The 144,179-nt window shown below is 40.0% G+C and overlaps 3 protein-coding genes across 11 annotated transcripts in view; 1 reads left to right on the forward strand and 2 right to left on the reverse strand.

The window, feature by feature from the left end:
* Nucleotides 1-10,893: 10,893 nt before the first annotated feature.
* Nucleotides 10,894-93,771, reverse strand: DOK5 (docking protein 5). Of its 9 annotated transcripts, none has more exons than XM_052787156.1 (10): nt 93,753-93,771; nt 34,771-34,878; nt 23,995-24,109; nt 23,775-23,915; nt 22,835-23,024; nt 21,331-21,466; nt 14,783-14,845; nt 14,458-14,578; nt 11,687-11,749; nt 10,894-11,567 (listed from the first exon to the last, which is right to left on the reverse strand). In XM_052787156.1, exons 3-10 carry the CDS (start codon nt 24,071-24,073, stop codon nt 11,560-11,562), a joined length of 801 nt encoding a protein of 266 aa, XP_052643116.1. In that variant the 5' UTR covers nt 24,074-24,109; nt 34,771-34,878; nt 93,753-93,771; the 3' UTR covers nt 10,894-11,559. The 9 variants fall into 9 exon arrangements, with proteins under 9 accessions (XP_052643116.1, XP_052643043.1, XP_052643068.1 ...); XM_052787083.1 differs by lacking the exon at nt 93,753-93,771 and adding an exon at nt 55,506-55,807; XM_052787108.1 differs by lacking the exon at nt 93,753-93,771 and adding an exon at nt 55,506-55,800 and having other exon boundaries at nt 23,775-23,894.
* A 34,397-nt stretch (nt 93,772-128,168) lies between these two features.
* On the reverse strand, nt 128,169-131,442 carry PFDN4 (prefoldin subunit 4). The gene is made up of 4 exons (XM_052787168.1): nt 131,200-131,442; nt 130,052-130,159; nt 128,886-129,029; nt 128,169-128,577 (listed from the first exon to the last, which is right to left on the reverse strand). The coding sequence occupies exons 1-4, from the start codon at nt 131,221-131,223 to the stop codon at nt 128,446-128,448; spliced, it is 408 nt and encodes a 135-aa protein (XP_052643128.1). The 5' UTR covers nt 131,224-131,442; the 3' UTR covers nt 128,169-128,445.
* An 11,543-nt stretch (nt 131,443-142,985) lies between these two features.
* Nucleotides 142,986-144,179, forward strand: part of LOC128141869 (1,25-dihydroxyvitamin D(3) 24-hydroxylase, mitochondrial) — a 10,275-nt gene continuing 9,081 nt past the window's right edge. Inside the window, exons 1-2 of the mRNA XM_052787181.1 lie at nt 142,986-143,569; nt 143,686-143,876. Of these exons, the coding sequence (XP_052643141.1) occupies nt 143,312-143,569; nt 143,686-143,876 (449 nt within the window). The 5' untranslated portion in view covers nt 142,986-143,311. The remainder of the gene's footprint in view (nt 143,570-143,685; nt 143,877-144,179) is intronic.

Here is a 144,179-nt window from a genome sequence, read left to right on the forward strand (position 1 = left end):
CTTGATGTACTGTGTCAGAGACAATATTATTTGGGAATTTTGACAAGAAACTGCTCATTGACTTGTTCACAAGCTGCAAAAGTGATGAAAAATAAAATGCAAGAAAATAAATTACAAAGCAATGATGGTTCAGGTCTACTTACAGTTAAAACAAACACACACCATTCTACTAAATGATTCCTTCCTAATGACACTCATTAGAAAGTGCTTTGGATCAGGTTATTCTCTGTAGTGAGGGTGAAACCAAGGAGATGTCACAGTTTAGGAAGATGGAGAAGGAACAGTGCAATCTGCAGGAAATTGCGTGGACGACAGGGACAGGGTCTAAACTTCTCACATACTGCCTGTGCATTTCAGCTCCTGGCTTTCTCTCCCAGCAATTGTCTGCTGTTTTGTATGGTATTTCCCTGCTCACAGAAGCAGCAGCCAGATTTCCTATCCTACACACATTTGTTCAGCAAAACAGTGCTTGATCCAACTTAGAGCAAGCCAAAAGTTGATTTAACCTGCAGCTGCTTCTAATAACTCCAAGCAGTCAAAGAGCAGAGGTTGCACATAGGTGGTACATACTGACAGATGCATCCAAAGGATCCATATGGCATCTTTGCTGGAGAGCCACCGCAGTAGTGGCTACCAAAAAAAAAAAGAAAAAAACCTTGTTCATATTTTACTATCATAAAACAACTTGTCTCCAGCTTATCATGTTGCTTTAAGTATAAGTTTCACTCCTTGATTATGTCTGGCTTGCTTAGATGCATTTTGAATGATTTCTCTCTTGCTTTCTGACCAGTAGTCTGGTTTTGTCTTCTTTCTCATTTGCAATAGGCCTAGATGAGATATGGCTCCCGGGAAAAGAAGTAGCATCCCAGCTCAACACTGGAAATCAATACAATTAGATGCTATAAATCTCGTTTTCCCTGAAAAGAAGGGGTTGTATTTTGAGATCTAAATCTGTAGAACCTCCCCACATTTTGTAAAGCAGCTGAAACCACATCTGCAAGTACCTTCTGGAGTACCAGGGTTTATATTTTTGGCTTATGTGGTAGATAAATGAACACGTGTCAAAAGCAGAAAGAGCACTCACGGCCTTTCATAGATAATGATGCATCAATCTTGACTCTTCTAATTAAGCAAAAAAAGCTAGCATTATTCTTCAGAATCCCCTAATCATAATCAAACAAATTAACTAGCACAGAAACATAATCAAATAATATGCAGATTTGTTACCAGCCTATTAGTAGATCCAAACAGATTAAAAAAAGCATTGTGAGCCTTCCTCTCCTAGATTTTCCTTCTGTATTTCTACTGGGCTTGGATTTCTTGACTCATTTTATGTGTTACAGACCTAATGTTTGCATTGACATTAGCGGTGACAGACAGTAATAATGCCATTGTCATTCGACACTGAGTTCCTGCAATCCCAAGACTGCTAATAAATGGTTGCCTGATCCAAGCCCAGCAATATCAATGGAAAGGATTCCTGCTGCCTTCCGCGGCTCAGTTGTTCACTTTCCCAGTTTAAGTTTGAATTAAGAGGTGACTATTGCAAATAACACAAACATCACCTGGGCTTGCTCAAATGTCAGCTTTTATTTTGGGCTGTGTAGCTCAAGCAGGGAGCCTGGAGGAACCCTGACACTGAAGGCAACCTTTTCTTATACAATCTGCTATATGCTCTTATTTAAACAATGGCTCCTCAGGAAAACAACATGCTGTCACATGAGGTTCCCCAGGGGAAAGAAGACACACCAAAGAGAGAAACAATCTTCTGCAAATGCATCTACTTAATGGCTTCTTAATTCCAGTTTTCTTACAGGTAACAAGTTTTTCCAGCCAAACTCTCCCCATCTGACATGAAGTCTTTGTCAACAGTCAAACAGCACAAGCCTAACTGGTTAGAAGGTAATGAACAATCCTATTCACGTTTGGCAAAACTATGTGAAACTTAAAAAAAAATCCAAAACTTGTGTAAAACTCAAATCCAAAAGTATTCTTGTTACTGAACCAGGTGTAAAGGTTTTCAGTGTCAAAATCTGCCCATGAATTTTCATGCCTGCCTTCCCTTTGTTTCACTTCTGATTCAGGCAGGGCTTCACACCACAACTCAGTGATCTTCATAAGCCAACATAGCTTGGCTCTGATGTCAAAATTCTCCCCTTTATCTGCTCCTGCCTCTGCTTTGGCGCTCTCCTTGCCAGAAGACCCAGAGTGAAGAAAACCTGGGAACTAATTCAAGTTAAATAAACCTAACAAAAAGCCAGACCCAAACAAAACATTCTGCAAACCCAAGTGCCATTTTAAGCAGATCAGTTTTCTGCTGGTGAAGAACAAACTCTCTCTGTGATGGAACGAAGATCTAAAGACAGAGATCTAAATCAAGGTGCAGCCCATTTTTTTTCCTTTTTCCACCACCCAAATGAATATGGTTTGGGATTGGTGCATTCTTAATATCCGGCAGCATATCGGCATCTTAGGAGCCTCGTTACAATGGAAAGCTGAGCTTTAAGTACCTAGGCTGCCCTATGGGAAAAACTTTCATCCAGTTCAGTTGGTGCCAGATCAGGCACTGGTGGCTAAGTGGTGAATTTCAATGTCAGAAATCATAGTTCTTCAGTAAACCTTATCTCTGGCTTTAAAAACATTGACTGAAATAGAACATAACATCTGGGTCTGTGTAAACCCATCTGGGGTTTTTTTTTTAGGTATTTAGTCATCAGCTCTAAGGATCAGGCCCATGTTAACCGGTGCATTGTACTTTTCTTGCTAGCCAGTCAGTTGGACAGATATACATGTAAGCATGCGACTGAAGAGAAAATACATTCTTACATGCTGGTGAACTGTGCAGCTTCAACCTGTGCACCTGGTTCTGCCACAAATGAAGACACACTTCAACAGAGACCACTGAGCGAGTAAAGAGATAAAACAAAAGCAATCAGAAAGCATCAAATCTTCTAAGACAATTAAAGTCTAATTAAGCATTCTGTTCTCACTTTGAACCATAGATCACACAATTTAAGCAATTTTCCACAAGGATTTGACAGTCACGTGTGGCAAAGGAAAAGCAACTTTCAATTGATTTTGTTTCACTCTGTAAACAAGTAAATTGAATAATACATGGGGATAAACAAATGCTAGAAATAACAGACACCCCCCCCAAACAAAGCTAAATGGAATTTTTATTTTATATATTGCTGCTGTAGGTGGACCCTGGCCTTGGATCGATCCTTATTGGCTCACTGCAAAAGGTCAGCAAAGGTCTGCCACAGAAGCATTTTTTCTTGCAAATATTTGCTACCTTTCTGGAGTAGAGAAAAGGATAGACTGTGCTAGAGACCTGCCATGGCTTTCAGGAAGGAAAATGACTCAACCCCTCTTAAAAGTATGCATTCTACTTTTCCTTTGGTTTGATACTGAAAATGCCTCTGGTAAGGACTCCAAATGTCTCAAGAAGAAAGGGAAGAAAATAGTAAGAATGTGCAGTTAGCCCAGGTCAAAGCATGGCACTTGAGAGTATTTCTAGTAAAGCAGCTCTGCCTGGGTATTGCGCCAAATCAATCTTCTTTCCCAACCACAGGAATGCTGCTTGTGTCTTGGAGGGACCACCTCCAGTGCGTGCGAGTCCAGCCCATCCCCCGTCCCATGATGGATGCCTTGGGATAAAAGAGAGGGAGAGGTTTTTTTCTCGATAATTTCCACTGAGAGTCTGTATCCAAAGAGGAATCAGGTACATCTGTGCCTTCCAGTCCACATCAATGACCACTGGTTCTCTCTTGGGAAGGATCAGCCTCTGCTGGCACCCTTTTGACTTGCGTTGTGACCTATAGGGTCTGTACAAGAGAGCAGACAACCAGAGGCTGGGAGCAGTGATGGACCGCGACATGACGGACCGAGCCAAGTGAGTTACTGCGGCTCATCTCTGCAAGGCAGGGCTGTGTGACATTGTGATTTTTGTGGGCTGCCACTGTTGCAAGGTGCAGTGGCATCTGGAGAGACCACAGACTTGTTTTTTCCAACCCATCTCTTCATTTGGCTTAAGAAAGGTTGTCATATTCCTGGGCTTTATGTGGACATCACTCCATAATAGCCACTCTTGTTCCTCCTCATTGCCTATGTCCAGGGGCATTCCAGTATCTGAATACAGAGAGTTCTTTTAAGCCTACCCGCAATACATTTAAAAGGCACATGGAAGTCTGGCCTGGTCTTCATTTTGAGACAAATACACAAAGAAAAGGACAGGTTACTCAAGGGCATCAAGGGGACACCAGAGCAGAGCTCCCAAGAAGATCTAGCTGTGGGAGGTCCCTCCGACTTTTTACCTTTCACAGCTGGCAACGGAGCTATAAATCTAACTTTGCTACCATTTCCCTTCCTACACTGCAGAACAACATTTTCTTGTATCATTTATGCTAAATGTAGGTACACTTTCATTTTACTAAATGTGCCAAAAATAGAGATCATACATCATTAATACTGTCTGGCTTTCCACTGAGTCATTACACATTTATGGAGAAATAAGTATTTATGCAACTATTTACTTCAGTTTTATGGGCAATATATTCCAGAAGAATGCATTGCCTTCAGCACAAAGGGTTTTCTATATCATTTGGTCCGTATACAGTTTATCTCATTATGTAAAGTTAAGCACTCTTTGTTCCATCAAAAAGATACAATAAATTATATTAGCAAGTGAATTTCTCTTATCCATTTCTCTTACTCATTTTCTAATGTCTTTTACTTAGTAATCGCAAAATACAGACAATATCTGATTAGAAGCTATAATTTCATACAAGCATGATTTCATACACTACACATAAATAGGATGTCCACCTCTGCAGTGGAGTATGCTAGATTTTTTAAGTTCACAGCAAAATATAAAAGGAGGTTAGGGAAAGTCAACCTAGAAAATTGAGAGACAAAATTCAGGCATTTGCCAGAGTTTAAGTGTGGCTAGGGTACAATTCTCTTTAAAAAAAAAAAAAATACCAATAGCTTCTTAACGAGCACAGGTAATTAGAGTCTCTTTTTTATGCGTCCTTTAAAATATAATTTGTCTGATAGGACCAGAGGTCTTCTTCACACTATTTTATGTGGTCCTTACTGTATTATTTCTGAAAATGACAGGACCTTTACTACACGTTTATCCTTGGGACTCCTGCCTGCGGATGTGCCATTCCCATTTTTAAGATGTGGAAAATCAAGTGGGAATCCCAGGTTGAACTGGAAATAGAGCCTGAGCCAAAAAATGAGCCCATCTAGAAATTGCTAGTTTCCTCACCTGAGGACATAAAACTCTTCACTTAGGCTGTGACCTGTAGCAGCAATGCAAGGACAGGATAAATCACCCACATCCCCCATTTTCTCTGCTCAACTGCAATGAATTGGCTCAGAAGCACACTGCTCCTTTTGCTAGGAGGTGGCTTTCTGGAAGCTTTAAAGACAACCCGCTGCAGTTGGGTGACTATGACCTGACATTTAGAAGTTGGAATAATTTAATTAAAAAAAGACCAAGCAAAAAAATGAACCACCTTCCTTCAGGCAAGCCTCAGAGCCTGCCTCTCTCCATCACCTGGACGGAGTAGCTCTATGTGCCAACTCGGACACCTTCAGCAAGATGTGGTGGGAGCTGAAACCAGAAGGTCAGGGCTCATTTACAGGCTTTGGTTGCTCAAACTGATGTAAGAGAAGTCTGTGCAAATCCAGTTGTTCGCCAGGTACATCTACCATCTCTCCTTTCCCTGCGCAAAACCCACTAGGTCAGCAGCAACCTGCTAATAGTGGGCTCACGCTGCCGTCCCCCTCGATCCTGTTCGTATCGTGCAAAAACGGCACCGGTGGTGCATAGGAAAGGTTTTTTTCCCCCACATTTACTGCTTGTACAAAGGGAATTTTCTCCAAAACATACACACTTCTATTGTGTTTCTATAAGGTTTAGCCATAGAGATCCCCTTTAGAATAAACCAAACGCTTCGCTTTGTTTCCATTGACACGCGAGCAAGGGAAGAGCTGGAGCATATAGGCTTGATACGGAGGAAATGGTGGAAGGCACCACAAGACAGATAAAGAAAAAAAAAAGTATGAGATATTTTGACGTGATTGGCTATAACTGGCCCAGTTCAGCGGCAGACGAGAGAGCCAAGCAGGCAGCGAGCAGGTAAAGCAGGCGGAGCCGGTGTTCCCTGTCCCTTTCCCACGGCAAGGCTGGCACCCCGTGGCCGAGGCGGAGATCGCGCCTCCGCTTAAAGTGACTTCAGCATCGGCACTCGGGAGGTGCGGGGCTGCCGAAAGGAGAGCCAAACACACTCTCAGCTATTTTGAGTTATGCCTTTCTATATTTTCGCACATTCATACGGCTGGAAGACCAGGAATTAATTTCACCAGAGAGACTATAACTTTTTTTTTGCTGGCTTAGGGTAAGATGAACACCTCACACCTTTTATTTCTGAGATCGCCAGAGTACTTAAAAGGCAGAAAGCTGGGAAAATACTCATACGAACCCAACCATCCTGAATGCATCCTCGGCACCTATTTCCCTTTTTTCAGCTTGTCAAGAAATAGAACAATGCGTAGGCTAAATACTAAAGAGAAAACCACTACAATGAACTTTTTCCCGGCAAGCTTATTTGCTGGCATTTGTAAATCCACTGAGAAAGTGTAGTGCAATCAATACAGCTGAGGCCCAAGTTCTAATTAGAGCCTTCTGTTCAAAACCAGCTTTTCTTTAAACACTACATGGTTAGTGGTAGCGATAGAATATTCCCTAAAAATAAGAAAATGGTTCATTAGTGTTCACAGAAACAGAAGATCAATCTGCCCTTGTGAAAGTTAATGAACACACAGAAATATCACATCATGACCCCTGATCTCAATGCCTGAGGCAGCAGTATTATTATGCGCTCACCAGAATTGCTCAGCAACAGGACTCAGATACAACTCTTATTGCATTAATTTTATCTGTGTGATTATTTAAATTAATGACATTTTGGCTACAAGTCACAAACTTCAAGAGATGTTCATCTGCTTAAACATTAATGATGCTTTTCTGCTGTAAAGTGTAAGAAGGGAAAACAAAACTAAATACTAACAATTTTAAGAATAAATATTTACAACAGTACAAGCATGAAAAATAAATCTGTTTCACTCAGACAAATGCTGAAACAACCCACTTAAACCACTACACTCCCTACCTCAAGGAAGCAAAAAATTGTTTTGTTAAATCTTGGTCAAGTAAAAAGTAGAAGATCTTTAATTAAAAAAAAAAAAAGTTTTGAAGCATGATGAAAATACCTTGAGGACTTGTGCAACTTTTGGCAAGTCCTTGTTTGACTCCATCTCCCTCTAGAAAATGGAAATGGAGAGGATGCCAGCCATCCCATTTCTCTCAGCAGCACAATGATTTAAGGTAGTTATACTGCACTCTATGCTATTTTAGATAATGGCATTTGCATTCTGTTACCTGTAATAAGACCATCTAAGAAAAAGAAACATAATTTGAATTCTTGATATCATGATTTTTTTTTCCCTAAGGTACTTGATTTCAAGATTAGCCTTTTAAGATCATTACCCGCCAAGTTCTGCTGCAGTTTGGACCATCTCTATCTACCCACTGTGCTATTACCAGTTTGCTGGGTCATTCCTGCTCAAAGGATAGAGTAACTTTTCTTAGCATGGATATGAAAACTGGGGTAAGCAGCTCTATGCTTTCTCTCCTGATTCCTTCTCCTTTTGCTCCTAAAACATATTCTTCCATCTCCACAATTATGTCTTGCAGGCTCCACTGGTCTTTTGTGGGATGAAAGGGACTGGGGGTACGGCATTTTTGTCCAGTGTTTGAGGCGCAGCCTTCTGAGAAATCGCACAGCATTACTTAGAGCTGTATGAATGGGAGAGGTTACACAGAGCCTCACATTTAGATGACTTTGCAGAACATTTTTGAGCCTTTGAAAAAGTTATCCAGGAAGATCTGTGGACATTCAAGAAAGAAGAAGGCTGAAGGATATAAAAGGCCGTGCTGGAATTTGGTGGAGCAATTGAAACTAGTCCATAAAATTGTTATCATCTTTTTTACATACAGGACAAGCTAAAAAAAAACAAAAACAACCTTGTGAAGTCTTGTTAATGTGCAAGGCCTATGTGTAGGGCAGAGACTGGAGAAAAATAGTTCTCAGAGATCTGTCACACACTGATCCTTGAATACCATGGTAACCCTAAGCCCCACAGCTCTACAAATGGATTTGCAGCATGTTTTCTGAAGTACACCTCTTCAGAGAGAGTGTAGCTCAGGTACCCGTCTGCATCTGTTTTCACCAGCATACCAGGTACCACTGGCACCCAACTGATACGCAGGATGGCATCATCCTATCGGTGTTGTACACACGCAGTCTGCTGTGCAGTCTAAACGCCCCAGCTCCAAATACAGTGAAGACCTTTCCCTCGCCATAAAGCCAGTAACTATAGGAGTAGCAAATCCTCTGACTTCCTTCAGCTAATGACCTTGCTAACTGAGTCAGCAATGATTCAAAGATTAAGTGACTTAATCTGTTGGTACCACAAATTAAACAAAGCAGCTTCTTGATATTGTGTCATACACACATAGTAATTCAAAGCAAAGTTACTTTTAGGCCTTTTTTCCATCCTTCACAGACAGTTTCACTAGAAAGAATAATATCAGAGCTAGCTGATTTAATGACCCTTCATTTAAAGGCCAAGGTTAGAGTGGCTTTCTTTGTCTTCTTTGTAATTGGACTGTTCAACCACAGATATTCTTACTATATCAATCATTGCATGAGTGAAAGGTGAATAAAAGCATTTACTGAACTGTCATATCTATGATAAAACAACAGATGCTGTCAGCTCTAAAGGGAATACATTAGCAGAAGTAAACCTGAAAGATAAAGACCTATTAGTCATAACATGCCTTTCAATCACTTATTTATGTTAGCAGTGCAGTTTTGAAATACAGTGAACATAATCCTTATTTACAATAAATTAAGCTTATCTTTGCACTATGGTGTATCTTAAACAATGATGGTATATTGATTTTTTTCCTTCAGAAACACATTTACCTTTACCACACTCATCGGTTTGCTTCCCTGAAAGCCTCCCTCACCTCCAGTTCTGTTACTACAACCCTTTTGGATGTAGAAACCCAATATCTTACATTTTCCCAGTGTTTTACCTCACAATTGATAATAGATTTATTAAACTGATATACAGATCCTAAGCCCAAACCAGTTAAAAAAGATCTTACTGCAGTGACTGGTTACTTCAGGACACCGGAACAAACAGAAAGGCTGAATTGACTTGGAAACATCTGCTCCTTCCTTACTCCTGGAGAGAAAGTCTGTTTAATAAAGGAAGGTAGAGACATTATGCAGCGCGCAGTGCAATGCAAGAGCTGAACTATCCCAACGTGTCAGCACTGTAACAGGGCACAGCTATTTGTAGTAGCTGAGCACGTTAGCTTGGGATCAGCCACCAGACAGGACTCCAGCTGAGACCTTGCCAGCCTTAAGCAGAGCAGAAGAATAGCTTCAGCTGTCTTACAAGCTAAATGCTTTTAACATTCCCTTATGACATTACTTGTTTTGCAGCAACACGGCCTTGTTGCCTCGTGTTCCTCTTGTAATCTGCTACAACTCTTACATCCCTTTCTAAAGGGCTGCTGTCTTGCTTCTCTTCCCATTATGTATTTGTGTAGTCAATTAGCCTTGCTTAGAAGCACTTGTCCCTATTGAATTTCTTCTATTTGTCCAGATCATTTTGTATTCTAATCTTGTATTCCTGTGTCCTTCCTTTCCCATTTTATAGATCTGCAGTTTTAATAAGCACACTCCCTACTGCTCCGTCCAAGTGATTAACCAGGACTGGAAGCAGACGCAGAACTGCACGCCATTCTGGATATCCTCCTCCAGCACTGAACACTGACAGCATCTCTGAGTACAGCTCACTGTAGCTATGAGTACAGTTTTGAAATCTACTTTTAGTCATCATGTGGGTCATGACCAACGTCATGTCCTCCCAGTCTGCTTTGAAACTTCATATTCAGGATTAAAAGCCAATATATTTGCTATTTTTACTCAAACCATAAGACTATTACCTCTGTCACATGAGAAAACTAGCCTGTGCTAACTCGTTCTCTACAAACGTGAACAAAGGAAGCTCAGTCTCTACAAACCTACTCCGGCTGTTGCATTCTTTTACTTTTCTTCCAGGATATCTGCCAAAAACTTAGCTGCTAACATTATACACGCCTAGATAAATGCAATTATCATTAGATTTGTATCCCATATTTTTTTCAATTAAAAATATGCAGAGACCATATTCCCCACTGGTACAATCAAAATAAGACCTATTCCTTAAGCTGGTTAGGTGAGCAGGAACGAGATGGTTAGAGACGATCAGTCTGACTTGGAATCTGACAAGGCATTCTTACTCAGAGCTTGTTAACAAAATGATTTAACTACACCTCACTAGGCACAGTACTTCACTTGCATTCAGGGTAATCATAGCTTTCTGTCCACAGCTGTTATACATTTCTGACCATTTGACAGAGCACACAGTAGTCCGCCATGTTATTTTGGAAAAGTCTGTTTGCTGTTAAATTAAGACACTGGTGCCAATCTATGAAAGTAGTGCCTTACACGGATGCTGTCACAAATCAGAAAAATCGGCTTTCTGCCACAAAATTTGGTTTGTGGCATTGCAAGATTCCTGTTGAACCTACTACTCTGCTTCACTAGGCCACCTGATGAGTGGTTGCATGGCTTTAGATGTGGAGGTGGGATCCAGAGCAAAGCACTGTCCCCCTCCATCCTCCCTTCTAGTGCCCTAGTGGCTCCACAACAGCTCTGTTCATGATGCTGATAGTGATGACAAAAAGCACTGTACCACAAATTAAGTGGGACTTTTTTTTATTATTATTATTTTAAACATTTACAGAGATGGAAATAAATACAGGAAATAGAAGATAGAGAGGGTGCTTTTAAAAGAAATCAATCAAGTCTTCATCAGGCTTCAAACAGGAAAAATTGTATCCAATAGCTGCTTAAAACTGGCCACCATTTCAAAGGTCAAGGATTAGGCTGAACAATAACGTAAATAACTAAAGATCAGCGTTACAACAAACAAGGATGACAGAGCTGACATCAGTGAACGCACAGCTGTAATAGACAAAATGGAACCACACTACAACAGGAAAGTCTTGTGTATTTACAACACACCTATCATACAAAAACATTTGGAAATACTTAGGGAGTGATTTCTTCTCTGTCCAGCTGTAAGATATAAAAGATACACTGGAGGGTTTGTTGGGTTTTTTCCATTCCCCAATATCTACAGAATAGTTTCAGCTTTTGGCAAAGTTTAAAAAAACCTTGGTATTCCAAGAATTTTTCATCCAACCTGAAATTTTCTGTGTTTCCATCCTTGCTTATCATTATCACTGTCATCCACTGGGGCAGTTTGTCAGAAGACAAAGAGTTTGTAAAGTTCTTTACAGTCTTTTATCGATGGTCTGACCTGTAGGTTGGAAAAGTGTCCGTGCGATGAAGCTTCACTGGGCTAGAAACATCTTCGCCAAGTCAGATGCAAAAAAACAGAACAATGCTCAGTAAGACATAGGCATCTTATTCAGCACTTTTTATAAAGGACTATGTGAACTACAGATTACAGCCTTTTAATTAAACCTATCCCTGCTTAATCTGTTGGTCCCTCTCAGAAACATCTCCACTCAGATTTTCTCTCCCAGTTCCTTAAGAACAGAAAGTTGTACAAAGTAAATTAATTTTTAATAAGTTCTGACTTTGCATTTTAAATGAAAAATGCACTTTAGCTCACAATATTAGCATCGGTTCTTTTCTGTACCTCAGAAAAGAGGACAAGAGCCAATTCAGAAATCATAAATTCCAGCTTTGGTGGAAGAGAGTTTTTGCATACAGGGTTTCAGGTGCCTCTAGCATTGAGTGAGTGAAATACTGCTTCATACATATGGAATTACACAAGTCAGTATAACAATTATTTCATACTTCTTTTTCCAGTAGTAATTGAAGCATTTCAAGATTTTGGCAGCCTAATCTAATTAGAGGTGCTCAGTGCATCACTGAAGTAGTAGCCCTGACTGCTGAGCCAGACAAGGACTTCAGTGTCTTTCCTAGTTACAATGCTGGCTGCATGGCTTACTTATTTTACAAAGACTTTTACCCCATTCTCATGACGACAATCTCCTAGGATCCTTTTTTTTCCAGTTTAACAAGCAAGCTATTTTTCTAAATATAAAACAAGTGGTTTTTAGCCATACAGTCTATTTATCTTTTGTCAACTCAATGCTGAATTATTGTTTTAATAAAGGACTCTCTAGTAAGGCACTGTAAGACCAATCCACGGATTGTGTCAGAGTGCTGCAAGCAGTCTTGTTCTTGTGTCCCACAGGCTGCCACCAGCAGGTCATCCTCCCATGCCCTAATTTATTGAACAAATTTAAACAGGCATGTAAGTGCTTTTATTATTCATCCCTCCTCTGGAACATTTGCCGGGTTTAGCTGGGGCTTTTTATGTGCTGCCTGCCCCCTCTAGTGTTGAAAAAAGGAAAAAGGAAAAATACTAGCTTTTATGATTTGCTGAAAATCAGAGGACCAGAATGGAATATGGCTATATATGTCAAGGCTGCCGGCGCTTGTAATTTTTAATCACAGCTTGTGATATTCTGTGTTCTGAAGGTGCTAACCTCTACAATCTCCAACTTTATTAAAAAAAAGTAAAATAAATATCTATAATTCATTATTCCTTGAGAAACTCCTAGTATCTAAGAGGAGCGGGGGGGGGGAGAGACTTTAAAAGTTCTCCAAACCAGGATGTTTTAAAATATCTGTCTAGTGATTTCTGAATGCTTGATGTTGGTAAATGGCATCTCCATGTTAGTACCAGAAAGCCCTGCCAAGTCCTGAGGTTTTGTGCTAAACACAGGTTTACCCGTGGGGTTTTTTGCAGCAGGATGAGGTACCAAGAGGAGGGCTGCCCCTTGGTGCAGCACACACCAGCCCTGACCTTCAGGGATGACAAAGAAACAACCTGTGTCCTGATGGCCAAGCTGAGCTTCACTTTCTAATGCCCCTATGGTGAAGGGAAACTGCTTCAGTCCATCTTTATCATCCAAATGTTTAATCAAGCTCAGCCTTTGTGCCAAACGTTGTAAAAATGAAGTTATGGCAGGTATTGGCTCCTTCCATTTAATACTCCAGGCTGTCACACTTCTATTAAGTGTTTAGTCTGGTTTGTGCTGGCTTTTCCAAGTAATGCCCCGACCCTGACTTCACAATTCATCAATACCAACTTCTATATAAACGCTAACCCAGCCAATACACACAGCTTGGAGTAGAAGAGTATGTTTTGAAATACAAATGGGCCGTTGGTTGTTTGGGTTTTTTTTTAATTCTAAAAATACACATGACTACAAGATGCTGACTTTGGACCAGCTCCTCAGAGGTCCTAATCACCTGCAGCTCCTACTCCCAGGGTGCCCCTGGGGAAACTGGCACAAAGCAACAACACTGCTTGTTAGGTGCTGCAGTTTTCACTATCTCAGGAGACCGAAGTTCAGTTTTGAAACATGCTCTGAAATACAAGGGAAGAGATGGCTCACATCAGCACTGCTGCGAAGCCCTCTTAGCCATCCTTCCCGCAGATGGGGTCCGCCCTCCCCCCAGGATCTCCCCATCCATGTGCTCCAAAACCACTAGATGTCCCTTGGTGACCACGGAGGGACCACTGGGTGCCGAGACATCCCCGGGGAGTGATTCCTCCCTCTCCGCAGCCTGGGGAGGTTTTCAGGCATGAGGGGACTGAGCTGTGCTGCCCCTTGGGCTGACAGTAAGGAGGGGATTTGGAGAAGACATTTGCCCATCTTCAGGCCACACTGCAATGCACAGTGGCAGTGTTGCAGCTGTTCAAGCAACAGTTTTCTAGGCCTATTTATCATGGCCATTGCCTTTTACTTTCCCTAATTCAGCTGGTTTTGAGGATGCAGTTGTTTTGGTTCAATGGTAAAAGTACACAAAATGAATAATGAAGACCACATCATTCTTAGTATGAGGCAGCCATCCAAAGGAGAGAGGAGCCAAATGGTTATAAGTCTGGCAAAAAAATCAGGTGCCATTAAAAGAGTTTGGTAGCAGAAAGGATTGAGCAACCTTGGTAACTGGCCATCCTGTAAAAATAGTCACAAAATTTGTCAAATGAAGGATCTCTCTCCCATGGGAAGTGAGAAGAGCACCTCCTGATGACAACCCCCCTGCCAAGTTGTCCATCTTAAGGTCAGATGTGCCCTTCTCTCCATCAACCAGACAGCAGTAGCAACTGGCTTAGACCAAACATCAGCCTTCAGTGAGATGGACGGAGACTGAAATGATTCAACAATGTCACGATCCGATTTGTGCATTGACTCTTTCCACCCCAGCCCCTTACCTTGCAGACCGTAAAGCTGGCCAGTGCTGTGCTGTCGCGTGATGTGCTGCCAGTACGCACTGCGGGGCAAGGGTACCACGGTGCTGAGGGACACGGCTCGCTCACTCATTTTCATCTGAAGCTGCAAAGCAGTAAACTGATGTGAGGGAGACAGTCTGAGGATAGCACAACCACTGGCTGCAAGAACTTCTCACGAAATAGCCATCCCAGCCTCTCCCACCGTCCATTTGCCCACCCTACACGAGCAGCAACTCGGGGGTTAGTCTCCACGGATACACACCACTTGGGTTAGGAGGCCACGCTGCTGTTGCACACCAAAGCTCACCTTGGTGTTCCCCTGGTCCTGGGCTAGCACTGCTTCCCCTGAGGGGAGTTTTAACTCAAGCAGCTGAAACAGAAACCAGGGATCAGCAGAAGGTAGGACAGTGCAAGTATGCTCCCCCCCTTCAGCAGCAAAGCCGTCAGAGGGTCTTCCCAGCTACGCAAGTGACTCCCCAAAGCCTCAGCACACGGAGAACCTGACTGGAGATGTTTCACATGGGTGAGGACAAGTTGTTCTTGTTAGTTTTGAAGCCTTTTCTATTCATCTCCCCTCTCCTACAGCTGAGAAACATGCTGGCTGGATGGCACAGGAGTTCAACAGGAGATAGCTGCATCCTTCAGCTAGATTCCTTGAATGAACAGCACATCCAGGTATGCTGAGAGGAGAGCATGTGGGCTGCAGTGCATTGTTGGAAGCCCCATCTCACACTTCCCCCTCCATACAGGGCCTTCAGCTACATTTTCTCACATAATCACAGCCCCTTGTTATTTGTACCATACTTAACACAAAAATACATGAGAACTGACTACTTTGAGGCTTTTTTTTTTTCCAGGAATTCAATAAGATGTATGTGCAAGCTGATAAAAATATTTGGATTTTATCATAAGCTTCACAGTACAGCTAAAATTCTCCTCCCAAAGCTCAGAAAAACATCAGTTCAAACATACAAAGACTGCACTTGACTTTTCCAATTTATAAAGATACCTTTCTACAAAAGGGTAAATTTTACATTTTAGTTGCACAAAACCTGAGGTGAAAGAACCTTTTATGAGAAGATCAGTACATTTTGGAGCAAAAACAAACAGGCAAAGCAAGCACAGAAGACAAGAGGGCTGGCTGTATCCGAAGAGACCATTTCCAAGTTATTTAGAGATGCCATCTATCTTCAACATCCTCTCTGTACAGTGGACACTGTGCCTGTGATGTGAAGGTAAAACAAAACAAAACCAAACCCAGATCAACTCCTGCTCTTAAACCTCCCACCTCCACATCAGCTGGATGTGAATCACTGCACTGTGCAAGGTTCCACCTACATCGTACAGTGTATTTATTACAGCTCCTTCACTAAAGCCCTGACTCCCTTTGCAGTATCATCACACACACCTCAGCACCATGGAAACAAACAACGATGGATCTTTTGCTGGGAATAAAAATCAGCAGAGCATTGTGAGGATGGCATTTCCTGGCTATAGATACCTTTTTTGGTGGTTTTGTTTACTGGTGAGTTGGACAGCAAGCTAAGGCAGTTTGAGCAACAGCTCAGCTGTCAGGAGGAGTGCAAAAAGCAATAGGCTATCTTGGGAGAAAAAGAAGAAATATAGCTAGAAAAAGATTAGACAAAGACACAGAAAAGGGCCAGAAGGGGTGCCCTTCCTGAACTCAATCAGCATGGGAAAAAATTAAAAAACCTACAGCTGGAGGAAAAGAATTAGTATGTTATGTCCTGAATACACAGCATTTCATCAAAACACCTCAGACTGCAAGCAAAGGCAGCTTTAATGATGATTGATTTCATTCTCCCAATTAACCTACTGTATCTCTGTGGCAACAGAAAAAGTAGGAATAACTTGCTAATGACCTGGCTTTATGCCGCAGAAGCACCCGGCACCGTAAGCAGGTTGAAAACAGTCAGAATTGATATGCTGGAACACGCATGAGCAAAGGCTGCGAGCGGAGCGCCAAGCGGGACGTGCGACTCCACATATCATTAATACAACAAATAATTTGTTAACTGGAGGGCATCTAATCCATAGCCTCTCATCCTCTTCTGCCCTGGGGAGAAGGAGGATGCTGAAACCTGAACGGAGATCAGGATCCCCAGCAGTTCAAACGCAGCTCCCTGCACACGTGGCAGGGATCAAGTTATGTTAAGTCACGCTTAAACCGAAGAAGCGGCAAAGATGTGAGAAGCGGTGAGGGACAACACGTAGCCACCCTGCGGTTCCAGTGGCTACGAGAGATCCGCAGAGGAAGGGGATGGAGAAGCAGCACTCGCAGCCATCGGCAGCCAGTGCTGAGAGCAGCTGGGGAGCTGCTATGCCACCTCTTGTCACTTCTTGTCCCCCGGATAAGAGATGTACAGAGCTATAATAAGGCAGTTTGCTGGGCCAACGCACAGCGCTGGGTCAAACATGCGCTGTGGTTGGTTCCCACAAGTCCTGGGGGCTCAAGGAAGAAAGATTAAGTATTTTCTTTCTTGGATCCCACCTTAATAAATTGGCAAAATTGCATTAAAAAATTAGAAAGTACTGCTAAAACAAAAAAAACCAAACAACCCACCCCCCCAAAAAACATAACCCCCCTCTCCCCTGCACACCAACATTCTCAAATTAACTGTGAACATGGCTCCAAAAGGAAAGACGAGAAAGATGATTTAGAATTTGTTAGGTTTGGTTGGTTTCCTCAGGCTGAACAATCCAATTTTCAAAGACCTTGCAGAACAACTTGCACTAGGTAAACCTTCATCTTGAGATCCCCAATTGGAGAGGATTGCACTCACTGTGTTTTTGAGGGGATTTTCTTCCCAGTGAAGCAAACTCATGTAATCAATCAAAATCAATTAGAACAATAATTGCTTAAGAAACATTTGCTAAATTCCTTACAGCAAAACTACAGAATGGTAAAAGAATAGAAACGACTTCAGAAATTAAAGGTGCCTAACATATTGCTGCTGTTTTGACTACCAACATCTTACACTAATACACAATATTCTCCTCTTATTTCAAAAGCTAGTGAGCACCATTTCCGCTCTTAATTGTGAATCTCTGTGGAAATGGCCAGAGATAATGGCAGGCTCCAGCCTGGACTGAGGCACATCAGACAGATCTAGTGCAAAGCGCACACTTGAGTTGCTAAGAGGGGAAGAAGAGTCAGGGAAGGCTGCCGGTAAACTGGCTGATAATATCTTTCTATGAAGCACTGAGCTTTAGCTGCCAAAACTGGGAAGTTCACTGTTATTACTTCTTAGTGAAATGTCAGGTTGTAATGTCTTTTTTAAAGCAACCTGAACTGAGAGCAGGCATAAATGACAGCAGTCAAGTCACAGCACTGCTCCTGTCAGTTTTCATGGCAACCAAACACTCATGAAAATATAACCTGAAGAGATATTTTCTTTCCATTGTCTGGCAATGCAAAAGTGAAAGGTAAGAAACAGTTGGATGAGATGAGTTACCAAATGACCAGAAAGGCTTCATGCATCACTAAGCAAAGCCAGTTCTTTCCTCCCTTTAAAAGAGAAATCTTTGAATTCACTGAAAAAGAAAATAAATGAAACCCCCTTGTGAAAGTGTCACAGACTCTGGTCAGCATATGCTTAGACCTCAGCATAAAGCAACAGCACATTAACAGAAAGTGTCAGGGTGAGAGGTTCCCAGCTGAGGAACCACTACTGCATCAATTTTCCACATGCATTTCAAGAGCCAGAGCCAGTTATAGTCACAAACTGAATCAACATACTGTAAGATAAAGAGAGTGACTGCTAGGGAGGTGACAGACACATTATAGCCCACATTCTCAACAGTACTTGGCAGCTTTATTTCGCTGTATCAGCATGGGATATTCAACACCCCCCCCCCCCCTTTTTTTTTTTCACAGCCTCTAGGAGCCTTCAGGTAGCTTAATACCATCTTCACCTCGGTCTTGGATTATCACATCACTGATGTAACAGTGGTCAGGATTACAGGAGCAGACAGAAGACAGACAGTGTAGACTTCATTTCTCACCACCATATCTCCTACTTTCTTCTTTTATTTACTCTTTCTGTAAATAATAGCTCAAGCTTCACTAATACGAAAATTCATGCAGGGTAAATAATTCTTGGAGATAGGAACAATATAGACAGCCAAGCATGAAGTGCAAACATCTAAAATGAACTCCTTGTTGAGGCATTCAAAAGCAGAAGAAAAATACAGGGGAAATCAATCAATCTGAATGAAGATGTGCTTTACAAATATTTTGTAATCAGCAAAATAAGCCACCTGAGTGCTACAGTGGTATAATGATCCTTTGCCCAAACTTCTAAATCTGACTATCATTGAACCCCAGAGAAGCCACCAAGTCTTACTGAGTATTTCGGAACCAGACGTTTCTATGACAGACTTGGGAAACTCGTATTCAGGGGCATATGGACTCATCTGAAACAATTGCATTCTGCTACTAAATGACAAGACTTTCAGTTCACCAGGAATATGTTCTTATCCCCCACTTAGCACTCTAGGGTCTATAAAATTAGATTTAGGGGTTGTGGTTGGACATAGCGTTCATGAAAAAGCTTTTAGAGGTTGTGCAGCTGCTCTCCATTGAAATCTATAGCAACTGTGCATCTGTTGAGTCTATTGGTGCTTGTAAGATGGCAATTTTACAGTACAGACATCATCTATTAAAGATGCTATTATATAAATGTAAAACCAACAAACATAATATTGCTTGTAAGCCTATTCACTATTGTTATAGAACTTATCCCTGTTTTTTGAAAATGAAGTTGTGCTCTCAACAGGTTACTCAATTGCTTCTGATCCTGGTGGGCTACAAGTGTTAGCTAGTTATGTTGACTTAGCCTAGGTTAAATTTAATCTGCTTAATTTAGTTACTGTTGAGTACTTGTATCATCTACCCATCTGTCTCAACTTAGATAATTTTGGATATTTCTGAACAAGAGCTCTCTTCATTAACTAGAACTAAAAGGTTCTTGGTTTTCAACAAAAGTCAGAACCAGCAAAGATGGTGTCAGATGATACTTTACTGGGAAGGGGAAAAATACCAGTGCTGCTGGCTGCAGAGTCCACCTGCTAGTTCTAATGTTTTTGAAAGAAGGCAAGCAAAGTGTCAAACTCTTCCTAGTGAACCTGGAAGTGCTGGGAAAAGCATGTGGTCTAAGTGGACACAGGGCAGAGGCTGTTACAAGAAAGGCTCCAAGTCAGTACTTCGTCCTCACAGACACAGCGCTCTCCCATGGGCTTTACAGAAGTGATCACACTGTAATGGCACCAGCCAGAAGTTAACAGAGTAACATCAACTGAACACTGGTATATCACTCTCTATATAGTGTGAAATATATACATATAAAACACTAACTAGTCTCTTTCCTGTTGAAAGTAAAGACATGGCATGACCCACAGACTTGACTTTTCCTCACTTTCCCGTTTAAGTTATCCCACCTGCTCTACAAATGACAGAATGACCCATGTCCTTGCGTGCTTGGCTGAAGCAATCAGTTATCCAGTCCACAAGACTGGTCAAGACACTTGGAAAGGGTTTCCTATTGCTCGTCCTTTCCTCATTTGCTCCTGCTCATTGGACTGTTATTAAGAGAAATAACTTTCCTATCATGTATTTGGTTTCCATTCTGTCTCAAGTCCAAGAAAGTGGAAGAACAAGAGAAATACAAGTACTTAAGACAGTTTGTTCCCTTCTCCATTCCCTCAAGACCCACTCTCATCTTTTCTTAAGCTTCCACAAGTCGTAATGGCATTTGCTGTTTCATCCCAGCTGGGTCATCCAGTTCCTACTGGGATAGTTCATCACTACAACTTATCCCTGAAACCAAGATGTTAGTACCATTACTGAAAGGATTAGACACGGATGGGGATAACAGCAGTGCTTATGTTTACAGTAAGAGAAAGACATAAGTCTTTTTTCAGATTACATAAACCAATTACTACTGCCTGGAACAGAGATGGTTTTTATAGCCAGGCTCTTCCACAGTTATCCATCCTGGGCATTTTATACTTTCCAGAAAGCCTGTTAACTTCAGGATACTGATTTTTCTGTCAAAGTCAACCTGTGAGTCTTGGGGTGTAGAGACCAGTTGTGATATGGGATAAACAGAAAATTCCTTTTCACTCTACAGGTTTCACGACCAAAAAAAAAAAAAAAAGTTAATAAGATCCTGAAACACATTAGGTGCAAGTACCATAAAACTGCCTTCCTTAGACCTAATGCTATTGGAGATGCCACGCTATCTGTTCTCAATCTGTATGCTAGTTTTGCACCTTACACTCCTATATTTCCTACCCGTCATGTGCATCATAAAACAAGTTTAGGCACAAAAAGCACTTGTGGAAAACAGACATCCACTGAGATCAGACAAACATCTAGTCCTCCCCCATAGTTTAATCTGAATCATATGACTCTTTCCAAATCATCCTTGGAGTGTAGACATCAATTAGCAAATGGAAATCTGAGCATGAGCCACAACAGTTTGCAAATAGATTGATGAGGAATGCTTCCAGACAAACTCATGATGCTGATTAATCAAAGGAACCTGATGAGAATGTGCACGGACAGGAGCTTATAATCTCTGTATTAATTCACACTTATTGAAAGCTTTGCAAACACAAAAATCAAGGGCTGTAAGTTTCCCTGTTGTTTTGATTCTTGAAAAGCAAGCCCAGTTATATATACTGCCCTAAATATTAAAATCAAGCAGAATTTAATAAAAGCAATAATCAGACTGCTTACTATCTGTGAATCAAAACTTAAAAATCACGTTGAAGAAACATATTGTTCATTGTTGCCCAGTGCAAAATAACAAGCATCATAAGAAGCCGTACCATTGAATTTTTCACACTCTGCAACAAGCGCTCATGTTGTTCTGCTATGGCCAAAGCCGCCGAGTGAACCTTCTGGTAGATTGCTTCCCCATCTCTGGTCTGAAAGATGAATAGTCCTTCTCCTGTGTCACACATCCTGCCAAAGCAAGAACAGATGGGATCCAAGTGTGAGATTTGAGTTTACAGATCACCCTGAACAAGCAAAACTTTACCGCGCTGCTCTAAAAGCACTATCCCCCAAGCAGTAAGAAAACAAAGGTTGTTGAAATAGGAAACGAAGTTATCTAAAAGTCTTTGCGTAGGGGTCTTACCAGCCCTGGTCCAATCTTACTATTTTAGCCCATATTTGTATTGCTCTCACCAAACAGGGACTCAGCTAAGTACCACTGATCTATCGTAAGTGCTTAAGCTCTAGAGAGTTCATGCACAAGACCCAGATTTTTAATATTTAGACCCTATCTAGAATCTGTGCTGGGTAGGATTAATTTGTCTTCCCCTTTCAGACTGTTAACGCTGCCTGTAATGAGTTTTGCAGAGTTTCATCTTCCACTTGAAACAATAAATACCTTTCCTCAGCATCCCCATTGCATTGCCTTATCATGGTTAATGCATGATCAGCTAAATAAAAATGTATCCTTTTAGCCCCCCAAGAGAACTAAATTCTGCAGTAATAAGGAGGATGGACATTTAAATGCCTCCTCCCTTTCCAGATAAGTTAATTGTATGATCTGTTTCTCTTTTACTACTGTAATTTTTTAATGTGCTTATCTAAAATAATGCATCCATATCCCTTAGAAAGGATTCAATAGTTTAGTTCAATAAATAAGTGCTCCGACTTCAGCCACACAAAGACTTCAGCTCATTAAGACTGAGCTGCAGGAAGCAATACAGAACAACATCTCTAAAACAAAGAATTGCATTCAAATTTCTTATAAATCCATTTGTCAAATAGATGGAAAACAGGAATATAATCAATGGAAAACAGGAGTCTCTTCTCCATTACTTTAGTTTGCTTTTGGGGAACAACTTGGTACTCACTGCTCTCAACTTCAAGCTCCACTTCTAGTACAGAACCCGTAACTTTTGTGCCCAAATGCCCACACTGTACAAATTCTGGAATGATGTTCACCCCTTCTTCCCAGACCCGTCCATCCAATTCTCTGGCTCATATACAGCTTTATTTAAGAACAACCCTATACAGTAATATATAATGCTGTCAGCCTCCACCCTGCAATCCCCTGGAATACCTCAGCTCTCCCACCCCCGTCCTTAGGTTTTATTTGGCAACTGCTTCCATTCAAGCTGCAACCTGGGATTAAAAGGGTTTTTATTTGGTTTTATATTTGTTTCAACTTTTTTTTTTAATATTTTTTTTAGCAGAGGCTACAGACTAGCCTCTGTCTGAAGATAAGCTCTCATGTCCTTCAACAACCTTCAGAAATGGTCCAGAGCACCACCCAGCATCACCGAGGAAAGCAACACAATATAATGACCACACACCTACCTCCCTGCTTCAAACGTGAACCAAGATGGGTCCCGCCCGTAGCGTCGGAGGGCACTTAATGGCCAAGAGATGAGTTTTACTCTGGGATTCTGGATGTCCCAAAGACAGATATTCTCAAATGTTATCTGCAAGGTACATTCCCCATGCACATCTAAATTAGGGGATGGCATCAAATACACATTGAATCTCTCTGGGAGAAAAACAAAAGGTTAGTCTAAAATCCCTGCCCATTAAATGTGCAAATCATTAAAGGAATTTCCTATTTTCCAACTCTAATACAAGATCTTATTTCCACTTAGAACAATTAATTAAAAAACAAAGACTCGATTCCTTCCAGTAACTCAATAAACTCCATGTTTGGGGCAGTCAGAATGCTGCACTCAAAGGGCGTCAAACATTTGTGTGTGCATTCAGGCAGTGAAGAGGACTGCACCATCATAATCCTGATATTTGCAAACAATTAATAAAATTGTGTGCATGAATAAATACATTGCAATTTCATTTCTGCATGTAATTAGTTACTTTGCATAGGAAAGTGAAGTAGCCATGGGCTCAGGTTTTGCATGCAATGACTGTTATTTATTATTTGCTTTACAATGCTGCCAAAGAGCCTCAGTCACAGACTGAAACTGTTCTACAGACGTCATATGAGAAAACACACACCAAAAGACAGTACCCATCTCCAAGAGCAACTAACTTGTCTGAGAAAGAAAAGTGCTACTCTAAAATAATTCCAGTTACCCTATTATCTCTGGTAGCAATTTAAAAAAAACCCAAAGCCAAAAAACCCCAAACAAACAAAAACAATCCCCACAAGACAGGAAGGAGGGCTTGGAAAAACAATTTTGCTCCAGTTTATTTCTGATATTCATATGCACAGTCCAAAAGACTTTAAAACAATACAGTTAAACCCTTAAAAGGTCAACATTTATGTACCTACCACTCTGCTCCCTCTCTACTCCAGATGCCAACAAGTCAGGCTCTCCAAGGCTAATGTCATTAATTCGCGTTCCAAGACACTCCATCTGCAGCACCTTGCACCACTCATCTGCCTCAAGTTCTGTATAAATGCCCAGAAAATCTGTGTGTAGGTATAATACATTTATAAATTCACAATTAATGCTCTTACGATTTCTAATATGCGTTGCCATTTTACCCACCTGACTCACAAGCAAAGGTTTTCGATGTGTCATCATTAAAATAAATCCCAACAGCATGCTTCTTTGTGCTTTTTGGCATTCGTAATATATTCTTCACATTATTGAGCTCTGTGACCTGAAAAAGCACAATTTGGAGTTTTAATTAGGAGCTTGAAAAGATATATATCCATTATTGACTGGAGAAGGAGAGAAAAGAATTATATCATGTTACAAAGGACAGCGAAAAGGAGAGAGAGCATGAACATGCCTATGATTGCTCTTAAAGAAATGCAGCCTTGACATGAATCACCTTAGACAATCAACTTGAAGACCCTGGGTGATGAAGCAGCCACGTCTTCCAGTTCTCTCTTGTCTGTACGTGAGCTTCAGTGCAACACCATCTGAACAGGATTTTAGCCAAGAGGCAGGTAGAATCAAAGCTCACTCCAGTTTGAGAAATATTTACATGAAGGACATAAGAAAGACCAACCTGATGTAGCAGAAGCAAAGAGAGGTGAAGATAAAAATCTAAAGGATTCACCCATTTGAAGAAGCAAGTCCAGTTCCAGTACAGCTTTCATCGTGGAGGACAAAACTGTAAGAAAGGTGAAAAGCTGCTCTCTAAATTATATTTTGATGGAAAGCTGAGGATTTGTTAGAATGGTCCACTTAAAAAAAAAAAAAAAAAAAATCACAGTTTTAGTTATTAGAAAGCTTTTTAGCTTTAAAAAATCACAGACTTGTAAACATAGATTTCTGTTGCTTGGTTGCCAAAAACTGATTGGAAAAATAGCTTTCATGCCAAAAAAATAAACACGTATCTGTTACCTTGTATACAGCTTTAGTAAATATGTACTACAGTTGCTTCGTATTTGTAACATCCACTTTTCACCCTCACAACCATGAGTAACACTCCTAAATTTGATTCAGGAGGAATTCTTCATTATTCAAATTCCTTTTAATATAAAGGCTAACACCCAGACAAGGAATCAGGAAGTTACATTTAAATACTCATTATCCGAAAACATTTCACCAATTCTTTTACATGGCAGGGGTTGAAGAGAGAGAGAAAGAGGGGGAATTTAACAGAAATGTTCCCAAAACTGTACAACCTAACAACTTCACTACTTTGGTTTCAGTAGTTCTGTGGAATAATCTCACATCAAACTGTGTCAACTCCACACAAAGAAATGCAGCAATCATCTTATACATAAGACTTGGGAAGTTTCAAGAGTTATCAGTGTTGTAGGGTCCAGCAACGGAACCAGCTCCTCTAGAGCATCTTGGGTTCACCAGCACACCTACTGCATCTCTCTGGCCCTTCATCCTAAGTCACTTTCTTCTTGGAGTCAATTTATTCCCCTTTCCCTCCCAGCAGGGGAGAACAGACAGCCAAAATCACATTTTCAAGCAAGACCCCTGCAAAGTAATCTTACTGTGAATGGAAGGAACAAAGAGGAGTTGGCAGGCAACGTCTCCCCAGAATAAAAACAAATAATAGATCCAATGTCCAGAAACTCATTCTATGGGCAGCAGCAGAAGGAAATAATGGAAGGAACATCCCATGGGGAACACACCAAACCTTCTGCATAGCTGCCAAATTTAAAACTCAGGTTTTTATAGCCTCCAGGTTCAAGATTTTGGGAAGTGTCAAAACTGAGACTTTCTAATTGTGCCTAATTTTGCATGAACATTTTTTACTCTTCCAGGAAATCCTGTGATGGAAGCACATCCCCCAGTGCTAACAAGACACTGACAAACTCATTGTTAAATATGACAAATCTGTCATAACCTATTCCCATCGTGCTCAGCACATGACAGGTCAAACACAAATTGCCAGCTGCCAAGTTCAACTCATATTTTTCTCATATGCCAAGAAAAGATTCAAATGGAAGAGGAAAAAAAAGAGCTAGACTTTTTCATTCAGGACAGCAACTACCTTGAGATTTATACTGAGCATATTTACATTTTCTGCAAGTGAACGTGCTAATGAAGTTTTGTACCTACGAGTACAAAAGTTAGCAGAAGCAGAACGTAGCCACACATTTTGGTAATGAATCATTTAGCTATCTGGGATTTGTCCTAATGGAAAGCTCATTTCTTAAAATCAGGCATGTCACGCTCCTCCTGCTTGATATCCCAGTAATTGTCTCTGGCATGATGAATCCTGAGGATGCTGTGACAGGGCTCAGTGAGATCACGAAAGGTTTATACTAGTCAGGGAATAGTAAACTGTCTCTCCATGCTGGCTCAGGAGCCAAAAGCACTTTCAGCTGTTAGGAGGCTCAGAAGTACCAACTGGTGAGCTGCTGTCCATGCCCCCCGTCAGCCCTTGGCAATGTGTAGCACGTGCTGCCTCAGCTCCGGGCAGGGAGACAACCTACATCCTCGCGAGGGAGGCCAAGGACACTTGGACCATGTGCGAGGCTGCTAGCTACTGCACAGGGCTAGGAAAGAAAAAAACACCAACCAACCCAAACAGTATCACTAATGACCCTGTGTTCAGCCTGAGTTATGCACCTCCAGGCCAGATGGGAGCAGATGTTCATAACACTGTTGGGAACGTGAGAAGGACAAGATCAAAACGTTCGCTTTGTCTGCCTACACTAAAGGAGAGACATTTCTGATCATTGTTTCTTCTACTATGACTCCAACCTTGTACATCTTACCTTCACCACTCCCAGCAACCCTAAGCCCATACTTTACCCCCCAGGTTGTCATGTTTTATCCTCATTAGGGCTGCAAGCTGCAACTGCTGCCCAGTCTCCCTACATGAGCTCCTGCAGTCTCTGCATCCCTGACACAGAGTATCCATCACCCATTTCCTCTCATTTCGGTACTACTAGAGACAGCCTGTACTTTCCAGTCTCCACACTCCAATCTCCAGCTCACCCCTACCCACCCAAAGGCTTCCAGCCTTGCACACTGTGGCTTATGTGTCATCTTCACGTTGCAGCTTTAGAACTGCATCATCTCCGAACCCAGCCACGGGGACCGAGATTTTCTCCTGCCAATATCTCAGATACCTGCGGTCTCCCACCAGTCTAGGGCTTCACATCAGCAGCAGCTGGTCATTCCAACAAGATCTACCCAGCACACAGAGTAGGACAGAAGCCATGGACATGCCTTGCAACCAAGAATTTTCTTTCTTTAGGCCTCCCAGCCAAGAAAAGTTTCACCAAAAGTTACACAGCAGCTCCTCCTCCATCCTATGGTCCAGCACAGCAATCTCACTTCTCCTCCCTCCACGAGCGAGGACAGCCACTTTTGCTACAGTCACTTCAGTGGACCATTAGGGAGTTGTGCAAAACTCAAGGTGTCCAGAAGTATGATGGCTGGGTGACTTGACCTCATGACAGCATAACGCACAACGCCTGCATCCCCCTTTAGAAACAACTACATATGAAAGAAGCATGAATATAATGGCATCATTGTTTTGGAGCTGAGAATAGCAATAATTTTTTCCTTCTTATCATAAATTCCTCTCAAAAGCCACTTAGTTGCAGTAAGTACTTCTTTGTAATCTCTAATGCAAAGTAATATATTCCAATAGAGATTTTACAAGAATCAGCTCATGCTTGAAATCCCAAAGTTCATCCTTCTGAACAGAAAAATTTGTTTTCATTTGAATATGCCTTCTCCTACATTTGCCTTTTATTACTGTACTCCCTCTAAGCATACTGTGTTATGAAGAAGACAATGCAGATTACCTAAGACATTATTTATCTCTTATCTATTGCCTTCACAGTGGTCTATTTTGCTTTTTTCTATTCTGCTTTAACCAGCAGTTAATTCATCTTTCTAAGCGAAAACTCTCCTGAAGTCAACATAAGAGCAGAGGATGAAGACAGAGAGCACACGACTCTGCCACTGACCTGGGTGTCAGTGCAAGGGCAACTCAGACTGATGGGCTTTTCCCTGAGTCTGCAGGGTGGGTGTACAAGGAAGGGAGGAAGGAAAAAGGGGTACAGAGACGGGGTGAACATGAACAACTTAATTATATGAGGATTTTTTTTTTAATGTGTTTATAAAGCTCTATCCTAAGTCCCTTCCTCATCACTTCACCCCACCTCCAAGTACTATATGCTGGGAGAAGAGAGAAGGGACAGGACAGGGACCCGATGTAAGTCCGCACCCTGCAGCAGTGTGCAGCAAGTCAGGTGCTTCCAGGAATCACCTTATGCCCTGTGTGAATGCAGACTGACTGCACTGCAAAGCACAGCAGCCATGTACCAAAAACACACTCCAAGAGCCCTGGCTTACAGCCTGGTCGAATAAAATTGCAGGTGATTTCACCCCTTGGGTGATACCTTGAAGAAATACTTAAATCAATAGTATTGTGTCATTAATTACACTGATCATCAAATCCTTTGTAACTCATTTTTTAGCTCTGAACTGGGAAAAAAAGGGTATTTTTATTTGGAGAAATGCTAGTTAGAACATTTGGCAGCTCCTGGATTATTTTGTGCTGCCCTGACTGCTTGAGAGCTTTTGTAGAATGGGATTTCACAGAGCACGGTCTGAAAGTCTTCACATGCATCTGAAGATTTCCTGATGGCATTTGCTTCTGCTGAGCTGCACAAGCTGACACCAAAGCATCTCCCTTTTGAAGTGTGACAGACAGGTAGCCCCCAGTTCTGCCCTCTGACCCAGGTCCAAATGTCTACAGTAATATGCACATACTCTAGCCTCTTCCCAGACAGTTTCAGAAAAAGTTTTACTTCAGTACCAGACCTAGCAGACACAGAGAGATTAACAGATGGACAAAATCTGGCACTCTGGGACTCTTTCTGAAATCAGTGGCACAAGCGATAGCATGCAGAAGAGTCGCTTGAATTCAGTCTTTCAGCTCACGCATGCCTTCTGTCCTGGACACAACCTTGTGGCACCTGATTTTTATGTCTGGCAAAAATGTACTCAATAAGCAGCTGCCCTCTCTTCCCTTTTGGGGCTGAACCGCTGAAGTTGCCTTCACCTTTCAGAGGGCCAGAGGTACTCCTGTACGGTAATAGCCCCTTCTGGCAAGATCCAGCTTTAGCCACAGAGCTATTCCTGCCGCCAAGGCTCAGCAGTGCACCTGCGCTCCTGGGGGAGAAGTTGTCTAAAGATCACTTGGTATTTGACCTGCTGTGTCACCCAGCAAGGTGCTTCAAAATGCCATCATTATCCCAGGTGCCTAAATAGCCTTCCTGTTGCTCACCCTTGTGCAACAGATGGTTCAAATTGTCTGGCACATACGCACCGACTTCACGCTGAAGAAGTGGCAGGCTGCTAACATCCCCTCTACCCTGCTCTTGGAAAGGAGTCAGGAGCAGACACCAAACACCTGCAAATATTTGAGGCTGAAGTTTTCTTTTTTTGCATTTTTTACATAACCCTCCTCCTGCCAGGCTCTTGCAAAACAGTGTTTTCATGGTTAGTTTAATTCATGTATGTATTATTTATCTGAGATTAAGAAGTAATGTACATTTATAAACTGAATTCTAAGAAGGTGGGTAAACCACAAATATCAGACCTAAGACAGTATTAACAGAGAAAACACAAGAATAATGATACTTTGTTAGGAGTTAAAGACCTCCCTTTGCATACTTCTCCCCTCCCTTTTACTTTCAAGCCTCCTTTATGTTTAGATGACAACCCAGACAACTGAAATACATTTCATTAGATTAAAAACTAAAATACTTGCAGAGCTGTGTGGTAAGAGAGTTCTGAACCAGGAACAGGGATTAATCATTCATTTTCCAACCAACAGTACAAGCAGACAGAGCTTCACCCTGACCAGATACACTCAGGCAAATATTCTTCCATCTCTCCCACTCCCTTCAGAAACATGCCAAACACACAGTTTACTAAAAATGGTCTTTAGCATTCAAACTATTGTTTGAATTAGTACATAATTCTCAAATATGGGTAGCCTTTCAGAACACAACACAAGGGAGTATATTTATTGCCTACACAACTGCTACATTCAATGGTTTTCAAGTATCTTGTGTTTTAATCTTAATTAAGGTCTTCATGGTTCTGTCTCGGCTTCCTGAAAATTCCCCCCATGATGAGTACAGGTAGAACACTTCCCAGGACACTCCAGGAGAAAATTTAATGGAAAATGCTGCTGCTGCTGCAATTCCAGCCAAGTCCTGCTGATAAGATTTGCCTGTACATATCTAACTTACTAAGTACACATAACGTACTAAAATTTTATATAGTTTTTTAAATATTTATGAAAAAATATAAATATATATATAAATAAAATCTACAGCCATGCCTATATCTCCCTTTCTTCAGTGGGAAAAATCATCAGCTGCTAGTTTTCACTTATACACATAAAGAATCGCATACACTGGCCATAACCCCACTGTAGCCCAACACTGGCTTATTCGAAGAAATTAAAGCCAGGAGCAACTACCAGATTTAGAGATTCAGTTTTTGCCATCACTCTCAGAGGCTGCTCCTTCACTCACAGCATCAGTGGACCCATGCACAAGATATGTCCTTCCATATGGAAGGACACATACCTGCCCCACAGACTTGCAATGAGCCTCGCTGTATGGCATTATAGTGAAGATACCAAAATATCCTGACAAGTTACTTTAATTCTTTTAAAGCCTCAAACTAGACATTTCATTCATAATAAGTGATAGTATTCATTAAAATAAATGTTTAACAGCCAGTTATTAGCAAAGTGGTCATACTTTAAACATTTAATTTGCTACCGATACAGTTTTGCATTAGCAAGCCTGGAAAACAATTACAAATTACACAATTCAATTTTCCAAATGGATTATTCCATAACTAGACAGAAAGACTGTTTAAATTACTTCTGCTGTTTCAAGGCAAGATTAATACAATCGGATTAAAACTTAAAACCCCTCAAGGAATCAGTATATTCCTGTCAGCAGTATGCAATTAGTTGGTTTTGTATTGGAATATTAAGGATTCTTCTGGCACACTGCAAAGTCAAAAGTCACTTGGAGAAATAAGAATTTCTTCCTTCTTCCAATATTATTTTGTTAAAGCATATGGTAATTTGTGGTTGATTATTTACATTTAACAAGTGAAAACTAGACAGCTACCTGAAAGGCAACTCTCTGCTTAGATTTTGTAGCCTGGATCCTAATTATTTTCTCTCCCTTGTGGGACCAAATGAATTGAGCAATTTGCTTTGTGTATGCAAATTTCCAGTTCATTTCATAAGCTACAGATGCCTGTTCTCAGATGACCTGTACTTTAGGACACTTTAACCTTTCCACTTTTAAAAAAAATAGAACAAGATCAGAAAGTACTTAAAGGTCAATATTATACCAAAAAAAAGTACTTATTTCTTTTGTTGTTTTAAACTTCTGGTGGCAAGGATGTCAAAATTCAGCCCCTGGTGCAGGGCTGCAGTGGAGGACACATACATCATGCATTCAAATGCGAACAAATTGGACCCTCCGATATAACAGCAGCTCAGGTCCAGTGACTGGTACCACCACAGTGCCAACGGAACAAATGCTCTGGACAGCCTCTTTCCACTAATAAATCGAAGTAACATTTGCACTTTAATTCATCACAGAAAAAAAAAGAAAAAAAAAAGCAACAAAATGAAACAATTTAACACTTCAGTGAAGGAGGCAGGTGCTATTGAAAAATTAGCTTCATTCATCGTTTTTCTTTTTCTACGCTTTACAGTTTTATGACAGATTAAACCTTTCCTGAGATTGATGGGGTGAGCGGGGGCTCCCCAATTTTCTAGATTTGATACTGCTTTCAACAGCATTTGAGAATCACTTCAGAACCTAGGTAGGAAGTTAACGACCATATTTCTGAAACACTGGTAATCTGTAAGTGAGGTTTTCCACTTACAGCATCATCTCTCAGACTGAACTGCGTTCATCCTTAGATTCATTAGCACAAGCTTATGACACGGCGACACCTGACACGTTAACAGGACTGGCTGGGCTTCTCATTTGTCAGATTGACTTTATTGTCAGAGACAGCGAGAAGCAGCCTTCTGTCCAGGAGTGACAGAATTAGAATAGTCACAGAAAAGTCTCTACACACCATCAAGCTGTTATTACAACAGCTGCTCTTGCTGACCCAGTGTGTATCAAGACAACAGCAATGACTGTCCTAGGCCTCTGGATGATGTCTTGAGTACCAAAGTCCCATTAGTATTACAAATCAAAACCAGGTGACAAGTAGTGTTAGTTGAAGACTCTGCCATATTAAGGAGTTTGTTGGGGGTTTTTTAATCAATAATTAACTATGCTTTTTATAAGAATCAGTTCAACTACAGAATGGTATAGAGCAGCAGTGACATGTTCTCCTTTTTCAACACCTCATATTTAATACTGTTAGAAGCTGCATCATTCACCACCTTAGAATTTCACACATTTACAAAGCTTATTTTAAAAAGAAACTTTTTATCTACCTGTGCTCTTTGTAAGTTAACACATCTTAGCCAGAAAATGCTATTTAATATTCATTAGCTTCCTTTCAGTAAGGTTAATTAAAAACAAACAGAACCTGTCAACTTGTATAGCTGATGACTCCACAACTAGAGGACAGCCTCATTTACCACGACAGTGAAAAAATGGGGACACTGCAGAGCCCCACTGCCAAACAGCAACACTGCATAAGTGACAACCCCCTGTCCCGGGTCACTCTACTTTGTTAGCACTACTTCATTACAGAGAAGCAAAGAGGAGTGATAAACATGGAGAACAAATGCTGATGGCAATCTTCCCAGGGTAGCTCCCATGAATGGCAGTGAGACTGCTGCCCGGTCGTCCAGCCTGTCTGCACCCCAGTGGCTCTCAGCAAGCGCATCCACAGCGTCCAGCCTGGCGCAGTGCTGGGAAGAGAGATCTCTCCTTTTTATACAGGAGGACTACACACTTTCTGGCAGAAACCTCAGCATTGCATCCTGTCATTTAGGTCTACATACCCGGGACCTGAAGCAGACAGAAGTTTAGGGGAAGGGCTCAGAGTGATTGGAGCTGGCAGTCTAGCTCGGCAGGTCCAAGACACCAAAAAACCATAGAAGCTCAGGCTGATCATCTCAGATTTATTCAGCTTAAGACTCGGACCCCAAGACACCCCGCCCGCCTCCCAAAGGAGACTTAGGAAATAACATACCAGTTCACCCCCACTGGAACCAGTGCTTTCAGGAGTACACACTGCATTCAAATTTGTTTTATTCCTCCAAAAGGCAGACATTTCTCTGCCCACTTCCCCTCAAGACATTTGGGTCTAGGCCTTCATCCTGCCTGAAATAACCCCTAGATTTGGCTAGGTTCTGATAAAAGACACACAAAATATGTGGGTAAGATGTCTTACTGCTATGACAATGTTTCTCAAAACTTCAGCCAAGACTAGGGTTTGCTTTAATGTCTATAACTGTTAATATTACAGATCTGATTATGTACAGTTACAGCTTTCAAAAGCAGAAAGCATGAACCTGGCAGCTACTAAACAGTCAATTCCCAGTGACTGACTGTAATTTAAAATTAAGTAACTGTTAACTATAGACTAAGCTTGACTTAAAACCGAAAATCCCTCCAAGCTAGTGAGACTTTCTGTGGTGCTTCAGCCTGCAGATCCAGACGTAGGAACCTGCTGTTAGGTTACATATGTGACAAACAAGTGCTAACCTACAGAACTTCTTGAAAGGAGAGAAAAAAGTCCAGCCTCATTTAGATTCCCCTTGAATTTCATATCCATTACCTAATGTGAACTTCAAGTCAGTGTATGCTGCTAATATATTGCATTAATACAATGGAAGAAATACAGATTTGCATCAATAATTGACAGAGCCATACTAATATAAATGCAGCGTTTCACACAAAGCTGGAAATTGTCTTATACACAATGTGCAACCCTCACACACATCAAATGAAAAAAAAATGCACTTCTCGTTACTTTTGAAAGTTGCTTAATATAAATTTGAATGAACTATTTCTGGGCATGACTTACTACAAATAGCCACAGGTTTTATGACCAATCAATTACAGATTACATGGCATGTGGACAGACAAGTCTGAATTCAGATTCAGAATTCCCTCAAGATTTCATCCTAAATGTATGTCAAAGTGAGTAAGTGCAGATCAGCCTCAAGCTGAGCTGTGCTCGCCGACTCCTAGGAATTTATGCACATAATTCCTAATCTTCTAATATATTAAGCTTTTGCCAACAATGATTATAAATTAAAGGGTTTCTTATTTTCATCTCCATGCCCAGGAGAATTACACATGTAAATTCTCAGACGAATATGAAATGTGCACATAACTCCAGAGCGATTAGAGGGAAAAACTTCATTCTTTTAATACCGGTGAATTTAGCAAAGGTTTTCACACCATCACTGCAAGAAAAATTTGCATGTTGTCCTTCATTTCTGTAGCTGTTTACTGTTTTCCCACAGATCCAAAATCCTAGTAAAATGGGAACCTCTAAGTACCCAGCTTTTTGAATCCACATCACTTTTGATGGTCGTCACTGTAATTATGAAGAGTAGTAGTCACTGCAAAGTATCTCAGATCTGCTTTTAAAGGGGTGAGGAGAGGAAAGGATATCTTCTCTAAAAATAAAGTCATTTTCCATTAGCTTGGCAAGATGTTTGCTACAAAGCAGAAAATAGAACACTTATTCTGCCTCTACTTCACTGCAGGAAAGAACATACAAGTGGGTTTAGGACCTTGATAAAAAAATTGCCAATTTTCAGGCTAATTAATACATATCACCTTCAGATTTTATTCTTGGTTGTATGTGGAAAAAAAAAAAAAAGTTTGAGAAACAGCCATATTACCAAGTCTTTACCTTGTGATAGCATCTAAAGTAAGCAGCTCGTTCATCTGAGAATTTCTCCAGCCTCTTCGGTCCTTTGCTTGAAGCTTTTTTGAATACTAACCAGCATCTCTGATAAATCTAAAAACACAAGAGAGTAAACTTGGCATCTCCAATGACTTGAATATCACTAATATTCACATAGAAGTTAAACTCATAAATCGGCTGTTGCTCTGGAGCTACAATTAATGACTCTCGGTAGCTTAGACAAAACATAAAATCAAGCTAATGGATAGTTATATCCTATTTCTTTGGAATTACGATACAGTCAGAAATTCTTACGAAGACAGTGCATGCTTGCATGAAAGGTGCTAGGAAGAAAGAGCTGTAATTACGCTTGCAAATGCAGGGCTTTCTAGGAAACAGCTTTTTAAAAATAAAGTGACACACTTTTCCATGTGGATTTGTTACTGGTTCCAGTCTTGCATGCTTAAGACAGACATGAAGCAAGCTTGAGCAGACAAGTAGGAATGGGCATTCCATCACACAAGTACAAGAGATAAAACTGTAAGTGTATATTCTATGTATAAGGGTAAATGAAGATACATAAGGTAGAAGGAACTGAATCACTAGGTAACAAAAAAGACATTGTTTAACTGTGGAAGCCAGGACTATTCTGACAACGGGTGTTTTGCTTTCAAGGTCCAGTTGAATTTCAATTCAAGTCACTTGGAGCAGACTCTGTCTGTGCAGAGTGATTGAAAAAGCACCTTTCCATCTACAGCATTAAGCCACTTCATCTCTCAAACTTCTGCCACCACTTCTTGCAATCTTCCCACCTATTCTTTAACTGTGGTGCACTTTCTACCCTCCTCTTACATTCAAAACCATAGCTCTCAGCTTACATACCATACTGTCTGTACAGAAGGAAAGAATTATAAGCCTTGCCAACTGTTCACAGCCTACATTTAATCAGTAATTTCAAAGTAACACCTGGTAAGTTAGAAATAAAGCAAAACTGCCACTAAAATTAGTGTGACTTCAAAGAAAAAAATCTGATCAGCCATTATTAAGTAGTTCACAGCTCTGGCAGATCTCCAGTGCAGCACAAATTCACTGGAGTGATCAGTGACGAGGCCCATCAAAACACCTCACTGCCTCCAGCTAAGCCAGCACCCAACAGGTAACCAGCAGACAAGGCAACTCCATCCTTTGAACCCTTGGGTTTCTAACCAATATATTGAGCACAAAACAATTATGTCCATGAAAAGTAGCTATCACTTTATTTCTGTATCCAGAAATGATTGTTGACTAGCTGTGCTGCTTTCACCAGCTTTTAGCTGTTGCTATAAAGCTGTTCAGGGAACCACATTACTCCCCCCCAGCTTTACTATTCTGCCTCGCATGTGGGCACTCATACTCCTGGCCCACTTGGCTGCAGAAGCATTTAGCATATGGACAGGCTGCTCTGATGCCAGGCACCAGCTGAACCTATCAAGATTTTCTTCCAATTTTCCAGCTTATTGGCCACTCAACCTGTTCTGTATAATGCAAGGGCTTGAATTGAATTGTTCAAAAATTACTAGACACTGACCAACATTACAGCTTACCACCAAAAAAGCAATTTAGATATGCACCCACTTCTACTGGAGGAGACTTGCTACATTTGCCTTCTGAGAATCTTGTTTGCTGGGCCTAGATAACCTCATCACACCTGACAAGAATAACTCTCCAAAATGCCACCCAAAAGAGATTGTCAAAACTTTCAGTATTCAGCCCTTTTGCTTTTCAAAAACCTGTATTTTTAACTTTAGCAATTAGAAGACCATAGAAGAGAACAGAATCCTTTAGTAATGCATTTGCCGTTGTACAACACACACGAGGACAACAACTACAATGTGATGATCTCCTACTCAGACCATCTGCACTCAGAAGCACCTCTCTGGGTCAGCAAGCATCTCAAAGCTGTAGCTGTGCTCCAGTGAGCTCAGCAGCACACAGAATTAGGGGCGGAACAGGAGAATAACATTCTAATACAAATAAGCAAATAAAGTTTTGCTCTGCCTCCAGCTGGGCACAGATCTGGTATGGTTATCACCCTTCCAAATGACACTAGGAGCATAAGTATTATTAACAATCAACTACAGTCAAGCATGGGAGATGGCTATAAGTTGGTGCTATTGGAATTTATTACTGCAGTTCAACAATGACTAATCCAAGACTAATTCTTGGATTTAGATCAGAATCAGGGCACAGCTGGGGGAAAAAAAAAAAAAAACTGTTACATGTAAGTACCTCCAAGGATGCAAAAGCCAAATCAGCCTACAATATAAATACTGGTCTTTGAGTTTTGGTTCCAATCCCATATTACAACAATTCTCTACCAAAAGAGTCCTCGGGTTGGAATACATTATGCCAGTGCCTCAGGACAACATCATCACAACCCAAGTAACTACACCTATAAAGAACAAACGGCATTCATCACGCTAACTTGAGCAAACTGGAAGAAAGTCAGGTCGTGAAGGTCCTTCCCCTGAACTTCTTCCTCCTTCTGTGTGAGCTAGTCAGCTCTCTCCTCTTAGGGAATCTCTAGGCAGAGAGATTCTACCACAACAGTAGTTTAAAGTAGAATAAAGTATTTTGTTTTGATTATAGACAATGAACAATTTTTTGCCTGAATATACAGTTTGGAATCCCATTAATGCTAGTGATCTGATGGTTAACTCCTCTCTGCTGAGCTTATATAAACAAACTGAAAAAGAAGATAACATCCCTTCACTTGAAACCTGCTTAGCACCTTCAAAAATGAGATAATGGAGGCATCAAGAATGGGTACTGCTATCACAGTCCCATTTCTATGCTCCCATGACACATGTATCTCACATGTGAACATCCAGCACCATCTTAACAGAGCATAAACTACGTGATACCCTAAACCTCTAGCAATAAAGCAATAAAAAAAGGGGGTTGGACTATGTGACCTTTAAAGGTCCCTTCCAACCCAAACCATTCTATGATTCTGTGAATAACCAATTTGGCAGCACCTGCCTAGGAGCACTGAAAGTCCTTCAAAGCAGTCAATGCACAGAAGAGATGATGTTGTGCCCAAGACAGAGAGCTAATCACAGACCCTGTTATGAACTACAATACAGAAGAAGTAATCAGGTCTTTGACGCCATCATGATCTAGTACACGTCTGAGACTTGTCAGTATTTCAAGTTGAAGACGGCATGTGAACTGTTTACAGTGTTACAGCTGCCTGACAGCAGCAACAAGAACCAGCCCCAAATGCTCTTAGGTGCCTATTCCATCATGAATACTTTGCTCACTTATCCCTCAAATCAACGTTTTCACTACTACTCCATGAATAGGAATTAGTTGAAAGTACTGCTGTAATTACTTCCACTCCAAACACTTGGGCTGACAGTGATTAGATAATCCAAACAGCAAATCAGGATCTGATGTGCTGAGAGAGAACAGTAATAGCCATCACTTGCATAACACCTAAAACTTACAAAGCTCTCCCTGTGATATCTTCCGAGAAAGCCTAACTCAAAATTTAATTTGAGTATCAAAAATTAGCATCTACTTCCTATGGTCTCTCCTGAAAATTTCGGCTTCTAACAGCCCATGGAGCAGGTAACAATTTAAAACTCGAGGGAAATAATGCGACTGTTTATGAAGTGGATCATCCGAAACCCGGATAGGTGATCCAATATGCATGTCCAAGGTCACATCAAAACAGTTCTATTTTTGGCTCTAAATACCAGCTGATATAAATCATTACCACAACTGAAGTGAAAGAAGGAGTGACTTCAAAGGAATGATGCAATCTGAGTATTTGGATTCCTGCCTCTCAGTGCTATGCCTTCGAAACCAGGCAGGATTGCTCAGCCATTCCCATGCTCCTTCTGATACTGGAAATACACTGTGAAGAAAAGGAGCTGTTAGCCTCAGCTGGAACTGGTCAGCATCTGGCTGGGTAAAGTGGAAAAATGTCTTTTGACTTTCCTGGGTTTCATGATTCAGTCGTGGTTTGAGAATACTCTCATGCAGAGAGGGAAACTGAAACCAGAGGCTTGCTGTCCTACGTGACGGCCCAAACCCCTGGACCATCCTGGAAATGGGTGTGGGGAGGGAGACCTGTCAGTCTTCAGCACCTCTCAACTGATCAGAAAAGCAAGATAACTAAGAGCTAGATTTCGGAGTGTCTAAAATGTCATTTGTTATACGTGAAGCACAAACTATTCCACACAAGAAACAGACATTTGAATTTAGAAACTAAAATTTGCATTTCAGCCCAAAGCAAGTTTACCCCTCCCCTCAATACTTTTGTTCAGCAACTGATCTAAAAAAGTATCTGGAAATAGCCAACTATTTAGAAATTGGAGGGGAGAGGCTATTTTTCATATCTTGGGGCACGGGGTTTAAAACTGGCTATTTTTTAAAACTAAGATATGTTGCTTCCGCTACGCTATGGCAAAGCAAGCCTATTTTACTTCAGTTCCAAACAATCCCACCCCTTATTTGTTTGTTATTTAACAGGGATGTAGAGGTCAGAGACAGTAGCACAAAGTCTCATCTGGCAAATTTCTCCTTTGCAAACAAAAAGTGAGCCTTCAGGGAAAGCTGCCCTATTCTATTCTTGTGTCGTGTTTTTCTGCTATCTGCCCTAAAACAAAGAATTCCAATGAGCTGCTTTTACAGGGACACCGAACTTGCCGTCAAATAAACACAAACTTTGCTTTTTTTAAAAGCAGTAGCTGAAAGTACTATCATGCAGCTTGGGATGATTACCAGAAAGCCTGGGCCATTGCCAGGAACTTGCCATTTGTGACTCTGATAACCTCTAGAAACAGATAATCTAGCAAAGGCACAGCACAACAGCACAAGAAATTTCTTACAGTATGTCCTGAACGTTTTTTTTGGTAGGAAAAAAATGCCGCCAATTTATCCAAGACTGATAAAATAGCTCACCCACTGAAGTACCTCTGGTGCATACGGAAAATTATTTGAGTGTTTTGCTGAGATTTGCCAGGGAGTCTCCAGTGGACTGGAGTTCCAGGTACAAGATCCCTTCCAACAGGGTGTTGCTCACACAGGAAATTAGCCAGCTAGTGCTAAGTGTTTGGATCTTAATTCCTGTATTTAAAAAAAAAAAAACCCAAACCATTAATATGTATGTCACTGCTGATTCAAAAGGTGATAAAAGAACCCTGAAATAGAACTCCCAGCCAGCAGGAAATTTCTGAGGAGATTGGATCTAGAATTTTGCTTTGCATCTAGAAAAATGAAATATTGCCAGCAAAGGCAGATTGCAGCTCATTCATTTAATTATATTCACTTCACACGTCTGAAGCAGTAGATCTCCATTAGGTAGCTGTTTCTTCGTGAAAAACTGGAGGACTGCTTTCTAGTAAAAAGTTCTAGGTATCAGAAAGTATGATGATGCCTTATGTGTCATGTTGAATGGGACTATGTGGCTCTAGTGAAGACCCCACAATATTTCCATGACTTCACACAATGGAAGTACTTAATTTGAATGTATTTCTTCCGTAAGGTTGTGACTCGCCTCTACTTTTCCAGCCCAGCTTTGTCCCTTGCCCACTTCATCCCCATATTGGCAGCTGTGTTCAGCTCTATTTCATTCTGAAAAAACACAATGTACATATAAAACAATTACAAGTAGATGGATTACTAGAAAGAATCACATAGCTGTAAACATATCTAACTTGTACTGAAATGTGTTTAGCATGACTTAAACGGTGCACAGAAGTGTAAACTGGTTCACTGGCTTTGTAAAACAAGCAGCAAAGTTGTCCACATGTTGTCTGTAAAGATATCGCTGCACTTGGCAACAAGACAATTTCGTTTTCCCAGAATACCCATTTAATGTGAATGTGTTATGAGTAAGCGATATTGCATTATTCATTGTGATCAGGTTATAATAACTACATAAATCAAAGCTGGTTTACATCAAGCTATCTCCTTCTCTGGGGTACTACAGAAAATAATCTAGATTTCTCCTTCCCCTGAGAAACACATTTGTGGAGAGATAAACCTCACTCCTTCCTCTCATTCAGTATAGATCTTCAGAAACAATATTTTACACTAAGTCATCCACAGCTGCTAATAGGGAATGAAGCTGTAATCTTGTCTCGGTGCCTGTTCAGAATGCACAATATTGCTCAGTATTGCAAAGTTTTTTCATCAAGTTACAAAATCCAGCTTTGGCACTGGCCAGAACTTGCTGAAAGACCAGTGCACAAAAAAAACATTTGGCAGATCTGTATGAATCTATACACCTTCTTTTACTCTTACACTTATTAATGCAAGTCACAACAGATGCCTACTGCTCTAAAATATGAGGCATTTTAATCAGTCTTTCTTCTTCAAAAACTCTCTTTCTACCCCTTCCCTCCCAACTGGAATTGCATCAACCAGAAGTGGGATTGTTGTTAATGGTTCAGGCTCAGAACTCAAAGCCATTCCTCCAGCCTTAGTTTAAAAGCCCAAACAGCTGGATTTGAGCCTACGGATGCATTCCCACTTGGCACACCAGTTAGAAGGCAACTTTGTTCTAAATCTTTTTTTTTTTTCCGTCCTTCACAATTACATGGGATTCATTCCACAGACAAGATTTACTTACTGCCAAAACATCCTCAGTAACTAGAAGTCTGCGTGCTGTGATCTAAGGCACATTGTCCGAGCTATGGCAAGGTGGTGAGGAGCACAGTCTAAGTACAGACAGTAAAATGGCTCACCCAAGGTTACCTAACAATTCAGTAACGGAGCCTTTGTTTTATTTCATGTCTATACTATGCTCTGTGACAACGGACGCTGACAGGGAAACACAAGCAGCATTTTACAGGTTTTGCTTGTAACTGCTGTATATTAGTCATTGGTTCAGACAAAGGGGAAAAAATGCTCAACAAAAATGCTGCTGCTGGTGGCACAGGTCACCTCTGGCAGACTTCAAGATGGGATGGGCTCATTCAAAGACAAGAAGGGATTTCCCGATACATTCCAGCTTGGTAGAAGATTATTTTAAAAAAATAAATAAATTAAAGGGACACACAGGAGCTTATGAGAGCCCTTTACAGTGAGTCACTGCAACTGTCAATAAAATAGTTTAGAAGCAATGTACCCCTTCAAATTGTTGATGCACTCAGCAGTTGGAAGTCTAGAGTTCAGAGGCATCGATACAGATCCTGGCCAGATGATGAAGCACATTACCAGTGAAATCTCTCTGACATACAATCTTTTGAGGGCTTTGGAAGGACATTATGGTTCAGTTCAGACAGTGCAGAGAAGCCACCAGACTTTTGGGGACACCTAAAACAGCATTCTGGACCTCAAGGGACCAGCAAAGGGCTCCAAGCCCATAGGACACCCAGGAGGTTGGCACCTGGAACAGAACAGTGATGGCTGCTAATGCAAAATGTCTATTGAGAAGACAGGGCCAGGATTTAGGACTTGATTATCACATATAAGTACCATAAATGTTCTGCAAAGGAGTAATTTCTTTCCCTTCTTTACTCAGTGCATGGTGCCTTGAATTTGCATTGGCCTGTGCTCCTTCCATGTAACTCACAGGCTACTTGTTGATGAACTAATGTGTAAATAAATTACACTGCATAATAAACCACACAGGAGATTTAAGGGATAAGCAGTCATGCTGTTTGATGTGATGGAGGGCAATATAGAACTTGACTCCATTTTTTAGTTTCTCTAATGACTGTCTAGAATTTCAGGACCTAAATGACATTAAAAGCAAGACTTCAACTTCCAGTCTACTTTTCCTGCAAAAGGGATGAGTTGGGTGCAGTATCATTAGAAAGAGAGCATTAGCTGAAATATGCTTCCACTTTCAGGCCCTTCTTATGGACTTACAGCCTTCAAAGTATAGGGTTGCTGGTTTGTTGGGTGTTTTAAAAATCATACACAGCAAAGGTTATAATTTTGGGCTGAGTTAGGCGATTAGAGGAGAGTGCCTCCAAGTACCAAGAAGCATTTACAGCAGAAACCCTGTCTTGCTAGTGACAGTTTAAAAAAAGTCAGACTGGAGCTAAGTATCTGATTTGGTTCCTTGAACATCTGCTAAGCTTTATATATGGGCACAGTTAATTCTAGGCATGAAACTGGATAGGAGAAAATCAGCCTAGGACTCTAACTATTAAAGGAAGAAAAAATAGTAAAGGCTTAAATGCAGGCTAAAAACTGACTCTCTGCAGCCAGCTCACGCTGGCCGAGCTCTACAGAGTGCAGTTGGATGTGCTGTCCTGCTGGGTCAGGCCATTAGTGCGGTCCAGTGAATTAACACAATTTAGTACTGTGTTAGACTTAGGTAACTGCTAAATAACTTAAAATGACTGTGATGAATTATGGTTTGGAATTATTCTTTTTTGTCACTAAGTATCTGATTTGGTTACTTTAATTTCATGGGCTATAGGGGGAAAATGGCATTGATACAGCTCATTAACAGTTCATGGAGCTCACTAATTAGTACATCAGATGCAAAGAGGCTGCAGAGCATACATGCGCTAACCCTTGGTAACAGCCGCTCACAGCTCTAATAAGAACACAAGCTCACCTGCTAAAGCCATGGTAGGGGGATGCTCTCCTGAACTCAGCTGTCAGAAGGCACAGATGGGACTTGCTCCATGTTTGGAGATGAATTGTACTTGCCCACAAACTCCCAGCAACAGGCTTTGTTTGAGCCCCCGAGAGCATACAACCATTTCTAAGAGTTGTATTTCAGAGTTGGACTTGTAATTTTAAGACTACACATAATGAGATAAAAAAGGCAGACAGTGCACTCAAATTAAGCCTTTATCATGGTAGAGTATGTTCTTCAGCAGTAAGCTGCCAGCATCCAAAGCCAGACATGAGAGAAGAGCTTTAGTTTCTCAATCTTCAATGTATGACTTGAACAATTCAGCTGTACCTGTTGCCACTTGCCCACCTGTTAAATTCAGTTAATGATGCTTGTTATGTGCTGCTTGGAGAGCCAAGGATGACAAATGCCCTGCAAGCCCATAACTAACAGATGGGTATAACTGCCCATTTCTGGCCTGCTGTCATTCCTTGCCATTCGCCAATTAATTTAACTGCAAGCTTCAGAAAGCATCACAGGTTTCCTGTAACAAATACATCACCTCCCATCCCTATATACACCCTCCAGACACCCCGAGTAAGTCTCAAGGTTACTCCATTGTACTGTCCCAACACAAGGTAAACTTACCTTACTCCTTCCATATTTTTCTTTCAATTCTGACATCAAAACTGTGCAGTGAGCCATAGGTCATTCCCCCAACCTTTCTGGATGTTGGATCAGTTTTAAAATAAAAGTGAATTTGCATAAAAGAGCAAATAATGCTACCAAGTGAGTCACTGCAAGCTGGACTTCACCAAAATATAGTGCTTTGTTAAAAGTGACAGAATTACAGCCCATTAAATCATAGTAACAAGCACTTCAGCATTGCCTTACAGGATTGCAGCAAATAGTTGAAGTCATTCGGCCAGACTGCTAGATGGACTGATACTCTGTTCAAAGCTGCTGCAGGGAGAAGTCCGCGGCAGTCAAAATGCATTTCCCTTTTCAAGCCCTCTGGTGCACTGGCTTCAGAACGATAACCTGCAGTGTATCCTGAATTACTGAAGGCATGGGCACAAACGGATCCAAGTCAGAGCAGAGAGCCCACAGGCCTGTGGTCAGCAGACGGACTCCATCCTGGGTATAAACTGGTTATAAACCTAAGAGCTCTGTTGCAATGCTAGAACTTTTAAAGCTACTGACCAGGTGAAACGTGTAACCAGTTTGTCCAATATTTCAAAAACAAAATTCAGTCAGTTTCCTAGTAAAGGTGCAACTGAGGCTGGGGGGAGGGTTTTGCTTGTTTATTGGGTTTATTTCTCTTTTGGTTTGGGTTGGAGGGGATGGGCTAATACTGACTTAAAGAAACGCAGATTAAAACACGGATTCCAGAGCCAATATTTCCCTGGTAGACTTTAGCTTTCCACTGGATCTTGCAGTCCTCTTGCATTTGCTTAGGGTAATCTACACATTAGTTCAAATGGACAAACCCAACCTCTATTAATTTCTCATGTCCTAGCTGTGTAGTACTAATTAAAGAAAGAGTTCAGGAGTTCATTCACATTTAGGCAGACTCCATCCTCAGGAAAGTATGACTGCTTCATAAAAAAAGTCTATGAAATCTTAGCAGAATACCGTCTTAATTTGCACTACTTCATTTAACAGAGAATAGGCACTTGTATTTTACCATAAGCACTGTGCCAAGAGTAGGCCACTCAGTATTATGCAGTTAATTCAGTACAATCAGCTAACATCCATCCTCACTGGTGTGGAGACATTAGTGAGAGCATTAAGAGGAATTTTTCCTTTGTCGACCATAGGGCATTGACAGTTCCCCAGATAAACATTACTCGGTAAGTAAAGGGATAATTTAATCTCCTACATTAACATTACTGGGGCGAAATATCACTGATTTTACCGTATTGATATTTTGAATTGAAACAAGTTACATTATTTTCAACAAGGGGGAAAAAAACCCCACTATTCATTCCAATAGCTTGAACTTTCACTGTTATTTCTGACAGCCCTTGATGAAGTCAGACAAGAAGATAATAGGAACAGTCCATCATCTTCCATGGTGTACCTAAAACTACACAAACATCAAATTAAGATGTCAGTCTCAGGTGCAGCCCTTACATCTGTTACTTTCTTTCAAGTGTTTCCACAAACACTGCAAAATGTTATTTTATCACTGATCCAACTTCAGAGTAATGCCCATATACACCAGCAGGAGAATTACCTTCACGCTGTGTAATGAATTGATGATGAAAAGGCATCAAAATCATGAAAGACAAAATTTCACCTGTTTATAATTGGGTTTTCTTTTTCTTTCACTGCCTTTACAATCATTCTTGGCATACCCTTTCATACACAGAGCAGCTAGTGCAGTCACCTCCAGACACCGTACAGACCTTTGTCTCACAAAGGAAGAGTAAATAGTGAAAATACAGAACTGGGACCCACAAGTGACAGAAGATGAGGAAAGTGAGATAAAAGCAGAAGAAAAAGGGTGTTCTGGTCAGTTTTGCATTAGACTTGTTAAAATGAACACTCCATCTTTAGAACAAGATAGCAAATGGGCAAGAACCACTTGTTTACTAGTTAACTCAGTTTATGAAAAAAGGCAAATTTGCAATATCATTGTTTTGCTTCACAAACCAAGCCCATCTTCCAAAGAACATGGAAGGTAATTTACCAGAAAACATATGCTGGAAAGCACAAGAAAAGCTGCTCCTGCTCCTAAAAAGGGCCACCATCAAAACAGGAATTTCATGCTCCAAATCATGATCTGCATAATCTCCCATCTTCTACCTCTTGGAGAAAAACTGCAACAGTTCCTAGGCTTGTTTTGGGGGATTTTGGTGGGGTATTTTTGGAACCAAATTAGGCTCTTTTTCGTTTCTTTGCACACAGTCCTAAAGATCAGATTTGCCTATTTTTAAGATATACAAACCTCCAGATTTCCCAGCTCATTTTAGAATCATAGCTTGGACTATGAGCGATATCCAAAACAAACTCAGATGCTGCCCCAAAATGAAACTCAGATAGGAAAAGCAGTGTGATGAAAAGTGGGGGGCCATGAGAAAGAAATCAGATCCTTGCTTCTCCATCCTGTTTTCACAAAGCAAAAATTGAGATACCTTAAGAGAAGAAACAAAATATAATTCTACCATGTGAGTTGCAAAACCTCCTTTTAACTCATCCTGAATTCAGTGACAAGCACCGTGCTCTTCTAACACATAGATCACACAGGGTGCGCAGCTCCCGAATGACAAGCACCGCTTGCTTTTCTCCAACTCAACTTCTTGGCTTCAAGGATCTTTGCTTCAATTCCAGATGTAACCCCATCAAGATACCTACTGACTTGGACTTAAATCCCATTAACTTTGTGCCAGAGGAAATCCAACGGGGACTTGCTCATGGGCTGAGAGACCCAATGCCAGAAGCCAGATGGAGCTGCATTAGGTCTTGAATGACATTTACTGGTATTCCTCCCCTTACGAGCTCAAGGATAAAAGCTCAAACCTTCTAAGCAATGTCCTGGATCCTATCCCTGCTGCCACTGAGACGTTCCAAGCAGTAAGAAATCTTAATATCTGTGAATATGTTCCAACACCTTATTTAACAGTTTTCTAAAAATATGAATATCTAATGGGCTTAATATCTTGCAGATTGAAGTTGGTACATAAGAAATCTGCTCAGTTTTTCTCTGTCTCAATGCTTCCAGACTGAAAGGAGCTGTATAGGTGAACACAAGAGATTTATTAATAAAGCTGCTTCAAATGTAGATATAGGCAGGCAGCTTTTCCTTTTCCTTCTCCTTCTCCTTCCCCCCTCCCCCCCCACCTTACATCACTCTTGTTTCCAGTTTTCACAGCTCATACTCTAAAATCCCTATATTAACTTTCTGGCACGCTTATTCAAGCACCAATCTCTTTAACCATATGGTTCTAGTCCTGCAGATTGTCTCTCCCCCATTTTACCTCTCCTCCCACAGGGTTTCACAGAAACAGTGCTATGCAAAACTTGTAAAAGTACATGTCATTTTAAATGTTCAACACCAATCTTCTCAATGAAGTTTCTACAGAAGTCAGCTTAATTAAAATCAAGAACAGAAAACCCTGAAACCTTAATCTCTTTTCAGCTTTTGACAATCAAAAATTTCCGCTGAAGTTTAAAAAAAAAAAGAAAAAGGCTGAAGTGGACAAGTCCAAAACTTTATACAACAGTTTTTCCAAACTTCTAAGCATGAATCAGAAGTTTTCCCATCTAGTCTTAAAACAAGCGTATGCAGTAAGCATTAACTTCATTAACTGTCTATAGGACAAAATTGTTGTATTTTCCCACTTAAATCTTGCATATGGCCACTGTCCAACATGTAAGTTCTCACGCAATACTCAAATACACAAGAAATTAACATCTTCCTAATTTTAGGTGAATATTTCATATTGCCAGTAAAGCACTAATCAAAGTAAGAAGCAGTCAGTCCAGAAACCTAAGAATGATTTTTTGCATTGAGTTTTTAAATTAATGGAGAAATATTTGAGTACTGCTCATGTTACTTCACTTAAGAAGTGAAGTAGAAACCTCCTCTGCCACAAACTACACGAAGACTACACGATTACAAATTCCTACTATGGGCTTGGCCAGGAGAGCCCTGGTTCTGCATTGGAGGACACCACTTACACCACATTGCTTCACACTGACGTGATTAAGAGGTTTTGGGCTAGTCAGACCCATCAAGCAAAGAAAATTGCCACGCACAGATCTAGTTTCTGTCCTCAACAAGGTTAATACTAAAGAGGGTACAAGTCTACTGTTGTAGTTCCAGCAGTCACATCTTTCAGAAGAGACCCAGTTAGTGTTACCTACTAATTTTTACTTCCCCAATTTCACTATGATCAGGACTGTACTGAATTTGGTTAAGTTGGTTCAGATCAGTGTTAAACAGTGTTCAGAACAACGGCACCCACACAAACTTTTTCTGCTAGATGTTAATGTGATCCTTACACTGGTGAGATCGATGCCATCAATGCAGCTACTTTCAGAAGTACAACTTCTGCTTTTCCTCCTTCCCTCCGCTCCAAAAAGTCAGGCCCTACTTAGCATTTCCAGTAACATTCAGCACTTGCATAAGGCCACGCTTGTAATGAGAAATCACTTAATCATGCCCAAGTTGATTTGGAGAGGTGCAAAAAATCAAATTATCCTGCCCCATCAGCGAGGGCAAGGCCACCGAGGAGGAAATGCTGAATCCCCTGACCCACACTGCCTCCAGCACAGCCAGGAAAGTGCCCTGCCAAAAGAACGGTTGGAAGGAAGAGGTCTGGGCTGAGCTTAGTTCATCTTTAGATCTTCAAATAACCTTGTTGCTAGACATATGGGCATAAGTTTCTCCATCTTTAACAAAGGTGGTGAAAGCTGTAATTTAAAACACTGTTCTACACATTTGTTCCCAGAAGATCTGGCCTCATCAGAGGATAACGACAGAAACCCCCCAGGCAGGACTGCAGGAACACGCCTGAAGATGGACACCCCGTGCTTGCCATGTCTGAAACCCTGGAGGACAATGGCTGATCTCTGTGTCCTTAGGAAACCCCCATGAACAAACACAAGTGGTATCAGAATTGCACTTTTGGGCTTCAGCTGCTAAAACCCCACTAACCCTCATGTTGGGTGCTCAGATCTTTTTCTTGGATCCAGCCCAAATTTCCATGGAGGACCCACTCTAATAGACAGATGAGGCTGATCATTCCTTGCATAACAAGGAGGTGCCTCCAACAGATGGGGTTACAGACAACCCCAAGAGCAGGCTGTACAGAGTGCGGATTTAATTAGAAGTGTTGTTAAACAGATACGACTGCAAGAGCAGTTCTGTGCCTCGCCTCGTAAGTGCAAAGTGGAAGATACCTCATGAGACAGGATTCTGCAAAAATCCGTTAGCAGCGTTTCCTTTGCCAGACAGAGGTACAAGAAACAGATTGCTAGGTAAAAAAACTCCACTTTACCCCTCTTTTCCTCTCTGTGAGCTTTATTCTCTGACAAACAGATATAGAAGCCTCTGCAGAGACCTGCGTTTTTAGGAACAGACACTGAGCTGTTAGCACAGCTTCATTAAAGTCAATGGATCCTCCCAAACGAGTGTTTGCAATAGCCTGTAATAATTTGATAGTAATACAAACTTGTGGGGCAGACACCCAGACCTCCACATGCAGGAAATACCTTCATAAAATCATGACAATAATACAATAAATCAGGCTGCCTGTTAATAATGTCCAATTTTGAGAGTTCCGCACATTATTTTTAGTGTTCAGATTGTTTTTCTGGGTTGTAAACATCCAGTGTATCTAGTTAGCAATAGTATATGTTCTAGGAAGATAAATACTTTGTAAGGCTTTTCTAACAAACAACAAATTGCCGGGACTATTTGCTTTAAGTGCTTCTGTCATGCAGAAGCAGTAATCTATGTATATTAATTCAGCAGCATATGCTGTCCTACGCTTTTCCAATTTTAATAACACTGCCTTTTATAAAGGAAAAAAATTTCACCCTCTTGTAGAATACAGGTCACCTTAATTTTCATATGCAAATTATTTCAGCATTTCCTATTCTGCTTTTATGGATGATCTTTAGTGTTTTCTTGAATCCTTTGTGAAAACATGCATTTAAGCTTGGGAAGGCTACTCCTACACCTGTGAGAGCCTAAGTTGTTTTACAACTCCAATTCTTGCATTTTCACCATGAAATTAAGAGACAGACAGCCTGAAGTAACATGTTGCGAATAGCCAGGGAAGAGAAATAGTTTCAATGTTAAAGAGAAGTTTGCAGAAGCAGAAAGCATCACAACCATTACACTTTTTTGCTTTACAATGAAAGAAGTAAGTATGCAAACAACTATATGTTCAATTTTTTAACCATAATTCATTCCTTATTTCAACCTGGATTTATACTGGATTATGGCATAGACCTCTTCTATCAGACGTCTTCCAGAATAAAGACATTTTAAGAGTTTTATTAGCAAGATAGATAAAGATTGCTTCAGCATTGGGAAGTTTGTGATAAGAGGGAAGAGCACGAGAGCACAAACTACTGTAGATGGCTCCACATTTATTTTTAAGCCTTAAAAACTTAAAGGATGCTGTCCATCCTTACTGTTGGACTTTTCCTGGAAGATTGTCCAGTAACACAGCCTCCTCACATTGCGTACACAGAGCTTTGATCCACCTTGTACCACAGCAGGTCAAGCATCACAGTAAACAGAATTAAGATCGCACTTTGATATACCTGTTACATTAATGAGTTTCAAAGTGATGCTATCTGAGAAATGGGGAGACAATGGAAATATTTTCCCAGAAGCCAGACGTGTTCATGGTAGACAAAGCTTGGGAGAAACAGTACAGCCATATTTGTATCACCTTAAGGTGTGCTCAGAAAGGTATTCTACCCCTCCTGGAAAGCAGCAACATGTAAGCCACCACAGCCAAACCCTCTGTTGGGAAGAAGATACCTAGTTTCCAAGCAAGCCAGAGAGAATGTTTTTGGAAGCCAATGTTTTCCAGTCAATCAAGTATTGCGCAGAGCCAAACCAGACTCTACAAGGCTTTGCATAGCTGTGGATATGTGCAACTCCTTAACAGAGACATCTCTGCTCACCACCAGCACATCCCAGCTGGTTCTTGGAGGCACTTCTCTGTTTGATCAGCACTATTTTGCTTTTAGCTGCAGACAGCTCAAGGCAGTTGCTGTTCATCGAAGAGATTGTTTCCCTCTGACACTAACGGTACTTCATCACTTCATGCAACAAGACACTCCAAGTGTGTTACTGGCATACCAGAAGCTAGGGGCTGACAGCTAACCCCATGGCATCTTGCTCCAGCAGTCTCCCATACATCAAGAGGCAGGGACAGGCCAGATGCCTGCAAACTCCGCAGGGTCTTCCAAGGGGAACAGCATCGTCTTTAAAACCCTGTGCGCGGGAGGGCAGCCGGCACGCCATCAGCACTCCCAACACCGCTGCCTGTACCCTGAGGAACAGGCTTCAGGAACATCACCTGCCTTCACCTCGAGCCTCCAGCACTTACTTCTGCCTACACCTTGATGATGGCAGTAGCGGATATCCTTAGAGCAGCTTCTGTGCTCCATAATCCTTGCTCAAAGTGAAACGTGGCTTCCGGCAAACCTGAGTTTAGGTGTGGTTGCAGGAAGGGTAAGCTAAGCCTTAACAACAGGGAGTTCAATAAAAGCGTTACGAGTGCAACCAACACACAGCACTGGGAGCCTCCCACCCCACGAGGAGAGGTAGGCTGGCTGCACCTCGAAGACGACTGTCAAGTGCCCCTTTCCTTTTAAAGCTCTTCAGGCTCAGCAGTGTAACATAGGCCCTCTATTTCAAAGATTTGTTCCTATTTTGATTGTTGTTTGAACACTCAGCTGGGCCAGCCCAACCTAAAATGAAAGCTCAAGCATGTTCACAAGCAGTGCGCAGCCACTCATCCTTAAAATGAAAACACAAGAACTAGCCTTTTCATTAAGGAGAGGAAACATCTCCATGATATATTGCTCCTCAGAAAGGTCATATCTGTATCACAGAACAAGACATTGTTTGAAAATCATAAGCACAAAAAGAAGCCTTTTTTGGTACCTAGGCCATGAAAGGACTCCCCTGTTTCATATGTAGATAGAAAGCACTTAATCAGATGAAAGGTGACTGCAAGCAAAAGTACTGAGCGCAACAGAGTACCTTCTCTCCCAAAACACAGGTCCAGCAGTCACTAGTGGTCACTGATGGAAGCAGTGCTCACAGATCAAAGCTGATTTTTTTTCATTTTAAGAAACTCTGGAAGGTTGTGCTTTTACACTGTCAGCAGTTTTCTAGCACACAACCTCCTCTGTGTCACTGCTAATGACATAACAGAGGGAAACCATTGGCTGAGGGAATTATTTTTCTCCCTATAAGGACGGAAAGAATCGGGAAGAGTGCGCTTTCTCCTGAATATATTTGGCTCTGCAGAAGACACATGTGATACAAATGTTGCTATGGAAACTATTCTATTAAATAATATTAAATTAAATTTGCATATTTAAAGTGTGCAATAACAGTCCAGGTACAAAACTAATTAGCCTAAATTCAATCTTGAAATTACAAAGTAGGCCCTACCAGAATTGTCATTTTTCTTTTAAAAGAGGTTTGGGGTTGAGCAAGCTGCTTCTCTGCACCCCTTTCTTTCCAAATGTAGCATCTGCACCCCAGTTATACAGAAAAGTCATTTCTTGAGATAATTTGTAGATACAAGCTCTGCTCCTAGTTCCCTTGGTGATGGAATTACCATAGCATTACAGAGAAAAACCCAGGAGCTGAATTCAGTCTGAAAAGACAATGCACTGATTACAGCTGTGCCACCATAATATTGGGATGTATTTTCATAACTCCCACTTCCATCTCACCACACACAAAGTATTGAAATCCTTCGCAGTTAAACAGGAGCCCTACACAGGGCTGGAGTAGACTTGTCCTTCGTCATGTTTTTACAGTATGGCAAAGTTCTTTGAAAGTCAGTTATTTTAAGGTCTAAAGTATTTTTTTTCCCTCCCCACCTCCAGCTCCTGGCTGTCGAACAGCCCTCCCCAACTTAGTTACCAGAAAACAAGCTGTTTGCATAGTTCCTCCCTCTCTGAAGAAGCCAAGCTCACATTAGCCACTGATTAAGACTGCATTCAAGTTCTTGCTAAAGCCCCAGGTGCTCAGCCAGCTTCAGTACCAGCTGTCCACATACACACCTGCAGCAAGGAGAAAAACGCACAGAGGAGAAAGGACACGTTTTTAGCTGGGGCTGCATACTGAGAAGCGGGTGCTGACAGTTGCACCGCTGCTGCAAGCAACACAATCTTGTCCTGCATTTAAAGAACTCAGGTTAATCATAATTACCCATTTCTACTTCGGTGTTGTAAATCAGGGCACTGGGCTTTTAAGCAGCTTATAGAAAATGCAAGTCACAGGAAGAAATCTGCAGCCGTGTTTCAACTGTCTGTTCTTAAGTAGTGGGCCAATACTCTAAACTGAAAACTACAGGGAGGGAGAAGCATTACTGCTGATGAAACTACTTGTTTCCAAACAAATGGAGCAGCAAGATTTGAAGAGGTCATCTCTCCCTCATAGCACAGCCTCTGTCACCAGATCTAAAGCAGTGACAGCCAGATCACGGCGGCTACTACCTTCCCTCCTAATGTCCTCCACAGCACTGGAAAGCTGTCGGGACAGCACGCCCAGAGCCAAGGGCAGCTTAGGGCAACAAACTCAGGGCTCTTCATTTTAACAAATCTACGGCCATGGGAACTCTCTGGGACTTTGCTTGGACTTCTTCACAAAAGCACTTTCCATAACCCCTTTCACACTTTCCAGCCACTGATAATGATACAAACATTTGGAACTAGAAAGAGTGAGATCAAATAAAGAAACTGTCTTTTCAAAGAAAACATTTAACGTTTGTTCCATTTCCATGGACTCAGTGTCGTTCTCCATTTCTCCCTCTGTTTTTGCACTCAGCTGTCAAATGCACTTCTACTGAGAGGGCATTGAGTGTTTCCTCACCACCACCACCCTCAAAGTGTTTTGGAAAGCCTTAATAAAGGAAAGACACGGGCATTAAGAGAATTTACACCTGTCTCAGAATTAGATGTGCCTTATTCACATGCCCATTGGGTTTCACTGTTACAGTATGGAAAGATGCGTCAAAGTTTAATCTTATGCTTCGTTTATGCTGGAGCAAACTGAATACTAATATACGTTCAGTAAGGAAAGGATAGTTACAATACACTAATTGTGCCAAGTTTACTACAAGTTCTCTCATAGTGACGTTATCTCCCTCTGTCACTGAATCATGCAGTTCTTAAAGAACGAACTATGCCTGTAAGTCCAGGTACAAGAAAAATAGCCTGCTGGAATACTTTAAAATGCTTTCCAGCTTCCAAACAAGTCAGGGAGATGCAAATTACCAAAACTGTAGAGAAGCCGTTGAACAACGGCTCTTGAATACAGCAAGAGTCTGAAACTATAATTGTAATGAGCCAGCAAAAGCTTTCAGATGATCGCGCACACCCCCCCCATAAGCCGACCCATCAGTTCTCATTAAACACAAGAAATGAGTTCCTTTCCTGTCATGAGAGGCACATGTATCAATTAAAACATTTTATATACACAAGCCTCCCTCCAGTTTGCAACCCCTTAAGCCATGTTGGCTCACTGAGGGAGACAGGAGGTGTGGAGCACGCAAGTCCCAGCACTGGAGCGGCTCTGGTAGCTTGCTCAGGGGAGCAAGTAGCAGCAGCCCATGCACTGTAGGAGCAGACCACACTACGAGAGCATATGCCAACTGGGAACTGACCCGCCACTGTCGCATATCTAGTACCTACAACTGAATCTAAGAACATGCCATAGTAGTAAAAGAACAGCCTTTAAATAAGCTTAAAATTACGTAAGGAGCTAAAGGGGGCTGTTTGGATTTTCATTCTGTACAACTCAAATGAACTTAAAAGCCCTAAAGATATCACAAGTTCTTCACCTGTCCCACGCGTGACCTCAAAGCCCTGATTTGCAGCAGCCCCCTCCCAGGAACCCCAGGACTTCAGCAGCTCCGGCCCGCTCTCAGCCCTCGCCCCTGCCCAAAGTCCCCCCGCACCCCCAGCCCCCCGTCTTCCTCCCGGCCACCCCCTTCCCCGCTGCTGCCCGGAGTCCTCCGCGCTCCCTTCCGCGGCAGCCGTACAGCTCCGGCCCGAAGTTGGCGGCGGCGGCTGCCGGGCGCTCCGGGGAGCTCAGTGTGAAGGGCAGAGCCGGGAGGTGGAGGCAGCACAGCCTTCCGGGCAGGCAGCATCCCCATCTCCCAACGGGAGAGAGAAAAAAAAAAAAAATATATATACATATAGGTGTGTGTATATATATAATGCATATACATATATGCGCATTTAGGTGCCTTTCTTCTTCTCCCCCTCCCCCCCCCCCATTTTTTTGTTTCGCGTCTCCCCTGCGGAGACACCCACTGAGCTCAGTTTGCAAAAAGAGGAGGACAAAGGAGTGGAAGGAAAAAAAAAGAAAAAGAAAAAAAAACCAAAACAATTTAAAAAAGAAGCCCAAAGGCAGGTGGCCCTCGGGCGAGCCCGGGCGGGGGCCAGCACTCACCCCCAGCCGCCTGCTCCGGATGCGCACGTAGCCCTGCTTCACGATGTCGTTGAAATTGGAGGCCATCCTTCCCGGGGAAAGTTGGAGGCGGCCGGCGCCGCTCAGCCAGCCCGCATGGCGCGCAGCAGCCTCCGGAGCCGCGCCCCGCTCCGCCCCGCTCCGCACCGCCCCGCGGAGCAGCCCACGGCCCCGCGGCGGGCCGGGCCGGGGGAAGGGCTGGCGGCAGCGCCCGCCCCGCGCCCTCCCTCTTACACCCCCGCAGCCTCCGCGGAGGGCCGGCGGTCCTCGCTCCCCAAAAGTCGGTTTGGAGGAGCGAAACGCTGAGGGTTGCGTGTCGTGTGTCCCCCCTCCGCCGGTGGCCACCACCACGGGCTCTTTCGGGAGTTGGGCTAAGGGCCGTCTAAAGGTTTTCTGCCGGCCCAACGTTGTACCGGGCGCGTAGTGTCTCCTCCGGCTGCAGGTGGGTCAGCCGGGAATAATCAGATCTGCCCCCATCCGTGCTGAGGCAGCGTGGCTCAGACCTGTGGTTCTCCCCAGGAAAGTGGGGTTTCCCAGAAAGTCTTTCAGATGCCTGAAAGTCTGCCAAGTGGCGCAGCTCCAGAACCTCCTTCCAAAGGCACGTAACCTGAGCTGTTGTCCTGTGGTGCACTTCATGTCGTGGAAATGTCACACGAGCATATGCTGCGTTTTCTAGGCGATGTGCGGTCGCGGTAAGGAAAGGCTTGGCCTGGCACTGGGCCCCGGGGTTGCCTTCTGCGTCCCCTGAGTTCTCCTTGTCCGAGAACGTGCAAATATTGCCAAGTATGCCAGGGAGAGAGGGGCTCCAGTGACCCCGCTTGCTCTACAAGGGTTACCTGTTAGTGGTACGCTATAAATACTATGTCCTGGAAAGAGGGAGTGTTCATCTTTTCATAACATCTTTTAATAGCATTACAAATATAGGCAGTCTGAGGAGGTCAGCCAGATAGATGACTTTGACTTTGAGAATTATCAGGCCATGGAAATTACAAACGGGGTAGCAAGGAGGGAGGCAGAGCAGAGAATCACCAAGGAGCGTAAAAAGGAGAGGACCTCACAGCTGTGCCGAGTGCAGGGTGACGAGGAAGTGATGCCCATTTTTATTTAGTTGTTCAATGACTACAAACCTCACCTGTGATGAAACTGGCCCCTTTCTGGTTTAAATATGTAGCTCCTTCATTTTAGGAGCAGCCAGCAATGAAGGGGGTTGCTCTGCTGTGGTAACAGCATGGTGCTCTCAGTTCTTGCCTGAAGAGGTGATTATGCTTTGCAAGGCTTTACGAAATATTAATTGATGGAGTGGATTACAGAGATAGAGTGTAAGACTCTCTAGCTGAAAGGCTAATTCACTTAGGATGAAGGAGACAAGTCTGCAGTCCTTGCCTCCTAGTCTACTTTATTATTTTACACTTCCTTCGCCTTTTCACTGAGCTATTTTACAGAATGCATAAAATAGAACAGCTTCAGCTAGAAACAACAAAAACTTCCACACCCATGCACCAAAATATGCCAGAAATGAGAAGAAAATTCTGAGATAAGTCCATCTGCTAGGATAATATGACCCTAAGTCAACACAGAAATTGCGTATTACAAAGCATAGGCTCCTCACTGCAAAATTGCCAAGTAACGTATTTTTGTTAATTATATTGTACTGACCCAAGAAAACTGTTAATACCAGTTCCATAGCACCATTCATTAGATTTCATTGCTGGTCGAAAGCTAGAAAAGTTAAGACAACCAGCCTGCTTCATCTTGTATAGAAGTGTGCATTCAGCACAGAAACATATTTTACAATTTCAAGCACCGTAGAAATACTAATGCTGGAAGCGTCAAGTATATTCTAAACCCAGAAAAAAACAGAGCGCGCTTATTTTGGTCTCAAAGACGGTTGTAGCAGGAAACAAATTACAGAGCCACTTTAGATGTCTTTTCAACAAGTTTAAACGTTTCTTCTAATCCCTTGCAGTACCTGTAAACACATACTGCTGATTTCATTAGCCACCAGCATATTCTTGCAGGTAAACACATTCCTAAGAGCTTTGCTAAGTAAAGGTGGATTTAAGCCTGTACTTATTCTTTGATGAATTAGGATATTAGCGTCCACTTACGTTTTTACTTTGAACAACATAAATCCCTTACACATGCTATGGTTCAAAGAGAAAATACATTTTAATTCCCATGTGTGCAATCTGTTCCAAGAATGTGCCAGAAAATCTCATTGTTCAGGTTTTCAACCCAATACTATCACTAGAAAAAACTTGTTTACCAGGTTTTCAATACCGATGCAAATGTGTCCTCTCTGTTTTGACAGGAGTCCTTCTTTCATTTCCCTAGGGGTCTATTGACCATTTGTGCTCCCTATAAGGAAATGCTGCACATGTTTATCTATATTCAAAACTGTATAAAACCTTTTTAATAAGCTTTCATTGAAATTCAAATTCTTTTTCTTTTAATGACAATGTTATTGCTATTATTTCTTACGAAGATAAGAGTCAAGGGTCACTTTGAAGTACTAGCCTGCTGTTAATAATTTAAGGAGATTATTGTTATATTCTAATCTCATAATAACTATCATTGTATTGTCCTACAATGAGCTCGTTTGCTTTTAGGGCTCTGGAAACAGATATCACTTTTACGCATTTTAAGTGAAAATGAAGGTATCGTTTTTTTTCAAAATGCCATACTGACATTTTAAAAAGAAGTTACATTCACCTTATTATATTTGCAGCATGTCATCCTCTGTGTCCATGATACTATTTCATCACAGTCTACAGGCAAAATTTGACAAACATCTCTGAGACTTACTGAGTTAAAGAATAAGAAAACTGTGGAGGCCATTTTAAGGAAGCAATATTTTCTGTGGAAGTTATTTCCTTGAACAGATGGAGCTGGTACTAGTCAAGCATTTCCTGACAAAAAAGTTTCTCATTTGATCACCCTGAAATGATTTTCTGGAAATGTATAACATGCATCAATATTTTTTTATGAAAAGCTCCCATAACATTTTGTCCCCGTAAGGTCACGATGCCAACATTTTTCCACTATTGTTTTGATTTTTCAGAGTAGTTTAGAAATGATAACGTCACAATGAAGTGTTCTGACCTTATCAAGTACTTTGAGGTTACTGGAATGCAGTATTTCAAACACAGTATCTCCATGAAAAGCTTTTTGGCATTCCTTAGTCTAATTTTGTTTTGGTGTGAGAGAAATTTTTGACATTTCATTCTGATTTTGCAATGGAAATTCTGAATTGGGACTAGCTGCAAGGAAATGCAAGAGATAATGAGCAAAACTAAGAGAGTGTCATTCTTTAAAAAAAGCAGGGGCTTTTCCTATGCTACTGCAAACCTTGAAATCCCTTATTCTCGTTTTTGCAAAGCCAAACTTGTAGCGCTGCCTTGGATCATTAGGCCAGCCATATTTAATTTTGGAAAAAGAAAAAAATAAGTTTATTCTGAATTTACTTCTTTCACAATGCAGAGATTTGTTTAGTTTTGCCTTATAATGGTGCCTTGTTCTACTGCTGGCACTAATGTAACACCATACGCTGGATCCACAGTACAAAACTGCTCAGAAATTCTCTTCCTTCATCATTTACGTATCATTGTGCTAATTGATTTTGAGTGAATGAATTCTGCAGAAATGAAGATTTCTCAGATACTTTTCTCTGCTATTAGATCTTCTTCTGTGTCTTTGTTTCTAATATACCAGTAAGGCTGCCTGAGCAATGGCCAGCACTGGCAGGCTTCAGGCAGAGGACTAATGTGTTGCGTCACAGAATTTAGGAAACCTTCATAAAATTTGGGCTAGCCTTTTGCAGTAGCTTACCTGGTGAAGTGAGGGCAGGACCCTTGGTTAAAACATCCTCATTCGCTCCAGGGATTTTTTGAATACATTAGGTATAAAATTGCATTAGTGAAAAGCACACATAACTTACTGGCAGAATTACTATGCAGATGTCAGTCAGTGCCAAAACATGAAAATTCATAAGACTGAACAGTTAACTTAAAAAACCCCCCTACCATAACAGAATGTAGGCATATAGCTACTTGCACAGTAAACAGGAAAGTGCCTGCCAGCATAAGCCACTGATAATCAATATTTAATGAAAATAAATAATCTATTAACCAGGCTAACATGTCATTTTGCACAGTAATATTGCAGTATCAGGCACTGAAATTACCTTGTCTCTGCACGATTCATTCAAATAATTTTGCTTCATGTAGACCAAGGTGGTGAGAGGCAGAGAAGACAGTGGAGGGCGGGGGAAGCAGCAAATGAAATGCATCCCTTTACTGGAAACTCTGGTTCTGATTGTAATATTTTGTCCCTAACAAAATTACTGTCAACACACTGAGTGTTAAGATAGAAATAAATATATGCTGACTGAATCTGCAAGCAAAGTGAATCCAGGGTAACATTAGCTATTGAAAAACCCAACATTCATTTTGCTTGCTTTGTGTTTCTGTGACAGTTACAAGCATTTAAGCAACTTTTTCATCCTCACTCTCCTGAAGACATACATCAAGGGACCTTCCTGCATCTGCAGAACACGGCTGGAGGGATTAAGCGAGACTGAGTGGTGGGTCACAAGGTCACCATCCATCCTCCCTTCTCCTATAGGTAATTTATCAGAGTCTGCAGTGTATCAAAGCGCAGCTCTGGGACCGGCAGCTCGCTCTGATCTTTGGCTATGGCAGAGCTGGAGTGATACAGCCTGTGCAATTGCAGTTTCCCTGACTGCCTGTTTGATATTTCCTGTCTGAGCCAGCACAACAACATTAATCCCAGAGTAGGTCCCAAAATATGCAACTGTAGTCTTTATCGAGCCATGAGTAGGCAATGCAGCAGAGCCAAAGACACAGACCTCCGCAACAGCTGAATTTGGATTACGCCATGGGCACACGAAAGACTCATTCACATTTGTCCGTGTGTTTGGACTTAACTGCGTTGCTCGTGTAGGTGGATTTCACTGTGCAACATATGTGATTGTCATTGGGGCTGGCCCAGCTAAACCCCACAGCACATTGAATAATTCCTCCAAGAGATCCTTCCAAACAGGACCTACCACCACTGAGGGTAAAATCAGTACCTTCTGGGATAAGGCAGCATTTCCCAAGACAGTGAAGACAAGCCTGCTAAATGGTATCTCAAGACTCAAATTGCCAAGATCAAGCTGTGAGATTTAGCAGACAAAGGTGTAGAAAACACAGCATAAATGGACATTTTGCCTATTGTATGCTCACAAAGGAACTTCACTGGGAAAGTATTAATGGTACACAGGGAAATATTTAAGCCAGGGCCTATATTTAATGGTATCTGAAATTTTTAAGAAGGACATTCTGTAGGAACCTAAACCTTGTATCTGGTAACATTGTTTAGGAAGAGGGTTTGGGGTTACTACTAGCACCCAGGCTGCAGTATGCCTATCAGTGCTCTAACAGGATGCTGGTTGCTATTACAGTGTATTTAAATAAATAATTTACTATTATCACACTGCAAGAAAAGCATCAGCTAAGTTTCAGCTGAAACCCAAATGTTAAGGGTTTCACTTGAAAATTCAAATAGAAGCTTCTTTACATTACATCACAATTTTAAATGTGAGAAGTTGTTTCTAAATTAGACTTCAATGTATATATAGAGATTCCAATACTGATTGATTCGAGTGAAATTTATTTTCTGTTGTTTTGCCCTAAATACTCATTACTGAGCCAATGTCAAGCTAATTTGATGTCTGTGTTAACAATATGTCTACAAGGCAAATTCTTATTCTGACTCAGTGCATATTTCAGCATTTATTGCTGCATGTCTACTGAAAATTTACACCTGAAAGTTTTTTGATCTTTTTGTTGCTGTTAAATGAGTTAGAAAAAAAGTATATATTCTAATTATAGTATTTGCAGATGGCATTTGGAAAAGATATCAAAGAGTGTCATTTTACAGTGCAGAGCTTGATATTATGTACTGCCTTATATAATCAGTAGATTTGGGGGCTGGATTTTAACATTTCGTTGTGCAGTTGCAAGGTTAAATTTGCATGAGCATTTACCAGAACTGGGCACCTGAATAAAAATGAATGAACATGAAAGCAAACACCATTCCCCATTGCAGCATGACTTGGAGGCAGGAAAAGCTCTCGCAACACCCCGCACCCCGGAGCTATTGAACGTGGAAGGCGTGAAGGGTGGATTTTGTTCTCCATGTCATTCTCCCAGCATATCAATCCCCCTGCATGGAGGTGGTGCAAGAAGAGTTGTCCTTTGTAATGCACTAAAAGGCTAAAGCGAGTTATTTCCCTTTAGAAGCAAGACAAATTACTAGGAAAGAATGACTGAATCACAGTACCTTCACACCAAAGTATCAGAAAAGATAGCTAACCAAAAAGATGTACTTTCTGACTCTCCTTAACTAGAGCTGAGACAAAAGACTGCATCAATCACCCTCCTGCACAAGCAATTGGAAACATTCGGTTCACATGTGAAAACCTGCACGTCACTTTCTTGAAAATGCAGCCCAAATTTACAGATGTTCTTTGCTAACTTTGAAGGTGGCAATTCAAAACAGCCATTATAAAAGAAAGACTAACTCTAAGGCAGACACCAGGACAGCGAGTCATTCTTTTTATGGCATGCGAACAAATCTGGAATTTGTATTTCAGTATTGAACTAAAAATATTATGAACACTTTCAGAGTGGCAAAATGCAAATGACAGGCCCTCTGCTCAAGAAGTGATCAGAGCTATTTACATGACTCCATAACACCACATAGCAAAAGGCTCAGTGTAGAATACCGATTTTGTAAATTCCTGCTAACTGCCCAGCAACTGCAGGTACCTTAAACTGAGTCACTTGTAGCCTTTCTTTACGAGACACCATTTATTAATTGCATTTGCACTGACGATGAAATTAAAGTCTCACCAAAGATTTAAGGGGACTTGTCTGAGTTCAGCCACAGCGCTTCCTAGTCTCTTGCTAAACTGCACCAGCAAGTCTGGTATACAAATGGGAAAGGATTCTCTAAGGCTAAATGATTTCTCAGATTTCCCAGGGTCTTGGTCAGAAATAGCATGAGAATTCATTCCACATGCTTACACCTCCCAAGGGCTGTAAATATTGCTGCTGTTCAATATTTTGAGGAGCAGGTTCCAGCACAGGCATAGATTGTCTAAAATGGGAAAAGTTTGCCAAAGGGTTAATTTCAATTTTATGTCAGGTCACTCAAAAGCAATGAAAAAAAGCCAGGGTTTTTGACTGTAGAATGTATCAGGAAAAAATATTTGTTTACTATTACCCAAAGTTTAACAAGTTTTCTAACAATGCTGCCATAAATTCAACATCTGGCTGTATTGGGTGGAATTTACAGACCTTTCTCATGCAGCTACATCCCTGAGGAACTGAGAAGAATGACTTAACGCCCAATTATCCTTGATTTTCATGCAATTTACACAGAAAATATTGTAAATTGCATCTCTCATGTAAATTATTTCAGATGAGTATTCATTAACACAGGTGACTTTGCTTGCCAAGGCTCAGCTGGCTCTGGGGACTCATCAGTTGTCCTAAATGGTGAATATACACACTGATTAGCAAGAGCAGAGAGTGGGAGAAAAGCACGAGCATAAATATACAAAGAGCACTCATTCATAAACAAGAACAACAAAGACAACTTGAGAAACATTAACAAATCTTGTCAGCAGTGCCTTTGTTTCCTTACTGATATTTAAATGTTAGATTAATTCAAATTTAACTTTGTCATTATTTGTGGCCAGACACATCTATCTCACTTTATGTTAACATTCTTTCAATAAGTAGCTTATGACACATTAAAAATGTTAAATGAATATTAATAATATGTGAATTTGGGTGGTAAAAAGCACTAAGCTAAAAAGTCATAGGTTATTATTAAATATAGTGCTGAAGAATTACTAACACGCTGCACAACCTGTGTACTCTATAGCCCGTAACAAACCATTTGGTGAAACTTCCACCATTGTATTAGAACTTTAGAATATCTTTATATATGGGACTCTTATGGGTTACTGAAGCTAACTCAGCCCACTCTCTGAAGCACACTAACGTGCGGTTTCACAGTCCTTCCCGCTCCCGCCTGCCAGCAGAAACCTTTGGTGGCGAGATGGCGAGGAAGAGCAGGCCAGACTGCATCCAGCCCGGTTCTTGGCAAAGTAAGTACCTGAAAGCTGAAGATGAGTATGTCCTCTGGGCACTTTGCACTGGTTTTTTAGTTTTGATCATTCTTTGACACATGTATAAATCCAAACCACAATTAATTCTCCCTTAAATAGATTATACTGATTTTTTCCTTCGGAAGATTAACTAATGTGAATTGCTATACAGCACGGATAGTTCAGGTGCGTGCAGTTCTCTGCTACTTTGTGCCTCAGCCAATGACCAGCCAATCTGATAATTATCTACTCAGCTTTGCATTGATCTTTTTTCCATACATTTTCGTAAACAACAGGAAATCGGAGAGAAGGATTCCATGTGCAATTTATGAACAAACTAAACTTGCCATCTGTCTTAAAGTATTGAAATTCAAATTGTGGTCATTCGGGGTGAGTCCTCATGAATTTATACGCTCATGCTCAAAGAGCCTTCTCTTTCAAAACAAACTATGGCCAAAAGAATGGGGGGAAAGTAATTTTTAAATTGTAACTAATCTGACTGTAACAATATTACCTGTCCCTTTTGATTGACAGAGCTTGAAGCGGGACTGAAAAACTGGCAGTATACTCTGCTCTTGGCACTATTGCAGAACTTCTTGGCATCGCTTTCATGCTTCAGAAATCACTTGTGTGCATTGGGCTTTTCAGAAAAGCTTAAGGAAGCCCAACTCTTAATGAATTTTCAGTGGGGTTTGGATGCCTACCTCTGCCAGGTTCCTCTAAGAGCCTGTTCATTACATTTTGAAGGAGCCTTTTGCAATGTACTTTGCAAGGAGGAGCTTTCAGAATTTTCCCATTCCGCTATGGACTCGGGAGGTTTTAGGCAGGGCCATAAGGTGCAATCAACAGGGCAAGGAGCAAACCTGCTCCAGAGATGTGTACGTCTCTGGGGCTCCTGGCAGTAGTGAAAGCACATGTCTGACCGGGAAGCTTAACCGTCCTTAAATTAGGTGCCGCATTCCCTTCACCCTTTCCCTTCCTCCCCCTGGGGAGTCTGGCCTTCACTCAGGTTAGGCGAGGGGGGGGAAGGATTCGCTTCCCTCCTGTGAACGTCTTCTTGGTAGTTTTTGACCATAAACACTAAAATGCTACGCCTTGACTCATCAAGAGCCTTAACTGTGAACCTAATTTAAAGCAGTTCCACAGTGACGTTATAAATTAATGGTCTTACTCATGTAATAACGTTTGCTATGTGCTCAGGCGACGGCTGTTCCAGGGCCTCGTTCCTTGAATGATGGATGAGTGATTCTGAGGCCTCTGTTTCACTCTCTATCAATAACACTAGTTTTGAGTTTTTTTCTGGAGAAACTGGTGTCTGTTCATTGTAACTTTATTATGAGCTTTTGGTTGGAGTCTCAGTAAATCTAAACTGGCAGAATTTCATTCCCTTCAGCTGAACGATGCCAGTTTGCACTAGCGGACATGTCGGTCTTTGTCTTGGGAGCTTTCCTCGCAGTCTCCAATCCCAACACATGCTGCAAACTCAAGATTTCAAGTAATTGTCCACAATTAATCTTTTACTGCAGGAGTTCACATAAGATCTAAAATTTTAATACAGAAGGTGGGGGCACCAGTAATGACATGCAGGCTGTCAGGGCAATTCATTTGGCCATCAGCGTTATTTTCTGCCAGCTTCCTTGTAGAGCAATCCCTTAGATCTGGATAGGTGTCACCAACAAATACATTTTTTCTGGCAGCTTGTTCCCTCTTTTCTGGATGTCCTGCAACTACACATAGGGCCAATTGTGCATTTGTCACTTGATGAAAATACGGGCAATTTATCTCACGTAACACGTGGATGTGTTTGTGGCTGGTGCGAGCTCCTGGGGGCAATTTGTATCCCCCAGCGCACGGCCTGGCACAGCTGTGCTGGTGTGAAAGGATCCAACAACTACTTGGTTAATTGAAAAGCCTTCCTGGTAAGATTGATAGATTGGTAAGACTGATGAGCTTTATTGAAAGAAAACTAATTCCCAGCTGTGGTTCAGTTCAGGATAGCAAAAGTAATGCTTATATTTAGTCATGGAAATAAATAATGCATGAGTGTTACCATGGCATTTTAGCAGCATTTGGGTCTGAAACAGGCGTTGCTGTCATCCCTTCTCAGTCTCTTCAAGCCTTATACTTTGTGACAGTTCATTTCCTTAGCATTAAACTTTAACCAAATGTTATTTCCTTTTATGAAAATCAGTGGTTTCCATTAGCCTTGCTTGGGGTAGATTTGCTAAAAAGCATTTATGTGTAATATTTAGTGTCATCCAAAAGCTACTCGACACATTTTCTTCTTTGTTTCAAACTGGAGAAGGAATGTTTGCCAATAAACAAAATGTATAATTGCGAATCTAGTTGCACATATTGTCTTTATAAATGTGCTTGCCAATTGGTTATTTTCATGAGCAAAACACATACCTATGATTACTGGTTTTAAAGGTCCAATTGTGAGATTTCTAGCTTTTAAAGTGTAAGCAGTTGGTGATTTTCTTGAACAAAATTCTTTAGTGGCTTTTCCCCATGAGCTTTTTGTCTGTATGTATCCATCTTAAGTTAAGGAACTTGACTGCATTGTTAACAGTTCCTTGAAGACACCGATAGAATAAAATATATATCTAGTGGAATGTGTAAATGCATTTTAGATATGTTCAGGTGTTGTTGCCACCTCTCAAGACTGGATTGCAAATGTGAAAATTTGAAGGTTTTTAAAGCCCTAGACCCTTGTTTAATATCCCTACTAATTTTTTTTTTTATTCTGTAAATTACATTTCTAGGCATTTTAATTTCAGAGTAATAACATGACCCTGAATAACAGCTTGGTTTGACCCATCTTTTAGTTACCATAGTCAGAATATGTATAACTGGAGTCTTGATTTAGGTTTTCACATAGTTCTGCACATTTCTTAATGGATATCTCAGCCCAGACAACCTCAATAATTCTAGAAAACATTTTGCAACTGATTCACTGTAATCTCTGGACATTCATTTCTAGAAGAAAGGCAGAAAATTTATTATATATATTTATGTTGATTTCACTTACTGACTCTTTTTAAGGACTTTCAGTTAATGCCACCAGCTAAGCAGAATGAAAAACTGATCTAGTGTGTACTTAGTAACATTGAACTTCAGCAGAAGCACCATGAGCAACAATAAAATACTCTCATATATAAAATACTGTGGACCTTTCTGTCTAAAATTCCTAACCTAATCCAAAAGGAAGATTATCCTTTCATTCAACAAGTTGCAGTGGAGAAGATAAGCAATCATGCAAGAGGATTAGAAAGACTCCAAAATATCCTTGTAAAATAAACCATTAAGACTTTGATGTTACCTTATCTGCCAGTGAAAGATTTCCCAAATGTTACAAAACATAAACAATTGTACTTCAGAATTGAAAGGCACAGCACTAAACTCTGTGTGCACTTTTTTAGCCTTTAATAACTGACCCAGTATAAAATGCAGTCCAATCTTTAAGGAAGCACAAACCATATAGTTGCATGCAAACTGCATCTATGTAAAAGAAAAAAAAAAATAAAACAAAACAAAGCAAAACCCAATATTAAACAAAATATAATTTGTCTCTGAGAAAGCTTATCAGAAATAAACTACTTGGAAAGAGCCAGGAGCACACAGAGCCATTCCTGAGGCTGATGTGAGTCAAATGTCCAGCTCCTCTCCCAGAGTGCTGGCACTGGGAGGTACCCCCTACCCAGACTTGCCTCACTTCACAGCCCAGACACCAGCACGAACCATCAATGCAACAAGCTTAATAACTGGACAATGACCAGAAATGAGACATGGTCCAGGACAGAAAGAAGGAAATGGTACTTTGAGAGCATGTGTCCTTCATTGGGACTAGCAGGGTCCAGACATCTAGCCCCTTCTCTGCCAACAGTCTCAGGTACAGATAACAGAAATCCATAAAGCCAAGAAAACCTGCTGCCTTTCATTCCCCAAAGATAGCTACATATCAACAGCCATACTACATATAAAAAGCTCTTTGACCAACAAAACCATTTTCCAAGAATGTTATACTGTAACTTGTGTGTGCATGCACATATGGAAACTAAATAGTTCTTGTAACTTAGCATAAAGAATTAATTGAGTTGGGAAATATTTTTACTGATAAATATAGAGGCAGGGAGGAGGGTGGAAATGAAGTAATAGTTCAAGAATGTCATTTAATACATACAAAAAATATAAATTAAATCAACGTATGTGAATTTTGCAGTATTTCTAAGGAAATTTGGCCAAAAAGGTTGCTCAAAATTAATGAACTACAACCCAAAATCCAGTATGATGAAGCTAGAAGTCAGCTCCTGAAACTATGAATAAGATCAAAAGAGGATTTGGGGTTCATTAAAAAGATCTGCTTAATTGAAACTGAATAACTGCAAATGACCATGTCAGCAGTGCATTTCATTTAGAGAAGATTTCGTATGGTTAATGGTAATTACTCAATATGTGACAAATTAACTCAAAACAAGTGAGAATGTATATCACACGCAGATAAGAGCAAATATTACACTACTGCTTACAACTCCTAAGTCTTTCAATGACAAGATTTTTAGAATCAGTCAGAAATTACTTTTTTTTTTTAATTAGACAAAAGCATTATTTTGGAAGGTGTAGCCACTGCATTTTCAATGGAACTATCCAGTTTGATGTCCCCCGGCATTATGGATCTGATCAATCCTCATGGCCTTTGGTAAAATTAAGAATTAAAAAAAAAAACCCTATTAAAAAATCATATATGCTTCACATTCATTCCCTGTTACTCTCGTTGTCACACCAGCAATTGATGTTTGCTCTTTTGATCATAAATAGGAAGAAAAAAAAACCCAAAATCTGCTGTGTGAAAGTAAAAACTTTCCCATCTCTATTTCATTGACAACCCATGAACAACATCACGTATTGCACATCTCCTTCTTTCTCTGTTGCTGAATGGAAAAATATTCTTAGATGCTCACTGAAGCTTAACCCAATGAAGCAATTAAAAGAAAAACTTAATGAAGCGGTGCGCTAATGAGACTGACTCAGTCTGTGGCAGCAGCAAATCGGCAGCTACCACATAAGGACACATTGCTTTATTGGTTTCCCATCGACATCCTGTAGCAGCAAGCAGAAGTGCCCTCCCCCAGCTTTGCGTTTCACTCCACATCCACCACTGCCACCCAGTTTGTGGTGGGGAGCACGGTCTGTACAGGGACACGTGACTGGTCTCCCCATGGTGTTTGCCCAGGCTTCCCCCACCTGCTCTGGCCAGTGGCGGGACTTGCTGGTTTTGGATGCAAACCATTCTTACTGTCCTTCCAGGAAAACCCCTATTGCCTCGGTAGGCAATAACTGAGCTGCTCAGGAGGTTAAGGCTGGTAGCGGCATGTTCACACTCCCACAGCTACTCTGCCAGCCCCTCCTAAGTGTGGGTGGGGTTAGGAAGAGCTGTGAGAAGACCCATCACCATCTCCAGTATTCCAGAGACAGCTTACTAGGATTTGCAGGAGCTGAAGTGTCTGTGGCTCCACTTTCTTTCTTGGTAGATAAAGCCCACTGTCTTTCCTTTAAACAGAGTCACCCTAATAGCATTACTTGTTTTATCATTAAGCTGTGGAATCTTGGTTTTTGACCTGACCTCACCATATTAAAACCAGTACAAATTCCAGCAAAAACAGTGTTGCCCTTTTGTGGTCTGAAAAAGCCTCTTCTGGTTGCAGCGCAGCACCTCATTTGAAAGCAAAAGCCAGACAGAGAGGCAACATATGTGATCTGCCACAACAAAGCCACAGTGCAAACAAGCTTCTTGGTGCTTCAGAGTTTGCACAGGGGAAAAAGAATGTGCACTTCCTTCCTCCGGCACACTGTGAGGTCCCAGTGGTAATATCTCATGAGGGAGACGTGCCTATTTTATGCTTCAGAGCATGTTTGATTACAAGAAACATCTTGCATGAATCATTGCCAGATAAAGAGTACAAGACAGTTAAAAGCACCATTTGTGCTGAGAAATGCATGTCTGTATACATGTGTACGTATATATCTGCACAGTAATTATCATATCCTTTGCACCATTCTGTGAAGCCCCATAATACCTCTACCACGTAGGTAAATTGCTGGGGTTTTTGGGTTGTGGGGCTTTTGGGTTTGTTTGGGGGTTTTTTTCCAATTTACAGGTACTGAAATGCAGGCAAAATGTTAAGTCACTTTTTTAGTATGACTTCACTATGTCGGCATTAGCGCAGTTCTGCAAATGATGTTGGCTAGCAGATAAGGAGCATTAGGAACGTGACACCAAGCCCAGACAACAGCTGGTAGAGGCTCTCACCTCTTCCTAACAGCTAGCAGAATAAGTAGAGCAGCTTTGCAATAGGAAAATGATCCAACACACACTGGGAGTTTAATGGGATTTGCATCAAACCTGTAATTCATTGAATAAAAGAGAAAACAATAAGACAAAGAGCTTCATTTGTCTCCTTGCTGATAAGGCTGGAAGTCAGTAAAAGCCCCGTTCCCCATGGGGCAATTAACAAGACTCTTGTGATCAACAACCTTGGTATTCAAGGGCGAGTTATAAATGAGAGATCAGGAGGAAAAGATGTTAGCAATCACAAAGATGGCCATAATTTATTTAGCTAAATGTTTATTTGCATTTCCCCTATGGGGAAGTAAAAGCTGAACGTGTCAGACTATTTTTCCTATGTAAATGTAAGTAAACACACATATGCATCAAGTGGATAAATATGGCCTCTCAGATCCCTCTCTTGCAATCATTCTTTCAAATGAGGCCATTACTAAAAAAAAATGTTTCTTCAGGTTTGCTGCAGATTTTCACCTGTGACTGCAAAGACATTTCTATCACCACATTCTGTATGGGAGCTTGTTTATGTCTGCTCAGAAGTCAAAGGTGATACGAAACCTGGAAAATGCCTCAGTGTAGCATCTGCCCTTCTGTACCATTTTTATTCAACATTTTGGACTGAAAACATGGACGTCACTGAGGATGGATGATATGCAATAGGATGATTTAACCCTGAAAGCTGAATTTTCTATAGAGTTTTAAAAATGGTGCAATTAGGATGGACTGTCACAAAATGATTAATACCACAAGGTACCTATTATTTCTTTTAGTCATACCGGAGTAGCCCATTAATTTGAAATCCACATGGTCACAAGTGTCACTTGCTCCCACATTTATCCATGGGGACGAAGAAGCCATCTTTATAGAGAAATCAATACTGAGTATTGTTGTGATACCTTCAGACTAATCAAAAGCGTGGGTGACGTGAAGGGGGAGGAGGATTTCATTAAAGTTAACAAATTATTGGTGTGGCATGATGGTACGATGTTAAATGGATGTCACAGTGCAGACAGCTCATGTTTTAAAAAATGCTCATTACATTTTGCCCTGGAGTAATGATTCATGTGATTAGGATGTTTTCTTCATCTAACCTCTCTCGCTGTCTTCAGGTTTTCTACTGCCAACCATCTTCATTAGACTGGAGCACCCTCAATGCAAAATTTCTAGCAATAGTCAAATCTCTAGGAAGTTAATTTTTGGCACTTTTTTTGAAAAGTGCCTCAAATTAAGGAATAAAGACAACAAAATTATTTCACTGCTCAGGCTTAAAAATGTTGGAAGTACTAATTTTAAGTCTATCCGTGCCACACCTCTGATACATCACACAGACAGCTGACAACACTTTAATAATGCTCAATTTCTGTAATGCTGCATCTGATCTACATTCCTAGATTACTTAAGGAACATTAATGTATATTTTTTTAGGTTACTTAAAGAAATTCTTCTCAAGCCAAATCTATTTCTTCTCATCCCACTGTTTGATTCTCAGTCCAGTGCATGTTACAAGGATCAGCGTGCTACAGTGAATTGAATTGCAATGGTTTGAAACCACAATATGCTGCTACATTCTTTTGATGAATATGTACCAGAAACCCAGCACTTGCCTTTTGGGCCAAAGATGATCATCATGCAGTTGTCCTACACCAGCATCCTATACCACTTCTAAAGGAGAACTAGTACAGCAGCGTCTGCCGTCATATTCTTACAAGTTTTAGAGAATAGAGAGACTGTATAATTAACAAGTCAGCACCCTGCAACTACCCTGAGGCAATGTGAGAGCTAAAAATGACTGGAGAAATGCAAGGAGTGGCAGAAGGACTTATGTTCATTCAAATAATGAATTTGCTTTAAAGAATCGAGCAGAGCTGTTGTCTTAGTAACCCAGTCCGAGACATAACATTTCAGTAAGTTGGCATGCAGTCACTGTAACATCTGCACACCAAGACAGGTTGGCGAGGCCTGCATAAGGATGCAGATTCTCTGGAAATATCTGACACAAATTATCTTGGAATTTAGCTAGCGCTGAACTAGACAGAACAAAATTAGTTTGCTTTTCCGCCCATGTTCCCCATTTCCCAAAGAGAGCCAGAAAAAATAAAATTGGCAGGCCAATTCAGAATACACTACGCTGGCCTATATTCTGGGTTTCAAATAAGTGCAAACACACAGCACAGACAAGGCACCTTAGCTTTCCTTATTATTTATCAGATAGTCACCTGGAACAGAGACTGATTTGCTCAAGAATAAAAGGAACTTGTGCCAGACCGATTGCTGACCCCCAGATGACACTCTTCTCCCCAAACACCACTGCTGCTGGGAAGCGAGATGCTCCTTGTGCAAAAGCTCTCCATTCAGTTAATAAAACTCACTGGTGACAAAACTCAGGCTTCACGTGTGAGAGAGCATTTGCTATTATCGTATTTGAAAGGATTTTCAACATTATGCATTTATAGCTGCAAAAGATAGTTATCAAAATATTAAATAAGAAAGTGTGTTCAAGAGATGAACAGTGCAAGAGCTCTCTGTCATGGAAATGTGTTTTGCAATTACAATTTTTTAAAAATACATACTTTCCCCCAGGCTAAACCATCTGCAGTAATTCAACTTACCTTTGTGGATATTTACGGGGGGCGGGGGAGGAAATCCTTCCAATATGAAAATGATCTTCAGTAACAAAATTATTCTTTTACAAACCCCATTGTTATTGTAAAGGAGCAATTAATGTACCTGTCCTGGTTTCAGCTGGGATAGAGTTAACTGTCTTCCTAGTAGCTGGTACAGTGCTATGTTTTGAGTTCAGTATGTGAAGAATGTTGATAACACTGATGTTTTCAGTTGTTGCTCAGTAGTGTTTAGACTAATGTCAAGGATTTTTCAGCTTCTCATGCCCAGCCAGTGAGAAAGCTGGAGGGGCACAAGAAGTTGGCACAGGACACAGCCAGGGCACCTGACCCAAACTGGCCAACGGTGTATTCCATACCATGTGACGTCCCATCCAGTTTAGGAACGGGGAAGTGGGAGGGGGCAGGGATTCACCGCTCGGGGACTGGCTGGGTGTCGGTCGGCGGGTGGTGAGCAATTGCACTGTGCATCATTTGTACATTCCAATCCTTTCATTATTGCTGTTGTCATTTTATTAGTGTTATCATTATCAGTTTCTTCTTTTCTGTTCTATTAAACCGTTCTTATCTCAACCCACGGGTTTTGCTTCTTTTCCCGATTTTCTCCCCCATCCCACTGAGTGGGGGGGAGTGAGTGAGCGGCTGCGTGGTGTTTAGTTGCTGGCTGGGGTTAAACCATGACAGTACCAAATAGAAAGATTTAACTAGAATGCTTGAAATTATCTCTTATGAACAATCTTTCGTAAAAATGCCCATATTTCATTAGGTTGCTCTGCAAATAACAAAGAGCTCTGAAAGTGATTGCACAACAAATAATCTTTGCAATACCACTTAGTTATTCTAGTGATCTGAAGTATTGGTGTAACAGCCAATAATAAATTTCAGATTGTCTGTGATCCCTTGCTGGAATTTTAAATATGTTCCCAAATGGAAAGAATGGTGCTTGTGAGTCTGAAGTTCAATTGGCTTTAGTGGTTTAAATGCAAAAGAAAGTTAATTAGTCATAAAAAATGGTACATGATAAACATGGCAACTCAATTTATATTCAAATATGACTTCTTCTAGTCTAAAATAGAAAGCAAAGCAATTAGCCAGCAAAGGCATTAACTGCTTGTGTTATTTAGTATATAATGAGCAAATGCATCCACTCACCACTTTACTTTGCAATGCTGTTTTTCATTTACTTTTAATGCATTTATAACATTAGGTTTTGTTTACCATTATGGTGATTAACAACAGGGAAAGTGGATCAAACTCTGCTCTCTGTTGCTTTACAAGACCAGTACAGTTATTGTAGGAACAGCATTTGGCCCACTGCAATTTCTGAATTTAAACAACAGACAATTTAGCAAAGAAGTAATGGCATGGAAATAATTTTATATTTGAATTTGTCCTTCATTCTGTGCTGCTTGCAACAACTGGAGATGAGGTTAAGAGTAAACATAGCCCAGTCTACCTGTAGTAAATTGTCCTGAATGCAAAAAGAACACCCCGCAACCCACAGAAGAAGCGACAAGGTTTTGATCAGAAAATACTATTGGCCAAACCGTTAATCAAACTTAGTGGATGAAACCCTGGCAAGGGACACTGTAAGCAAGCAAAACCAAAGGTGCTTGGCAGAGCACACTGAAGCTGAAGTTCAGCTCCAAACTTCTGAAGACATCATGGGTGACAGAGGTGGCTGGGAACTTGCTCAAAGAGCTGAAGAACAAAGAGTCTTTGCAGATATTTGACACAGAGGTTTTCCTAGATCTTCCTTCTCTGTCAGGAAACTTTTTCTACCCAAAAGAAATTTGGGAGGCTTCAATAACCTCAAGCAGGCTGCCTGCTGCTCACAAGTACTTTATGCTGCACACGCAGTAAATCCCACTAAAGTGTGTGGCCTTAACGTGTGTGCAGCCACTCTTCATTCCAAGATTTCCTCAATGAAAGGCAGCACAACAGCATTTAGAAAATAGTAATAGTTCACTTCTGCTCTCTACAAGTCATTTCTGGAATAGAGAGGAAGGAAATTCAATCCTAGTATTTATAACTGTAGCTGAAATAACTGTACTCAATTTGATGGTTATTTTCAGCATTGACTGCAAGTAGCTCTTTTCTGTTTCACCACACACCCTGAAATGTTACTTGCTGGATTTTTTTGCCTCTGGTTTTAGAGTTTTACTTAGTATCACCTAAAAAGCAACACCCACATATCCTTCCTGTTAGCTCATGGATTCCCTTCCCAGGACACATTAAGACTGACTTAAGTTGAAAGCTTAGCTAGTGGGATTTTCCAGTTAAAACTTGATCAAGTTTACTCACACAGTTCTGTAAAAATCAGAAGTGTAAACCAAGATGTTTTCTCATTAGTACAGTCTGACATTCTTGAATCCCACGAGACACCACGAAAAATATATTTCATTTCATTAACTTTTCTGGAAAAAATGCCCATTTATAAAGATTTAAAGCAATTAATTTAGAGCGCTTCTGACATTCACGGACTTGTGCACAAGGCCCACTTAGTCTCTCTAATCTCTATTTTGATGGCTTTCCTCATAGACAGTGTGTTAAACTTGTTTGGTCATTGAACTGAATCCTCCACAAAACATACCCCACTGCAGCTGCAGCCTCACAGCATCACTTCTTGTAGTGATGATGGGGTTCAGGAGGCATCTGTAGTTACTCTTGGTGTTCTGGGTAAACTATTACATGTAATTACATTCAGTGTAAGTACCCTTATAATTTCAGCTGGATATGATAGTCTTCTGCATTCTCTTCCCAAAGCCATTCAGTAATCTTGTCATTGTGAGAGCTGTTGCAGCCTACTCCTCAGTTAGCTGTACTTAGTGATGGATGAAATTATCTCACTAGGCTTTTAGTGCACGCAAATGTTATGCAAGGCCCTTTGAGATCTCTGAAGAAAAGCTCAATAGAAAAGCACTGTGTTACTGCTTATGTTCTAACATGTCAGCAAGTTGGATGCAGTATGAAGGTCCCTGGAGAAAACATCATTTTTAAAAAATCTCTCTTCTGATAACGTCCTTTAGGAGCTATGACCCAGAAGAGCTATCCTGCTGGTTTTCACTGCCCCAAATCTCTGCCAAAGAATCATAGGGAGCAACTACAGCCCTAGAGTCCACACACCTTCCCTGGTAAGCAGAAAGGCTGATCCAAAGGTGTGCAAACTATCACTGAAGGGCTGCTAATGACATTCAGTTCTCACTGATTTGAATGGAGGATCTTCCCATGGAATTGAATCATTAGTAAAATAGATAAATGAATATAAGAAATGGAGTGTTATTCATACATGTACCCAGACTGCCTCTACAAATGTCCCCTCCTGAGAACAAGTTAGAAAAATGGTATGGCAAATATTGCTGCTTCTGTGAGGGCAAATGACTAATACCTAAATATGAATCCAGTTTCACTGCCATTCCATTGGAGAAATAGCAAAATTAAATGTTGATAAGTGAAAGGCATATGAGGGGTGATAGGATTAAAGAGGGGTTAAGTTCAAGTTTCTGTATAGGAATTGCAAAGAGCAGGAAATAAAAATAAAGTATAAGAAAACTAAAAGCAAAGAGCTTTAACTATATCTCTGTTTAAATTGTGAAATATATTAAAAAAGTCTCTATCAAAGTATCACAACATTTTGGAAAGTTGTTTTCATGTGTATCATAGAGGCTTTTTGCTGAAATTATATATTATTTAAGAATTTGCCAGCTGTACAGCAAATATCACACACTGAGGGCAGGAACACACATAGACAAATAGTAAGTCTTTCTGCTGGCTAGTCTAATTTTACTCTATGCAGTTCACTAATGAATAATTTACATGCTAATGTAAATTAGATCAATTACTGTTTTCGCTTTTATGAAATCATTATTATTATTAAAACAGTTCATCCTTATAGAGAAGAAGCGTACCTGTTCTCTGCTCTAACATTAGGGGACACTATACGTTATTAATGCCAGATATAAATGCTTTTTGTCTCATACCTAGATCTACTTTTTTTTCCCTCTTGAATCCATCTTACAATAAATTTGCATGCAAATTAAAGTTCTTTCAATGGAGCATGATTTTGCTTTATCTTCCATCTTACCTATGTATTAATGTACAATTTCAGAGATCAATTCATAGAAAAGCTCTGTGTAATACCTTATACGTTCCCAGTTTTTCTATTCAACAGATGACAGACAAGTTTTAAAACTTGGTATAGAATGGGCTTGTATTTCCTCTGCTTTTTAAAAAAAAATTCATATGTTGTATCAACAGTAGATACAGATATGAAGAAAATCATCACATTTTAGTTCCAAAGGACAATTTGTTATTTCTGTCATTACTTTGCCAGGTATAATTTTTTCCTGAAGTTGCATAAAGAATTATTATGTAACAAATTTGTGTTCACTTAAGAGCATTGAAACAGGGCTGCAGCATCAAATGCAAATAAGAAGGTAAGAAAAAGTGGATCCAGAGTCATCACTATAAAAATCGGCAGAGCAAGAGGCTTTTACATAGCATTTCTGCATCAGAAAGGACGCATGGTCAGACTGATGGTGCATTAAGATAAAAAGTCCCAGGAAGGAAGAACTGCATGTCTCTTGACCTAGTGATACGTACTAAAAAACTCCAGGCTGAGCTGACTGGTACCTTGTCCAATGGCATTAACAGGTTATGTGAGCAAAATTCATCTCAGCAAAAAGGCAATAGATTGCTCATTAAGATGTGTGAGACCTACAGCCTTGAAAATTTGCCCAGAAAAATACAATACAAAATGAGAACCAGGCAACTTAACTAGATCCCTGACAAACAGCAAAGAAGCTAGAACATCACACTCCAATGTGAATGTCGCAATACTAGAGCACAGAAAGGATTTGCAACAGTACGTCTATGGGTTAGAAATGCTAGCATCTATTAGTAGCAGATGTGGTATTTGCAGATGCGATGCAGAATCTGGCCTGGGTGTAACAAGTTGCAGAGCTTTGGTGATCACCAAAAAGAAAAGGATAAGAAAAAAGGCTGCAGCAGCAAAGATGAAGCTAAGCTTCTGACTTTCCTACCTAGAAATTTCTACTAGAAATACTTAAAATCTTGTGCAAGGGCTGGCTTTGTTTTTAAGTGCTTAACCTAACCTGAAGCCTTTCACACAGAGAAGTCTTCCTTTGATCTCACTGAATTTTGAAGCAGGTCAAACAAGTAAAGGTGCTTTGCATGTTGCCCTCCTCTATCACACTATATTAATATAAGAATCAGGATGACTATGTCTATATTTTATAGAAACTAGAGTTAAAGATTTTCTTTTTTTAATTAAGCCTAACACCTCCACTTCTCAAGCAAAAAGTTTTAATACTATTTCCTAGACTACTTGAAAACATTCCAGCAGTTTTTCCTATAGCAAGAAAATCCACTTAAGACTAAACAGTTCATTTCATTTTCTTTCATTACAGGGATTTCATTCAAGCAAGCCCCATTTGTGCAGATAGCAGACATCCAAACTTAAGGGCATCCACTTGTCATTTCTTACTCAATGCCACACGGCTCATATCATTAGCTGGGTAATACTGGCTTTTTGTAATAGCCTTTCACATTTGACACTGATGTAGATATAGTTGTAGTATGATACACTATTACAAGCAACCACTTATCAGAAAATTTGAATTAGGGCTGAGAAAAACCATGGACAGTTGTGCTTCTCTCAGTGCACTGAGAAGTGGGAGGACAAGGCGTTTTCTGCATCTCTAGCCTAGCTACTTCCAGCTACAAATGTACCGGGTCAGACTCATACTGTCATCAAAACTCCTCAGCAGTATCTCCTACATAAATGTGAGCAATGCCTGGCTCAAAAGGAAAGTGAACTGAAGACAAAGATTTTTGCCTACTGGTTTCTAAAACTGGCAAATTAAGACCTGAATATTGATTGCCAAAACTGTCAAGTAGAGACATGAATACAAATGACAACAGAAATATCAATACAAATACATTTAATATATCTGTATAGGCAAAAAGTGTTGGGTTTGTTGTGCATGTCAAAGTTCCACGTACAAATGATACTGTAATGGGTTTATTCAGATGTGCCTTTGGGGGGCTGTACAGATTAATTTGTGAAGCCCAGCTAGCATGTGAACATTGAAAACACTCTTCAAAGGGTTTAGACAGGGCTTGCTGACTTGCTGTGTATTTGACTTTACGTCTTTTAAAATGTAAATAAAGCTCTCAAATATCTGCAGCTAATAGCACGCGTGGAAAGAAAATATTTCTTTTCACTGAGGGAAATGGACAAATGATGAATACAGTAGTAAATGACATACACCAAGAAACAAGTAGTTTCGTAGCCTAAGGCACAGCTGTTGACTGGCAAGACAGGAGCATGAACAAGGACACTGAAAACAAAAAACCTGAACTGGCCACTTCTTTCTTGAGGCACAAAGGCAGTGATCAAACAGCCACCATTTCACTGCAGTTGGACACAATACGTGCAGACTAATACCTTAAAGAAACATCTAAGATATTCAAAGGGAGAATTTCCAAATCCTAACTCAAGTGATTTAACCTAATTTGAATTGCATTACTTTTCTCCCTCTGTGAATATTAATTGGGATTTTTGACAGATAGGTTTACTGTCAGTGAGATGAAAGATATGCCTGTCAGCTAATGTTTACAAGTCAGTCTTCAAGCTGAGAGATAAAATTAAAACCATTACCATACCACCAGTTTCAAGCCAAACTTAATATCATACCCAATACTTTGCAATTAAGCTGAATTAGAAGAAATTAAGCAAAGAATCCTTCACCTTGGCTAGAATAGGAGTTTTTAAGCCTCAGCACGTTGTCCAGTCACACTTGCACCACAGATTCGGGGAGCAGGGAGAAGGAAAGCAAGTTGCCCAAAACATTCATGCATTGTAACTTCACACATTCAGAGCCAGGTTCTTACTACAAATCGACCGGGATGCTCTGCTCGGATCAGTTAGCCATACAGCACAGTGTGACCTCATCGTCTTCTGGATGTTATGGCTTGCTCTAGGCATGTGCTGGCACCATGAATTGTTCTCTCTGCTATTTTTGCCCCAAATTTTCACCCAGCTGTATTCTGGCAGAAATAGCCAGACAATTTCATTGTCCCTTCTTAAAATGGGCCTCTGTTCTCCAGTGAGAGATGACAGCAATAGCAACCATAGGCAGCCACGACATTCTTCAGCTTCCTCATCCACTGCCACTTCAACACCCAGGAAAGGTCGAGTGGAGCTACAGGGACAACAGCGATGTGGCCTGTGCCCACCCCATCACCAACCAGGCAGGACTTTCCTGCTGTCTCTCAGCAGCTGTCCCCAGCACCCAGCTAGCACCTTCAGCCCATGTGCTCGGGAGAAAACATGGGTCATGGCCATGGGATCTCAGTTTGCCTCAAGAGCAAGAAATGGTCTAGCAAGTTATTTTGAGGCAACGTGCCTGGGCCTAGTGAGTAATTGGGTGAGACAGGAGAAGCCTGAGGCACTTTCCTGGGCCCATCTGAAGTACTAAGACAAAAATAAAACAGGGTGATTTGCAATACTGATTTATCTTGCAAATAGTGCATAACAGCTTCAAACATTTGTCAGCCGTGACTCACTTCATGGTGACAGGTAGAAAGGTCAATGTTTGCTTCTACTTGAACAGAGTAAACTGGGGCTGCTAACAGAAAATCAGTTTTTCAATTACTGGCTTAGCAAATAATAATCAGGTTTATCCCATCTTTAGCCTGAAAAACCTGAGGATCTTGGGAATAATGAATTGGATTTTCAAATGCTCTAGAAAAATTAACTATTTAGTATCTATTTAAAAACATTCAGAATTAAATGGGAAAGGCAGGTAAGGTTGGGGGGGCAGTGGAGAATACTATCTGAGAAACAGGAATCTGCAGACACATGATAGAGTTTTAGCTTAGAAAAAGTATTTTCTATTTGATTATTGGTTGTAATTACAATCCAGTTCAACAAGCTTGCTAGTTTTTCTCCCATATAGTACAACCTTGCTAACATTTTAATAGACTATGTTGCCATATATGTTAGTATATTCATTTTTTTATTGCCACAAGACTTCTGAACCTAAAAATAAGATAAAATCCATCCTATAAGAACAAGACATTTAAAGTCAATGTTGCAGCACTAAATACTGATAGAAAAAATTCCTTCAAAACAATTTGGGAGTATGGGAGCAGAGAAGGAATAGTGACAATTTTTTTTTTTTCTTACCCCAATCTTGGGAATTTTATGAAAAAGCAGGGGGTATTTTGTGGTTTTCGTGAAAAAATTAAGTTTTCTTGATAGAGGGAGGCAGTTGTTTTCTTGGCCAGCTCACTTTTGAGGGCAACACTCAGCAAAGCTGCTTAGTACTGTCATTCAGAGGTACTGGGTTTTGTATGGCAGCAGATTTAGCAATGAATTTCAGCTGGAATATTTTGTCACACCAAGGTCATAGTGGTGTTGTGATTGTGAAAGGTAATCACAGATATATTGCACTAGAAAATCCTTCCCTGCGCATCTTTACACCATTGAGCCTGTGGTTTATAAAATGTTACCAGACTTCTAACTAACTTTTTACTGAAGAATAAATCTGAGTTTTAACACCCATTAGATTTGGTTATGCGTGCATCCGTACACAAACAATTCTACCCCCACATCAGGACACATCATCAGGCAGCTTGAAGTGGGAAACTTGAAAGTGAGTTAGCAAATGATCTTTTGGGGGAGGTCCAGGCAGAGTTTGTCCTTTGGGAAAAACTATAAAACAGGTAATCCACTGTGCTGGGTTCACAGGTATAAGAGCTTGTTCAGAGACAGATAGCAATTTAGAAAGGATTAGCTACCGGTATCCAAAATGGTATTTTAGAGGGAGGAATTCAATGCAGAGGTTTTAAGTATGTTTATGTCCCTCTTCCTGCTGCTTCAGACAGGTATCGAATACAGACAACAGCTAAATCCACACCTGTTTAAAGTGATTATTTCACTTGTTTCTTCTGTGGCCTCTTGATTTATTGCACCAGAAAGTGTGAAACTCCCCCACTCTCTGGTATGAAATATTATTTTCGGAGCATCTTACAACCTGTTTGTATTTTATATGCAATATAAGGAATCGTACTCATGCATTTGTACCTATTAACCTTTTTAAAAGCACTCTGAATGGATTAGTAGTTCAGAAAACAGGCCAGAGAACACCATGGGCCAATACTGTAACAGCTGTTAATTTTGTTCTAAAACCCATTTTGTTTTGAAATATTTCAGTTTGGATTTTTTCTGGGGGCAGACAGGCTGAAGAAGGTAGAATCCAAGTTGCTTCTGCCAGTACAATGCCTGTCTCATGCATTTTCAGCAGCCAGCATAGGAATGAGTTCATTTTGAATTGAAATTAGCTTATTATAATTTTATTACTGGCTTCTGACCAAGTGAGGAAGTGCTTTCTAATATTCAGAACATGCTGTACAACTTATTTCTTTACAAACAATTTTAGAAAAATATTATCAGAGAATTATACTCTGGTTTTGATTAATTTAGACTAGTAACAGAAGTTTGCAATACACAATGTAACTCACTAATTCTGGTGAAATTATTCCATGAACTCTGTGTTCACCATGCTACCTGTAATATTTTGGTAGTAATTAATATGGTAGTACTTTATGAACCTGTTTCTCTGTTTTAGTTAAGCTACACTAGCATTGTCATAAAACCCCCACGTTTGAGCATTTAAAAGAACTCCAGCATAAAACTTTGCTTTGCACTGCAACATAGCCTAGATGAGCTTCTGAGTAATGAAATAAAAATTTAAGTTTTGGGGAGAATTCGATGATAGAATAGCAAAGCCAGCAACAAAACTGCTGGGCACATGAGGGAGAGGCTGGCAAATAGATTGGGAAGGCTCTTGTAGTCACCAGCAGCTCAGTAGTCTCCCTTTGATTTATGAGCTCTCTAGCAGCCTTCCCTGAATTCTGCATTTCTGAAACATGCCAGAGCAGCTGTTTGTAGATGTAACCAGGCTTTGCATGTTATAAATAATGAAACAGTTATTTAGATAGTAGCGCACCCAAGTGGTTTCTTCGAACTGAAGATGTTGTACAAAGGGCAGAAGTCATAACAGCTTTGTTTCACCTCTGGCTGGAGAGGATTGATATAAGAGTGGGAAGAAAAGCAGTTTTCCCAAGTCTCAGCCTAACAGTCTTCAAAAGCCTGCTTTCCCTCAGACTACCACAAAGATCACAAGCAGAAAATGAAACATACAGCATGAGAATGTGTAGTTTCGAGGAGGCTGTGCTGGCTTGGCTTCATATAGGTCTGTTACACCAAAGGATAACTGCATTACTTTTTCCACGATGTCCTCAGGGTGACTGATATCCAGAGAATTTAACCCAAGGAATTTGCCTGAAGTTCTGGGGCACTGAGAGGCATCAGGGCAGGGTCTTAGGCGGCATCATTTCAGGACCACTAGTTCTGTGAGGCATGGGACACCACAAAGAATGAACAGGAGCAAGAGAGGTCCTTTAGTTCCTTGCACCAAGAAGAGGGAATGTGATCCAAGCAGATTTCCCACAAACCTGACAAAATCATGGACTAAATACAACTGTGCAGCAGCCAACTGCCAGAGAAGGTGAAAGTTCCTGCTGTTCCCAGACTGAACATAAGTGTGAACAGTAGGAAGTCTGCTCAAGTCTAATTTCTACACTGCCGCTCAGCCTGAAAAAAAGCCTAATTTTTAAAGGAGATGGGTTTTGATCTGTTCTTGGTCTTCACTCAGTACAAGGTCCTTCAGATGCAGTTCATGCTGTGACAGCTTTAGAACAACCGAGACTGTAAATAATGTGGTGTTTTGTTCATTTGGATAAGCTTACAAAAGGGGACTGTCTCACTGCTTATGTTATTGGCAGCCCATAGGATGAAATGAACCTTCCTTTTTTAATGAAGGAGCAATCCTGCCAAAAGAGTAAATAAAGAGAAGTGCAGAGATAGTTATTTTGAAGGCTGGCTTCTCACTGATGTCAGAGTAAGAGTCAAATTTCTAAGCAACTTCAACATTTTCTTAAAACTGAAGAGGAAGAAGCAAGATCTCATAATTTGCTAGGTGGCGAGAATTTAACGAGGCTGTTTACTTCATGCCTTCTGGCACTGCCTTTTCATTTCTTACTATTTTGTATTCAAATATGTTGCTTCTCTATCTTTCTGTCCACATGAATATAGAAAAGGGCTAACAAATGTCCTGCATTTCCCATGTGCATTCCCCTGCCTTCCAAGAAGCCAAGACGTGAACTGGAGATATAGATGTGCTCAAGCCAAAAACGTCTTTCCATTTCTTCTGCAGGTCCAGAAGTTCCCTGATGTTTTATAAACCCTGCCACAGCTTTTGCCAAAACTGGGACCCTCCAGAGCTGTTTTGTTGCATCCAACTCAGAGGTTTAAAAAAAAAAAATACAAAAATTGCTTATGGCTGGATCATCATAGCAATGAGATAATGAGCTAACCTTTTTCAAGGGACAACTAAAAGAATATATAATTAGATAAAAACAAATGATAATTATATTGAAGGATTTTAATGAAAGTCATCTGAAATATTCATTTCAGAAGCAAATAGTCTACATTAAGCTATCAGAAATGCAAATGGCTAAAAGCACAATGGGACATTTGGGAAAAAGCATATTGTCTTAGTATCACATATCTTCTTGTGAAATGCAACCGATTTTAAAAAGAAGAAAATGGATCCCTTCACAGAATTTACATTGTAATTGTCAGAATTAAGGAAGATCAATGAAAGATACTGTACTGTATCACTCCATTTTCCTAGTCAATATTTGACAGAAAGGTCTTTTCTCTCCATATTTATTTCATAATTGTGGAGTAATAAATAGGAAAGCTCACATGTGCATGCACTTGAGAAGCGCACAAATTCTCCACAGCCCAAAGCAAAAGCAGACAAACTTTTACCTTAATCTTCAGCTATATAACATTGCCTTATTTCCTTCCATCTTTCAATTACTAATTACATTCCTCGTTGATATTCAAGGTTTCTAAAACAGAAGGCCAATATGCAGCCTATATCATGATATAGATGTGATTTGAGTGCATCTTATCACATTCAAAGCAGAGAAGTGATAGAAGTCTCTCTCCTAATATTGGGACTATTATAACCAATCCAAAACCAGTTTCTCAGTGAAATGAAACACCATCTTTTTCCTGTTCTGTTGTTTTCCAGTCCAAATGAGGACTGTGTACACCAGGAGTGAGGAGAGGAATTTGATAAACTGATGATAAATGACCAACATTCTACTGACTTTATAAGGGATATTATCTTGTGCAATATTGCAGACAGCTTTGATTATTGTCAGCAAACTGGACCATAACAAAAACCACAACACCTTACACAATAAATCTGTTTGCTCTATATTTTTGATTCATATCTTTGGGCTTCACTAAAGAAATACATTTTTTCCCTTAGCACTTGCAGAGCTGTGATTTCTTGAGAATGATCAATATATGACAGGAGCCACATACTATTCTGCAGCTCAGACAACATGGCCTTCTAAAATTAAAAAGTTGCCTCTTTCATCTGAGTATCATAAACAGTTATAAAGAGCCTGAAAGAAGAATTTAGCTGACAATGTAACTGCACGAGGCAAAGATGTGGAGAAGCAACTAGAGCCTTTTTTCCCTCCCCACAGCTTGACTTCCGATCTCAGCTGTGTTTACAGCTATGACAGAAAGCATTCTTTGACTTGTAAGCTGATCAAATTTGACCTAGAAGTTAGAGAGAAATTAATGTAGCATTCTGTTAATCCAATCTTTTTTCTAACCATACAGCATTTTATAAACAGCCTAATACACATAGCAAGTTGAAGAAGTGGGAATAGATTAATAAACTATTACAGCTTTTGCTTACTCCATGCTAAATCTAGATAAATGCTATCAAAACTGCTATGACAAATGTAGAATGGGATCCAAACACAGCACATTTCAGAACTGTCTCCCAGGATTTGCAGATATCACCAAAGGAAAAAATATTGAAATGAAAAATTAGCTAGTTGGAGATAGATGTCCCTTTTTCTCTGCTAGTGTTCCTCACTAGACTCAGCTTCACAAACACATCTTTCTCTCCCCCCACCTCCTTTACTAAGATATATTAGCCCTTAAGGTACAAGTGACTAACTGGCAAATGCTGCCATAGGATCTACCCTTTGATGATAGGGCCAAAGTATTTTACTCTGTCTTTTCAAGCACTGATAGTAAGGGCCATACCAAATTCCAGGCACTAGCCACTAAAATCAGAAGGATTTCCAGGACTGCAAATAATTTTTTCAAACTAAGGGTGCCACTCAGGCTGGATATTGCACCTTTTCATAGCAACACAATGGGCCACCTTTAGATGATCCCCCTGGATAATTTCCACACAGTGTTCTAGGACTTTGCCCAAGCCACTGCTGAAGCAGAAGCTTATTTTACCATAAAGTCAAGAAGTCTCTAAAGGGACTCACCAACAGTTACTTAGGCTGAGATAAGTCTGAATTGTCTCAATTATGCACCAAGAAACCTCCTTTACCCATCAGGGTGTTACAGCAATGGTTGTATGGAGCCATAAGCAAGCGCATCTGCAGGTGGTTGTTCTTCTGCATTGTATGCTCCTGTTACATACCTGGGTGAAAAATTATCTCAGGAAGCTGGCGTACACCAGTCATTATTTACTGGCATCCTAGTCATTATTTACCATGAGCATCACTACCTGCTCCTTAGAAACTTATTTATAATTCTCCTCACTTTCACACTGTGACACCAAATGATGTATATTCAAACTGATATAAAAACCATTAATATGCACAGATATGGAAAAGAATTTGCAAAACAAATACCAAAGAAAATAGCTTCTAAAATAGGCCAAGACATTCTGCAGTGACATTCAAGAGGAAAAAGTCTGTGTTTCATTGGAATAATAATCAAACACTCTATTGGATGCCAAGCAAATACTCAGCCAAAAGAAAATAAACTTTACTATGTTAGTCCTTCTGTCAATCCATCTGTCTCCTTCTTTCACTGAGCTTCCCAGACTTGTTTCTGATATGCCCTAGAGTGACAGTGGTTTCCTGCACTTGCAAAAATGAGAATATTTCAAAATATTCAATATTTGCATTTCTAGGGTTATTCTTGTGTGTTCCAGAACCCAAAGAATGTTTATAACTAGAACTTAACTTCACAAATATCCAAATATGAGTGTAATTGTGAAAAAGTTTCTATCATGGTGGCCACAGAAGCTGAAATGTGTATGCATAGACTTGAATTTGCAAATCCAGATTGGCTAAATACACTGCTGCCTGCCAGTTTTGCACATACTGCTTCAGTCCTATAATCAAATTTAAACTCTAGATTTTCTACGTCAAAAATGAAGTAATATTACTTTAGAATCATTCCTGAAGTCTTATTTTCCTCATTATGTGTGGTTTACTTATAATCATTTCAGGTTCCCTGTCTAGATTTGTTTTCACCTCTGAACAATCCTAAATCACAGAAAAATAAACAGAAAAAACCAAAAGCCTGCATATGAGTAAGAAAAATCTATGCCTGATCTTTTTTAATGCTTTGATGGCAAACTGAAGCTGTTTGTTTTTTTCAAAGTTAAGTCATGTTGAAATATTGCTATTACATCTGTTGAGAAAATCGACCATACATTCCATGGAATACTGTATATTTTGACATTTATTTTTGTTCTGTTTTGTAACAAAGCGAACATTTGGATGTTCTTCACAGACTGAAAATTCCATATTGTTGCATGTGGGGAATGTTTAAAATACTAAAGGTCAAAATTAATTATGACATGTCTTACTCAATATGCAATGATTAATATTAATTATTGCATTTAAAACCTGAAACTAAACAAAATAAGGAATTAAAGATTATCAGAACAAAATATCCCAGCCAAAATCAGTACAGGAAGACTAAATGGTATGTTTTCATAAATTCCTATCAAAAACATTGCCAAAATTGACACATCCAGTGACATACTTCTATTCTGACAACACTGGTTTTCTCCTGGAAAAATTATGATGGAAAAAACAGAGGTTCAGTTATGCTTTGTGTATTGCTCAATTCATGGGATAAAACACCCATTGATCTATTTGCCAGTGAGGTAAGAGGCCAAAATACTCAAATGAGAGAAAATGACCTGGAGTCGCTGATGAGGTAACACTTAAGGGCTCAGTACATGATTACTTTTCAACTGTATAGTCCTCACCCTTATGCAAACCGCTTCACACCTATTGGCACAATGGGGAATGAAGGTCAAAGACGGATAAGCTACGTAAGGGGTAAACGCACACACGACCCAGCTCTGTGTGCAAAACTGTGGAGGGAAATAAAACTATGCTCATAACAACAGAAAGAAAATGAGTCAGAGAAAGAATGAATACGTGCGGTTTTACCCAGCAGGAACTTTCCTCCTAATGAAGTCTGTCTGTGCAATTTCACAGAGAACTCACTCTAAACTGCACTTCTCACCACTGGTAAGTTAGTGAAAATTACTGCCAGGTCCATGTTCTTCTGCCTTGTGGCAATTAGGCTTACTCAATTTAAAGAACATTTTTCTTTCTAGTTCTCAGGAAGAAGGGAAAGAAATGCTGCCAACCTATCCACAGAGCTTCAAAACTGCATTTGAGAATAGTGAAGCAGAGAAAGTCCCAATTTAATCTACTGCAATACTCATTTTGAACCAATCTTACCCTTTCCAATTTCCTTCTCCTTTTATAACAGGCACCCAACTATGAAAGCCCTAAATTGAGAATGATGAATCAAATAGCCTTTGTTGTGTAATTCAGCTGAAATCTCTCAGCACTGCTCCCCATGATGCTATTAAAACTTGGGTGTGTCACTGCCCTACTCCACAAGTAATGAGTTCTGTCATCCAAGTGGGCAGGATACAGAGAGATGCAATTAACAACATAGGGGAAACCATGGCATTGATGCTTCCTTTGAAGGAGTTCATCTCTCAGCACAACTATGGACAGCTAAATAATCCCAATTCCATTATCTTTTTAAACATCTCTAACCTATTAAGTATAAAAAATAATCCAGGGGCAGTGCTAACATACCATTTGAGTAAATTGCTGTATGTAATTGAAACATAGGTTGGTGCTTATACGTGTTCCTCAGATTAATGGCCATTGAATTATTTTCATTTTTACCAGGCTTGCTTATTATCAAGGGATGCAGTTACATATGTTCCATAGGGATAGATGTTATTTAGGTTAAGCTAAAGTACTCTTCCTGGTAGAGTGTTATTAAACTGAAGAAAGGCAACCAGAAAAGAGAATTAAAGTCTTCACTATTATGCTTTTATAGGCTATTTGTTTAAAAAGGTGTACAATAACATTCACAAACCGAATGATTTGTAATGCAGGTAGTATCTAGATAGGAGTGTTGCTCGGTTTTCCACATGATTTATTGGCAAAAAGGAGCAGCAAGAACCATGCAGTCTCTGCATTTGCCATCTCCTTGCTCAAATAGAATTAAAATTTGGCATCAACGCTGTCTCTGCTCTAAAGAAAATGACACTGTTAATACATTAGCTATTTCTAAATCTGTCTATTGGATAAAGATCCAATGCAGGGGCAGCAAGCATCATGGTGATACTAAAGCAATTATGAAAAAAGATCAGTATAACTAAAAGATCTGTATGTATTACTTAATCAAAAATACAAGATCCATAAGTAAGTATATAGCTTCTGAATGTCAGTCTGCTATGGCCAATATCCGAAGTGTAAATAGTTTAGATCTCAGTTCAGGAAAGTACATAATCACCTTTCAACTCCATTGAGGCAATGGTTCAACAAGTACAGATTTCTCTTGAGTAATGACATTTTATTGAATAAAGTGATATGAACGAAGCTATTTTCTTGCTTCCTATATATCTCTCTACATCAGCAAAATAAAAAGAAAGTCAAAAGGAACTATGCTACGCTTCTGAATATTTGAGTATCTGACCAGATGCAAACAGGCATGATTGCAAACAATCCAAGTGGCAATGTAATACCGAGAACACCTGAGTTACAGTAATGATGAGACATGACTTCAGGTTCCTATTTATGAAAAATGGTGAAGGAAACATCACTATTGTTAAAGTTTATTTCCAAATGCTTATTCAGATTAGGGGTTTTTTTTAGACCATCATCAGACTAGCTGCATAATGAATTTGATTACACCTCTGAGATGGTCACATTGTTTAGGCCATGTCCTGTTCTAACCTTCAAAGAACCTCAACAGCTCTTCAGACAGAGCATCAAAATCCAGGCTGTGCTATTCATTACTTTGAGTGGATTACCATTGCTGCCAAAGACTCACAGTAAACTAGTCTGCTTTGTTCCTGAGCCAGAAAATTTTAATTGTTTCTGCTTAGGCAAAAATTTGATAGATACATCTATTTCCCTTCTAGTCCATCATTTGATTAATAAGGGGATGAAGAAGGCCAGGTGTCCTATATTACTAAGTTGTTTAACTAACAACTGGTTATTAAATACACAAGAAAATGTCAAGAAGAGAGTCTATTGCCATGGGGATTAGAACCAACACACTGCATGCCATTACTTCTGGAAAGCCTGAAACTGCAGACCACTACTACAGCTGTGATGTTTTGACTGAAACACCATTAGTGCTCCAGAAAGGTTGTTTACTGTTTAAGGATTGCTCTATTTCATCATAAGTAGTATCATTCCCAATTATATGTTGATTTTCGCTGATATACAGATGCATAGTGCTTAGTTCTGTTCCATGGGGAGCACATTTACCAAGGCCATGGCTGCTCAGAAGACGGACTAAGAACAGGATAAGAAAAATTGAGCCATCCTCACAGGCACCAGCAATACCATCCTCGTCAGCCACCAAATCATTAGGGACAGGACACAAAGCAACATAGTTCTCAGTTTTGCTGCTGTCAGGAATAGCATTCAAAAGTCTTTGGTACCTGCTGTGAGGCTTTGTGTTCAAAGGGAAAATAACAGTATTGAGATGTGGTGACACAGGAAAATAGCAGAAGACAACACAGGAGAAGGTATAGACACCTGTGGGGTTTTATATGAACTAATTGTAATTCATTATGTAGACCAGAGTGAACAACATCGAATGATTGGTTTTTAAGTTTACCTGAATTCCTATAAGCACAGCTTCCTTAAGTGACCTTCTTGCTTTACCCTTTATAACCTACTCTTTGAAGGCTGATACTTTTGGCATCACATAGTTAAGGCTCCCGCTTTGTTTTTTAGTCATGATTAATTCATTACTGCTCCTAGTACTGCATACACACTGCACCCACCCTACTTGTTATACACTCGGCATTTCTGCTTCGATCTGTGGGTCTTCAGACTGTGTTATCCAAAGGAATTTATACACCTTTTACCACAGTAGTGTTGGGGTACTACAGCTTTTCAGTGAGTTGTACAGAAGTTTCAAAGCAGAATCAGTGCAGTTTGCTGGAAGCAGAGCTTGTTATGGGAGTTCATCCACCGCATGCACATATTGATCACATCCTGCCTGCTCTCCACTGGATCTATCACTGAGCAAAATGACACCAAGGGTTGCAGTCAGACACAGTTGTTAGCCCAAGCAGCACTCTGACCCCCAGAACAAGTTATTTCAAGACAGGAACTACTGCTTCTAATAACAGGTTTCAAAACAAGACAGTTCTCATCTTGGGTAGCTTAATAATCAATGATAACATGTTCAAGACACAGCAGACTTTTCAAGGATTCATGGAAGGACATTCTCAGGAAGTCATTCCACATTTTTGCCAAAGATTAAATGGAAGCCTGACTGGAGAGAGTTGTACATACTACTCCCGAATACTTGCATGACAGGGAATAAGAATAGGTAAAGTGGTAGACCAGCTAACATCAAGTGTGCAGTATCCTAGCATCCAAAGAGAACAAAAAAGGAGAAACTTGCAAGTGAAAGAAGGGAAAAATACTGAGCAATCTTCTATGACCATATTAAAAAACCAAATGCCCATAGACAACAGCACATTCATTTCTCCTGCACAAGGGTGCAACAGCCATTCATATATCCTATGCCCTCACCACACATTCTCAAAACTTGTGCAAATAAACCTCTGGCATCATCTACTGTTTTCCAGGAGCAAGATATAAATTGCACACAATCATAAGCATTATGTGGGCTTCCTGGGGAGCATTCAGAGAACAAACCTCATGAACAGATCCAGCTGGAATTCACGGCAGGATGGTTTTATTTGCCTAATCAGAAGGAAATAAGAATCTGTTTAGAAGTTTCCAAACTGTATTGCTCCTAGCAGCTAAGCCTTGAATCCTATGCAATCAGAGCATACCAAGTTTGTGGGATTGTTTTTAAGAAGAATTAGAGCCACTAAAGTTGGATTCATCAATTCAAGGTCTTGAAGTTCATGGGTTTTGTTCTCAAGGTTCAGCTGTCATGCCATTGCATTATGTCTTGTCTATCCTAGATTGCTTAAAAAGGCTCCACCTAACAGAGTGGTCAGAATAAATATTGCAGCTAAAGTTGCAACTGAATCACTTCAGAAATAGAAGTAAACATCTGTAAGACCTGACTGCTACTTGACTAGTTCAAACCTTACTGTTTTTCCAAAGCTAGATGCAATTTGATTGGTTATTTAATCCACCTTCTAAACTTCCATTTTTTCGCTGCAAAACCAAGTTTCCAAGCATCTAAGCTGAGTATTCTCATTGCTTGCTTAGACTAGTTTTGAAGAAGTGGTCATTTTACAAACTTCATTGTATTATATCACTTGAGGCTGTAAGTACTTCAGTCTGAAGAAACTAAAAGAAAAATCCATTACTTGAAGTTGGAATGCCTGCATACCTTTAAACCATGCTGAATTTTGAAAGGTGGATAACAGTTATTTCAATCCCCACCTCTGATTTTACTTCTATTTATTAGCAGCTGGTTCAGAGAATTAAACCATCTGCTCTTTGAAAAATTAGTATTGCCAAAAATAAATAGTTTAGACTTGGCAGTAAATTCATCCAGACCACACTTGTCTTACCATTGCTGCTTCTACTAATAAGATTACAGCTGGAATATAACATCTGTCAAGAACCTTCATAATTGGTTTTAAAAGTGACATACAGTTCAGATCAAAACTGTTAGCCAGTTGTTCAGTAATCTCTGTGCTTAGTTTTTCAAATGTCTGAAAGAGTGATTTCCTTGTAACACAAGTTAAGCGAGTAAAGGAATACATATAGATGTTCACTAGTTTAACATTATTTGAAGATAAATACTAACGGGACATATTATAAACAATAGTCTTTGTTTTCTGCTTGTAGTTTATGGAAACAAAATTCTGCAATTTAGAGAATGCAAATTCTGAGGTTTCTACTTGGCTGTTGTCGTGGTTTAACCCCAGCCAGCAACTAAACACCACGCAGCCGCTCACTCACTCCCCCCCACCCAGTGGGATGGGGGAGAAAATCGGGAAAAGAAGCAAAACCCGTGGGTTGAGATAAGAACGGTTTAATAGAACAGAAAAGAAGAAACTAATAATGATAATGATAACACTAATAAAATGACAACAGCAATAATGAAAGGATTGGAATGTACAAATGATGCGCAGTGCAATTGCTCACCACCCACCGACCGACACCCAGCCAGTCCCCGAGTGACGAATCCCTGCCCCCCACTTCCCCGTTCCTATACTGGATGGGACGTCACATGGTATGGAATACACCGTTGGCCAGTTTGGGTCAGGTGCCCTGGCTGTGTCCTGTGCCAACTTCTTGTGCCCCTCCAGCTTTCTCACTGGCTGGGCATGAGAAGCTGAAAAATCCTTGACATTAGTCTAAACACTACTGAGCAACAACTGAAAACATCAGTGTTATCAACATTCTTCGCTCTGAACTCAAAACATAGCACTGTACCAGCTACTAGGAAGACAGTTAACTCTATCCCAGCTGAAACCAGGACACTGTGCAAAGCAAGCAATGGAAAGAACAAACATTTGACTTCAATGGACATGGAATAAAACCCTACCTACATAAATGATAAATATCTCTGACTGGAAAACTGGAGATAATCTGTTGTTCACTTCATTGTTGATATTTCCAGTTAATACCCTTCTTACCGTATGACAGAAGGCAGTTCAGTTCAGTGTGCTCCATTCACACTTGAAGCAAGTCACTTCCCGTTATCTTCTAGGTCTGGAAAAAGGGAATAATTACACCTTTGAAATCAGATTTACAGAGAAGTCTAGTCACTATTACTGCTATAACACTTAGTTCAAAATGCAGCTTATCACCTGCAGGTGTTTGTACACATAATACTGTGGGCAGATTTTATTCCCCTATATTCTAACCTCCCAAACTTCTGGTTTATGGTATCACTGGTTGCCTAGCATGGGTTTTGACCTGGTAAGTAAACAGAGCCACTGAAGACTGTGCATTATAACACTGCTGCTGTTCTTACTCTTCATTCGCAAAACCTTTTAAGGATTTCAAAAGGCATTAGAAACACAGTAATCTTCACAAATTCCTTCTGAGGTAAAATCTCTGGTGAGGTAAAAGGCTAGGATTTTCAAATGTGGGTGCCTGGCGTTATCTTCTTAAATGTCTCAGGATATAATGAAGATGTCAGTGGGATCTTCATCGCTTCTGAAAAATTAGGCCAATTATTTCAGTGCCAGCTCACCACACAGCTTCAGAAATCTGCCCTGGAAAATGTCAGCCCAATACTGGCCTCAGTGAGTCAGTGATAAACAAGTTTAAAGGCTTGGGAGCAGCACAGACATTTCAAGGGACTGCAGAGAGGAGCAGAGAGGCTTTTTTCTCATATCCTGTGAAATGAGAAAGCTGCATCCTCTCTCACTTTTTCAAAACACAAGGTCCAAAGCAAGCTCCCTGCTTTGTCCCAAACCAGGCAGTTTCAGCTAAGAATCCCATTTCCCTGCCTCCTGCTCTAGTGCCTGGAAGCTTCTCATGTCATTAACCACTTTCTTACACAAAAGCCAGCATAACAGCAGCCCTTTCTTTGAGTTATTTTCACAAGATAGCGCACCTCAGGCATAATAGTTGGAGCTCAATTGTACCTTTGCCAGTTTTGATGGACTCTCAGCAAGGAAAACTGGAAAGAAAGCATCATATTGCCTGTATACACTAGGTATAGGACTTTCCAGAAACCAACATTATACAATACATAAAATAATGTTTTTCTGCTATACTTCCTGCCTCCAAGGAGTAAAAGCTGATGGCACTGTTGGTTTTGGGGCAAAACAGCAGAGGATAGGAACAAGTATTTCATGCAGCGGTCACCATTTTGGCTCAGGGGATGAATAAATATACCACGTTTCTTTCAGACAGCGAACAAAGACGAATTACTTAAAAATACAGCAAAGTGAAAATCAATCTGCTGAATTAAAAAATATGTTAATATTTTAATTGACATATTGCATGTCAGCAGGAGTAAAATGAAATAATCTATCTTTCTGAACACATGATCATTTGTGTTACTAGAAAACTGTTCCTGTTTTTTAAAGAGAATATCCCTCTATCCTTCTCTATATATGGAATATGCTATCCCCCATAATGATATAACTATATTTAACTACACCAGAGAGAAAGGAATTTATATGCATGAGATACAGATGGCTTCATAATTCACTAGCGATTGAGGCCTGAGTGAGTAATTAGGCCTCCCCTATGGAGCAGAAAGCAATTCCAAATCTCAGTACAGTTAGTAAATAACTTACCTAAGGAGATGTAGGTCCTCTTACTGGCTCTACTTTGACCTGCTCTGTAACATTGGGCACCTCCCCCTCCACCTTTTTTCCAACCTCTTTATTATACCTATTTAGACTGGCAGGTTTTGGTTTAAGGGAAAACTGTCTCTAGATTTAGAGTATAATTGCAAAGGGTCCCAGCTATGACTGGGGAAAATCCAAAAAGGCAGTTGATTTTCACAAAAAAAATTATATCATCCAATTTTCATTTGAAATTACTGAAATTCAAGCTTTCCATGCTTCAGTCAAACATAATCCACATGTTTAATATTAGCCATCACCAAGACTGCAGTGTGACATTAGTATCAAGTCACTAGGGTTTCAGACCTACAAAACTAGCTAGACACACATTAAAGCTTTCACTAACAGCCAGCAAAGCCACACCTTGCTGGGATGCACAGAAGGCATCCCCTCCTTATCCCTCAAAGTCCAATTGCTTCTATTAGAAGAATTTGACAGTTTTAGTCAAGGTTTTGAGAGATCAGTGGAGACACACATGTGGTTATCAAGATATATCCCAATGCTCATTAAAACACATACAAATAACCCAGAGAAAAGAGTGAAGAAGTGCTACACATTTTACACAAGACTGAGATAGCACGAACAAATTTACTAGCCTCCATATATATATAGCTCAAACATAACTCAGTGCCAAACAGTTGGCCAAAACTTTTCATATTTTTTATAATAGGCTGTAAGTTTAGAACATGAATAGACTTTTCTTTCAAAACATTAAAAATTCCCCTATGCCTTATCTCATAATAAGGTGCTTCATACAGGGCAGACCAAAAAATCTGGAACCATCTTCCCCAACATTCAAGTTGCGATTTTTACTCCCTTCTTTTCTAACTTGCTCCACAAACTCCAGACTAAGTATCCTCAGCAGCTACTAGAAAGGGGACTTTCATCAATTCTTAAACAGCTTATAGAAGTGAACTTATAACTGTTTGTTCAGTAACAAAACATCTTAAGAGAAGCTTTTGAAAAAGTTTCTGCCAAAAAGTGAAAAAATCAATACATTTCCTTACTGAGAGAAGTCAGAATTTGTTATAAGAATGGCGTGAACTGTTTGTGGTTTTTTTTTCCCCGCTCAAGATCTATACCGCAGTTTTCTAACATCTTGTTGTTTCTTAGATAGACACATAGAAAGAATATGGTATGGCATTTCTATTTATATAAGACTTTAGAAAAAAGACTGCAAAGACACAGCTAAACATTTACATAGAAGAACCTAACTATAGACTACCCCATTATACAGAAGAAAAGTAATCAGAGACTTACATCAGACCCTTGAAACACACTTCTTCAAAAAATAAGACCTCTTCAGCTGAGCAAAATGTATACTGAAATATTTTTTCCTATATTTGTTTCACTTCACTTTATTTTCCCCTTTAGAGAAAAGTAATTCTCCACACTACAAATTCCCCCCCATTCACCTTTTTTTTTTTTTTTTAAAAAAAAAAAAAAAAAAAGGCAGCCATACACTCATCTCACCACAATTTATAGGGACAAAAATGAAGGGGGTGGGGTGATGTATAAGCTCAGCTGGGATCACTTAACTTGGAACCAACTATAAATACATCCTGCTTAAAAAAAAAAAAAATAATCTTTCTTCTCTGATATTTAAATTTAGCTTTATAGAAATGTAGGGAAGAACTCCAGTAGTATTAGATGAAGCATCAATGAAGTGACTTGCATTTAGTAAGTTAATTTATGAATAAATTCTTTTTTTGTGTGCAGTCTGGCTAACAAGGAAATAAATTTATCCTTTAAGAAAAAGTTAGATCATCAGTAAAAATAAGAAATTTGCATTTTTAGGATTTCTTAATGCTGCTTTGTAAGTAACCACTTTCTGCTTTTATAATTTAATTAAGGAAAGTAATTTCTTCAGAAAATACTGCTAATATACTATTAACACTTCTAAACTGACAATGAATTTTCTATAACTATTTAGCTATTATGTGATGCAAGTATTTTCAGACTGAGAAACTTTGTTCTGCTTTGAGCTTTGCAAATAATATCTACTAGAAAAAAATTAATAAAAATGGATATGCTGTTTTGGAAGGTTCAGAAGTAAACTATTTCAACTTCTAGGTATGCATCTGTATTTTTCTTGAAGTAACTATATATACCTTCAGCTATACAAAAGGAGTTTTTACAAAACATAATGTGTTCTGTATATATTATATGGATTAGGTTTACTAACATAATATGTTTTATTAAGTCAACTAATGAACACTAAAAAAACAAAACCCCTTATCTTCTATTAAGCTTTCCTAAGGGGATATGAAGCCTGCCAGGCTTCCAACAAACAAGTCAAAAAGGGTAGCAACAGAGTTCAGGTAAGAGTTATTCTTGAAAATCTTTCATGGTGGCTAAGGAATTCCCCTAAAAAGATAGCAATAAAGGTTATTGCTGCTACAGGTTGTGGTTGAAAAGTAGTAGCTTGGGCAGAACAGGTGGTGGAGGAGGGAGGAAAGAGTCTACGCTCAGGGATCTGCTTTCCTTCTCGTTTGTTCTACCGTGGTTTATAGAAAACTGTATGTCTGTGGACACAGCTGCATCTCTTTAAAATTCAGACAGTAAGCAGGCGCGCTCATCTTGAAACAGAAAAGTGGGAAACAGTGTATCTGAAGAGAATGTACTTCAGCTTGCTTTTAAAACAGCCTTTTCATTCTCCCTTTTCCAGAGGGTTAAGTTTTTCAATCAGGATCAACTTGTGCCTGTTTCCTTTCTCTTTGGCTTCCAGAAGAGATCTATAAAATGCAGTGAAAGACAGAAATACAAGGGCAGAACTTGGACTATACAAATCCACAGACATAGCCTACAAACACAGCATCACCAGTTTTATGTTCAATACGTACTAAACATTAACCTCAATTCATTTGGGGAATCAATTCTCAGTGCTTCAAATTAGTGTCATTCAGTCAAAGTTAGATGTAATCTGGAGACAGTCACTAGCTCTTTATCTTTCAGGTTGTGACCTGGAGAATTTTACAGAGTTCTGATTTTTAAATACTTCACTTAAATTGCATATATGATCTCCAACACGCAGCGCAAGTAAACAAGGGAAAAAGATAAACTTATAGAGAGGAAGATTACATTTGCACAGACATACCCCAGATGATAAAATCAGGAAGAGTGTTACAATAAGAATTAGTAATACAGAAGTATCTAAATTTAAATGATACTGTCTGGAGAATCATTTCCTCTTCAGAGTCCCAGTGAACCAGAAAGAGCCTAGGAAAATGTAATGGTCATTCTAATTTAACTTACCCCCCTAACTCTACAAATTATGGCTTCTACTAATCAGGCAATCATTTAAGGAAGGCAAATTAATTCTTATTTATTTTTGGCTTCAAGATCATTTACTTAATGTAAAGACTAGACCTGCAATCAATCAGCAGTTAGCCTAGTTATCAGAGACTTTCTTTCCCACTGATGGGAAGATGATGATACAATTGAATCACTTTGCATAGAGTGGCTCTCCATGCAGCGGCTGGTGTGATGCCTGCTTCTGGCCAGCATTATTACAATTAAGGTCGTATACTGAATGTCTTGGCTGCTTTTTTGGTTTCTGTCACAATTTCTGCCAGTCAGTTCAGTCCCTGACATTTATTTCAGATAACCAACAGAGCTATGAAGGTGGAAGATTAGTTAATGTTGTTCCCTGTCTATTTATTTTCTTTGGTTGAAATCTTTGACATTCTGTAAGGATTATTTTAAAATATCCCATTGCCCTTTATAGAAAGAGACCTAAGGAGATGATTAACTCTTAATAATGTGAATGATACCATTTGATTTCAGTGTAACTTGCAGCACATATTTAAAAATTAGCCATATTTGTACATGCAAATACTTAGCCCTGTAGCTCTATTAGAAGCAAACAGGATTTGTATATGTGAGCTGTCAGCTTTCTTGATCTGTGCATTCACTCAAATGCTATTTGCATGCAAGTGCAATTAGACATGTAAAGTGCAAAGAAAAATGGATCAGTCAGGTTTGGAACCTCTCAAAAAAATTCACCCTTAGTGTATTTTAAACTTGCCTCTTCAGAACAGCTGCAATAAATTCTACTCAAAAGTATTACACTTGCCAAGCATCCTCTCCAGAATTACCTAGTGGAGGGAATATGGTCTATTGGTTTACATATGATTTTGGGAGCTGTAACATTTGAGCTCTTCTCTATTGTTTTGAGTGACCCTGAGCAAAGTAAATGAAGCTCTTTTGTTCCTTGTCTGTAAACAAAGGATGAAAAAAAACAGAAAAGGAATTTGTACCCTCAGTTGATGCAAAAAATAATTGTGGAATGCTTAAAGTGTTTTGAGATCCTTGTATGAAAGAATAAGGATGAAGTAGTACTAACAGTACAAATGTAATTTGGCTCCAGCAGTGCTAGATGAGTGCAGCCAGGGCTGAGTCATTACATTTTCTACATATATAGCATTTTCTTAAATAAAAACATTAATCTTGGACTCATTTTATTTATTTTTCCCTAAATGGGCTTTTAACATGGGATCTATTAAATGCCAAATATGCTGCTGAAGCTGATAATATTATAATTTACCTCTTCAGGGCTGAGAAGTAAACAGATGTTCTTCCTGTTATAGGGGACATTGAAGATCCCATGTTGATTTTTGAAGCAGTCAACTTTACCCCCAATGTCCTTACTGAAGTCCTGTCGTGTTGTATGTGTTCCTAGTCCTTGTTTGGACTGTTCTATGTATCACCAGAATATTAAGGTGAACATGTCTAATACCATATGTAAGGCTGCTCATACTTACCATTTATACTTGGTGTTTATCTGTCACTTTGCCTCTTTCAAACCATTTATTGTAATTCATGAAAGTGAACTTTTACCAAATCTCTTGAGACCAAAGTTGCAGTGAAAGAAAACATGAGTGAATACCACTATGCTTGCAAAAACAGCCACAGAGAACATTTGTACTTGCACACAGAAGAATTGCACACTAAAAATTATTTGAACACTGGAGCTGCATACAGATTCAAGTTATCACAAAACAAATACAAATCATTGTAGGCCTCTGAAAAAGGAAATGATGTTGAAAGGATGTAAAGAAAGTACAAGAAAAGATGCTTTCCAGATCTAGGAAAAACTAACCTCTAATTTCAGCAGTGTTGTCTCAATACAGGTATTTTTTCAGCCAAAACAAAGGAACTCTGACTCTTTGCCTAGAAGAGTGCTTTCTTTCCCCAGAAGTAAAAAGATGTTGGAGTAACTCTGAGTATGTTATGTTCCATTCCCTTAAGAGGTCAACTGGAGTACTGTATTATCAATATGACTATCGAAGGTGATAGGATCTAATGCCAGTCTGGCATCTGCTGGGTAAATCAGTGGTGTAAAACTTTCTGCTCCCTTGCATACAAAAGAATTAAAAACATACAGACTTAAACTGTAAAATCTAACAATTAGTACTGATCAAAACATGAATGTTTTATTTGAATTTTAGTAGAGTTTTTAAAGCAATACTGATTTGCTCTATTAAATAATGCAGCTGAATCTACTGGAGATTTACTGTTTGGATGAATTCCAGCTCACAACTTTGGATAACCTATGTGATATTTTGCTTTGTATTTTTTTAAGTGGACCAAGATGATAATCCTAAACTATGCATTTAAGTGTGACCACATTTGTGGTTACATTACTTTTTTTCTTTCCTGGGTCATACTTTTCCCAAATATTGTTGCCATTGAAGTTTCTTGTCACTGAACAAGGAATGCATTTTACAGATGCTGAAGCAGCTGCTTGTCCATATAAATTTTATGCTTGCTTCTTGATAAAGCTAGATATTGCCTTTTGATTGTAATAAAATTAAATCAGCTTACACAAGCTGACGACCCTACTCCACAGTCCAATTTTTTACTTTGATTTTACATCCCCTCAAGGCTGTTTTATTATATGATGAACCCTTTAGTATTTTTTTTATGCTTCATGTTCTGAATCATTGAACCAAGACCCTGTGATAAATTACTATTCTATGACACTTTGACTTCAATTTTTTGTAAGCAAACACTTCCGATTAGTTTATATTAAACTAATACATTACACAGATCTTGCTGTACTAAGCTTAAGTAATTCAAAAAGGCTTCGGCTGCTTCAGACAAATGGGGTATTGTGATGGAAAACAAACACAACAGCTTTAGGGTAGGTAGGGAGCACGCAGGGGCAGTGGCACTGTTACTTTGGGGGTAGTGATGCTTGGTTTCTCTGCACAGTAATTGCCAGGAGGGTGGGTGACTTTAAAGCCATGCTTATGATTCTGGCCCAGCCTGGTCCATTGAGCTGGCAGGTACAAAGCAGAGGAAATGCTTTGGTTTTGTGTAGTGGCAGTGCTCCACTCTGTACAGCACACTGCTGCAGAAAGCCCGTGTAGTCTTGTTACCATCAAACGCTGTCTTTCTAAAGGCTTCTGACTATGTCCTATTTCCTACTAATACCACTACACTTTCATTCCAGAAACAACCTTTCATCCTTCCTTGGGTCTGAATTAAAAAAAAAACCAAAAAAAACCCAAAACAAAAAACCCCAAACCCTCCAATATCTCCAGCTGGGTTTGCAGGTTAAATGGCGGGAGGATTAAATACACAGGCAACTAGGAAAATGCCTTGTACAATCACCCAATACACATATAATTTGGCTGGGCAAAAGAACCTGTATCTGGACTGCTCTTTGAAATCCTGGATACCATGCTCCCTGCGTGATGCTTTTTCACAATTTTTTTCTTCATTTACAGTGTAGGAATGTTCTCTAGCATTAATGAAAACCATTTATTTGGGCCATCATTAGCATTTCAAAATGCCCTGAAACAATTACTGGTCTACTGGTCTGCAGAAATGGATCTGAAAATTGAACTCATGAACATTACTTAGAATACTTTGAGTCACATCATAAAGTTTCTTTGTATAGACCTGGTCATAGTATTTTAGATGCTTAACTAGGTGAGAAATAGCTCAACTCAAAACATCTGTCACAAACTCCCAGATGAACTACTTGCCTATATAACCCATTTAAACAAATCACTGGAACAATGTTAGTGGTACAAAAGAGACCTAGCTATGGTATATATTCAGTATAAGATCACATAGAATAAGCCAAAATTACAACTTAATTTTTTCACTAATAGCCTTTTACTACTTGAGCAATAATCCTATCTGAGCGAATCTACTTCACGGGCACATCTTATTTCTTTTTCATCAAAACAAATGTCCCCAAGTTATCCTCATTGTGCAGTATGGGGAAGACCATGTTTTGAAGAGGATCATCCTGGCCAAGGGCTATGAGAAAGATCCAAAGGCCGGGAGGACCAGTTTTTCTATTTAGCTGTCATGTGAAGACAGTTGAGTTGTTTTTTGCAGATGGTAGCCGTGCCATTCTGTACCTTTTCTGATTGAGATTTGAGAAGTCCTCCTCATAGCAGCACATGTAATGTGTGGCTGAGCAGATCCCAAACAGGGGTCCTAGAATTAACTACTCCTTTAATGAAAACCTGAGCTGGCTATACTGTTTCGTGGTTTTATTTGTTAATAAACCCAGTTGTAATAAGCTTGCATATGAGCTTGCACAGTATGTGGTAACAACTATAGAAGCTGGCTGTAAAACCCACCTGTCTAGCAATAGTGATCTGTACACGTATACTGGATTAATTATAGCAATAAAAAAAATATAAAATGTATAGCTAATGTTACTTGATATTTTACTGGCCAGAGCAACATGTCTCTCCTTAAAAGCTCACTAATTAAGTAACTATTTGTTTTTACAAGTGTGTAGCTATTCTCATCTCAGTGGGTGATTTTCTCTACTTCTTTAAGCTTCTCTTGATCAAAGTCTTTACATTTCTAAATGACTCACAACACTTTGAGTTAGAAAGGGTGAAACGTGCCTAGCTTATGTTACGCCAATTCAGAAGACAGCTACATATCTATATGCTGCAGTTATCTTTATTTTGTAGTCAGCTACATCTGGTATGTATGTACAAAGCAACTGGCTTTACCCCAAGAGCAATCAAATACACAAATTACACAGACATACATTTCTTTTAATTTGTTTTTCATATATTCATTTTTTAATAAATTCAAAAATTGTTCCCTGGAACTTGTTTCTGTTCTGGTTTACAAAGCCCAGATTAAAAAAATTGTTATGGAATTTCAAAATAATAATGCCTGTGGATTTTCCTGAGAAAGGGTATAATTTTCTATTCAATGTTTTGGCTGTGTTCTTAAGCATTTGTCAAGTTAAAAAGTCAATACAGAATTGAACCATTATGAATTTTATAGCAGTCAGAACCTCTCAGGTATTCTTTATTTTTTCAGGAAGAAAAGCTAAATTATATACAATGAAATATCTCCAGACTTAAAAAACACTGGTCAGAAAAGGCAGCTGTCTGGGCTGGTTGCTTTTCATAACCATAAAAATACTACGCAGAACAAAGTCTCAAAAGAACAAAAGTGCTATTTGGTCACAGTGGGCTTTTTATGTCAAGATTATTTATGAATATATATATTTGTCATGGAAGAAAGTGTATATTAAATTTTTATATGAGCTTCCAGTTTCCATATAACAAATGTACTATCAGTTCAGTAACCTGCTAAACAACTGCTGCCGCCTCCCCTCCTTCCTCTGCCCAATGTCACAACTGTCAAACTGAAGTACAGTCAAAGCTGGGAGTTCAGCCCTGCACCTTCAGGATAAATAATCTCTGTAGTTGGTCAAAAGCTAGCTGTTAAAGTTTACAATTCTTTTGAATATAAGCCTAATATGCTTAACTTCATGCTAATACTGCCGTTTCCCTTTTTGAAGAGTACTTTTTTGTACGTGTAAATTGTAGCGGGCACAGTAGGACTCCCAAGGGACTTGGTTGAGTCACTGGGGTTACACAAATGCCTTATTAACTCTAGTCAAAATTGATGTACTCAGCATGATTAATTTGTAGCTCCATTACAAAATGCTTAAGTAAAAAAGCAGAATACCAGTTTAAACAGAAAAGGGTCTTTTAAAAGGAAAAAAAAAAAATCTTAAACAAATGGAGATGGATGGGATGATATTTGCTTTAACCCTGTTGTGATTGCCCTAGTACAGAAACAAGTGTACTGTAAAATAGATTCAAAATAGCTTCAGAAATTATGTCAGTAAGCCTTTTAAATTCAGATTAAGAGCTGTTTGGCCAGGCTGATTTCTAGGTTAGAAATAACACTTAGTTGTTGTCTTTTCTTGTCCAGTGCAGGCATAACTTTTATGAGCAATAACCTGCTTCAGTTATTAACCAGACCTAATTTGAGTCAGCAAAAATGTCACAAGGTTCCATCCTGCATTTTTAAATGATCGGTGTATCTAATAATTTAATAGCACATTATGCTTTATGCTCTCCTACAAGTTATTAAATGCTAGCAGGTCAGCTGCAAACACTGTAGTGATCCTGCTTTTAGTCACATGCCTTTTTCCTGTCCTTTCTAATCTACAAATTACCAGATCCGATATGAGATCAAAGGCTAGCGAAATGATCTATCCAACTTTGATGCTTGTTAAATGAGTGATGAAACACCAGTTTTCAGCTCAATGTAGGACTTCCATAGCATGGAAGCTATTTTAAAAAGTGTTAAGAATTTTTCCTAAGTGTCCACAGAATATAATAATCATGCAAAGCAGGATTATGCTCTTCGGTGTTTCTATAAATACAACAGGTGGAAGTTGATGGTTTGTTTTTGCCAGCTTTTTTTGAATTTTCTGAGCATCCTGATGTGTTGCTAACACCTCTCTTTCAAGCTCAAAAAACTTTATTAATTTAGCTATTGAAATTCATGACGGTCTTCAAAACTGACCCCGAGGTAATGGTTCTCTAGTTTCTAACGTCATTTAGTTTCTCTGGGTCTGAAGCCTCAAGAATTCAGACGGAGACTGTTTAGGAAAAAAGTAATTTCTCAAGGCAGCAAATGCTTTATGACTTGGAGTTGGCACAACAGGCTGATATGAAACTAAGAGTGTACTTGGCGCTAATTTAACAGCGAGAAGCGAGCGCAGCTCTTTGCAAGTGTAGGCCAAGCAGTGCAACAGGAGAACTGGCCCACAGTCGGGCAGTCTCTGGGTGATCTAAGACCGTCAGTGCTCCGGGACAGGGGCCCCTACGAGAGGGAAGCAGGGGCAGCTCTTACCTGGTGGGGCTGGACCTCACTGTCTCCAAGAACTTTATAAGCCTGCTAAATGTTCTCTTTTGACTTTCTGTCTTAACAGTGACAAAATAATATGTATTATGCTTAATACAACAATATCTTACAAAACGAGCAGTATAGCCTGTTTATTTTCAAGATGCTACTAATACGATATTATTCAGTTGCTGTTTGTTGGAAAACATAAGGGCATTACTTTGTGGAAGATGTAGCTTTTTCTTTATGGTCTTTTTCTTACTCAGGCCAAGTTGCCATGTGCCTAGGAATTCTGTAAGGCATTTAATAATTAAAAAACCAACAAAAAACCCCAAACAAAAAAACCCAAACAACAAAACAAACCCCCTTATGAAGTATTTGGAAATCTGCATCATGTAACAAGTTATTTTTTATCCAATGTTTAAATGTGTTTGCCCTTTGGGATGTGGCTGTGCTAGCTGAGTACTACTCATTGGTATTTACAAAGTTGAAGAGAACTTGTTTCTACGTAGTCCTTGCATTACATGCTACCAAAAAAAGGACATGAAGTATACCCCTACTTTTTATGGGGGAAAACAATCTTAAACAGGTATCTCTTCAGTTCAAGAATAATGTAACCAGTTTTGGTATCTATAAATTCTATCAGAACACTTAGCAAATTTTTTGAGAAATGAAATGCTTATTGCTTGTCTTTCTGAAAGGCACTACAAAGATTTGCTATCCAAATTGCAGTAAAATTAATTGGAAGTCACTCTGGAAATGTTTTAATTAAAAACAGTATGCAGCAGCATGAGGGGTGAAGGAAGACATGCAGGGTATGGTCAAGTATGTTGACTGCAGTTTTTTATACACATCGTGTAAGAGAGTTTAATTGTTCACAGAAAGGATATTAACATTTTTACCAATGCAAACAAAAAGCAAATTCATTAGTGCCACGAGAGAATAATTATCAGATCATCCACAGGTAGTTATGCAGCTAATGACCTGAAGATGGGAGGGTAATTAAAGCCTTCACTCACGGGCTTCACTCACTCTAATATCCTTTCCTGTCTCTTCATTTATGTTCTATTCATTAAAACTGTACAGATCATTAACTCATTAATAACTGCAGAATGCAAATGCAGTGAAGTAGAGTGAATTTAATGTCTCCTTGGTTGTGAAGTATGTTCCAATGCTGGGGCGATAATTTTTTACAACCACTATTAGAGTGGTTCTGTCAATGCAAGAAGCTCCTCAAAAAAAAAAAAAAATCTAACAGGAATTAATATTTCACTGTTACATAGCAAACCCAGCCACCAGATAAGTAAGGGAATGAACTGCTAATCTAAAAGATACATTTCAGAATGTTATTCTCTCTACTTTCTTGAACTAAAGGGCTGTTTCTAAAGGTACTGATCTTGCCCTTTTTTTCCTATTGTAATATAGGAAAAACTACCTGTGTCTTTTTGTTGAGATTATCCCATTAACAGAACTCTAACAAACATGGACAGAGGTTAGGCAGAAAAACTTGTGGAAAAACTGGAATGATTTATGCATAATAATTAGTTGCATAATATAATGTGTGTCAGAGGGCTTTTTCCTCAAATTTGAGATCTGCTTGTGCCAGTTGAGGAATCTGTTAAAGACAAGCATCTTGCCACCTGATCCTGCAAACCCTACATTCACTCAGCTTCCACTTAACTCACTGAAAACCCTTTCAGTCAAGAACTAATAATAAAAGATCTCATAAAGAAAATCTATTTCAGAGCTATTTGATTTCCTCTTGTTTTTAAAAGTCCATTTGAGGCCAGGAGATAGACTTAAGATAACTTCTAGTGAGAAGGATGGCCTTACAGACTGCGTTCAAGAGACTTGGGGTCAGCCCTTGGCTATGCCATGTTTCTTCTGAACATCCTTGCCTAAGCTCTTGAGGGCCAGAATTTCAGAACAGCTCCACTCCCACTGTCCTGATTTCAGGAAAAACATAACTGTTTAATAGGAGGTCTTTGTATACTTTGTTGGTGACCCTTAATTTTTCTATGCTTCAAATTCCAATCTTTAAAAGGAAAAACACAGGTTTTCCTCTTTCACTGTTGCAACAAAGTTTTGCTCAGTGGCAGAAAAATAGGAAGAGGAGGAGTGCTTATGGAGGTACTGCTGTAGTAATAAAATACTAACTTCAGCATTTTGCTTTACACAGTGTGATATATCTGGGGTGCACTATATGTTGTTGTTATTCATAACTAAGTCATTGATGGGACAACAGTTCACCCAGATCAGACTACTGGCCTTTTTCTAGGCAGTTCAGTTAGGTTTAAAAAATTACTACACTTTTACAAGTATCATAGCAAAAAAGTTCATTAACAGGGCACTTACTTAATCACATTTTGGGGCACCAATACATCAGGTATAGATGTCATTTTCATTAATATCCTCCAATATTTATATTTCTCAAGACTCTGTAAAAGTACTGTTAATGGACTTGAGAAGAAGAGATAATTCTCTTGCTGAACTGAGTCTGTGATTAAGTGCTCAGTCTCTGGTAACAAATGAATGCAACAACCTTTAAATCCTTTCTATACAGACAAATTAATGTATTTCTCATAATAATATTGCTGGAAATCTAGACAGGCCAGTGCATCTCTGTTACTTTCTCTGCATGAGTCAGATTTACAATGCTGCACTGAAAAAAAAGAAAGGGCTATGATGACAAGTTGATAAACAAGTTAAAATAATATAATTTGCACTGTGTCATTTGTATGCTGTCAGCGTACATGTAATTCCAAAAATTACCATGGGTAAATCCATTATAGGTTGGCTAAGTACTGCTGCTGGGTACATTGAGACCTGATGCCTCATCATGCTTTATACCCGTTAGCAATTTGCATGGCAGAGCTACATAGCTTTTAACTGAAAGTCACACATCCTATTCTAGTACTGCTGACATTTAAATTTGATGTCAATGTTGCAGTCTCATCCCAATTTCAAAATTCCTTGTACTAATAGTGCTTAAGCCTTAATTGCACATTTAATCATAAGAATTACAGAATCACTCTGGTAAGTTAGACAGAAAAAAATGCAATGGACATATATACCAAAGCAAATCAAATAGGAAAGACAAAAAAAAGAAGTCATTTTCTATTCTACAGAAAATGTTAAACATGTTTGTCAACCAATCAGCACAAATGGTGAAATATGAGATCCCTGTAAATTTCACTTTTGTGTGCTGCTAGATGATGCATGCTTACTGTAACTAAATATCTAAAATTTGTCTGTTTATCTACAATTCTGAAGTGACTAAAGAACTTACTGCCATCAACTGAACTCAAGTAATGGACATGGAGTTTTGTGTAGCTGAATGATTTTTTTAAAGCTCTGCACACACACAAAAAAAAAACCACATAAAAAGTGTTCTGTATTTGAAGGGAGAGACAGACTTTTAACATGGTAATACTTGGCCTCAAACAGAAAATCAATCCCATCTACAGGCTCTCTGAACCTAACACTTCAAAGCTATCAGTGAACTTGGTAAATGACTACAGTCACCAAGGAAATAAATGTTACAAAGTTTATAAAACAATGAACTTAAACTGGTAGCTAAGACAGTCAAGAAAGTTCAGTGTTAATGCTGAAATGTCAGAATTGCAATTTATGTACCAGTGCATGGATCTCATGCAGCATAACTATTTTGAGAAAAGTGAAACCAAGATTTTGAGCCAAAGTCCATAGACATTAGAGAAAGTCTTACTACATGTTACTGACATTTCTTTATACAGTGAAAGTCTTTTTGTTAGGTCTGTAATGCCTAACAAATGATACTTTCATTTCATAATTACACTGCTAGCTACTATCACATTGTTAGAACTGGGAAAAAATAGATCTCACTTTTTCAGAAAAAGTTGCCTTTTTCTCACTGAAAAGTGATTTGTTCATACAAAATTTAAAAGCTTTTTATAAAGAATCCAAAAGTATGAAGCTGATCTGGCAGTTGACCAAAGACACAATGAAAGACATACTCTAATCCTGTTTCTAACAGTGGGAATAGGTTTGCTTTCGTATCCAGCTAAATTCTACAGTCTACACTCAGAAAATTGATTCGACTGCTTCTAGTTTAACTGCCATCAAAACCGAATTGATACTATGGGGAAAAATAAAAAATGATAAATTAAGATGTTTTTGACAACAAAAACTGTATGTTCGTTCATGAACTGGAAGCAGAAACTACTGATCTTTTGATACTTTAGCTGATCATTAGAGTTGTTGCTATTAGCATTCAAGATAGCAGCCCAAAAGCAAAGAGAAGCTCAAAGTGCAGAGCAATGCTGGATTACAGTAAGACAAAAAAAGTTAGAAGTCTTTAAGATGCAAGTTTTCTTTCAGGCTTCAGAGGTGCATGGTGACCTCTGAAGGGACCGCTCTTCTCTGATAAACATCATATTGTATTTTGCTGCATCTTGAGACACTGCAGTAATCAATGGCATTATAGCGGTAAGTACTTTTGAATCGCAGACAATACACTGTTGTATTGCATCTTGGGTCATCAAATCCTGAAAAGTCCCGTGTATGAATGACATTCATTTCTTTTCACGATCAGGTGTAAGTAAAGTCAGAAAATCTTGGAACCTCTGCCTTGTGAACCTGTCAGTTTTCAGTGCCATTTGCATTGATATCAGCTATGTGTTGCTGGTCAGATCAACCCATCCCAACATAAACTGCCAACACCAGCATGCCCTCTTTGCTGTCAGTAATTCCCAGCTGTGTTGATATCAATGTCATGTTGCTCGAGGTTGTGCTTCAGTATTTCCTTGAAGATTTTCATCTGACTGCCCTGCTGACATACTCCCTCTTTAAATTCACCAAATAACATCTGACTTGGCAATCTTCTCTAACTGTTGTCTTCCATTCCAGATATAAGGCCAGCCCAGTTAAGTGTGCTGTAATGATCATGGTTTCAGCTCCCTGGGAGACTGCTATGCTCTAAAATGACTTAAAAGAAAACTTCTTCCTACCTTGACTGCACAGTGTGATAAGCAGATGAAATCTCTCCTGAGCTTATGCATTATCAGTAGCAAATCTGTGCCTTCCTGTATAGGAAATTAGATAAAGCATCCACTTTGCAGACCTTTAATTTAATCTAGAGACTGATACCATATTGCTTCCAAGCTTTATTTCTTAAAAAAAACCACAAAAGATGGACAGGCTGTGCTAATGATATTTGACAGTTCTTTGTCCAAGAGAACACCCTCCAATAATGTATTTCCAAAATAGCAAAAATTTTCATGGCTAACATATGTTGCGAATTAAAATGACTAATGACAGGCTGTGATACAAAATGACATGCATAATCTCCTTTTTTCCCAAGTTTATTACGAGTCCATACCTCTCAAGCGAAGCTCATAATCAGCTTCATGATTTTTTTCTGTACATGTTTGCTTCTGTGGGGCAGTTATCAGCAAATCAATGCGATTCAGAGCTTGTAAAACTTCATAGCACAAAACAGGGCTGGCCCATGGATGATACAAGGATCAGCTTACGCCATCTGCCAGGCTTTCTGTCACAGAACAATCTCATGATACTGTCACAGCTACTCATCTTAGCTTGCTGTGGATGCTTTCCTGGCTTGCATCTGATTCTGTCTCTGGTTGCATTCTTGAGAAACAATCCTCTCCCTCTCGGGGCATGCTAAAACCCCAAGGCTCCTGAAGGAATTTTACACGTGGTTTGGATTTTTTTCTTGGAGAACCTAACTTGCAGGTCCTTGTGAAAGTCCAGGTCTTGACAGTGTCAAATGCTTTGGTCAAATTCACTGATAAGAAACAGAACAGATATGCTATTCTATTTTTTTCTGACAAATACCCCACTAGCTGCATCTCTTCTGCATTTTAAGCTATATCATGAGTCAAATAGCATGTACTAGACTATATTAATCTCAAGAAAGCATTCTAGTAGTGTGCTATCCAAGACAGGATAATTTTTGCTGTTTTTTTCTTTTTTTACTTGTCAATGGTAATGAAAACAGCACTTTTGAAATCCTGCCTTCCCTGTGTTTTCCAGTTTGAGGGGACAAAGCAAGCCCTGAGAGACCATTTTGAAGGAGTAGAGGGATACATAGAACTAATAGCAATTGCTGGCAGGATGTGTCTTAAGCAAGGCACCAGTACACTGCACTTTCTAATGGATTTGTATATCTATTCATCAGTACATCCACTTGATCCTTTCTTAGTATTTGTCAAGGTTTTTACTGACTCTGAACATACCTGTCTCTTTTTGCCAGGTCTTTTATTCCCTCGGACAGCCCAACAGAACCTCAAAGTGAAAAGCTTCTGTATTATTTATAGAACTTATGCATAGATCCCCACAATGTTACCTGAAGCTCCACAAAGCTTAATGGTGGGTTTTCTTCATTTATAACTATTTCATAACTCTGTAACTGTTTGCTTGGCTTGGATTAGGTATGAAATAGGTTTTATTTGGGTACCCGTCTAGCCCACTGTTGCATACAGAGCCCTAATTCTAGATCAGTCCTTTTCTTCCACTCTTTATTGATGACCCTTCATAAATCAATCTGGGCTTGATTTTGCTCTGACACTCATGAGCTATGAAGTCATCAGGAGCTTGCAGACATAAATCAGGTAGCCAGGGCTCATTGTGCATTTGTTGTTCATGCAACACTGGTTTGAGATAAAAACCCAGATAAAACATGATACAAGCTCTATAAGCAGTAGGATACTATACTCTTGGGAACAAAACACCTTGTATATCATCTTTGTTATTTTTAAAGGTCAGTGAATGGGACCACACACAATATTCAGAGGTATTGATGTGCCTAACAGCTCACTCATAATTTTGGTACCTATCTGGCTGTGAATATAAAACAAAATATTTACAGTAAACAGACACTATTTGCTTGATTTGTGCCCTGCTGCTGCTTAATACTTGCAACTCTCCCCAATTTCTGGCAGCTGAAGATGTTCAGCATCTGTAAATATCAAACAACTCTCTCCTCTGTTTATATAGAACTGAGTTCCTGGTCTGGGAGCAGATCCTTAGCACCACTCAGAAAAGTACCTAGGCTACAAGCTCATGTGTAAAGCTCTCACATAGTCTATGTAGTACAGATTAAGCAGCCTATGTTCCTTCTCCAGATCAGAAGAAGTCTGGAACTGGACTACCAGAAGGATATACAGAGCTTAGCCTTCATTCAGCTTTGATCTGCTGAGACCAGCCAGGCCAAAATACAGTACGTTACAGCCCCAGCATACAATATTTCTGTCCAGGGTTTTGAAAAACTTTGGACCTATTGCATGTTATGTCATGCAATTTTTTTTATATGCACAATATATCTGATGCAGCCAAGAATGCTTCTGTTTAGTGCAGATGTACAGTGCTTCCCACAAATGCTGGACTTACTATGCAGATCTTCAGCACAAATACCTCTAAGCAACAAGTAGCATCTCCACTTACACTGGAAAATGTCTGAGACTCTCGAACATATGGCAGCCCAGTGAGAGCTCCTGGGCATATACAGTACTGTTTCACATTTTCCATCTGCTAGTTCTATCAGGTCAGACATGAATTCTTCAGAAAATTACTGGACAATTTTTTCCAGCAGAAAGAGGACACATCCAAAAACACTACGCATACAACAGACTTGCATTTTTTTTTAATATTTGAAAAAGGTAACACCTAAACTTGATATGGTTCCTTAAGATAAAGGCAAAGCTCTGTATTGGTATTCTGGTGTAGTCTTGCAAAAAAGGAGGAAGAGCATCATCATCAATGCTGTTGTCCTAGAAGTCAAAAGCAAGCTGGAGAATGGACAGATCCAGCATTGTTCTGGTCCAACTAATTATTTAATCACTGAAAGAATTGTAATGAATGCCATAAGAAAAAATATTAATTATCACCTTGAACATAAATGTTTTCCTTGAATTATACAGTATAAGCAAATAGAATTACATCCTTGTTTTCAGAATTGACTAGTGGGTTCTGAAAACACCTTTTTGCTTTGCACCTGCCACTCTGCGTATCAAACAACTCTTAAATCTTGTCAAATGAACTCCCAAAGTCATTGAAGAGATAAACTAGGTTACAACACTCGTCTAGTATACAGTTAAATGTCTTTCATATATCTTTAAATGGTTATTAATCTCTGAATTAGTTTAGAATACATTAACCTTCAAGGTAAATTAGATCAATCAAGAAAATGACTCACAAGACTAGGTCTATCTTTTTTGCTTAAATTTGGAGTGAGTGCCAAGAATATAATAGCAGTGGGGAGAAAGCATTCAAATGCAGCTTTTCCCTGAAAGTATGACATTTATCATGGAGAGGGGCTGGACATTCATATTCTTCTTGATGCTTATGGATAAAGTTGTTCCTTAGGAGAAGAGGAATCAATGACCAGATGAGAACAAAATGTTTACAATTGTGCTAAAGGGGAATTATGATGTGAATGCAGAATGACATGAAGCCCATGAAAATTAGGTGTAATCATATCCTCAGTTCAATTTATTTTCCACTCTGGGTTTATTTTAGCTTTGTTTACTTTAATTATAGAAGTGGCTGAAAAGCTTATTCTGTTCCATTTGCATGTGGCACACAGTCCAGACATTTGTCACATTCTGCTTCAAAATTATTTCAATCTTCAACTTTTTGACTTCAGATGTCACAGAAAAGAGGTACTAAAATACTCATGTGGGAATGGACCACCATTACAGTTACTATACATAATGCCATACTGTGCATAGTTCTAAGAACCTATGAATTCAATGTTTACCCACTATTTTCTAAAGGAATATGAGAATATTAGCACTGAGTAGCAAGAAGACTAACCTGAAGTCAAGTGGTTTTCAATGTGAATGATTGATGGTGAAAGCTTTGTGGTGGTTTAAGCCAATGATTTATTTTGCTGTTGCAAAATGCCATGCATAGTTATCCTGGCTTAGCTGACAAGTCACTAAGACAAACTCAGGCTCCTGTGTTTGTGAGAGGATAGTTAACTATTTTTACAGGATACTTCAGATCACACCAGTGATCAGTGTCACTATTTATAATGCTATATTCCAAATCTACACTTAAAATCCTTAAGTATGAGAAGCGTCACAAGAGGTGCGCTTCCTCTAACTGTAGTTAGTGAAGCACAGCTTTTGTGTGCAGTCATAACACACTGAAAAACTGAAGGAAATTGATATCTTGAAAACCTTTCCTTTGGCTGGTAAGAGGATTATTGTATTAAAACTTCAAAGACTGCAGTTTGCCTTGACATCAGAATATCTAGAAGCATGAGATTTACAGTGCTGATAGATGACATATTAAGACTTGATGTGCTGCTTTACAAAAGGACAAAAAAAATCTAAACCATGAATCAGACCACCTTTTAATACCAGTATAGCATGTTCCGAGGTAAAAGAAAATACAGATAGAACTTTCAAAGTGAGATCTGAGAGCACAATGGAAAGGAAGTAACATGAATATGGGCTCTGGTTTGCAGATACTGCATATTAAACACCTGACTTGGGAAAGCATTTTGCTGTTATCAAACTTCTGAAATGTTTATATAGTCCTATTGTTTTCAGTGAGACTTCTTACAGGCTGGGATTACATGCGTTCTTCAGGCCATTGTTGGACCAGAATCTAAGGGCTGGAGCCTGCCCTTCTTGCCTCCAGGGCACAATATGGTATAACCCAAGTAGTCTTATTTAAACCGTTCCTCCAGTCCACCATTACTTTCCAGCGGGGTCAAGAGCATTTTGCATAAGGCAGATTATGCTAGCTGCAGATGGACAAGATGAATATTTCTCTTGTCTTAGAGCATCATGCCCTTATGGTCCCACAGAAGTCACGCTGAGCAGACTGAAGGGGAGCTAAGGATCTGTGCCATGGTTGTCTGCAACAGTACCACTTTCTTGAGGCATTAGTCATATTGGTTGTGAAGCATTTCAACACAGGATGGTGAACTCTGCAGTGGAAGAAGGAGATCTGGCTACCACAAGTAATTCCAGCTTCTCTTGAGCCTCTGTTTGTGGACTTTAGCACAATAAATGCAGGCAACCAGATCCTGTTTTGGGGCAGATCTCTAGGATATTATAGCCATTCAGCCAGCAGGGGCACAAAAATCTGCTCCTCAGCAATTCCCTTCTGAGCTATTCTGCACCTGCTGAGATAATGTTCCTACTTCATCCTAATTGCAGAGAATTGAGTAAAAGCTTTGTCCTTGTGCATTTAGGAATAAAGACAGCATTTCAGAAATCTTGTTGCAATTAAATACAAGTCTGTGCATGCTGTAATTAAAAATATGTCTGTTTCTTTAAAACAAATCAGTTTTAATTGGCATTCTAATTGAAAGCCTATTAAGTATAGTGATAAATGCTATCTGAGAGATTATTTAAAATCTTGACACCTACACGATGCTTTACAAAGCTCTGAAAACATTGACTAATTCACCAGCAATAGCTGAGACAGATAAGTAAATACATCTAGGTAATCTGAGGAGGAAAAAAAGAACTGAACAGAAACTTAATTAAAAAAATTAAAATGTATTAAAGATTTTCAATTTTGGTTAAATGTTCAAAAAATGAGAAATTAAGCTTTTTTTTCGTATTCTCACAGCATCCAATCAAAATGAACAGTTATTGTTATAAGTGAGTCAGAATGCTGTCCTGAAATGTCCTATGCTCATGATAGTGTCAGAAAGGCCACACCAGCTTAGCTTAAAAGTCCTTCTTTTAAAGCCATTGTGGTCAAAACAAAGGTGAGTATGAGAACAAAAGTAACGTATGGCAATGTTTTCTTTGTGTAGCCCCTCAGCCTGGAGGACTGTTGCCCTGACTTCCTCAATCAGAGGTGTTATTTTTGTGATTTTTATGTAGAACATGAGAAAATCTTCGGTCAGTGACTTTGAAATTATCTATCTGGAGAGAAATTTTCTCTTTCCTGTGTTAATGGTTGGCTTATGCCTTAAAACATAAAGTTAATGGTAAGAGTTGGACTGCCTCTTGATATTAAGTACACTCTGTGGTCTCATTGGGAATTGTCTTAATTCTTCCACTTGCAATGCTCTTATCTCAGAGAATTTGCTGGTGTTCATCTGGAGGTTGCCACTGTGAATGAGTTTATTTTCAGGAATACTGGTAGCCGTAAGAAAAGAAGCAAATTTGAAGCAAACAACAGAGCTACCTAGACAAAAATCAAATGTCAGATGAAAAAGCAAAGTCATTTTAACTAAAACCCTGGTTCTAATCAACTTAATGGTTGCTATCATAGAATTGTTTAGGTTGGAAAAGACCTTTAAGATTGAGTCCAACTGTTAAACTAACACTGCCAAGTCTACCACTAAACCATGTCCCTGTCATTCAAACAAGATCCATAGCATGAGATTTGTGTCTGATTAAACAGGTTACTTTACAAATCTCTCCTATTGTTACTAAGGCTGACATGACAGCATTGGAGACCAAGAATTATTTAGTGAATTTCTTGAATAACTGATCAAATAAAAAAGTCATTCTATTTGTGGCCAATTTGCAAACAGAATGGGAAACAATGTGTTTGAATAAACTGTTCATCATGAATTATTTATTCAGTTCTAGTAACTCTTTGCATGGGGCTGCTTTTCTTCATCTGTGTCAAGTGTAAGGAGACACATTACTAAAACAGCACATAATTCTGTATTTACCAGAAGTGAAGAGGCAAGTTAAAGTTCTCTGTCATCCTACATAGTCTCTGTTGAAATGGCTAATGTGAATATACATTAAAAGCTACTTTATGTAGCAAGAAGACTGTCTGCAACATTTTTGAATCCTCTGTAGGTAAACTGTCCAGAAAGCTATGTCAGTACATGTCAGGCAAAACTCTTCCTGAAGTTTCAGAATACACCCATCCCTGCTCCTGGTTAAATGGCTGGAATTCATCTGCTGCCAAGGACATAGGAGTGACTTTAAGGAGCTCAAGGTCTCATTGGTGTTTTAAGTCTTGGTTTCCTTGCACTGGTAATGGAGGAATTATTAGTCCTTCCATGATAATTTTCATTTCCATAATTTAATTTTCCAAATTCTGTACAATGGTGAATTCTCAGCCCCACACTTATCTGCAAGCAGACTGTGTTTAATAACAGAAAGGAATTCCCTCCAATATGATTTATCCCTTCCACTTAAATCTACAAATTTCAATTCTGAGTTACCAGATGAAATTATTGTAAAATAGATACCTCCAATGGATTTAGATTCTTTTTTCTTAACTGTAATTCTGGCCTAAAAATTACTTTTTCATGACTAATTCTTGGTTTGGAGAATGTTAGTATGCAGCTTTGCAAAGTACTTGGACATTTGCTGTGATGTCCCTGGGACACAAAGGATAAATATTTTGTTTTAGTGAAGCTTCTAGCACTGATTGGATCTTTATGCAAAAGATATTCTTTCTATGAATATCTCAGAATAATGGATGCAACCTCTAGAAGGCAGCCAGAAGAATTATGGAGCTTAAAACTTCTCTCAGTTTATAAACTGCACTGTACTCAAAACGATATGCTCTGCGTGCCTGAATACTTGTCTGTCTTCAACTGTTATGAACTAGTTCAGATACAATATAACACAATTTGAACCTCCTCTGAAAAGTAAACCCAAAAGGATTAGTGTATAAATGTCAGCATGTCTTTACCTTGCTTCCCCTTTTAATGACTGCTGTACCTAGCAGGCTCTGGCTGGAAGAAAAAAACCAAACAAACAAAAAAAACCAAACCAACACACACATCCAAAGCTCCAGCTCTTCCAAATATACTTTCATGCTCAAAATCCAGCTTTTCTCAGTCCAGACAAATGGCTGTTTGAAACCAGTACAACTACATGCACTTTATGTCTTTAGCTACAACAGACTGGACACCACAGCTGTCTGGCTCTATTCTACTCACACTGTTACAACAGCTAAAGAATTTTCTTCTCCTTAGGGACTAAGAAACAATTATGCTTTTCTGTTTTAACATTTGCAGGCACTAGGGATAGGTGTGTTTTTAGCTGCAATCACTGTACTGTACACTGCTTTGGAAAGCTGAGATAAGCATTCCTAATACCTGCTTCACAGAGAACAGAGATAAAATAAGATTAGCTCTTTTTAAAAGACAGGAGAAAAGGGGGCAGGGCAGAATAAAGAAATCAATTCCAAAGAGCTACTAAAAATTCACTTCTTCACCTGAATAATTACTTCTGATATCCTCTGAAATACCAGTGTCACTCTAAGGGGTTTATCATTTGAAGTGGCATTTCCATGGTAGCCAGTACTATGGCTATAATCCCTTCCAAGCTTTTAAATGCTCTAATAAAGCTCAGTATCAATAATCAAGGAAGGAACAGTTGTAGGCTTTACTGTATTTTTCATCTCATTATTCTTTATAAAATGGCTGTGTCCTTTCTTCTCACAGTAATGCTGCCTTGCCTACTGATTGTACCCCTTTTTAAGCCACAGGGAAGAAAGAAAATATAAGTAATGACATGTGCTTTTTCAGAATTTCCATTTGTGAAAAATAATAATAAAATCTTGAAAATTACATTGTAGAGACATTAAAAAATGTACACATATGCCAGTCACCTTTCTTCCAATTTCTGCTTTTGCCTGTTCTCTTAAAAGATAAGACCAATTACTGCTTTTTATTCTAAATCAGTATTTCTCACAGGCTTTGGTACTAGTTTTAAGTCAATTTTAACACAAAGTCTAGGAAAAATGTAAACTATTTGCTTGACGCAAATCACATCCAACTGTTGCAGACTTTGAGTCAATGACATTTGCTTCTACTAAGGCTGAGATCTTTCCATGTGTGGTCTTACATTTACCACATTATAGGTAGCGATAAAGTTGATGTTTAATTCACTTCCTTCCTCTAGCCTAATGCGTCTGGGGCACTCAGTAATGGTTTAGCAGACAAGGGTCAACTCTAATTCTTCAACTAAAACCGAAATGTTAACCATGGGGAAAAGCGAGCAGATTGCTGAGGATTTTCCTGCTTTACACTGCTGTTTCTGTAATGGCTAAGATCAAAGCTGTTTCAGACATACAAAAGGCTCAGATGCCTGAATGTATCACCTCTTCTTGTTCCCAACTACAATCTTAAGATTCCCTATAAACTCTGTAAAATTCCACATCTAGGTTAAAAGAAGTTAGAGGGCAAGCCACAGATTTCTCTGTGTTGCAGAAAGTCCCAATGCCATGGAATTCAATGACTTACAATGAAGGTACTAACACCAATACAAAATCCCAATAGACAACACAGGAAATAAAAATGAACTTATTTTCTCATTGTGTTTCCACCCCTAATTCCACACACAGTGATTTTGTACAAATACAACAGCAAAGAATTCGGGAAATCTGCACAAGCCTACATAAAAATGAAGCTTAGGTGTTTTTCCAAAACATTGTTTGTTTTAACATGTGTGCTCAGAACCCCTTCAGAAAAAGCTAGAATGGAACTCATTAATGCACTGTGAACAGAAAACCCTACTACACTTCTGTTGTCTATAAAATGCAGTGCAGTACAGTACAGACATTTCAAACATTGCTGGTGTCACCTTCAAGCTGTAAGTTGGTTCTTAGATCTTTCTTACTCCATTGCTTCCAAACAAACCATAATAGCTGCAAAATGGAAATAATTCTTGGGTTTTTTTTCTTGAGTTGTTGCAAATCTCCATGTTTGCTTTGTGCCTTAAATAAATTGTTCCTGTATAATTATGTAGACTACTATAGCTCATTAATTCAGTTCTATTTCACAACCAAAAGACCAAGACAGCAGCATTTTCAAAGCTGAACTAGAACTTTCTCCTTTCATTATGATGATTAACAGAATAGAATGTGACACAATTTGCTTCATATAATTCAGCTAGGTGTAAATGGTACATTGATGCATACCAACCAACTCTCTGGCCTTATTTGAAAAATAGTATAAACTTAGATGTACACATTAATGAAGAAGTAGTCACTGAAAATAGCTGAGATTTTTCAGAGAAGTTACATTTATAGGGAAACTCACTTGCTCCTTTCAGAATTCATTATGGCTAGGGGGAATTGATTTCTCTTGGCTCTAATCACTTTTTCATTTTACATTTTAATTGTATGATTAATTTGTTTCTCTAATTTGTGAATGGTGTTCATTATTTTAGCATCTATACACCTCCATTAATTGAAATATTTATATTTCAACATGAAGCTACAGGTCACCATGTAAGCAGAGAAGAGTAAGAGCCTAAATGCATATTTTTCAGCATGCTAGGAAGTGTGTGAACTATAGCCAAGCCTGACCCAGAGCTCATTATCAATGCATCAAATCTACTGTGGAATAAAAAGCAAACTTTGTATTCTCCATTGCAGTACGAAGGACAAATGAAAATAGCAGGTTACAGACAAATTACTCTGAAAAACTTCCTAACTTTTGTATCAACTTTGACATCAAGGAGAACTTCACCTTTGAAATAAGACAGAATTGAAACCAGCACTTAAGGAACAGAAGGAAAGAACCTGTGATCTTTCTCCCACATGTCCTGTTTAGTATAAGGAAAGCCTGCAAGCTATTCATATTTGACATGAAACTCAGGAAATTCTTGAGATAATTCCTATGCTAACCACAAAGTTACTGCATGTTGTCATAGCAACAGGGATCAGCTGAAACTTCATGATGGTATTAAATAAATCTTTGCTTTGATATAAAATGAAATGCAATTTTGTTTTATTGTATGTTTGTGATATCAAATATAGCAGCAATAAAATAATGTGTCAAGAAGTTCTGGCCAGTAACAATAAATGAAAGTCAACCTGATGTGAAATTCTTGTGCTGATGTCACCAAACAGCATTATAAATACATAGAGCTATTTAGCAGTCTGGAAAAGTGAAAGCATACAAAGCCCAAGCTAGAGGTAAAAAATGCAAAGCACCAGCTAAGTGTCCCTTATAGTACACATGGCTGAAATGTAAAATACTGGTTGGTGAGCATTAATAGTATGAAAGTTCCATGTCTCACTGGAGATAAAGGTGACTACCACAGTAGAAAGTAACAATATCATATAGGTAAAATACCTTTTTTTTTTTTTTTAACTTCGTTAAAGTCTGACAGCTACTGTATCCAATGCAAAGCTGACTATAAACTTGTACTTTGTGCCCTCTAGTTACTTTTTCAAGAACTTAAAAAACAAAAAGAAAACAAGAAACCCACAACCAACCAACCCACGCTTGTCTATAGAGTATCATATATCCAATTCTTCATCCCACGGTACTTTGTACCTGCAATAATGAGGTGCCAGAGAAGTGACTGTACAGGTAAACGTGAGCACTATAATGCACTCCTTAGTGATATTTATTAATAGCCATCTCCTCAATGGCTACATCACATAGGAATGAACAGCAAGGAGAATAATTGGGGAGAGAATAACTGCAAAACTTCTGCAACAGTGATCTCTCAGTAACATCCACAAGCAGTCATACAGTTACTCCATATCACTGATGTCCAAAGCTGGAGGATGAAGAGAACAGAAAGAAAAACATCCTCACTGTAGCTCCATCAAATGTTGTAGAACAAGTAAACTAGTAAATTCTACAGTTGATTTTGCTATGACTTTTGTAAAATCAAAGATCATTAACACAATAAAATGTGTAATCATAGCCAAAACTCTTCTACAGTGAAGTCCATTTTGCTCCTTTTTTTAAAAATAGTAATTAATATTTGTATTTGTCTCCATATGCACTGTAGCAGCATTTTCTGCAATAGTGCATAGTGTACCAACACAGTCCCATCCGCTTAGATAGTCTGCATGTATTTGTGTACTCTTACCTTTCTTCAATAAGTTTATCAGATATGCTCTCTACAGCAGTGGGAAAAGTAGCCAGGGAGGGGTGAAGGAGGTAGAAGAAATGCTGTAGAGTTTAAAGAGGCCTGCCTTCATGAAGGATCTTGGCCACAAACATGAAATGAACAGTTTGCTAACATTCCTATCTGCAGAATAATTACAGATACAGCAAGGACTATGCATGACTTCAGCTACTAACTTTGAGGGAGATGTTTGTATTAACCTACCTAACCATGTAACTGTTTACAATTCTTACCTCCCAATTGCTGTTTCTCTCATGTAAACAACTGCATGAGCCAAGGAGGGGAAAAATGTACTGTCACCCTCAACACAATTTTGACTTTGCACCTCAAAAGAAAAAAATTAAATGTAAAATGGCTGGGACACATTTTTACAGGAGGTTTAACACAGCTATCTACATAAGCAGCAGAGGAGTTGCCAGGATTCCATCTGTGGCTAACATTATCCTTGCTTCCCTCATCAAAAGTCAACATGAACATCTCAAACACACCCATTGCTCTTCTTTTCAAGAGCATAAATTATCATAATGTATTTGTCTTGGGTAGCACATACATGAAAAACATATGAACACTTCTCCAACCCCTACAAAGGGGAGACAAGTCTTAAGTTTAAAAACTTACCCAAAGGCTGTTTGAGAGCATAGACACATTTAATATTGGTGCTGGGACACATTTTGAAAAGAAAACTAAAGCTTTTGTGGATGAACCTTTAATAGCAATATTGCGGAACTGGGGAAAAAAAGAGCTTTCACAACAGAAATGAAACTGAAAGTTTTCTTATTTTCCCCCAAAGTGTTAATAAAAAACAGTCTTGGGTGTAGAGTTACCATCAGTCCTTAGCCATGTACATTGAGATCAACAATTTTTATCTGAGTTGATTTAACACTATTGTGTACCCAAAGGCAGTCAGGTTTTATACTTGTGTGCTACAGGTTGTTGTTCAATGACTAGCCCTTACCAATGAGTCTGGTTTAATCCACACTTCTATCCAGATGCCTAACAGACAGTAGGAATTTCACCCGTAAATATAGTTAAAAAAATGTTGTAACTTTACCAGAGCACCGTAAGTCTGGTACGCACAATCCTATTAGCTACAGTTAAAAAGGCAAGAAAATCATCCAAATGTGATGATATGATGGACTTCTGTACCATGCTTGAAGGGGTAAAACTTGACAGAATCTAAAAATCCATTGAACAATGTTTTTCCTCACTTGTGCTGGGCTGTGTTGAGAAAGCAAACAGGATATTTTCCTAATAGCTTAAGAAAATGGTCAGGTACAGTACTGGCCAAGCCTGTATTTCAACATCAAGTACATCTCGTCTCTCTCCTGTACAAGTGGTAACGCTGCCAGACCAGACCACAGTGGTTATCCTGAAGCAATCCTTTGATGAACTTACATTATAGCCCTGCACCCCACCACTCAGCGTCCCCAAGTGTGGAGTTTCCTGGCCACCTAATGATACCTGCAGTTTATAAACTGATATCAAAGTCACAGTACACTAACTAGCTTTGGAGAGCAACAGCAAACAAAAGCTTTTTGTAAATCTGCAGTAAATGTCTGATGTTCTACTCAGGTTTATAGTTTTTTTTTTACATCTCTAACAGCTGGATGCAGTCCCCCTTAACTGTAAACCTGTTTCTTCTCTTGCTGAGGGAAATCCTTCATAGCCATTTACGCCTGTATTTGGTGCACTGCGTTCTGTGCAGTCCTATCAGCAGCTAATGTTTAATTACAAAATAATTTGCTTTTCTGTATGACTTATACAATCAATATAAGGACAAACTTGGTTGTAAATAATTTGTCAGGCCTTATCATGCCTATATACATCCACATTTTTTTCTCTTTCATGAATCAGACTATTAGAATAACATTTAGATGAATTATCTGAACCACTGACTCATGCAAACCAGACTACTTAATTCTGTTGCTCCTACAGAAAATATGGCTTTAGTATTCAGCATTCTATCTCTTTATGCTCTTTGAAGTGATAGTTAATACCACAAAATTATCTGTACTTTGGCTACACATCACTTACTATAATTATTGAATAATTATCAACCACATTTATATTATGGAGTGTAATGGTATCTGAGGATCTTCTATACAAAAGCAATGAGCAATAATGAAGGCTCCACTGGAGAAGGTTACTCTAGAGATGATCATGTGGAAAACATTTTTATATCAGCTGACAAGATACAGAATCACAAACAAGGCCCTGAAAATATAGTAAGTATAATAATTGCGTCCTACTATGTTTTACAGAGTTTTTAGCAGGCTACTTAAAACTGTTAAGTTCAGCCTCCTTGACACCATGCACTGAAATAAGCTATATTTCACTGGCTGCAGCTTTGCTAGTTTACCTGCTTTAAATGCTGCAACCAAGTGAAAAGCCAGTTGCTGGTGGCTCTATGACTTGCAGAACAAAACCACTATGGAAACTGTATTTTAATACAAAGATGGAGCTCAACAGCTAATTCGAACACTAAGATATCATAAGAGATCATTGGCCCAATGGTCTAAATGAAGCCCTTAGATTAAAGTAACACTTGGCACTTTTACGGTGCATTTCATCTTTCAAGTGCTTTACAAATGTTACTCCCTTGACAATACAGAGAATGACAGTAAACTATTTGCATTTTGACAATGATAAATGATTCATGACATGTACAGAGGTGCACAGAGGATCAGGTTTTTTTCATGGACTTATATTATCTGAACAAGATAATTGTAAAGCAAACATTATTAGAGATAACAGAAATTTCTCATCTACCAAAAATAAAAGTTACTTAAAAGACGGGTCACTAAACAGAATAAATGCCAACTGAAAAACAATTGCACATATTCACTACGGAGGAGAAGGTTATTAAAAGGAAAAACTAAGGCTCTGTCAAATACTTTCAAGCAACTGATGGATGATCTGCAGATCACCTTCTACAATGACAACTTAAGAACAAAAAAGAGTTTCCTGCATGTTCTATTTTACACATAGAAAAATACCAAATGATAGCCTGGGACAGTAGTTCTGTAAACTACAAAAATCCAGAGACTAATCTGAAAAAGTTTGTTGAATAATTACTTGCCTGACTTGCAAACCCAACTGTCTGAATCATACAAAGAAACTGGACATTACATGCACAATAAGGCACCTAGATTTTCAAGGCTGCATGGACATACAGTTTGTAGTAAGGACAAAGCAAACAGGAAAGACACACACATAAAAGCCTAAACTCTAGTAGTGCAGGAAGGCCTAGTGAAATGGCCTAAAATATACCAACACCATCACAACCAGAAAAAAGAAAATAAGGGGGTGGGGTCACAAAACAGACCCCAAAGGACTGAAATTCTGCACCAGAGAGGAAAGACCTTTGGCATTCACAAGAACACTCTAACAGCCTTCTTTTCCCTACACACCAGAGCTGTATATATGGACAATTCTACTTCCAGGATACCAAAGAACAGCAGGGATAATGCAAGCTCTCCAAACCTTACCAACATTCTCCCTTTGGGTCCTTTACTGAACTAAGGTTCTCATGGGCTTCACAGCTTCCATTGGAATCACAGTTAAACCTAACTAGCTGCCTTTTTCTTCTCCGTAATGAAGCTATATCCATACTGTGGCCTATCTGGAAATCACAATCATTTTAAATACCTGCAGTCTGCACAACTGTGCCTATGCTCGGAACAGCAGAGTTGGCATAGCAGTCACTTAGGAGTGAATTTTAAAGTGTTACCAACCAATTAATGAGAAGTGATCGTTACAGCCAAAGTTTCACTTTGCTAAAATCAGCACTGGCACTCATGGCCTAGGCATGGTCTTACTGTAAAATGGGTTTCCCAGTTCTTTGATGCCATCTGCTGGATGCTTCTCATTATGGGTCAAACTCCACTACTAGCTCAGTTTTCACCTGGAAAAATAAGTCTTTTACATATTCTTTGGTTTATAATTATAAAGACAAGTGCATTGGGTGGTTTACTTTAACATACCAAATGAATGGTTTGGCTGTTTAGAAAAAAACACCTCAAGATACCGGCACCTCCTAAGACTGTAACCTTGCTCTCAGATGGTTTTGGACTAAGAGCTGTATCTAATAAAGCAGGATAAGGCAGAGCTGAGTCACCTAAGTCCACAATACTTGTATCAGCTTCTATCAAATAACTGGCCACCTTCTCCCTTTAGTGCCTAAAATAACAACTCTGGGTAAACCCGGAACTGTTCTAAGTAGTTTGGTGCCAAACACCTGCCTGACACAGCAAGTTGCATGGAGGGTTCAGAAATTATGTAAAGGAACACCTGTATCTCCTTAAAGGCCCAACACACTTCACTTGCTACAAGCACTGGCTGGCAGATAGAGCAGCAGAGTTGCCATGGCTACCATATCCACATTTTACCTAAGAGTAGCTGAAGTATTCACTCAGGAAGCAAGGAAAAACTTGGAACTCTTTCACGAGGCATAGGCTTGAATTAAAACTGCAACCAGTTAGAAAACAAGGTTAAAAAATCTGTACAGTTATAGCCAAGGTATTTGTACACATGTCCAGCAGCAGAAGCATACAAACCATTGGAATTCTACCGAAAAGAAGCTTGGGAAATGCCAGGGCTAGACAGAACATTAGCACAGCTTTTGAGACTTCCAGCCATCACTTAACATGCGTTGTAATTCAAGTGCCTGTGTTGAGGTATTAGGTCTTCACTGCTGAAGACAATCTTCTCTTGTGGCTATGCTAAACCTTATATACAACATTAATAAACTTACGTAAACAACTGTATAAGTTACAATGCTGTAACTCATAAATAACAATGCATTGGTGAGACTCTGCTCAGGTGTACCAAACATCAAGTTCAATATCACTACCTTGTTAAAACTACTTCAATAATACAGAAAACAAGTGGGTTTTTATCCTCCACATTCACACTGTTCGAAGAAGAGATGCTACACAATTGACACATGATAAGTAGGTATTAATCACTTTATAAAAATATATTCATCTCACATTGATTACTTTAAGAACAATGACTGTAGATTAATATTTGGCCAACTGAATTCTCTGTCCACGCTGTTTTGGAAAATAGTTTAAAAATATGATTTAAGTATGCTAAGATTTAATTTTTAAAAACAAAGTCATAATGAGCAGGTATTTCCATGGAACAATACATTAATCAAAGCACACAAAAGTCCAAAAGCAGAATTACAGTGAGACAGTACATAATTTTTTTAAGGACGTAAGGAGTCAGCGAATTAAGACATTTAAAAATTGCATTCAACTCCACACAGTGATGGAAGCATAGTTCCAGGGATTGATGCTGACATAGCAACATCATCTATGAACGATTCTGACATTAATTTGGTATATAAATGTGGATTTAGAAAATTATGGTTCAGGAAATTTAGAAGAAGTTAAGACTCACCATTCTGACTTACAGCATCTTTTGTGATTCCCAAATACAAAGTAGTAAATGACTGAATATGACTGTGACTCCAAAAGCTTTTCCTCAATACCAATGCGAGCTTTAAAGAGTCCTCCTTACTCCCCTGTCAACTTGTTGCCATGTTGTGCACTGAGCTAACGGTGTTTATGCTATCTGAGCTAAGATTGAAAGACAAAGGATAGATGTAGTATTTCCAGGACAGCTGCTAAAAACAGCTAAATAGCATTATAGCTGAATCATATCCTATATATTACAGAGAAACTTTTATCGAACAGCCATTACAGTGGAAATCAAAAATTCCCCATTTCTATTGGTTTTATACTTAAGCATTTTCACGAGTGGAAAACAAGACCAAGGAAACTACAATATGTGCCTGACTTTATTACTTTAATAAACAATGCAAATATTCCAATCTGGATACTTTACCAATAGTACAAAGCTAATGCTTTCCTGAACAAATAAATAATTGCAATAATCAAAATAAGAAAGCTCTCATTAAATAGATGGAATCCAAGACAGGAAAGTGAAAAAAAAAAAAAGAAAGAAAAGGAAGTGGTAGATTTTTTTTTTTTAATGTAATTGGAACAATGTTATCAAAACATTTAATAAAACAAGGAAATGGTATATTTAGAACACCTTTAACTGTCCTCAGCCTCAAGATTTATGTTATTTCCAAACTTTGCATAGAGCTGAACTTTCAGGTCAGATAACACCCTCTGAATTGATTCCACTCGGGATTCTAATGCTTCAATTTCTTCTTGTAAACTTTTCTGAAAAAGAAAAAAATCAACCAGTTATGTAAGCAACATATAAACAATAAAGAGGTACCCCTTTGCCAACTTTTTGCCAAGTCTGACTATAAGACTTATTCCAGTGCCAAACAAAGGCTAGCATGACTTTGTATACTGACATCCCAGTTATGACTTACCATGCATGCACATCCCCCTCCTCAAATCATAAAACAAACATGAACTTTAGAAAGTAAAAGGTTCAAAGGATGAACAGCTCATCCCATTCCAATGCTCATCACACTACCGCAGCCAGTACAGTAAAGGAGCTCTCTTTTGCCCAGACAAACCTTTGCTTCCTCCAGCATCTCTTGTGTCTCTTCTTGGGAATGACTAATGAAGACATCTCCAATTTGGTAGGGTATCAGAAGTGAATCACCATCATCAAGCATCATGATGTCATCACAAGCATCTTCCAAATTCTGAAGTTGTTTCTATTTATCAAGACATAAGAAAGGTGAGCACTTTGCACTAGGTAAATTCTCCAATGGACACATTGTCACGCTATCAGTTGAATAATGAACTCAGTGAGTCCACATTTTGGGCAAAAATCCTACCTACCAGCATGATATCAATATGTTTAATAGAACGGTTCCAGAGCTGTAATTTAGCATAAGTGTTAAATTCAACAGCGCTGTACCAATAAAAATTTCTAGTCAATACTCATTATCTGTCATTAATAGGATAATTAACTGTCTAGACAAGGGAAATACAGCAGATTTAGACTTCACTAATATCCGATATGCTTTTACACAGGAGTTTTTTAATTTGGCTAAAGAACAGAAAAAAACAATAAATAAGATGACAAATGTTAATTAAGCAATCCTACTTTTGCAATAGAGTCCCAACATCTTACGCCATCAATGGAACATCAACATAAAAAGGCAATGTTTTTGCAATATACATATCTGGCAAGGTAATTATAGAAAACATTTTGTGACAGTACTAGCATTTTTTAAAAACTTGGTAAAACTTCTCTAGAAATGCTATGACTGATGTTGAAGGAAAGTGAATTAATACTAAAAAAGAAAATTAGAATGATGTATTCTCTTCAGCCTAGCAAAAGAAAACCTCTGCACTCATAACAACAATCTCTGTCAACACATCGAAAGCAGAACATAACAAACAACTGCCTTACTGGTTCAAGAAAAAATAAAATATGAACAATCTCAGGCAGGAAATTTTAAGAACACTGCAAACAGCCATTATATATAGAAAATGCTTCATATATGACAACAAAAGAGTTCCAAGAACTGCATGCAGAAATATGCTAGTGGCCTTTATTTCTCATGACTTTTTTCCACTTTTAACATTCTCTGGCTATCTTCAAAGTAACAGGAATCCCATATTAGAATGAAAGCATTACTTATGGTAATCCACAGCCCCTATTTTCTGTGTTACAACCGAAAATTAATTCAGGGCAGTGAAGAACAAGCGATATTTGAAGCAAATATACCTTTTTCACTTCTATTTCTTCTTTCAGCTCTGTGATCCTGCTAGTATTTCTTGCAAACTTGTTAATTTTCTGTTGATCTTCAAAAGTAACATTGACATCTTCTGCAGCCTGCAAGAAAAAGATCAAAATGAAGATTTCATTTCTTACATTAACTTGAATCTCGCTATGACTCCTACAAAGCTTCTGAAAAATAGACTTACAACCACTACATTCTGATTATACACTTGACTCCTTAAAACGCCTCTTCAAGGATACCAGCAATATCCACGTTTAGCTAGGCAGAGGCACTAGTAACATCTAAATAGAACACCAGCTATCCATGGCATCCTAATGCCAAAGGTTGACATCACTGACAGTTGAACTGGACACCTCTGCTCCAAGATCACCGCAGGGTACAGCACAGCGTAACACATCGATGTAATCTGTCAGCAACATCATTTTATGCTAACTGGTTAGCTGTGATGTGCTACGGTGCTACGAGAGATTTTAAACGCACAGAACCATGCCTCACACAGACCCTCCCCAACTGACCTGTGGAGGTGGGGGCAGGGGCCGCGGTGGGCGACCCACTGCTGGGCACGGGTCGGGGGTTCTCCATTTACAGGCGGTTTATGCAGCTAAGAAAAATAATTTCCCAGTTTACAACAAACTGCACCAGCGCAGGCTCCATAACGTCAGTGTAACCAAAGCCGCACTTGCACGTTTGACGGCACGATAAGCGATTTCGACAGAGCCAAGACAACAACGCCAGGACCTTAATCCACCCACAAACGACCGGGGTATTTTCGGCAGGGCCTAACCCGCAGCTGGCCTGACCCGGCAGCGGCCTAGGAAAAGGGACCACCCCCCTCCGGCCCCGCACCGGGCTGCCGCCCGGGGCGCTGCGTGAACGGGGGGGTCAGGCGCTCAAGGAGGCACTCTGGGGTTCCGGAGCGAGGGCTGGGAGGCGGCGGGAGGCAGCGCTGAGGCGACATGGCCGCGCTGCCCCGCCACCGAGAGACAACGGCCCCCAACCGCCGAAGGGCCCGGCCGGCCCGCCCCGGGAGGCAGCAGAGGAGCTGCGCCCTCCTCGGGGGGAGCCCACGGCGGAGAGAGAGGCCGGGAAGGGGAAAAAGAAAAACCCCGCCGTGCCCTCCTCCCACACTCACCGCTTTCTTCATGGTGGCGGCCATGTTGGTGGGACTGAACTATTCACCCTCCCCACAGAAGAGGAGCTGGGAGCAGGAGAAAACAAGGGAAGACGAGGGGAAGCGCCTGGCAGCGGCCACCCTGCGCGGCCCGCGGCTTCTCCCTCTCCCCACCGCCCCTAAGGCCGGCGGGCTGTCCACAGAGCACATAACAAACCTGAACCCATCCCCGCAGCGCTTGGTACGTCCCGTTTAAAGGAGTAGAGACCCGACTCCGCCCCCTCCGCCGACCGAAAAAGAGGCCTGTGGCTGCAGGCTGCCAGCGTGGCCGCCAGGTGGCGCTATGAGACGGCGCTTCGGCTTCCCGCCCTTTCGGTGCTGATACCGCAAGCCCAGCGGGCGCCCGGTGGGGGCCCGGCCCGGTGCACCAGCAGCAGCACCACCAGCACCAGCCGCCGCCGCCGCCGCCGGGTGGGGTACAAGGTGCCTGCGGCGGGGAGGAGGGCCCCCGAGCGGTGAGAAGGGGGCGGTCGGGCCCTGCCCAGCCTGAGGCCAGGGCCAGAGACTCCTCCGAGCTGGCCCTGGCCCTCGCCAGCCAAACCAGCCGCCTTTCTGGAAACGGAGGTGGAAAAGGCCTTCAAGTTCAAATCATTGTGGAGGGACTTTTTTAAACAAAAATAAGTATTTTTCTGAAAAGGCTGCTTGACAGCTCCTAAACAGGAACAGGGATAGCTGGCATTTATGCTGCATAATTGCCTCCACATGCTTAAGTTTATTTAGCTTCTCACAGCTACAAAACAAAACAAAAAAAAAATAAAAAACCAAACCAAGTCATCATAACATTTCACAATCGCGGGGGAGAGGCCCGGCATTGTACGTTCCTGATGTTCAGCTGCAGTGGGTACAAGGCCCATGATCCAAAACCATGGGGCCATGGTGGATGGGCACATGTGGATGTTAAATGACATGAGGGCTCAAAACTGACAGGATTTCTGTAGGCATTTGCACTGGCGGACGCTGGTCTAGCTGCTGCTGCTGGCAACAGTGGCTGAGTCTCCTTGAGAGTCTGTGGTCGGCTCCTGCTTGGGTCTGCCAAGACCTTCTTGAAGAATGATCCACATCTCCGGTACCCGTGAGCTTTCAAAAATTTAAAGACACCTCAGCTACAAAGATTTCCAAGCGATACGCTGTTGTGCCAGTGTCAGGTGGTGATGGCAACAAGCCTGCAGTGTAAGATACAGCAAGGTTTTTGAAAATACCTTCAGGTGTTTTGCTGTGATTCATCTTTCTGCTATGCCCTCCTGTGAACTGCAGCTGAAAGTTGTTAGAGCTAGACCCAAAGACAGACCTGGGTACGGAGGGTCCAGGGCCCTGGACGGTTGCTTTTAAAGCGTCTGGCTTTGGAAAGGAATTTGGGAAGCTGGGTTAGAGTCTGCAGCTCACTGAGCAGTGTCTGGGGAGAGTTTGGGTCTTCAGAAGGAAAATTAGACAGTGCTGTGACCAAAGAGCTGTCTAGGGTCAGCACATTCAGTCCCAGGCAGCCAAAACTGCTGAACCTTTTCTGGCTGCTGAGAATTGCCTCCACCAGTTTGGAGTCCAAAGATCAAAACCATTTCCTGAAGGAAAAATGTATAGCCTTTCTTTCTCAAGCTATGCTTTAAAAAGCCTAATACCCTGATTGCACGCAACTGTCTTGTTCTTCAGACAATTACTGATGGTAAGAGAGGCCGATATACACTTCCCTGCTGTCTGATGGCATCCAAATTCACGTCTCCCACCCCCCTCCTAATGCCTGAACCATAAATAACACTGTATGTTATCCAGTGACCGTTTTAATGAAAAACATAGGAACAATCAGCAGAACAGATTGCTAATGTTTGCTTTTGTTAGAACCTCTTGTTGCTGAGTGAGAGTCCAGTTGTGCAGCTGCAGGAGAATCCTTGCTCCAGGATAGCTCATAAAAGTCCATTCCAAAGGGGATCCATGGAGGACAATAGAAGACAACACCCAACAGAAGAATGGGTGTATATTTTTAAAGTTTCCTATTAATTTCCTGCAATTAGGCCTTATTAAGATGAGCTGAAATATGGCACGCTTCATTCAAGTCTTAGCACATATACTAACACCATTGTCTGTCAGCCTTGACTTGGTCCATCGTAGATGGAAACAGTATAGCAGCCCTACTGCCTGCAAGAATGAAAAGTTTGGGTTCGTGCTTTATTACTTACAGAGACGGAGGTTACACCAACAGTGTTCAGCTTCATTTCATAATAGAGCTGGTTTAGGAGCTCTCTTATAGTAACTGCTTTTTGCTGAATAAATGTAAGAAAGTCACAACTACTTGTGGGAAAGATTGCAGCAGGTTTCTAGCTTAAAAATTAGCTAAGGGAAAAAATTTCAGAACTATCAAAATATTCTATAATGGGTATTTACTGAATGAAAAAGTTCTGATTTTTTTCAGTTCAGGATGACTGCTCATTTCAAAACTCCTGTTACAAACTAGTAGAAAAAACAGATTAGAAAAGAAAATATTTTGAGTGAACCTCAGGCTGACTGTTACATTTTATTTTGGTGCATAATTTTGCCTTGTTTCCCACTGAGGGAAAAAATTAATCACCAAGGTTCTCCCTGGAGAACTATGTTATTATTAATTTATGTAAAAACCTAATTCCAAGTCTCTTTTTCTCAGAGAACAAACTCTCATCTCTTTGGCCATTCTCCTACTCTCCCCTAAGTCACCTACCTTCTCTCTTCTTAAAGATCCTACTGTGAAAGGTTATAGTCTAAACCATGGTTATTTCCACGGGTGGATTAACTGAATAATACATGTTAGGTCCGAGCCAGTGTAATTTCCTTCAAGAGAAAAGGAGTGGATTTCATAAGAATTTGATGACTTGAAGGCTTTGAAAATAAATCTTTTTCTCCCACATGCTCAGGCAAGATTTGTGGTGTGACCATGTTGCCAAGAGTAACTTACTGTAGACCTTTCTTATGTAAATAAAAGTGAAAACAGTGCACGAGTGCAAACATCTAGTGGTGGAGTAAGATAAACTCATTGAACTCAGTGACCTCATTTCTCTTTCAGTTGCATAAAAGGACTTGCTCTTTCTTGTACTGGTCCTTGTTGTTGTTGCAAGCATGGTTAGCTTCACCTTGCACTTCGGTGGGATCCCTTCCATACTGTGTATAACCCCCACACCCTTCATCTTACGTCTCCTTTTTGGCTCTTTCACATTTTCATTTCATATTACTTCCTGTAGCCTTTTTCAATACAGCTCAGTGGGAAAGAGTCTTCCCATGCTCTTTGCTGCCTAAGTGAGTGGTTTTGAATTATGAAACTCTTTACCCTTTTCCCTGAAGTTACACAGAGCTCTTTCTTAGCCTTTGAGCATCTTGAAAACACCCACACATCAACAATGTTTGTTAATACAAGATGCATTAGAAATGGAGAAAACTTAATGGAGATGAAGTGGTTGGCTTATCTAGATTTAGCCTTTATGAAGTGGATTGCTATTAGCAAAAGCCGCACAAAGTTGTACTATTTTAATTGTGCCAGTATACTAAAGGGGTACAGCTTCCATATCATGTAGGCACAGAGCTGGCAGTAGCATGACATTTCCAACACGAGACAATGTGACTTACTGTGGTATAAAGGTCCTTATGTCAGCATGCCTACGTTTGCCCTTCTTGTACCAGCATTGTTCGTGGAATGGAGGTTGAAGAAAAAAAATCCCCTTCTAAGGGTGTTCTTTTCCAAAAAGACATGCTAGCTCTTAATGATACAAGTCTTAAGTATTTATAGGACAAATACCCCCTAGTTTTTCATTCTTTTGTGGTCTGAGGAAAGGAAGGCAAATTTTCTCAGATTTCTAACCTTGTTGTTATTCTTTCAGAGAAAGAAATTCCCCCGTTAGTCAAAAGCAACATCACCATTTCATCATTCAAGCCCTCCCTTATGTTCATATATACCCATTAGAGTTATTAAATTGCATTAGCTCCTTTCTGCAAGTCATCCCAATAAACTTCACCCTCTGTGAAGGAAACTTCTCTTTTGCCTCGCTGTAGTGCTCTGCAGGTAGTTCTGCAGCATCAGCTGGACCCATGAAACCAAGGGGAGTTTCTGCTGGCTGTTTGTGCCTGAGATGGAAGCTGGAGATTCCCTTTTGCTGGGAAATCCCTTTATGGTTAAGCACAGTAGAAGACCTGACTCCACCTTTGTGGACAGGATATTCTGTAAACATAGTGCTTTACAATCCCATAATTCTGGCCCAGCAGAACAGTTGTTGCCTCATGCTGGTTTTGTTTAAAATAAAAGGTAAGAGCTATCTCTGCAACCCTGCCCTTCCTCACCACTACTTGGCATCTCAATATGAACAGGGAATATACCAGAGTCCAAAATATTAGCCATGTATTTCTCTTACTCCACAATCCATCCTGTTCCAGAAATGTTTCTAGTGGTGGAACATCTCTCAGTTTACCGGGAACTTTTTGTGGCCTGTACTGGATGTCTCTCTACAAGGCCTACAGCTGCAGCATCAGTCTTGCTCTTTTTTTACTTTTGTGGCTCATCTTCAATGAGAACTCCTCACAAACTACCTGAAATTAGGTCTTCAGTTACACCTGTACAGGTAGAAATAATTTCCTTTCTAAGAGCAGCACTGTCAGTGCCAGTTTCAAGAGTTGGTATGTATTTCTTGAAAAATACACGTAAGGACGAGTAGAGTCCTGTTCCCTGCTTAACCATCACCCTGCTGGATTCTTTCATCTTAAAGCATTACAAATTTATTTGCCACTGAATCTGGAGGATGGTTCTAAACTCACAGCAGGTCTGTCAGTAATGTGCCTTGTCTGTAGTGTTACTCAGCATTTTTCAATCTGCACAGGTTTGTCTTTTTTCCTTTTTTTTTTTTTTTTTTTAGTGGCGGGAGTGTTGGCAGAATCACAGTGGAGTTTGGGAGAAGAGTTTTCTTCAGGGAGGTATCAGATGTTCTCATTTGATACTTTACCAAATAAAGCAATAAATATATTAAATGTTTTCCCAAGGGCAATAGTTGCATTCAGTAGTCATACATCTGAGGAAACTAAACTCTTCCCCAGAGAGGTCTGTGGCCAGGCATTTGAACTGAAATAAACAGCAGGATTTCAGGCAAAGGCTTTATCTGATGAACTACTGATGCAGTCTGCTCTAATCCCTCCAAAAGCAATGAACAGGAGTAACCAGGATGTGGCCCAGAGGGTATTGAGTTCAGCAAAGCATAGCCCAAGTGCCTTTTGGCTTACTAATGGTAAAGGGAGATAGAGTTTTCATATTTTCTTATGGCTCCAATGAAGACAATAGAAGCAAAATGCACTCAGTTCACAGCAATTCACTAGTTAAAGTTCAAACTCATCTCTGTGTTTTACAGAACTACTGCTGGATTAATAGTATCTTTTACATATCTATTAGACCTTTCATCAGAAAATGCTCCAGAGGCCACAGGCAACAATTCTTTCACACACACCATCCCTGGGATAAAACAGCAGTGCTCCATAATAGTTAGTAAAAAACATTTAAAATCTCCTATTTATTTGCCATTTCTGGGAAATTTAGAGACCAGATATAATTACCAAACTAATCATGGGCAAGGTGATGATAATACTAATAACAAGCACTCCTCCTCTCTGAACACTTGCAAATGGTCATACCCTTGGTGTTGTACATCATTCAGAAGGTATTATCCGCAAACGGCATAGAAGCTACTAACAGCTGGTGGGGGCTCTGAGTTCTGTGCTGGCTCAGGGGGGAGACACCACTTACTTAGTCACTAACTTAACCTCCTAAACCATTTTTCTCCTATATTGGCAAGAGTTCAAGATGCTAACCTCATGAGAACATCACCTATTATCTTGGTATTTCAGGGGAATTTAGAGATCAGATACTAATATCTGTGAAAATCTAATTCTAGAAATATAATACAGTATAATACAAAAATAACATGAAAGACTATATTCACACAGTTATGCTTTATGAGATTTTATAACAACATGGCAGTGCAGGAACAGTAAGATAAATATTTATTATTATAAGATAAATGTAAGCAAAATGTGCAAGAACAATATTGTTATTGTCTTTTCTGTGACAAACTGGATAGTAGCATCTCATAGAAATAGAGCCTTTGAAATCTTAGCAAGTAACAAGAATCTGTTTGCTTTCAACAGACTTGGTATGAGGTCAGTTTTACCTCAGCAGAAACACATCCATCAGACCGAAAGTAAAGTAATCTGTGCAAACATTACAGGCTTAATCAACAAATCCAGTAAATTGCATGAGTTTGAGTCTGATTCAAGTGTTTCTATAACCAGCTTTAGCAAATTCTCTCAAGAAGTCATACAACAGCTATTTTTCTAGGCAATTAAGACAGTCATACAACAACTAAAAGCTTCAGATTCATAAACGTAGATCTTTATTTTAAATTTCAAGTGTTGTTTGAATTAAAGGGATACTCAACATTTCCTGCTTCTGAAAGCTTTCCTTGCTTTTGGCAAACAGTTTTTGGTGACTTTCTTACATTGTAGAGTGATTAATACCACTAAAACTGAAAATATTTTCATAATTTTTCAGTACCATAATACAAGTGTATTAACGGCATGTGAACAAGGCAACTGCACATGTAAAATGTCTTAGCAGAAGGTTAAATGTATAATTGCACACAAAAATTAATATACACAATTACTCTTGAGTACACGGTTTCTGTAAGCAGAGCTAAAATCAAGATTAATTTCCCAATGGGGAAAAATCACCAAGAATTACTGTCTCAGAACGCATATAGCTGCATACATTAAATTTGGCAGAGACACAAGCTGTTAGTTTTTACAGCTGGAAACATAAATGCATAAATACCTACAGAATTTAGGTGCTTTTTGGATTTAGGATGCCTGAAGATCTACATTTTGAACTGTATAGAGATCTAACAATCCATGTCTCCATGTGATAAGGCAAATTGTAACTGACTCCTTTGGCCTGAATCTTGGGCATAATTTGACCACCCAAATGCTTCTTTAGACTTTAGGCAGAATCCTTCACAGTCCCTCCTAATGCTTCCCAGGACCCTCCTGCCCTCTATACCTTTAGGATCAGTTAATAAATATAGATATCTAGATACTGCATATTTACACAGGACTGTCTGCAGGTCTAACCTGAATTGGGTGCAAGCTGGCCTGATTCTTAGATACATCATCTAAAGTCACTAACACCCACCACAAAAAAATAAAGGAGTTTAATGGTAATTTATGGAATCTATATAATTATAGTATTTTGTTGATACTGCTAAAATAAAATGTTTCAATAAAGACGAGATCTAAAGACACGGTGCTTACATGTCATGGATCATTAGGCAGCATAAAAGAGCGTAAGTCACCCTGTTGAAGTGGTAAGGAGAATACTATTTACAGTATACCTTTTTGTGTCCTCCAAGATTTTTCTTTGTGTAACTTCATGTTACACTGATAACATCAGCAATAAATTGACACATTTTTACACTGTCATAAAAATACATCATTTGTTTGCAAGCAAATAACCAAATTACATCCCTACTCATTAGGACAAATATAAGATATAGTTAGATTGTACATTAAGCCTGTCAGATTGCAGAACATAAAAGGGTAGGGTGGGTGTCAACAGGAAAAAGATGCATTATGGACATCTGGAATAAACAAGGCTGAGAGAGGGAACAGGGCTTGTCCTATACTAGCTTAGTATGAAGGTATCCACCCACGATTATTGCTCAACCACAAAATCGTGATTCCAGTAGGTACTTCTGAGCCATCCTGAGGGATTCAGTTCACTCTGAATTCCCTCAGTTTTCCCCTGGAAGCGTTGAAGACTAGTAAAGAGAAACCAGGACTTCCACTATCACCGTCCATGGCACAATATCCACTTGTGAAATTCCTACCTCCTGAACGTGAACCATATGCTTTGAAAAATTAAATGTTCTGACAGGTTCCTAAATGCTACTGCTTTTTAAATTAAATGTGCCTTCCACAGTGCTGTGTGGAAGGTGAAGAAATCTTCTAGACTTCTGTCAGTTCTGTCCAAAGAGAAAAATTCAGCCTGGGACAGTAAGTCATTCTCGCAGCATCCTAATGCACAAATCCTTTGCTACAACAACTCCCTTCCCTGCTCAAGGAGGACAAGATTGCTGAAAGAGACAAGAAACTTAAAAAGCCCAGAAAGTAAGTACTAGTTAGCAGAAGAAAAGAGAAGAGCCAGTCAAGTCCTGAATATTTCCAAGCTGACTGTCAGGACATCATGTCATGGACCTCAATTTCTTGATCTATGGTCACCACTTTCTCCCTGACTTATCCCCCTGTAAGCTTAACCTCTCTAGAGAATGAAGTATGTGTGGAGCATTTATTTTTTCATGTAAAGCAGATAATAAATATTTATTCACAGAAAAGATGGTTTAACTTTTTTTTTTAAGTAAACACTATCACTAACTATGCTTAAAGTCAAGAAATCTTAATTTTCTTGAACCACGTATTTACTTAGAGACTCCTTCAATAGTTGAATGTTGCAATGTTTATTGCAGAGGTAGGTCTCTCAAACAGGTCATGGCCAGCTAGAAGATTCCTTGGCTGGTGGAGTTTGAGCTGTTCATCTACCTTTCTGTTTTTCTAGATCCCTCTCTAAGGATTACCTTGATCTCAGTTTGCTCAGCAGACCTTTATTTCCACATTGCTACTGTCATCTTGTAGGAGGAGTATAATCATCTAGTATGCAGTGAGATTGGAAGAGTTTAGTGTTAAAAAGCTAGTGTTTGAGTAAAAATATAATAAAGATTTCTTTTGCTTTCATTTTACAGTGAGTGTCTATACAACAACTTTGAGGTCTCAATTTTAAAACACATTTCAGTTTCTCTTCTGTAGAATGGGAATTACTGTACTTTCCCATTTCCTAAGCTGAGGTTAAATTCATCAATATTTACAAAACTCTAAGATCCTCAGCTGGAAAGAGACATAGAATTAAAAGTGTATAAACAAACATGAGCAAAAACCTGGAATAACAACTTTGTGTTTTGACACTAGAGTTTACAAGTTGCATTCAGTTTGTCTTCGCCAGCATTGTGAAATACCTTCTTATGACAGAGATACTCCCTGTGTAGTCTACCCATTCTCCTATAGCACTTTCACATTGCAGCATTTTAGAAAACACAGGAGACTTCAAAGGCATTTTTAGGGCCTAAATAGCAAAAAGCTTTTTCCAACAAGGAGAAAGAGTACGGGTCAGGAGACAGGAATTGTCTAATACGCCACAAAAACCTCCTGGAATTACAGGTATTAAGGAAGAAAATCCACTACCAATCCAAAGCTCTTTCCCACTGAAGAGTTATTTTAGTAATATTTAGTGTATTTGAAAAGCACTACATGAAAAGCAGTCAGTTCACTTTGCATGAGCTCAATGCTTTTGATATGTTTATTGAAGTTCAGCTGTTGTGGTTCAATGAGATTTCCAAGCACACCTCAGTCTCTTAAATCCCGGTGAGGAGTTCTCAGCTTGATGGGAATTCCAAGCTTTATTTAAGGAATGTGTTACTATTGTTTCCCAAGAGGTAGGACTAGCAATTACTTCTGCTTAGGAAGCAGCTCCAAAACTTGGACTTCAGGCACTGATTAAGTATTTTAGTGACGAAAAAGATATGCTGCGATACAGTCTTTCTGTACCTCTGCAACAGTCCCTGTCAGATCTTATACAGAAGCATCACACTGGCAGATCATTTTTCAAGGAACATTGTCTTCTGACTTCTGAGGCAGAAATCAAAACACATTTTTTTCTGTAGCAAAAGAGAAGCATAGAAGAATATGTATCATAAGCTATCTATTTTTGATCTTCAGATATTTCCTGGTCTTTGACCTAAAAATACTCCTTGCCATAGTATAGAAGTGAAGAGGGGTTTTCACTCACGGTTGTTATTAGCTGTTACAATTATTAGAAAATACCCGGAAGTCTTGTGGATAGACATCTGCAGGACAATGGTGACATCTTCACTGTTACAGGTGCCTCAGTGGAGTGATAATCCTGTGAGGATATGCCCCCAAAATTCAGTTCAAGAACCCTGTAACTAGTGTCATTTTAAGATAACCCTTGATATGTTCTAAAGGTCACAAGAAAAGATCTTGCTGAAAATTAAAGGCTTGTTTTTGAGATTTCTTAAAAGGGAGGGGAGGAAGAATTGAAGGCTGAAAATGCCCTTAGAACTGCACTTTACCAGAAATTGAGGCAATCATTAGCTCTCTCAGCTCCAGGCCTAGCTGAGCTACAAATACACTAGCTTCCCTGCCAGAGAGTTACATCACGACCACAGAAGTTAAATAAAACCTTTTCCATTCTGTAATTTAAAAACAGCTTAATGGAGAAGATTTCGTATTAACAGGGTGGTTTCTTCCCCATAGGAGCAACGAACATGGAAAAATTGACCTGTGCCCAGTTTAGTCTTGACTTGCCCATTCCAGACTCTTCTAAAGAGATCGTTTCACAGGCACTAAGCTGTGACCCTTCAAATGAGTTCATTTTGATTCTTTAAATAGACAGGTGTCCACAGAGCACACGAGTTGTCTCTTCTTGTCTGGTTTCTCAGAAGAACTTATTATTGAATGAAGCCTGAACTGCACTCAGTCTATAAGGACAGCAAGATGTGTTTCCAGTAGAACTGATTCAAAGAAAACAAATCACAAGAATATCAACTTGTGGACTTTCCCTAAAAAAAAAAAAAAAATTGCAAACCTTTGAACCAGCTTTAATTTTAACGCCCATCTAGAGAGTGCTCTGATCTTGTGGCCCACATAGTGTGATCCCATAGAAGAAAATCACTGAAATAGAGGGACAAGATTGGGAAGGACGTACAAAAATCACAGGAAGAGTCTGCAGTGAGTTGTCATGCTTTGGTACATTTTTCTCTGTATTGATCACTGCTACCTTGGTCTTTTTATTGTTATTAATTTGACTTTGAGACATGTGCCTTTATGGGTCTCAGGTTCCATGTCAGACCCATCTTCTGATTATTCCTCTGCTTGTCCCTTGCGTAACACACCCATCTATCTGCACACTCTGCATCTTACTGTCAGACACTTAAATGAAGGGGATTAAGAACTGAGTCACAAAACACAACTTGTGAAAGATGAAAAAAGGTAGTGTGGGGTAGGAGAAAATCAAGTCCTCATTGTAGCATACCTGTCTTTCCTGGAAATCCTCGGGTTTACAGGTAGCTTTTTGTCTTGCAGCAAGATCCACAGCCTCTCTGACTTCTCTTGCAAGGAGAGGACAGAAGTACCCAGGTATCCTGACCTGCTTTGTCTGTGCTAGCACCTCTCCTGCCTTCACTTGGCACGACAACCTTTGGTTCTCTCTGAGGGTTGCTGTGCAGTTTCCAATTAAGACTTGTGGCAATAACTGATTCTTGTTGGAATTTAATGGCTGCCAACACTAATAGTGAAGGGAATTTTGCCTTCTCAGATGATGCACTCACATGCCCTTTTCATAAATAGGTGGTTAGTCAGCCAGATAGGGTAAGAGCAGTCCACCCAACAAAACTCATTATTTCTCAGCCCCCTGCAATTTTTATTCCGTCATTTCAGAGTGCAAATACCGAGGAAAGACTGAACTACCCAGCCACCTGTGCACTGCAGTATGAGCACCACAGCCCCCCCTACGTTTCACGCGGTGCGCCCTGGCCGCCTCGCCCGCCTAAAAAGCCGATTTTTAATTTTTTTTTTTTTTTTTTTAAAAGAGAGACAGAGAGAAATAGCTTTACGAGCCCGTTCGCTCGAGCGGGTGCCGCTACCTGCCGCGCTGGCCGCCGCCTGCCTCCCGCTCGCCGCCGGCTCCGGAGCCGCCGGCAGCCCCCGGGGAAGCTCCGCGGGCGGAGGCGCGGACGGCGCTGGCGCGGTGCCCTCCTGCCTCGCCTGAACCCTTTCACGAACCGCTTGCCCCGCAGCCTCCCCGGGCCGGGTCGGGCCGGGCGGGGCCGGGCCGGGCCGGGCCAGCCGGCCCCACCTCACCCCACCCAGGGCTCCCATTGGCCCCCGATGAAAGTCCAGCGAGCCTCCCGGCTGCTATATAGGAACATCTGTGGGGAATGGGTGTCTTGTCGCCGCGGCTATGGGAGCCTGCAGCATCTTCCTCCGGCACCCCGCCCTCACCTGCGGCCGCGCCGCGCCGAGCCCCGCCGGGCGCGGAACCCCCGCGCAGCGGTTGTTCGCCTCCTCCCTCTGCGCCCTGCGGCCGGCGGCGACCCCCCCTCCGCGGGGCCGCGGGCACCCCCTGGCCGCCCTGCCCGGCCCCCCCCGCTGGCCGCTGATGGGCAGCCTGCCCGACGTCCTCTGGAAGGGGGGGCTCAAGAGGCAGCACGAAACGCTGGTGAGGCGGGCAGAGGGATGGGGATGCTGCGGCGGGGTTTGGGGGGAGGGGCGGTCAGGGGAGCGCCTCGCACTCACCGGACGGGGGGGGGGGGGGTCTCTCTTCTGCGCCCCCAGGCTGAGTACCACAGGAGGTTTGGCAAGATTTTCCGCATGAAGCTGGGGGCTTTCGACTCGGTGCACATCGCAGCCCCCTGCCTCCTGGAAGCCCTGTACCGCCGGGAGAGCTCCTGCCCCCAGCGCCTGGAGATCAAGCCCTGGAAAGCCTATCGGGACTATCGCGACGAGGGCTACGGGCTGCTGATCCTGTAAGTGGCACCCTGGCGGCCCTGGGGAGGTGCAGGGAGGGCCGGTTGCTCCCCGCGGTGGTGCGGGGTGGGGGGAGCCGGTGCGGGCGAGGGCGGTTTCCGAGGTGCCCGGGGGATGCTGCGGGCGGGCGGCCGCCGCCAGCCAACCTGCCGCTCCCGGCTCCGCGGGGACCTGGACCCCCTCCCCGGGCTGTGCCGGCGGGCTCGCCGCCCGGAGCTGCCGTCCGGAGCGGGTTTCATCCCCTGACCGCCGAGAAGCGGCTGCGGCGTCAAGTTTGCGGCCGTCGGTGCGATGAAGGCGCG

Source organism: Harpia harpyja, chromosome 1 (assembly GCF_026419915.1).
Source record: "Harpia harpyja isolate bHarHar1 chromosome 1, bHarHar1 primary haplotype, whole genome shotgun sequence".
NCBI classification, from domain to species: domain Eukaryota; kingdom Metazoa; phylum Chordata; class Aves; order Accipitriformes; family Accipitridae; genus Harpia; species Harpia harpyja.

What these genes read in the sequence shown, in the direction of transcription:
- DOK5 (XM_052787083.1), bottom strand. Translation starts at nt 55,571, where the DNA reads ATGGCCTCCAATTTCAACGACATCGTGAAGCAGGGCTACGTGCGCATC. An exon ending in AACCTTTGCTTGTGAGTCAG is followed by an intron (nt 23,916 to 23,994) that starts GTGGGTAAAATG and finishes ACCTACACACAG; the next exon opens with ATTTTCTGGGCATTTATACA. An exon ending in AGTAGAGAGGGAGCAGAGTG is followed by an intron (nt 23,025 to 23,774) that starts GTAGGTACATAA and finishes TTTTTCTCCCAG; the next exon opens with AGAGATTCAATGTGTATTTG.
- PFDN4 (XM_052787168.1), bottom strand. Translation starts at nt 131,223, where the DNA reads ATGGCCGCCACCATGAAGAAAGCG. An exon ending in CCGCCACCATGAAGAAAGCG is followed by an intron (nt 130,160 to 131,199) that starts GTGAGTGTGGGA and finishes TTTTTCTTGCAG; the next exon opens with GCTGCAGAAGATGTCAATGT. An exon ending in AAGAAATAGAAGTGAAAAAG is followed by an intron (nt 129,030 to 130,051) that starts GTATATTTGCTT and finishes CTTGATAAATAG; the next exon opens with AAACAACTTCAGAATTTGGA.